Here is a 144,179-nt window from a genome sequence, read left to right on the forward strand (position 1 = left end):
AAGTTGGGCCGGTTTTTTAATTTTCTAATGGACTTTTTTTTTTTATGTCAAAAAATGCTTACAAGGGCATCAGTGCTCTTCTAAGATAATATTTTATTCAGACATCTACCATAAGCTTCTTTAGAATCCTCAAACGCGCATGACGTTTCACTCTGTTGTCTGTGGGGAAAAAAAAAATCACGCCACAGATCACAGATGGACATATATATATATATATATATATATATATATATATATATATATATATATATATATATATATATATATGGGCTCATTAAATATATATAGCCATATTTTCACTATTAAATTACTATTTAACAATTTTTTAGTAAATATTTGATAAATAACCACAATAATTTCTATTTATACATATTTGTGGTCTAGTGCTCTCTATCTGAAATCCATGGATTTTAGCAAACACCGAAACATATATCGCAGAGCAACTTAGAGTGAGCTGCAGAGTGCCCCGATAATGATACCTTGGTGATCGCCGGTCACACCATCCAGCGCCCCCCCGCTCCAGCTTGCGGAACAACCACATCGACATTAATATGTTTCAGGTAGATGATCGACGTTTGGAGGGGAGACCGTATAGAAAAAAATGAATATATAAATAGAAACTAGTGACACTAATATCACATAATATGTAAATCATTCGAACTGCCTTAAAGCGCTCTATGTATTATGAGAATAATTAATTTCCCATTTTATTTCAAGAAAACTCATTTTTCAAGTTTTTATAGTTTTGTGTAACTTATTATTTTAGTGTACAACTATATTTACTTTTTTCTTATTTCCACTTTCATTTAAAATAAAGGAAAAATCAAAGGTTAAATAAATAATTAATTGATTAATTAAGCCACAAAAATTTGGAGATTCGCTAAATAATCAAACTTTTGTAAATGTTAAGTAAATAGTCATTATGATGAAGTGACATTGTTTGGACGTTTTTAGCATTCTATTTACAATTATTAACGAATATTTACAACTTACAACTATTAATGTCTTTTTTGTTTTGTTAATAAAATCTCGTGGTTATTTACCTAAAATTTACCAAATGTTGTCTATATAACAAAACTCGAGTTTTCATATGGCTATATATCTAAAGAGTCCTTATATAAATGAGAAATTTATGAAAATATTTGAAAATTCCAAGTATTTAGATAATTACCATCTTAAGCGAGGTATCTGTCAAATTTTCCATCCGGTTTTGCTTTCTTTCCCAAAATTTAGGAACCCTAGAATTTTCACTTCGTCAAAGGTGGATTAAAAAATTAAATAAACAGTGGGTTTAAGTGTAACATTTTAAAATAATGGTTGCTTTTTATTTCTTACTGTTAAGACTAAGATCAGCATGTCGTTTTATAGTAATCTTAGTCGTTTTACTGTTTGTAGTTGTTTACGTGTATTGTACAGCAAACCTATATAAGGTTTCCGCCGCTGTAATTTGTTTCTAAGATCGAATACATTTTCAATTTAGCCAAATAAATCTTCTCTCTTACTCTCTTTCTCTCTCTTACCTAAACATTTACGAAAAATAATATTTTAGAATTATTAAAGATTATTTATCTTATAAATAATACGGTATATAAAATTAAATAAAGTACAAAACATAAAAAAAAAATTAAAAATTGTAAACATAAAAAATTATTGATTACAATTTTAAAAACACTATTATGCAATAAAAACATATAGACACTACTCTTGTGATTAATTTCAGACAAACTACTATCAAATGTAATTTGCACTAGTGTATAGGGATCACAATTTTACCCATGTACCCATGTACCCGCAAAACCCTATTCGTTATGGGTAAGGTCTTACTCGAATAAATGAGTAATGGTAAGGCACGGGAATTACCCATTAAAAATTATATGGGTATGGATAGGATATGGTTTTTAAGTACCCTATACAGGACCCTACTTATACCCTACCCGTTTGAAATTATTACTATATTTATAAAATTCTAAGCAAATTTTAGTGTATATATCTATTAATTGAATTATTTTTTAGAGTTTTTATTTTTATCAATAAATCTAAGGATTTTTTTTTTGTATGAACTAGCCATTTCAAACTTAGTGTTTAGCCAAATAGCCAAATTTCATAAGTTAGTAAATTTAAGTCACTTATAATAAGATAGTACTAATATACCCTTAATTATTTTAAAAATAATTAATCTAAGTTTCCAAAATTTTAATCTACTGCACTTTTTGTATTAATCCATCATTCGATAAACCAGAAGACAAAAAAGAAGAAGAAGATGTCAAAAAATTTAACCCTGCTTTCAAAATATTTAATCTACTCTTCGATAAACCAGAAGAAGAAGAAGAAGAAGTCAAAATATTTAATCCTGCTTTCAAAAATTTTAATCCACTGTTCGATAATAAAAACACTCAAAACCAAAAACGGAAGAAGAAGAAGAAGAAAAAGAAGAAGATGAAGAAGAAGAAGAAAATGTGTGTCAAAATATTTAATCATGCTTTCAAAAAATTTAATCCACTGTTCGATAATAAAAATCCTAAACACCGAAAACAGAAGAAGAAGAAGAAGAAGAAGAAGAAGAAGAAGAAGAAGAAGAAGAAGAAGAAGACAGTGATGGCGGTGGCGGTGGTGATGCTGATCGATGACGACATTGAGCGCGACTACGGCCTCGAGAGGAACAAAGCCTCCTGAAACTCGTCATCGGGAAGCTTTGCGACAGAGCCTTCCCGAGGTGCCGAGAAGATGGTGAAGAGTCTTGCCTCATCTTCCCCAACGAGCATATATGCTTCGTCTTCATCCGGAGCAGGTACGCTACCAGGCCAAGAGGCTCGCCAGAGAGATGCGAACGCTTGAAATTGAGGGCGATTTACGGTACAGATTTGACAGAGATGACGATGGCGATCGACGAAGATGAGGATTGCGATGAGCGTAGATGAGGACGACAATGGCAAAGACGAGAACGCCGATCGATCACTCGGGTGAATCGAACTAGGTTTTGGCGATCGAGATTTCTTTTAGGGTTTTTTTGTCGATGCATAGTTTGTGTATTTTGGTTTGATGTCATATTGTTTGGGTCTAAGACTATTTTTTGGGTTTTTTTTTTAGATTTGGGCTATTTTGCCTCAACTTTGAAAAGTTTGGCTATTTTGCCAAATATAAACCTAAGAAGAGTTAGATAACCGCATCGCCCTAAATCTAATATCATATGGGTAAAAGAATACTAATGGGTTACTCACTATCCTCACTACTACAAATTTGGTTTTATGATGCGCATGACTATCAGGTGCGACTAGTCGCACCTAATTGTCGCATCTAAATGACTTTCGGGTGCGACTAGTCGCACCCGATTAGCACCCAGAAGTCCAAAAAATTTCGCTGATATTTTGAGTATCAGGTGCGATTAGTCGCACCTGATAGTGAAAGAAACTTTTAGGTGCGACAGAGTCGCACCTGATTGTTTTAAATTTTAAGCGGGCCAATTCTCCCCCTTCTTTTTTCATTCAGTTATGACGTGGCTTCCGAAATTAATTAATTTTTTTAATATTAATCAGATGCGACTAGTCGCACCCGATAACTTATCAGGTGCGACTAGTCGCACCGGAAAGAACCATCAGATGCGACAAAGTCGCACCTGTAATTTAGGTTTTTGTATAAACCCGACTCTTCTGCACTTCGTCTTCCCCACTTCGCCGACAATTTTTTTTTAAAAAAAAGCTCTCTTTCTATGCCTCACTGAGCCACGAGCCCCTCCGACCACAGCTCCGGCTCAGCACCGGTATTTCTCTCTCTCTCTTGGCCTCGAGCCCCTCCGACCACTCTCACTCTCACTCTCCAGCTCTCTCTCTGCCTCACTCTTGGCCTCGAGCCCCTCAGCACCTGTATTTCTCCGGCTCACTCTCACTCTCCGGCTCGTTCTCTGCCTCACTCTCACTCTCTCTGTCAGGTCCGGTATTTCTCCGGCTCACTCTCACTCTCCGGCTCTCTCTCTGCCTCACTCTCACTCTCTCCGTCAGGCTCTCTCTATGCCTCACTCTCACCGAGCTTCCGACCGCCGCGCGCTCAGCCTCGACACCTCGGCGTCTCTGCCCCAACAGCCCTGCTGCCTCGACGCGTGCTCAGCCTCGGCGTCGCTGCAATCCCGGTAAGCTCTCTCTCTCTCTCTCTCTCTCTCTCTCTCTCTCTCTCTCTCTCTCTCTCTCTCTCTCTCTGACTGAACCGAGAACCGAGAGCAGGGCTGCTGTTGTCCCGAGCTGTCCTCGACGAGTCTGCTGTCATCCCCGGCCCTGCTGTCGTCCCCTGTCCTCGACGAGTCCCTACCTCGTCCCCTGTCCTTGAAGAGTCTCTCTCCCTGCTGCACCGAACCGTCGCTGCCTCGATCCCTCCTCCGCCGTTTCACCGAGCCGTTTCACCGCCGCGCGCTCAGCCCTGTTGTCCCGAGCTATCCAAGTAAGTCTAGCTTTTTTTAAAAAAAATATATATTTTTTTGTTATATAAGATGGCTAGTTTAGTTAATTAGGTTAGTTGATATAAAATGTTAGTTAGTTAATTAGTATGTAAATGTTAGTTAATTAAATAGATATGTTAGTAACTAATTATTTAGAATGTTAAGTGTTAGTATGTAAATGTAAATGTTAGTTAATATAATTGTAGTTAATCATTGTAAATTGTAATTACATAGTTAGTAATATGTTTAGGTTCTTTAATTTAATTTTGATTAGTATGTTAATTGTAATTGTAAAGAAATTGTAATTAATTACAATGTTTAGTAATGTGTTTAGGTTAGTGTTTAGTTTAAATTTTTTTGTTTTAATTAGTTTTGATTTATTGTAATTTATCAATTAGGAATTTTAATTAGTCGAATAATTACATGAATAGGTTGTTTAGTTTAAAATTATTTAATGAAATTAAAATTGTAATTGAAACATGCTACTTTGAAATTGATTAGTAATTGTAATTGATAATGTCATCACATGTTTAATAATTTGATTAGTTTAGGTTAAACTAAGTTTTATTTGTGTTTTGTGACATGTTTTGATGTTTTGTGACATGTTTAGTATAAAATGAAGTTTAGGTTAAAATTAAGTTAATGAATTTGAGATTAGTTTTAGTTGATTTAACATGAAATGAAATTGTTAGTTTAAATAAGAAAAGTAGTTTGTGAAATGTTTTGATAGTTTGTGATATTTTGTTTATTTGGCTTTTTCATTTATAAAATGTTGTGACCGAACCACGGAGGTTCGGTTTAGGGCCGAGCTAATTTGTAGGATAGTTATGGATGGTTTGTATATGTTTTTAAATAATTTTGCAGGTTTTTGGTTTGTCTGTATAATAGGGGAAACTCTGCCGAAATTTCGGTAGAGTTTCGAATCAATTAGTCTAAAAACTCTCAACTTATTCAATCCGACTTCAAAATAACATACAATTCATAATCTCTCTTTCATTTTGTTCTCCGTCATCCTTTATCAATAATTCTTCACAACTTTCATTTTTCGCTCTCATTCAGCGAAATGTCCAATCCAAGTAGAGATTGGATCACGGAGAATAATCGGGTGACATTGCAGTACAAAACCGGTGTTAACGAGTTTATTCCCGCTGCAAGAAGATTCCTTAACGAAAATGGAAAATATCGGTGTCCTTGCAAACCTTGCAACAATGTGAGATGACACGACGTCGGGGTTGTCAGGAATCATTTGCTGAACAAGGGGTTTACCCCAGGCTTCACAAAATGGTATCATCACGGCGAGCTCGAGCGTGTCGTCCTTCCTCATGAAGAAGATTCCATCGGAGGAACAGATCAGAGAGGAATAGGAGGATTGCACGGTGCTGTGGAGGATATCAGGGATCACGAGGATTTCGACGATGCTACGGAGCCGACCCAGAGCGAGGTGCGTGCAGAGGAGCAAGTGGAAGACCTCTTCGCCGAGTTGGAAGCAGAATTGTACCCTGGATGCAAAGAGTTTTCTTCTTTGTCCTTCTTGGTTTCGTTGATGCACCTCAAAGTCACGAACCATTAGACGAACAAGTCGTTCACAGAACTCTTGCAGCTCTTGAAAAAGTCTCATCCACCTGGTAATCGAATTCCGGAGAAGCATTACGAGGCAAAGGCGAAGCTGAAGCATTTTGGCATGGTATACGAGATGATCGATGCGTGTATTAACGACTGTGTCCTATTTCGAAAAGATCTCGCGGAAGTCGACGTGTGCCCAGTATGCAACGAGAGCAGATGGAAGCCAACTGGGAAAATGATACCGCAAAAGATTTTGCGATATTTTCCCCTGAAAGATCGATTGAAGCGGTTATACGCGTCTCGACACACGTTGCTTCTGATGCAGTGGCACGAAAGAGATCGCGTCAGGGAAGTTGGTGTTCTACGACATCCTGCGGATGGTACGACGTGGAAAAACCTGGACGAGAGATACCCAGGCTTTGCTGCAGAGCCTCGAAACGTGCGGCTTGGACTAGCTGCGGATGGATTCAATCCGTTCGGAGAAATGATTTTATCGTACAGCATGTGGCCTGTGGTACTAACTGCGTACAACTTGCCGCCTTGGTTGTGCATGAAGAAAGAGTACTTGATGCTGACGTTTTTGATCCCGGGGCCTCACTCACCAGGAAAGGACATGGAAGTGTTCTTGCAGCCAATTGTCGAAGAGCTGAAAGAACTGTGGGAGACCGGATTCCGCGTTCGAGATGGCGCCAACGATGAAGTGTTTCGATTGCGTGCCGCGCTACTCTGGACGATTAACGATTTTTCAGCTCGATCCTATTTATCGGGATGGAGTGGCCAAGGGTATCTCGCTTGCCCGACGTGCAACCTTGACACGCCGTCTTTGAAAGTCAGAAACATGATCGTCTACTACGACCATCGTCGATTCTTGCGTACGCGTCACCGATTGAGAAAAAGCACCGATCACTACAAGGATCGCCACGAGAAACGCAGTAAACCCGAGAAGTTGACTCCGCAAGACATACTCGCTCAGTTGGCTAGTGTGTCTTGCACGACAACTGGAAAACATGCTGGCTCCGTGGGCAGAAAACGAAAGCGAGCCGAGTGCGAACTAAATTGGGCCAAGAAAAGCATCTTTTACGAGTTGCCGTACTGGTCAGATTTGGAGTTGAAGCATAACATGGACTTCATGCACATAGAGAAGAACGTGTGCGAGAATCTTCTCGGAACCTTGCTCAGCTTAGAAAAGAAGAACTACGACACAGATAAGGCGAGGTTTGATTTGATGGACTTGGGCATCAAGACCGCTCTCCACTTGAAAAAACAAGGGGATTCGTGGTACAAACCGCGAGCATCGTACACCTTAACCCTTGATCAGAGGCAGCGATTTACCGAGTTCCTCCAATCTGTCAAATTCCCAGATGGGGTCGCTGGGAATTTGAAGAAAAATGTGACTGCTGATGGAAAGCTCACAGGTTTGAAGTCGCACGAGGAAGATCTGGCGGAAGAGGAGGCCGTGCATTCCAGAATTGGAAGACTTCGAGTGAAAAAGGGAAACAAAAAGAATAGATTGTAATTTTTTTAATTTATTGAACGTAAATTATCAAATTTTATGAATTTAATATTAGAATTTCTATTAAATTATTTATATAATTATTCTAATTAATATTATTCAAATTATTTATTTAATTTAACAAAAAAATTATTTAATTAATTTTTAAATAATTTTTTAAATTATAATTTTTAAATAATTAATAGGCTGATTCTATTAGAATCAGCATTTTAAAAAAAAAAAACTACAGGCAATCAGATGCGACTTGTCGCATCTGATACCTTCGCGGGAAAAGTATCAGATGCGACTAGTCGCATCTGATTGTACTGTAACCCGCCAAAATATTAAGCGGGGAATTACTATCAGACGCGACTAGTCGCATCTGATCCTTTTCCCGCGAAGGTATCAGATGCGACTAGTCTAGTCGCATCTGATACTATAATTCTCGCTTTAATATCTTATTTTGGAGGATATTTAGGTGCGACGTTTGGTGCGAGAAGTCGCACCTAAAATGTCGCACCTGATAGTGACGACTTTCAGGTGCGACAAGTCGCACCTAAAATCATCAGGTGCGGACTTTCAGATGCGACTTTGTCGCATCTAAAGTCGCACCTGATGATACTTTCAGGTGCGACATTGGTGCTTTCAGGTGCGACTTTTGTCGCACCTGATGCTATCAATTTTACTAGTGCCTCTAGGGGTTTATCCAGATCCAGACCTATTAAAAATAAATGAGTACCAATAATGTAGAGAAATTTGCATCAAAGTCACAAACTCGGCTCCAAATTGCAAATGAGTCACGACGAAAAAAGGTGTTGCATAGATGTCACTTTGATTAAAAAAATAGGAAAAAATACCCTTACGCAGATTTCAAAGTAGACTCACAGTCAAATATTTCGAAAAAAGGTAGACTCACAGAAGAAATTACAAAGAGTAGACTCGCAGTCAAATATTTCGAAAAAAAATAGACTCATAGAACAAATTACAAAAAAGTAGACTCGCAGTCAAATATTTCAAAAAAAAAAGTAGACTCCTTCACAAATACAAATACATCAACACAGATTCCTTCACGATCTGGCTCCCGAGCCTCGCCATCGACCACAGCCCGACGGCCTCGCGTTATCGTCGCCGTCGCCGATGGTCTCCGCTGAAACCAGGCTCTTCCTCGCCGACGACGCCGATCGGAGAATCCTCTTCTCTAAACTCTCGATTCATTCTCGATCTGCCTCCCGAGCCTCGCCGTCGACCACAGTCCCGACGGCCTCGCGTTCTCGTCGCCGTCACTGGTGGTCTCCGTCGGAACTAGCCTCTTCCTCGTCGACGACGACGATCGGAGAATCCTCTTCTCCAAACTCCCGATTCCTTCTCGATCTGCCTCCCGAGCCTCGCCGTCGACCACAGCCCCGACGGCCTCGCGTTCTCGTCGCCGTCGCCGGTGGTCTCCGCCGGAACCAGCCTCTTCCTCGCCGACGACGACGATCGGAGAATCCTCTTCTCCAAACTCCTGATTCCTTCTCGGTCTGCCTCCCGAACCTCGCCGTCGACCACAGCCCCGACGCCCTCGCGTTCTCGTCGCTGTCGCCGGTGGGCGGCCGCGTTCTCGTCGCTGTCGCCGGTGGTCTCCGCCGGAACCAGCCTTTTCTTTGCGGCGGCGGAGGAAGATGAGGAAGGGGAGAGAGAGTTGGCGAGCTTCTTCTTGTCGGATCTGATCGGGGAGTTTGAGAGATATTGATTTTATCATAAGAGGGTAATTTAGACTTTCTATAAGTGACACAAATGCAAATAAGTGATACGGATGCAATTTTAGCAAATAAGTGACACAAATGCAAGGAATGGCTGAAATTGTGACTTCAACCGCAAATGCCACAATAATGTATGATTTTAAAATAATTTTGTGGATATGTTATGGTTTTGACCCAATTTCATGGGTATGTTGAGAGCTTGTTATGTTCTGAGCCCATTTTGGCAGAAAATGAAAAATATCCAATTTTATCCAAGAAACCAAACGTTACTTCGGTTTTTAATACCCACCACCATCCTGTAGTGTTAGTTCCTATGTAAACCATAACATCATAGCATATCGTATCCTTCGAAAGAATAGTTATGATAAGACCTTTATTTAAAACTGAGCAATATGCCAATCAAGGAAGGAGAAAATGAAAATTCATTGCATTGTATCTTATTTGTGCTGTGGGAAAGAATATTTTAAGGAATATGGAAACATATAACTCAATAGAGATTTCATTACAAATACAGTAAGAGTATTTAAAAAAAAAATAAAAAATTCTTTCAAATTTTCACTCTTAATATATAAATGTTTTTTTTTTAAATGGCCATAAATTTTGACAAGATTCTCTTCTTTTCCTAAAAAAAAAAAAAAACACTCATATCTTATCATTTAGTGGTAAAGTTATTGCAACATTATCATAAAGTAATCATAACTTTGTCTTTTTATTTTTATATAAAAAAATGTTCAATTTTCTAATAGATGTCCATCCCCCTTTTGGGTCTACCAACATATATGTTAAATAAATAAATAAAATTCTTACGTTTATATGTTTATTGAAAACTTGCATTAACTAAAGCGTTAGGAAGGTGATCTCTCGGTAGCAAACAAAAGGTTAGAGCCAGACTCGCTGTCACTACCATTTAATCTTATGCAGTGGGCTATTAAACGACAAAGTGGAGATTCTATATGATCACTATGTACACTATATTTCCAGGGAAATAAGGGGTTAGAAAGTCAAAACCTCAATAAGCTAGGAACATAAAAATTGAAAGAGTTGGACCCAATGGTGACAAGTTTAGTAGCATTATTTAAAAGTTATAATATAAAAAAGGACTAAGAATCAATCAAGAGAGGCAGAGACTCTTTAACAGGGAATCAAACTGCTTGAGCTAACAACATAAAATAAAGATGACAAAGCATATATCTTTGATAAACAGAACAAAATTCGTATTATTGTTACACCACTGAGATAGAGAACCGCTAATATATCGTTGTCTCGTGTTCAGAAACATTCAGCAAACGAATCCAAGTAATATCGTTGTTGACCACAAAGAGATTATACAATCAAACCACCGAGGTTTAATAGAAAAATGGCAAGCTTCAAGCTGTATCCTTTGAGCAAATGGAAACAAATAAACTATTGTTATTGATTATTTATGATTGCCAATACACATTTTTGGAGGCGTATTTGTGTTAATACTCAGAAAAAGAAAAACAAAACAAAAAAAACTTTCTATACAGTTTCATCTCTACAATATGACATATATATATAGCAGAAATGCCATACAGAATTGAAAACCAAGATTCCCAAACCAGACACAGACCAAAACATCTATTCTTTCTATATATGACTTATATCACAAGGTAGAGTGGGTGATGTATATATATATCCTTTTCAATCTCACAAACTTCCTATTGCAATCCTGTCAAGTAAACCTGAGACTGAATTACCGTCTTTCCGATCTTAAACCCGGGAAACACCGTGAAGCCCACTTTGGGCCTCGATTTGCTCGGCGGCAAAGCCCATCGCTTGGTCACGTCTTTCATGAACACCATCGAGAAATCCGCGCCTCTCTCCACCTGAAATATCTCGACGATCGGGTCGAAAAGCGAGGCCAGCTTGTGAAGCGTCCATATTGAGCTCGCCATGTTCACGTAAGCCTCATAGAACACGCTCAGAGACCTCCACGAGCTCAAGACCGCTTCTTTCTGGTCCACATCACTGAAGATCGAAGACTCCATTGTCGGGTGAATGATCTCCTGGTACTTCCTCTCGCAAAACCTTGAGAAATCACAGTTCCGGTCGCGGCTCAGAAGCTCCATCGGACTGCACGCCACATGCTCGAGCAATTTCCCCGGCGAAGAACACCTCATCTCCGACGAATCTCCATCCCTCTCAGTCGTTTCGAAGCCAGTGGTGTCAAAATTCTTGAACATGCCGAGGCAAACGTAGGACAAAAAAGCGTATTGGTTGTGCGATCTCTTGGCGTAATCGACATTGGGGTGAACCAGATTTGCGGCCAAGTCCAAGTCCCAGCCAACGCCTCTCATGAGCTCGATCAAGATCTTTGTGAACCTATGTGTTAACCTACAAGCTTCGTTCAACGCGGAATCGAACACCCTGACAGACGCCAAAACCTCACAACAAGAAGACTGGTTCGAATTGTTACCGTTGAGCCTCTTCGAGAGCTTCGCATTTGAGCTCTGAATCTCCTCCAATCTCACCCTGAGCGCCGAGACCTCTTCGTCTCTCCGGTCGATCTCTTCCTGCAGCTTGTCCGCGACCGTGCCGAGAGTCCGAAGCTTGCTCTGATTCTCCTCGACCTGAGCTTCCAAACACGACCCCATCGAGGACCCAAGACCTGACTCGTAGAGCCTCTTGAACTCTGAGAGCCTCTGGAGATGGGAGACCAAAGCTCGATCGGCGGACTTTACGCTCTCCTCGTTCAGAGGCACGTGGGAGGTCTGAAGCTGGAGGTACGAGGCTTCGAATTTCGAGACCGTCGCGAAGATCGACGAAGCTAGGGTTTGTACCAATTCAGGATTCAGGAGCCGAAACTCTACGGCTTTCTTCCTTGTCTTTTTCTTCGCCGCCGGCGGAGTCCGAGTCGGAGTCGCCGGAGAGGCCGGGAAATTGTCAGGCTTGATGACGACGACCTTCTGGTCGGTGATTATCTCTTCCGCCGAGTCGAGGAGAGAGAGTCCGTCGGAATCTTCTGGCCCATCCTCGTCTTCCTCGGCGAAGAACTCGACGGTCTTGGTTCTGAAAGCGAGAGCGAATTTCTGAAACATCTCGGAGATTTGCTGAGGGGGTTTCGACGAGCCATCGATTTCGGCCATGGTTACAGCTCCGAAAAGTTGGTTCTGCGTTTCTTTCTTGTAAAATTTCAGTCTAATTTTCTCATCGGCCAAACAAAAGTTTGGCGAGAGAGAGAGAAAGAGAGTTTCTTTTTTTGGGGAGAGAAAAGAGAATTCTTGGGTTTTACTTCTCTGTGTGTTAGTGAACCGAAATGTGAAAGTGCTTTGGTAGTCTTGGAAGGAAGGTATGAGTGGATTCGAATGAACTGTACCTTTTTCTTGTTATATTTTAATTTCATTTCATTATTATTTTTAGCCTAAGCTCTTCATTTTATATGCTGACTTTTCTATTATTTATAAAGTGGTTTAGTTTGGTAACGGTAATAAGGAAAGGACTAGGATGACAACGGTGGGGAGTTGATTTTCCGTGACTGACTTTTTCTTTAGCTTTAATATTTGTCCACGGATTTCATGATATGAAGAAGTAGGTTTTTTTATTAAAATTTTTACTTTGCTTTATTTTTAACCATGTCAACACCGGGATTTTCAACCATGTCAACACAGTCGGGCTGAAGGTCAAAACCGTATTTAGTGTAAAAATCACATTAAAATAGTTTACCAATAATATCATCAAAACTACAAGGTAAAGATGTATACATATTTCACAAATATAGTTTCAAATATATAGTTACGTTGCACACAGGGACGAAGCCGGGATTTCTATTTAGGGGAGGCTAATTTGTAAAAAAAAATTCAGGAGGGACTAATTTGTAAATTTTAAGGGTAAAAAATTGAAAAAAAAAATGAAAAGTGAGTAAAATATGCAAAAAAAAAAGAAAAAAAAAATTGAGGGGGGCTAAAACTCTCTTCAATTACAGCTGGCTTCGTGCCTGGTTGCACATAAATTTGGACTATTGGATCAAATCAATATTTTTTTTAGATCGTCGCTTACAATAACCACGGTCAAATTATAAACCTAGTTTTTGTCTATCTTCATGCTATTGGAGACCCAGCAACTGAGAAAATAGATTGTGCCTTTTCTAATCACGCCCGAAAACACACCACCAACAAAGACTCAATAACCACCCGTCCAAAAAATCAACCACTTTCAAAAAAATTATTCGTGTTCCAAAGATTTTACTCAATACGGATCAAGACATGACCTTTTTGCAAAGCCAACATTCTTACTGACATCGTTCTATAGTCTAGGGCCTCTAGGCATCTACACATTTCGCCACTCATATAAATTATAAGAATTTTTCTGCGACTAATGTACTATCCACAAATTCGAATTTGAGTAATAAAATACCACCTTTGATATATTATACTCAAATAAGTAATTTTAATACTTCACCAATGTAAAAAAAAAAAAAACTGAGAAGCTATAAGGTTTTGAATGGAAAACAATCATGAACACATGAAATCAGATACATAAATGAAAAATAACTTGTATTCAATTAAATTGATTAAATAAATTGAATTCGTAGCAATGAATTGTGATCCTGTTTGGTTAGACATGAAGGTGAGAGTGTTTTGGCTCAATTTGTCATTTCTTGCGCAGATACACAATCACAACGTACATAAACTTCCTTTCTGTTTGTTCTTTCTTTTTCATCACTTGAAAATGACACAACAGCTTTTGGCTTTTAGCTGTTAATTATTTAACTTCAAGCGTGTGTATGTATACAATACATTATACATGTTTTCTTTTTAATGATAGAAGATATGATCTAAGCTCTTACAGCACATAAGAGTGCATGTTTTCTCTACTCGTTCGGGCATATTATTATTTCACCACCCGAATTTATTTATTTTTACGTAAGGTAAAATCAAGGAAAAAAATGCCGTTTTCGTTTCCGTTTCGAGGCTCTTGATTTACGGAAAATCGTCATGTCGATGAAAATTAGAACGGAAAAAATGTGGAAAAGGGCAAATGAAATGCCGTTTTCAAACGCCGTTTTCCATGGAAAACCGACGTGCCGATAGAAAACCGAACGGAAAAAATGTGGTAAAATATATTTAATATATATATATATATATAATATTTTTTAATAGAAAATTGTATATATATATAATATTTTATAAATGTGTGCTATTAATAATATTTAATATATATAATTTATAAATGTGTGATATTATCTATTAGAATTGTCTCATAGTATGTGTGATATTATATATAATAGAATTGGATATTATATATAATTTTTAAATGTGTGATATTATATATTAGACTATGTGTGATATTATAATTTATAAATAGAGGTTAGACTATTTAGACAAATATCTAGTAAAAACCATAAGAAAAAAAAACGACAGCAGCAGGAAGAAAAAAAAAACGACAGCAGCAGAAAGAAGTAAAAAAAACGACAACATACAAAAAACGACACAAAAAAGAAAAAACGACAGAAAATAAAAACGACAAAAAACGAAAATCGACGAAAAACGACGACGAAACGAAAAAAATAGCTTTCGTCGGCCGTTGACTCACCGGAAACGAATTTCCAGACGAAAATTGTGGAAATTCTCCGGCATTTGATTCACTGGGTAAAATCATATCATTCAAGTGAACGGTTAAATCTATAAAAATATGTTAAAGTTAAACTGGCTGATCAATTAAGAGTTAAGACCATGTCGCCACAAGATTGCTAAGATCTCGCGTCGTATTCAACTTATACAGAAAATACCGGCACATATTTTTTTTAGAAATATGAAAATTAACCACTTTTGACAAATACTTTAGCTATAGTTGGTACTCTTTACAATACTAGCTACTCGATAACCATTTATCCTTCCATATTTACCATTGTCAAGCCTTTTTTTATTTTTAATTGACCGTGTTTTCTAAACGAGATCATAGTATTTTTCAATTTGTATCTTCTTTTTCCATTATTGTTTTTATTTTTAGCATTTCATATGTCTATATTTTTAGCATACCACATTTTTGTTCGGATTTCAAATAGCACAGAAGATTATTTTCTATTATTCAAAAATCCAGGTACCACATTGTGGTGGGTCTCATAAAAATACATTTGATAAAAGTAAAAAAAAAACCTAGATTATAAAAATTTAGGCTCAACGGAAAAATTCAAATTTCTTAAAAAAGATGACGAGTGTGTTGAAGTGGAGATAATCTCACATTGATTGTGTATGTAAATGGACATGTGCTTATATATCGATTGGATTTCTCTGCTTAATATCAATTAAGATAAAATTTGACAGAGTGGATCACAAACACAATCACAATTATATAACAAGAATAGTGAGTTACCAATCCTTTCAGGTAACACGAACCAACCCCTGTTTGTTAGGGAATCTTGCCCAATTTAGATCAACGCATTAAAGAAAACCAATCATATCCAAGGGAAAAAAATGCAGTTTTCGTTGCCGTTTCAAGCCTCTTGATTTACGGAAAATCGTCATGCCGATGGAAAACCAAACGGAAAAATTGTGAAAAAGGGCAAGTGAAATGCCGTTTTCAATGGAAAACTGACGTGCCGACGGAAAACCGAACGGAAATAACGTGGCAAAATATATTTAAAATATATACATGTAATATATATATATATATATATATATATATTGTATGTAATATATATATATATATTTTAATTTTTAAACATATATAAAGAAAATACATTATGTATATAATCTTTTTTAATAGAAAATTATATATATATATATGTATAATATTTTATAAATGTGTGCTACTAACGTATATATTATTTTTTATAATTTGTTTTTTAAAAAAGCGATAGTAAAAAAAGAAAACGACAAAAAAAAATTAAAACGACAGCAAAAAAAAAAAACTACACAAAATTTATCAAAATACTTTGACAGATATATATTCAATAATATTAAAAAGTTAGTTAAAAACTACAAAAAAAAAAAAAAAAAAAAACACTACAGCAGCAGCAAAAAAAAAAAAAACAAAACAAAACGACGACACAAAACAAAAACGACAAACGACGAAAATCGACGAAAATCGAAAAACGACGAAAATCGGCGAAAAACGACGACGAAACGAAAAAAACACCTTTCGTCGGCCGGACACCTTCCGACAGCGACTTTTTCTCCGGAAATCGGCGAAAATCGTCGACATTTTATTCCATGATCATATCACATATTTAATGTTTAGATCTAAAAAAATGAAATTAAAAACCACTCTGATCAAAGATCTAGTGGTATAAAAGTCAGATGCATGTCTTTGTTATCAAATATAAAAACTATATAAAACAACAATAAACTCTCTATTGAAGGCGCTCGATCGATCTTGGCGTGCTCAACAAAGATGATTTTGTAATGATGAGAATGACGACGACCGCGAAGAGTCAAGAATCTTCATATGACGACAAACTCTTCGAAAATTGACGAAAACACAAAGAAGAAAAAAGAGAAACATATTTTCTCAGGACGAGAGCCTTCTAGTGGTTACGACCAGCAGAGTCTCAAGCCTCAGAAGAGACGGCGGAGCTAAAATTTAAAACTCTAGTAATATTTTTTTTTTTTAGGAAAATAAAAATGGCTAGGATTTTTTGAAATATTTGGACTTGATCCAACTCCAATATTAATTTGTCGCGTAAATTCAATAAATCATATATAACATAACATATAAAAATAAAACCCCTTTATTTACCGCTCTTTTTATTATTAGTTATATATTTTTCTGCTCCTAAATTCTAAAATAACTCCACCCGTAGTAAAAATAGCACTTTTTTTTATGTAGTAAAAATAGCATTTATTAAAGTTTAGCCGACGTGATTTCAAAGACTATACACAATTTACACGCATGAAGTTTTGGATAACTAACCGTCCAAAATATTTTATTTAACATATCTTAGCACCTATGATTTCAATGGAATCCCGTCCTAAGTCCTAACGATGATCATGCCCAAAGATGAAAATAGAGAATAATTAATTAACTGACCGTCTAAATGCAAAGAATAAATCAACAAAGGAATTGAGAGGAAAAAGGAAAGAAAAAAAAATACACACCCGTAACAATCACAACCACCACCACCATATCAGAACTAAATTAAACACAGATATTATTACACTGAAACTGCTACCACTAAGTATCAACATAGCACCACAATTAGTCAACACAATAGACGATTTTTGCTTTGAACTTCATGATGTAAGAAAACAGACTTCATGATCTTTGGAATCGACAAAAAGGTGAAATTAGGTAAAATTAGAAAGTTCATTTTTTTTTTTTCACTATTATCCTTATACAAATAAAAATAAATAACATAAATAATAATAAACGATGTCAGGTTCTCGTTTTCGATTTAGCAATTTCCTTCCTATACAGAGCTTAAATTCGGAACTCCATAAAAAGAGAAGCACAATCTTTAATCACGGCAAAAAGTTCGATAAAATGCCAAGTTGTTTAATTAGCACTACAATAATATATTATGGAGTTAATTAGCTGCTAAGACTTTTTGAAGTATTACTTACTCTCGAGAAAACGATTTGTTGTCCAAACTCTTATTAATTTAAAAATAAAGTGTTGGTTAGGCTTATGTTATCATAGATCAACTCGAAACGATATTCTTTATCTTTAGTACATTAATAAGACAGAATCTTTTGGCTGATATGCTGTTTATGTCATGCTTGACAGGTAAAGCATTCTTTTAAGATTTTTTTTATGTCGTTTTCTATTACAGCGTTTTCCAGAATAAAAAGAAAGATAAAAAGTACGTCTAGGTATTGCTAATGTATATTAATTAGTACAAAAATCAATCATTTATCTGCAATATATGATGAGCCACAATGATCAATCAACAAAACTCCAAAGTTGTTTTTATGCTTTGCTTCAAGGTTTTTTCTGGCATCGAATTTGGCATCTCTAACGCTTTGCCTCAAGTAATCCTCTCCAAATATGCCCTTGGAGATGCACTAAGTTTGTGTTTTTTTTTCATATATAGAAAATGCACCAAGGAATTCAATCATTGTATCTCTCTGTGCCCTTTGAAATGCGTGTTATACTTTAAGCAGACAAATTTCTCAGTTGGCTCATCACCTTGCAAACTTTGGTATATAAAAGCATCTACAATTAAAGCGCTCTCCAACTCTCATTTTGAGAGTTTTTAGACTTCTAATGGAAAACTTTAAATCCTCATTATAAGGTTTTTAATATTGCACCCTCATATTCAAATTCCCTATGGGCATTTGGTATGAAATTTTTCGAAATTTTCACTTCCGTTTGTTAGTTTTGACTAATGGTATTGCCGATTTTTATTTGTCCGGAAGTGACAAGAAAGCTTCCGACAGCTGGCGGAAGTGACAAAAGGACAAGTCAGAAGAAAACAAAAAAGTGTACCGTTAGAGAGAATTGTCACGTTGGAGAATTTTTAAACGTTCGAGAATTTTTAAACGTTGGAGATTGACTGAAAATAAAATGACTATTTGAGTCTAAAATTTAATAAAGTTTTACACTTTCATCCTCTTTCGTTTCCAACACTATTAGTAGATCAAATTTGATAACATTTTTCACAATCACAACACACATTTCTCTACAATTCTCTATACATTCTCTACAACATTTATTTATAATTCTATACTGATTTCTCTAAAAATATTTCTATAAAATATTTATCTACAATATAGAAGTATCATATCATTTATAAGTATAATTTATATAGTTTATAAGTGTCATATACTTTTAATTTATATAGTTATAATATATAGTTTCAATTCATAATTTATAATTTTAACTTTCTATTATAAGTATAATTTATATTATATAATTTTATTTTTATATTATAAGTATAATTTATATTATATAGGTTAAATTCATATATAGTATTTAAAACGTCATACGGGACAAGATTACATGGCACGTGATCATACTAGGGTCGTGGAAGAGTTTTACTCCTTTTTCAAATTTTACCAACGACAAATTCCAACTCATCCCGAGCCGAGTCCACCCCGACACGCCTCAACAAGCAAAGGAGGAATTTTTCGAGATATAGCTCGTTTTGCTCGAGGCTGAACTTCATCTCCAAGATTGTCACCACACGCCGCAACCTCTAAAGAGACGTCTGAACACGACGAGATCACGCTATAAAACTCTCAACAATTTGCCTCCATGAATCAAGACGACCTCAACTCGCTGGCATGGTGGACGCAACACGAAAACATGTTTTTGATATTGTCCAAGATGGCCCGAGATGTACATTCGATCCCGATTTCAACGGTGTCGTCCGAATCCGCATTTAGTAGCTCATGTCGCATTATTGACGATAAAAGGCAGAGTTTGAAACCCAAAATGGTCGAGGCACTCACCGTTTACAAAGATTGGTGTCAATACGAACAACGATCTCAAGAAAATATGTGACCATTGATCTTGTTGATAAATTTGATATAAGTTTTCAAAACATGAGTATTCATGAACTGTAGTTTTGTTGTAATGTTTTACTCATAATCTTGTTGTAATATTTTTCTTTTTATTTTAAATTATTAATAAAGATGCAATTCCTTTTACATATTAGTCCATTCTCTTAAAACTTTAACATTTTAATCCCTTTGATTTTTTAATTTTTGTTGTTACATATTGGAAATTAGCGAAAATGTTAATTTTCATTCAGCCTAACGGAAATACCACTTCCGTTAACCTCCGGAAGGCAAAATATTGCCTAACGAAAATGCACTTCCATTAAGCAATGGAAGACACACTAATGGAAGTGGTATTTCCACTTCATTTCCAATGCCCATGATGAATTCAGATCCTAAAAAAATTTACGTAACTATATTCTAGTCTTATATTTTGTATAAGTTGTTAAAATTGACCCCTATTTTCAAAAATTTGATAAAATAGTTTATTTTTTAGTACATAATGATAAATATATTATAATTTAGTTCTTTTAATTTAATAATTTGATATTTTTGCAACTGGATGAATAAATAAAAACATAACACATACTGTTAATATTAGAAATAACATAAACTAGTACAAGAATAATATAATATGAAATGCATTAACACCCAAAATAACAAAATAAATTTGAGTAATTTTTTGTCTTTAAAGTATGCTTTATTATTATTTTTTGTATGCAATTTCATTTTTTGTTTCATTAAAATGTAACTCTACATTTTGTATGTTTTATGATTATTTATGGAGGTATAATAAAATTCAATATTATTAAATATTAAGGACTAATATACAATATAGATAAATTTGTAGGGATAAATTTGAGAGTCGTCATTTGAGAAGAAGGCCTTTAAACCCTTATTTTGAAGTTTGAGGATCCAAATGAGGGTCTCTATTGGAGATGCTCTAATAGCTTTAAATAGTTGTGTTAGCACTTAGCATAACAAATCTTAAAATTATCCCTAAAAAAATAAAAACAAAACAAAACAACTCATGGTCTGATATTTTGATCCCATGTTTTATTTTCCACTAATTATTTATTGAAGATAGTTTTAGTTGAAAATTCTATTAACCATTACAAATCCAGCCATCATTATTGTTTGTACTTGGCGGAAAGATAAAGATATAAATGAAGTTATGAATTAAATATTGTTAACTAGTTTGTTATTTATAAAATATCATAATCTAAAGGTAATCTAAAAGGTCAAATTAGGACCTAATCGATGATAATGTTAATGGCCTATAGAAGTTATTGGGAGTATGGAAATGCTTTGTATCAGTAATCAATGTATAAAAATGAAAGACAACAATGAAAGAGCATGAGGTATTCCGGCAACAAACATCCAAGAAAAAGAGAGGAACAGTCCATAAACAAAGAACTATAGATCTAGACAGAGAACAAAAATCGATAGAAGCGGATCTGACCCAAATGAATGAGCTCAAGATGTCACATTTTAAGAGCGCAATCTTAGGGCAGTCATTTTCATGAGCAATCAATGATTTAACTGCAATATGTATGATGAGCCGCAATAATCAATCAACTAAGCTCCAAAGTTTCTTTTATGTTGTGCCTCAATTTTCCAGCCGACCATTCAAACATATTTTGAACCTTTTAGTCTTAGCAAGTCCATAAATTCAACAAATTTTCCGATATCTTTATTCAAAATTGAGTCGAATTGATTGAGATAAAATTAAAAGTTGATATACTGGCTGATTGTTGTATTGCATTGGAATTGGTTTAAATTGAATTGAAATTTAAACGATCAATTAATTATTGTGTTGTTAATGATTATTGATTAAATATTAGTATTGATTCAACTTTGAATTCATGTGTATAATGAGTATAAATTATGTTTTTTAGAATATTCAGCAATATTTTTTATAAGTATTTTCATTGGCATGTCCCCTTTTCACACTTTTTCTATTCGATCTTTAATTTGCACGTCATTTTTTTCATATTTGGAAAGCTTCAAAACACATGAAAACGACATTTTAATACATTGCAATTATACGAGACATATTTTGCTAAACAAAAGGGCGACTAAGAGCACGAACGATGAAAATAACGAGTTGTGGCAAGAAGCATGGCTCGTTATCCGTGCATTGGAGAAAAGTGGTGAAAGAAGCATTTAGGTACCGTTCGAGCGGGACCTCTGCCCGACGAGGTACATGACGTCCCCAAGAAGGTGCAGAACCGATGTGTTGGTCCAAGGACCTGGGAAGGTGCAGAACCAAGGTCCCACTCAGGTGGGATCTTCATGAGGATGAGGGAACAAAAGTCATGCGCCAAGGTGCATCCCAGATTGGACCTCCCCCAAGGAGGCACAAGACCAATTTCCCACGCCATGGTCCCGCCACCAATTTTCGGCGTCAAGGTCACGCCTAAGCAAGACCTAACCGACGAGGCGTGGGACAACTGAACCACCTCAGGATGTGGACCCCCACCTTGTGACCTAGACCACCTACTACACTTTTTTTTCGCTTGATGATGTGATCCCACGTGCAAAGGAACAAAGGCGCTTCATCGAGCCTATTCCTAATTCAAGAGTACAAGACTTCAACAAAGAGTTTCATGGTTTGAACAAAGCTGAATGGAAGAAATATAAAGCTAGAGCCAAAAGCTACGCAAGAAGAAAACCCATCCACGAGGCCAAGGGCGGCACAAATAAAGGAAAGCTTATTCACGTTATTTTAAGCAGTTTGAGCTATTTACTTGTTATTTTCGTAGTTTAAAATAATAGATGAAGTTAGAGTCTTTTTAAAGTGTTTTTGGGCTTTAGTTATGCTTAATGAAGCCTATATGTGTTAGGTATTAAGTTAGGCTTTTAATTTTAATGTTATCAGGCCTAAATAATGTTTTGTAGGCCCATTTAAACTAGGGCAACAATGTACTCCGAATTTGCTTTGTATTTTCCTATTTAAAGGATGTTTCAAGCTGAATGAAAGGACATCCAGATTTTTATAAAAAAATATGAGAGTCTTCTCTTGAGTTCTTATGAACTTTTATCGAACTTATCAAGACTAGTCTTGTGGCGTTCAAACCCGACTCATCAGACGGTCTTTCGCAACCGTTCGTGGCGTCAATCGATCCACCATCGTTCCTAAACTGTAGACGATCTGTCGCTGTGCTATTGGGGTATCGGGTCTCGGAGCTTAGTCGGCCGAGGTTCATATCACTCGAAGTCAATATTTCTCTACAATTAAGACCCAACCGACAAAGAGATGGTAAGCTCTTTTTTCACCCAACACTCTACCAAAATAATTCCACAAACAAACTAAAATATTACCAGCGAGACTCATAGGCTCTCTCTCTCTCTCTCTCTCTCTCTCTCTCTCTCTCTCTCTCTCTCTCTCTCTCTCCCTCCCTAATTATACTAAAATTAATACTGAGCGTTGGAGAGCGCATAAAGAATCCTTCAATACCGATGTGAGTTTATCATTTATTTTCTCATTTGTAGGATTTAATCGTAGCAAGCCTTTCCAATGAGGTTGGAGTGACTAGACGAGAACACCTTAGCCATGTGAGAGACCTCAAGATCCGACATTGGGTTGAACCTCAAATGCTCTTAAGTGTTAGCCCGAAATCGAATGTTACAAATTAATTTTCAAGTATTACAAACATATGTGAATATTTGTGTCGCAAATCAACTAAATACATATTACTTCTTTTAGATCCATATATTAGAATGATCCATAAGATTTTTGTTTCTAAATTCAAACATGGCATTCATTGTAGTATTTGACTTGTAAAATATATAGAATTCGAAGACCAACGACAATGAAATTGTAATTATAATATTTAAAATAATGAATTTATAATCCAACTAAATTATGTATTCGATTGGTAATGGAAATGGGTATGGGTATGTGTATGAACGAGTGCACCTAAATCGATATCCGACCCGTTAGAAAAACATACCCGTTAATCAGTTTTCTCAATCGGGTCGGGTTACGGATAATCATTGCCGGATAGCGGGTGTGAAATTACAAAACTCGTTAACCCAGTTAAAAAAAAAAGGGTTCAGCGGCTATATAGCCCAATAGAAGCTTTTGCAAAATAGCAATAGTTTGTCAACTATAAACAAACTAGCCCAAGTAAGATTAATCTAGGCCGGATTAAATTTAATCCCAACGAACTATAAAGACAGAATATAAGTTTTATGAAGGCTGGATTAAAATTAATCGAGGCAAGATTAAAAGTCGTAGTACTCTTAATTGACTATTTTACTATACCTAATAAAACTATTGCTATTTTGCAAAAATCATACTTTGAATTGGCTATTTCATACCATTTTTTCAAAAAAAAAAACCACTCAATAAAGCTAAATATAAATTATAAACTAAAATTTAGAGACAAAATATAATTTTAAGTGAGAACACTAAAGCAAGTTAAAATTCGTAGTTACAAAACAAACAATTTAAAAGTAAAAAAGTATCTAATTTAAAAAAAAAATTAAAAATTATAACGGGCCGGGTTAACGAGTTAGCGAGCCGGGTTAAGCTATACATGTACCCGTACTCGTTTAGATAATAATGGGTATTACCGGTTTCCCGTTTCAAACGGGTATTACCTGTTGGGTCAGGATTTTCTGAAGCCCAAAAAATCATGGGCCTGACAAAGCAAAAGCCCAAGATCCCTACCAGCTTACTTCTACCCCCATCCACCTGCCACGCGCGTGCTACACACCTTGCACATGCCTGCCACGCGCGAGCCTTTTTGTCCACTCCCTGATGACGTCATCCGCCCTCTGTCCGATGACATCATCCGCCCAAGATCAATTCTATCCGATAGTGTTTTTGCTCGCCCAAGAGCATAAAAACACCCAAAATTTGGTTGTGCCCCACTAATTCACTCAAAACCCTCCTTACATCTCCAAAACTCTATAAATACCCCGTTCATTTCACCATTTTCTCTCAAGAAATAAAAAACTAAGCAAACTCATGTCAAATATTTCTTCCACTTCTATCTCTAGATTTTTCTCACAAACAACATTTGAGATCCAAAATAGATAAAGAGAAAAATCACTCCACTCACACAATAAAAACACAAAAAGATAAATAATTTACTTTCGTTCTCTATAGATTGGAAGAGATAATATTTACTCTCTTACAAACACTTTCTATCATAAACCAAGGCCAACAAAACCAAATTATATTTCTCTCTCTAAAAGTGTCCAAGAGCTTGAGAAATCAATTCTCATGCTATTCACTTAGTAAGAAGAAAATCTCATCGACCCGGTATCCGATTCCAGGATCCTCTGAAACTCCTGGACGCGTTAGACATTGTCTTAACTTTCCTCGAGCCCTTTGGAACGTTGAAGAGTGACTTCTCTTCCAAAATCACAATTCAAAGATTCCTCTGAAGCTCTCGGATGTTTCGGGCATTGTCTTAAACTTCCTTGAGCCCTTTGAAATCTCGAATAGTGATTTTGGGCTCATTCAAGACTAGACACGTGATTATTCCAAACACAACACTGTCGACAAATGTTGAATCCAAAAAACGGCTTAACATTACCCGACCCGTTTAGACCGGATAACGAGCGGGTTAACGGGTATCGAGTAATACCTCATGTCATTCCTACTTCGAGCTCAAGCAAAACCCAACATTACCTTTCGTATTTATAATATAAAGTAAATTAATTAATGCAAAAGATCAGGGCCGGCCCTGACCTAAGGCGGGCAAGGCTTGTGCCTTGGGCCTCCAATCGGGTTGGGCCCAAAAAAAAATTTATTTAACACTTTTTGTCTATTTTTAAGAAAATTTACATTTTTTACCCTAAAAATTTACACTTTTGATCCATTTTCTAAAAAATTTACATTTTTTACCCTGAAAATTTAAATTTTTATTAGTATTATAGGACCCCAAAATATTGAATCGCCTAGAGCCCCGGCGAGTTTGGGAGCATTTTATATCCGTTATAGAGTAATAAAAACCAAGAAGCTAAAAAAGGAAACAAGTTAGTATCATTAATTACGAGTAATATTTATTTCCGTTATAGAGTAATAAAAACAAAGAAACAAAAAAGGAAACAAGTTATTAATTAAGTAGGGTAATGATATTTATCGAGTAGCATTAATTAAAAAGTTTACACAAATCATTAAGGGTTCGCAAATTTCGGAAGACACGTATAAATACACAAATCATCGAATTCCCTCGTCCATCACTCTCTCTAGGGTTTGAGAAACTGGTTTAGGTCCGGCAGAAAACTCCGCAAATCGCCGCGATCGGCTCCGCCACAATGGTCCATCTCGCTGTCATCGCCACTGCGGCGGCGATGCGGAAGAGCAGCGCGGTGGAGCCATTGTCGCAGAGCCCTCAGGCGATTTGTCTCTCTCCCTCTCCCTCTCTTGGGGTTTAAGAAAAGTTTTCACGACCGACGAAACACTTCACAGATCGCCGTGGCCGGCTCCGCAATAATGGTCCATCGTGATGTTATTGACACTGTGCGGTGGCGATGCGGAAGGGCAGCGCCGTGGTGCCATTGTCGTGGAGCCCTACGGCGACCTTGTGGTCGACTTGGAGGAGCAAGCCATCCTGAGACTAGCCTTACCAGGTAATAATTTGTTTGTTAGCCGTTTATTGTTTGGGGTTACGTATTATAATTTACGTTTTTTGTGTGAATTTACAATTTTGAAGAAGATAGGAAGACTCAGCGCATATCAGGTGGTGAAATAGAGGGCGGCGAGTTGAAGAAAGTTGCGACCTGGGTACGTGACCATTTCTATCTCTGTTTTTCTGGTTGAATCTATTAAGAGTGTTTTCATATTATTTTTTCTGCCTTGCTATCTTTATTTTAAAGTTGTGGTATAGAGCTTATTAAAACCTCTGTCTCACGGTAAAAATAAAATATGAACCCTTGCAACACAAAGAACATTTTATATTAAAAGCCCGCTCTTTTTTTTTTTTTTTTTTTTAATGAATAAAAGATTTTTCCTTTGTTAAATCTATAGAGAGAGTTTTGTCTGCATTAATTTTTCTTTCCTCTGCGTCCATTGCCGGTCTAGCGCTTTTAAAATCTTTCTCAGCCTTTATACGTTACCAAAGTTTTCAACTTCACAAAACTCATTGCCACCGTGAGTTGTTGCACACTGTTATCTTCACTGCTTAAGCTATGCTATTCGACATGTGTTGTCATCAGAGCGTACTGTAGCGGCTGTGAAGATGCGGAAGAGCAGTGTTGTGGCAGCTCACGGAGTTTTTTTAAAGTCGATCTCCCAAGTCCGAAAATTTTCTAGTTTGTATTGTGCTAAAAAAAAATTTCCTCGATCAAATCTCTGTTGGAGTTGTTGCTCATTGTTATCTTCACCGCTTAAGCTATGCTCTTCGACATGTGTTGTCATCAGAGCGTACTCAGTGCTGTGAAGATGCAGAAGAGCAGTGTTGTGGCAGCTCAAGGAGTTTTTTAAAGACGATCTCCCAAATCCAAAAATTTATATTTTTCTGTTAAAAAGTTTTTTCCTTGATCAAATCTCTACTAAGTTGTTGTACATTGTTATCTTCACCGCTTAGGCTATGCTCTTTGACATGTGTTGTCAGCAGAGCGTACGCAGCGGCTGTGAAGATGCGGAAGAGCAGTGTAGTGGCAACTCATGGATTTTGAAAAGACCCTGTCTCAAATCCAAAAATGTTCTATTTTTTTCTATTGTGCTAAAAACATTTCGCTCGATCAAATCTCTATTGGAGTTATGGAACATTGTTATCTTCACCTCTTAAGCTATGCTCTCTGACATATGTTGTCAGCATAACGTACGCAGCTGCGGTGAAGATGATTTTCTAAAAGACCCTGTCTTAATTCTTAAAATGTTTTATTTTTTTTCCTATTCTGTTCAAAAGACTTTTCCTCGATTAAATCTCTATAGAGGTTTTCATCTTCATTTGTTTTCTTCCTATCTTATTTCAAAAGTTCTGGTCGAGGGCTTTGAAAACCTATTTAAACATGAACAAAGCTGCCACCATAACAGAGCTCGTCTCCCACTGGATCCTCCCTCAAAAGCCTGTCTGGCCTTGGTCGCCTCTGCATGAGTGTCGATGCACACTGTTGTGTTCACCGTTGCTGCTATTCTCTTCTACATATGTTGTCAGTTGAGTATGTGTAGCTAGCGCTGTGGTGACACCATAGGAGCGATCAGGCCATCACATGGTGTAAATGCGACGTGGGAGATTTATTTGTTGGTCTGTCTTTGTTCTCCTTTTATGTAAAACCCTTCTTTATGAATCTGAAAATGTTCAAAAACCTTATTTTTTTACCCTTCTTCTTGAAAAACCCTCCCTTAAATCTTAAAATGTTCAAAAACACTCTTTTTTGTCCTTTTATCTTCAAAACACCTTTCGTAAATCTGAAAACCTGAAAATGTTTAAAAAAAACCTTATTCTTTCATCCTGTAATCTTTGGAAACTCTCTCTTCAATCTGGATTCTGCCACAAAACAAATATTGGTTTTGCAAACTTATTTGTGATATATATTTGTACAATGCAGCAGAGAATTTAATGTTCTTTGACCTTGGTAGGCTCTCAATATTTTGTTTATCAATTGAGTATGTATAGTTTGTTTTATATTTCTTTTCTGGTCTAACTTTTGTGTTTTCTTACTATCTCTATGATTATAAATGTGTGGGTGTGGGTGTGGGTGTGGGTGTGGGTGTGGGTTTAAGAATTTAACCATTCTTGTCGTGTTCTGCTGTCCCTTGGTTACTTTGTTTGTAGCCTTTTTTTTGCTATTGGGATGGAAGCATTTAGGACCCAATTGTACTGAAGAACTTCCAAGCGCCAATGATCTACTGTATATTCCAACATGTATGACCAAGCTTAAATGTGATTTTAAAGACTAAACATAAATCGGTTTTAATATACTTATGTATAGTTGGAAGATAAAGACTGAGTGTTTGTGCATCCTTATTGTATTCAGGCTTGACGTTGTTACTTCTGTATACTGAGTCTTTCGCAGATAAATACCGAGTCTTCTGCATCCTTATTGTATTTGTTGTGATCCCACCTATTGTATCTCAAAACATTAGATATTTTATGCCGACTTAGGTGGAACATCCGGTCATTATCTGAAATCGAAAATTGTAGAGAGGACATGTTTAATCGAGAACTTGATCCCCTGCTCCCTAAATTTTATATAACGTTGGGTTATAAATACTTGGTTTCTGTTAATTGATATTTATTTAGGCGTGACAAAACTAGAAAGGGGAAGCTCTCAGAGGAATAGGTAAAGAAGGCATGAAAAAACTATTTCTTTTGTTCTGAAAGCAGCTCTGATTGTGCTGATTGTCCTTGCTCCGGTGGTTATGACATGTGAGAGCAGCGTGGTGATGATGAGAGACAAGAGTATGTTTTTCCCTTTCTTGTCCATTTTTTTCCTTTATTGTTTGTACTTGGTTCGTAACTCGGCCTGAAATTCCCTGCCACAGTGGTTTGAGAAATAGTGGCTCTTGGGTTGTAACTTGAAACAACTGAATTCTTCGGACAGACTGAATAAGGGCTTTGTGTAATGGGTACGCAACCGCTTTCTTTTAGTTCATTAAGTAATCATAGCATACATTCTATGTAGGAACTTAAAGAATAACTATTTATTTTTATCGTATAAGGAGGGCATAGTTTATTTTTAAAGAATTAACTATTTATTTTAGCAGTCAAAGGCTCTCATCTGTCGAGGTATGATCGCCTTGACTGCAAATACGTGATAAAACTCATGCATTTTCGTATTGGAATATCATTGCAATTATGTACAGAGATTTCGTTCAGGTCCCTATTAGCTGTCCTATTATGATATTTTCGTCAAAAGTAATCCTCTGCAAGTGGTTTTCTGGTAGATTAAGTTTTCTAGGAAATTGATCTGTGAAGAAATGACCGGTCTAAATGTTGTTGGTCCGGAAATTCTTTGTTAGCTTCAAGTGTTGACGAGATAAGTTATTTCATCATGCTTCTCTTTCGTATCAAATCCGTTGTTGAATTATGAGTCCTCACTAGCTTTTGCATTTTAGGCTCAAAATGAACTCATCAGCTTGCTTTTAAATACATAATTCAACTTTTAGCTGTTTTTCGAAATGTGAAGTGAGCATCATGCCATTTTTCAGACTCAGCTCACCATTTACCAATGAATTTGTCCGAGGATCTAAACTGGTATATATTTATAGGTCAGAGAATATGGCAATATATCACTTTGTACTCGGAGCTTTAGACTGGTAAGCAAATGAATGTATAGTTCCATGTTTATAGTCTGGTAAATATCTATTGTAATAACATGTCACAGTTTCATTCAGATAAAGGTAGTTCTTTTTTTCTTTTTTCTTTTTTTATTTTAGGGAAAAGGTAGTTCTTTCATGGCTAGCAAAATATAAGAGGCCACACAGGGGCAACTTATTAGATAAAATTTATACTTCTCATTCTCAGTAGTTTAAGATATCTTTTTCCCTTGATAAATTCCCAACTACTTACTTTTTGTATTATTTTTAATATAATCCACTTTTTTCTCAATTTATCTTCATATTTCCATGTTTTTTTTTCCATCTTGCTTGTTCTTTAATTTTTTTCTTCCTTGCTTGCTTGCATTAACAAGAGTAATTTTTATTTTTTATGGACATAGTATGTTTGTGGTTGAGTGGGGAACTGTGAGTCCTAATGTCAGTTTGTTAGGACCTTTGATATTAGGGAATCAAAATAATAATGAGATAATTATGAGGTTAAATCTAGTTTATACTTAGAAGTAAGTTTAGCCTATAATATAAATAATTATGAGATAATTATGAGGTTAAATCGTGGCGGGAGATCACGGATCTCTCAAATGTCCGATGTCAACTTTTGTATTTCATTTCGTTTGTATTTGAATTAATACAACAACACTACTGTTCTTATTAAATGACCACTTGGTGGTTGGTTATTTCATTCATGCTCGTCTTTTTTTAGTCTGAAATTAGCATTTTCGATATATCTCACTTGTATGTCGTCATGTACCTGTGTATGCAAAATCCTTGTTGTGCTTCCTTTTCGGTTTGGCTTGCTAATTGTTTTGAGCGCATATTGGTTTTTTGGTTTCAGTTTACCTGCTATTTGACCATGTAATTTTTCTCTTGGTCAGATATGAATTATGATATGTATTTGTTTTTATTTTTTATATATGATGAATTGTTTGGTTTGGCGGTTTGCTTTAGCATTCTTGTTAATTTGTATTTACAATGATCACTTGTATTTCGTTGGCTTGGCTATCAGTTATTTTGCTAATTTTTGTTCTCTTTTCTGGCTACTAATTTGTTTTTTTTTTTTTAAATGTTTGTATGTGTTCTTGTTTGTGAAAACATGTCATATGATCTTATTTGGTCATTTTGATTTCTGATGATGTCCAAGATGAATGTGGATTGTTGTTGGCTTTACTGCGTGTATTAGTCTGAAAATTTATAATATATATTTGTTAATATTTGTAATATATCATAATCCGTTTTTTTCATGGTAATCTGAAAGTTAAATAAACACTGAAGATTGATTTTACCATATTGATTCTCTGTAGTCAACTGTAGAATATCATTTGGGAGGCTACTACTTCAAATTAGGAAAAAAAAAATGAATACATAATAGCAACAAAGAGCTAACAATATTTAGTGGTCTTTAAGCAAAGCTAGCATAATCCGTGTATCCTTAGTCTGCGAATTAGTTTTTGAATGCTAAACCTGGTAGTTTGACTGGTGTCAATCATTAGTGTTTGCTTTGGCTCATGTTTTATTTATGTGATGCTACTTTTGTTTTATTTATAATGAAGTGTCTGAAAGTTTGCATTATAATCTGATGTAGGACCAAACGATGTATTCGATCAGTAACTTGATCATGTGTTCAAATATGATGATGTGTTTATGTATCATTTGTGATTTTTATTTCCCTGCTACTTGACAATATGTGTACATGAAAGTGACTATTTTGAAGATCGAAAATTTATAATACCCGCTATTTTCGAAATTAATTTTTCTTCTTTTCCATTTTCCTTTTTTACATTTACTTAATAGTTTACATATTGATACATGAAATGAAACCAACAATTTGTCAAAATTTAGACAAAATTTAATAGATGCAAACATTGACAATTTTAATAAACGTAAGCAGTTTAAGAAACAATTCATTTTTTAATAAATGTACATCATTTAATGAATGTTGGAGTTTTAATCATAAGTCCATTAAAACTATGAGAAGAAAAAAAAAAGTTGGAAAGTATAATTGACTAAGGCTAACAAGAATACAACGACAAAATATATTGCAAAAATAAAATCAGAAGTTAACAAGATTTTTCAGATTGTGCGAGAGACAGAGACAACACACCACCATCAGGACAAGAATTTTTTTCGGGGGTTCACTAGATATATAGTCTTAGTGCGATGAATATAGTAAAATTATTATTGTAAATTTTTTTGTTAATTGTAAGTATATTGACGTAATACACAAAGGGATAAATATGAAATGCTCAAATTTTGTACATGATGATAGATATTTGAATGGCTATTCAACTATAATTCACGAAAGTTGGCTATTTAACACTTCACACATTTTTGATTGCTTAGAGCATCTTTAATGGTTTAGCTTAGGCTATTGCTTAGCTAAATAGTATTTTTGTCACATAGATTTTTTAGAGCTAAATAGTTAAGCAACTAGCTTAAATTAGCCAATTTGCTTAGATTTGCTTAGCTAAATCAATAGCCAATATGCAAAACAATGGTTAAGCAACTAGCTAAACATTTTTGATATTTGCAAGTAAATCCCTACAATTCTTAAGCAAGAAACCATTAAAGATGCTCTTAGTTACTTAGAAATTTGTTTATACTTCATAGAAGAATTCGAGTTGATGTGATATTTTATTCCCCGTTCTTGTTTTTCACGAGTTTGTATTGGTTATTTATATAAATAATACCGTACAACTATTGTCTTTTGACCGTTTCAAACAGATTTCTGTAAGAAAAAAAAAAATAAATAAATCACTCACTAATGCCATTTTTAATTTTCCATTAAAATTTATTAGTACTTGAGTTATTAAAAATAAATTAGAAATTCAAGTTTTTAGAATATTTACGATCCTGAGTTACTCCTCTAAGATGGTATCACCCCTTCACGCGCATAGACACACATTGGCACAGACACTGGGAGCGTGAAGTATAGGCCCGATCATGTAGCCCACAACCGAGAATGGGTCCCGCTCTGATACCATCTTAAAGGCGTGGGGTTTCATCTAAAACCAAACTTGGTAATTAAAGGAGTAACCCACAAGCCTTATAAAGAGTCCAGGATCGTAATACTCGGTCGATGTGGGACTATCCTTGATATATTTCAGCTTTAAAAATCAAAAGAAAAAACTCGCTCAGCCGATGCTGATTAATCTTTGATAATTATTTTTGCTAAATATGTGAGCAAAAAACAAACCTGTAAGAAACTTCCATTTATAATAGAAACACTTTAACTACCGTACATTTATTACATATCACAAATCACAATCGATCGGCGAATATGGGTGTATATATTGGATCTTAATTTAATAATTGTCGTTATTTGGACTTTGACGGGAAAATGTGTGTCATGTACGTCGTGTCTCTCTGTACACTACGGATCACTTTATTTACCATTAATTGTAAGCTAATAAAATAGAAAAAGAAAATTGAGTGGTGTGAGTTAAAGCTAGTTGTCATTTTTCATGATCTTTTACTGTGTAAAAGATACGAATGTGTTTTCAGTTGGCCTGGGTCGCTGTAAATGCTCTTTGATCTTCTCTTGATTCGAATATAATAATCAAGCTGGTTTACTTAAATTTGACATACAAAAATAGTAGGCTATAAAATTGTAGATGTAATTGATTAAAAGCACAATTATAGTAAACATGAATACAAGATAAAAAAAAAACAAAAACAAAAACTGACGAATAGGTAACTTTTTAAAAATCTAGTTACTAAAAAAATGACAAATACATTACTGTGTTAAGAAAATAATAAGTATATTATTTAGTTTCTCACACTGCTATAAATATATTTTCTGATAAAAAGAGATACAGTTATATTTCATCTAACTCATTTTATTTAATTTTTTTAGTGACTAAGAGCATCTTTAATTGTGAAGTCAATATCACTTTTTGCTTCACTTGCCAGTTGCCACCTATGATTCTCAAGCTATATTCACTTAATCAAGAACCTCCCTTAATAATTAAGTAAACTAATACCATTTTTTGCTTATATGAGTCTCACATATCAACATCATCAAATAACAACCCAACAAATTTTTCTAGAGCTAATTAGCTCTATAGAACCAATTTGCTCTACAAAACAATATGACTTAAATATAAAACAATAGTGAAGCTACTTGCTTCAATTTTATGCTATTTAATAGTAAGTCTCTATAGTAAACCATTAAAGATGGTCTAATAACATGAAAATATATATGATACAAAATTATGAAAATTATTTTTTCAAAGAGATTATATTTTCTGAAATATCGTGGTATTGCTAAGCAATTGACATAAATCAAATTAATAATATATGTGATAGATTCTAATTACACACTAGAAAATCGACTTTTAGTTGAGTGTGGACCGATTTTTTGAATTATACGATTTAAAAAACATTTTTTAATACAATTTCCGAGTTAGATAGTATATATCAAAAAATACATAAATAGAAAGTGATTTTTTTTTTTTTGAAGAAAAATAGAAAGTGAATTTAAACTGAATTTATATATATATATATATATATATATATATATATGTGTGTCTATATATATATATATATATTTTTTGAGTTTTGACAAGTTTCTTGAAATTCAAACTTCAAAGCGTCGAAATTATTTATGATTAATTTAAGAGCTATTGTTCTAGGTTTCAATTTTTTCCGGCAATAAAAGAATTTCCTTCTTTTAAGCGAAATGACCTTGTCGTTGTAATAATGTGTTTGAAGATATCATGAACATAATTCGAAAATATTGTAGTTAGCAAGTTATTTAAAAAATGCCTACGTACAGTTTTTATCATGAAAAATGGAATGGAAAATAATTGATCATATGATTTCTTCTTTGCGCTCGGTAAGAACCAAATATTGAAATGTTGGTGGTCGATTTCACGTCTATAATTACGCAAATAAAAAATTATGGTGATCGATAAAAATTGCAACGAAAAATATTGCAAAAATTTGAAACAAACGTATACATGAAAATTACAATAACCAACAAAAATTACGATGGTCGACAAAAATGACTTTGTAAAATCATTTATTTATTGAATATAAGGTGATGGAATATGTCTTGATAAAAATATTGTTTGTGATGCATTTGGTCAAATTGCAATAATTTATTATTATTATTATTATTATTATTATTATTGTTGTTGTTGTTGTTGTTGAATTTTTTTTTTCTTTCTCAGTAATAAAGTGGGGTGTATTACCTCTATGTCTATCCTTTCAAATTTCAGCATCACCTATACGATCAAATCATTAGTCCTTTCGCTATCACAGAATTCGGATTCTTCTATAGATTTATGAAATTCCTAACATTTTTATACTATGTTTATGAGTTATATATACTTATACATATAATAGTAACAATTTAATAGTCTTACAAATATAAAATAAAAAAAACGTAGCCTCCATGATTTACTTGATAAGTTATTTAGATTGGGAAATGAGTGTACAAGTGTAAATTGTTATAAGCATTAGTTTATACATAATGGAAATTGAATCACGTATATGTCAAAGATAAGTTGATGTACATGTGTATTTTTATGAATAATGACTTTAAAATGATATATATAAATAACAATGGTATAGGTATTTTGCGTCAATAATGATTTACAATTTAGTTTTCTAAAAGAAATATCTTGGGGAAATTTCAGCCCTCAATTATATTCACCACATTACTCTCTCTTATTCACTTGATCAACTCTGTGTTACCCATCCTTCTCTTTTGATTTACTGTAGTTCTGATCTCCACAAGAAATAGTTTGTTTTTCAATAACAATTAACAAGAATTGGTTTATCTTCTGGTCTGAATTTCAAAAGACCATATTAATACGATCATTTTACTTCTCCAACTATGGAATAAGTTCATAACACAAGTGTGTTATTCTTTAGCTCTTGTTTATTGTGTAGCACTAATTGGAAGGGTTACCACCTTATGAATCTATGATAATATGATATATATATATATATATATATATATATCACTATCAATGATATATATATATATATATATATATGAATTATACTTATTTGTAATTTGTAATTTATGTCAATCATTACTTTGTCACCTCATAGTAAATTGGTATTAATTAAAAAAATTATCTTAATTCATTGATAGTGATTAACTACGTCACTATAATGTGTATTTGTTAGATTTATTTGATTTTGTTGCTCTTGTAATTGTGTCACTTTTCAATGAAACTAACATTTACACGAGAGAATAAGTTTGTTAGATCAGAATATGTTTGAATTATTTTAGCAGAATATCTCGGTAGCTTAATAACTTCGTAGTAAGATATTTAGTTATAAATTTATAGATTTTATTCAAAAGAATAAACCATATCAACAGTGAAGATTCAAGTCGTCTATTTATACAAAGACAAAAGCTTAAAAGAGTGAAACAAATAATCAAGTTGTGTTGTGTTAGCATTAGGACAAAATGATTTTTGGCTGCGACAAGTGGTATTTAAAATACTTTTGGATGTGACACCGAGCCTCACAAAAAAGTGGTAATTTCAAATTAGATCTTTAATATTTAGATGCGACATGTCGCATTTAAAAGTGTCACCGGATATTGATACAACTTTGTTGCATCCAAAAGTCAAAAATTTTAGTGGGATAAATTTTCCTCTTTTATTCGTTCATTTAATAAAGTGGAAAATGTTTCACTCTTGTTTTTCCTTTGACTTGGACTTTCAGAAATATAAACCCTCTTTTATTCTTCTTTCGTTGAGTAATTTCCCAAAGCAAATCCTCTCTTATATTCTATGCCACACGGACTATAATGCTGATTAAAGTTATATTTTATATACATTTGACGTAGCTTTATAATACAGTGACACCTAAATCACTATTTTTACTACCAATTGGATGCCAAATGTCGCATCTAAATCTATCAATTCCTGCCATCCGTAATTGATTTAGATGTGATTGTTATTGAATGGGGATAGTCTCACATTGGTTGCGTATGTGAATGGACATGTGTTTATATATCAGTTGAGCCTCTCTACTTAGTACCAATTGGTTTTAAGATGGAATTCAACATGGTATCAGAGCCTTGTACATTCACACAACTTAAATTTGGCATGGCCCACGCGTAGCATGAGAGTGATTGTTACTCGACCTGGTCACGTTAAGCGTGAGTGGGAGTATCGAAGGGGAATAGTCCCACATTGGTTGCGTGTGTGAATGGACATGTGTTTAAATAACAGTTGAGTCTCTTTACTTAGTATCAATTGGTTTTAAGATGGAATTCAACAACTGTCACATCCAAAGATCCATGACTTTTGAATGCGACAAGTCGCATCAAGGACCTTTAGCTACAGAATATTGGATGCGACTTTTGAACTTTTAGATGCGATTTTTTGTCGCATAAAAAAGATTTTTTTGTCATGGCATAGAGAATTATTAGGGATATTCAATAGCTCGTATTTTTTGGACTTCTGAGACTATATAACAAACCAAAAGCTCTCTAGAATACACACCACCATTTTGTTACATCCATTATTCGTTCTTATTTTTGTAAGAGTTTTACAAGGCTGAAGATTACATCAACTGGAAGCGCTTATATTCAAGGCTCGAGGCTTGGAGAATAGAAGAGCAATCAAAGACGTCGTGTGAAGACAATGTGTTATTGAATTAGCCTTCTTTGGACGGATCTGAAGAAGATGGTAAAAGATAAAGATCGTGTCATTTATTCCTTGTAAATCAAAGTAATTTTATAAGTTATTGAATAAGGGGCGTGGTGGGTTTTTTTTCGTAAGGGTTTGACCACTCAAAATAACCACATTGATTGTGTAAATTGGTTATATTCTATATTTTATTTATATAAACTGCTCTTATAGTTGATTGTTTAAACAAGTCTGTTCTCAAGCTCGGGTGTTTAAAAAAAACGGAGAAATTAAATACAAAGTGTGATTTTAATATTTTACTTTAATCATTGAAACTTTCGAAGGGTGTATATGATGACATCCAAATGGACTGATTTAATGTCTATTGAATTAACCAGTCAATATATTATGTGCAAATGAAGAGAATTCCTTCATCATTTTGGCTCCGTTTGAAACTCGGAAAATAGGAGGGAAATGAAAATGGAATCTCTCCTATTTTCTTTTGGTTGTTTGGATGGAGGTAAAATAGGATGAAAATGAAAGTATGAGGAAAAGTGAGAGAGAAAATGTATAACTAAAGTAGAGATTTCATTTTCTCGAAAAAAAATTGGATGGAAAATGAGAATCCCTCTAAATTTGATATATGGGGACCACGTTTGTGTGATCTTTCTTACTTTTTCCTCAATTTTCCCTTATACTTTCCATGACTTACAAATACAATCTAGAATTTTAATTTTACCTCTTGCTTTCCCTCATATTTTCATTTTCCCTTGTATTTTTTTATTTTTTCTCTTATTTTTTGAGTCTCAAACGTAGCCTTCATCCATCGAGTATGTAATAAATTAAATTTTGATATTAATATTAATAAATGTATTGACGGGACAATTAGACCAATATCTCAATAACCCATGTTCTTTTAAAAAAAAATAAGTAAATTTTTATTTTATTAATAAAATAACTCATCAAATCGAAACAAATTAAATTAACTGTTTAGTTAATTTAATTTACTTCGGTCTGATGAATTATTTTATTAACAAAATGAAACTTTGATTAAAATATTAAAATAAATTAAGGGATTGACTAGTTGCAACAAATTTTTTATTTATTAAAGCTTGTATTTACATTGATCTATTAGGTCCCGGGCCTAATTTTGATTTGAACGAGAAATTTTTTTTTCCACAAGATTGTCGAAAAATTGTCTCAGACTTTTGCCTCAAGTAACTCTATATTAGAAAGCTAAATACGTCCAAATATTTGGTTTGATTATCATGGTACACACCCATATAATTAAAATTATGAAAAGTATTCTCATCTTATATGTGATTTTATATATCATATTGAATTATTAGATTGATCGTCATCAAAATGGTATAAAAAAATCTAGCTGCTGCACTTGAACTTTTAATTTTTGGTATGATCGCCTCCACTGAGATACGGAGACTCCGGTGATCTCGATTAATGTAGGAATCTCGACCTAGAGAAATATATTTTCATTTTTTTATTTTTATTTTCTTCTTCATGTTTTGCCTTTTCTTTTGATTATGTATGAATAATCCAGACTTATTTGATCTGGTTTTTGTACCGCCTGATCTTTAGTCGGATAGATTTTGAATATTTCTTCAGATTTGAATATCAGATCTAAGATATGATTTTCTTTGTGCGTGGATTTCAGTCAGGAAAGATCTCTAAAACTGCAATCTACAACAGCTGAATAGCGAGTTTTCACTCGTGATTCGTATAATAATCTGATAATGAATAGTTATCTGCGTAGAGTGTAATCCACATGCTATTTTATTGTATTTATGATTGTTTGTGGTCAATTTCTCATCTTCTTTATGTAGTAGTTTTGAATTTTCTCCGCGCTATTATAGTAATATAAATCTTTGACTTTTATCAATATATCCATTTTGAATTGCCTTTTAAAACAAAAAAACAAAAGTTGACCGTCATCTCCTTAAGTGGATTATTTTATTTCCTTGATTCATGGAATTTAATTTCATGTTTATGGAAATATAATAATATGTGATAGAATGAATTTAGATGCATTTTTGGTCTTCGTTAATGTAAGATTTGCACAAAATTTTTGGTAGAAATGATAAATACTCTTTTTCCTTTCATAATATACACTAAAGGATATCAATTATGTCCATCCATAAACTTTGTATTATCGTAATCTATGGTTGCACGCCAATTTTAAAAGCTCTGAATTTGCCTTTCATATAGATATATGCATGAACACAAATGGAAGAAAATGAATTCATTCAATCACTCAATTACAAAATGCGTTAAGGTCAAACTTACAAAGGGATGCGTAATTAAATTTTGCCCTTACCACACAAGTCGATGACAATTTGAGAGAACGGAAACCTGTTCCTTCTTTTGTCCAGACAAATGTATGTTTTATCGTTTGTCGAGTATTTTCTCTTTGTACGAGAGAGGTTTATCCCCGGGTTTTTGGTTTATTTCGGGCTGGTGTGTGAGGTCTTACCGAGATTTCGAGTTCGCTGGGTGTGTTATATGCAATTTTTTTAAGAGGAACACATGAGAGGGTTGTCTTAGTCTCATCATCTCAAGGTTTTAGATAAGAGCGTGTTAGGGATGGCTAAGTGAGTTATGGTTAGGCGAGGGCGTGGTATTATAATGGTCACAACATTCTTTCTAGTGTTAGAGTTCATTGCCTACGAGAATAGAATGCAATATTCTAAAACTCGTTTAAGCACGTTAAGTCTTGATTTGTGGTGCTTGGTCAGCCCTGTGTGGCTTGAAGACTGTATTAGGAAGAATATTAAGTCCTTTTTGCTGGTTTAATGATATCATATCCTTTTTCCCCTAAAAAAAAGAATGCAATATTTGTTTATGAATTTAATAAAAGTAGACTTTTTTTTATCAGAGAGAGAGAGAGAGAGAGATGATTTTAGTTAATTAAAAATTGAGAAATCTAATATTAATCCAAACTCTTAGTCTTCTACAGTAACTAATTTATATATTTATATCATGATATGAAATATTCGAGTCTAATTGTAACACTTAAATTGGTAAATGATTAATCTACGATTGAGTAGCTAGATTAAACATCACATATGCGGTTCAAGTGTAGGTTCACTTAGTGGAAGAATTATGTGCATATTGTATGTTCAAGACTTGGAAAAATATTGTTTAGATGTGTCGTTTAAGTAACCATTATGACAAAGTGTTAGGTCACAAACGGTGGTCATAGTGGGAATTAATCTAAATCTTGAGATGTTCCTAGACTTTGAGGTTGTATAATTAGGCTCTTTGATTCACTCGCAAATAGCTAGAACCATGCCTGGATACTTATGTTTTGGGAGTTTGGGTATGATCAACGAGCAAAGGGATTTATCTATATGAAATTCACCATTCCTAAAAGAGAGTAAATATTCGTTCTCCTAATAGCTCATTCCATAATCAATTAATTGTGCACAATATCGTAATAAGATTAGCAAAAGAATCTTTCGCTACAGAATCAATGATAAGAGGGATAATATGTAGCTTGAAGGATATATACAAATAATATACACCGTTCTTGCTACAAGATGAGCCTTGAGGATTATTACTAACGAACATGCTATACTAGTGGACACTCCATAAATATATCGAGTAATGGAGTATCATTAATATATATTGGAGTATAAATCAAATATGCCAGTTTTATTAAATGGATTTTATTAATACATACATGTATATATTAGTCTTTAAATGAGTTTTAGGTAGCGCATCATCAATGCATTACTCTAATCCATATTGGAATCCTTGAAATGAAATGTGACTATCTAATAGTTTAATTTTTCATCAAATTTTATTTTGGGTCTTCTTGAAAATGAGTCATAAAGCAAGGACTTTAAAATCCTACAGGTTGGGCCGGACTTGATGGAGTTTCGTCGAAGAAAACAAAGTGGTTGTGGGAAAATGTGAGAGATGGGAAGGCAGGGGATCGTAGATGCAAAGTAAGAAAATCTTATTTCGGACATGAAACTAAAACCCATCGCAAGCAAGACTCCCTATGGGTCCGACGCCCTCCACTGGTTAGACCTACAGCAGCGGCCAGAGACTCAGGGGCAATCTGAGGAAGAAGAAAATGGATTTGTAAACATTAGAGATGCACATAGAAAAAAAAAAGTAGAGGAGAAAAAAGATGGACAACTCTTCTCGGTTATATATTCGGTCTCTTAAATCAGTATAGTTATGACACGCAAATATCAATTATTTTCACTTATACATTTAAAATATTTAGGTTGACATTTCAAATTAATATATTTTCACTTATTCATTTAAAATATTTTCACTTTTATTCCATCAATGAAATTTCAGATACTTGTAAATTATTTTCTTTGGTATGAGGTATGACTATCATGCCTATGGGCAACTAATTATTCAGTAAGTGATTCAAAAAAAATAAAGCTGAATTTCAGTAAAAATGGGATACCCACATACTAATGTTGAAACTTGAGAGGCATCTTAAGAATATATATATAAATTTCTGAAGATCACTGAATCTGAATACTGATGAAAACTGGTATTGGGGGGTAAAAGGCTGTTGATGATGGCCATTGCGTACGGGTCTAAGTGATCTCTTTCCATTTGCCTATTCCCTCTTTGTCTGCTATCTTGGAATCCCCTCTCTCTCTCTCTCTCTCTCTCTCTCTCTCTCTCTCTCTCTCAAATTCCAAAAATAGCCTGCAAGCGCTTTTCTCTATAACATGGAAGTGGAACACATTATATGACTCTCTCTCTCACTATACAATATACGCATATGTATCGGACTTTTTGTCTCTCTATCGTCTATATATGTACATTTTTTTCCCTAATAATCTCTGATATGCTTTTGATGGCAGTAATAATGTTCTTCGTCCACATGAACGCAAATGGAGTTCCATAACTTTCTTTTAGTAGTGGAACTCAAACCCTTATATATGTATTGTCTGACTTTACAGCATAAATTATTTTTGGACTCGCTAGAGAATTTTTTTTATTGAAGCATGTACGTAACAAAATTTAAATATATATAAATGTAAAATATAATAAATAAGAAATTCGCGTGTTAGCAAAAACAGGGCATGTATATTATTTTGTCGTAATAATAAGTAGCAATTTTCAAGTACAAATACACATTACACAACATCATGGGCTAACTAAGATATAAAAAGCCTATAAATCAACAAAGGGTAACCTAAAACACCTATCATTTAATTATTATATTACTTTTATAGCATAAATCTTCTCCATAACAAATCATATAAATTTACTTGACTTCAATTATCGAATTACAAAAAATCTGAAAAACCCCATGTTTTATACGGTTCCAATTTTTTTTTTTATTTGTTATAATTTATACAGTTCCATTTGACCAACAAAAAAGCTGTCCTTATTAACCTCGTTACATTGCCCGCAAGATTGTACAGAGAATCCCAATTTAGATTCAAACATCCCCAAAAAATATATCACAAAATTTCTGTATCTGTCGACTAGCAACCTAATCAATAATCACATGTTTGGCTAAATGTAATGGAAATTGTAAATTTGTAATCTTCCAGTCCGGGAAACGAAAAGATTGAAAAGTGATGGTGGGGGTAAAACAGTAATTGTGATCTGAAATTCATAATTTTATATGCGGGTAATCCCACTTGCTCATAGTTTTTTTTTACCGTTTTCCACCGAGAACTGAGAAAAGTCACTGTTCGTTGTCTTGTCATTTAGCACTTAGCACAGTTTTAGAGAGGGAGAGACTGAGCCACCAAGTCGACCATTCATAGAGAACCATTTGGTTAGGGTTTTATGGGTTTTGGGGAAATGGGCGCTTAATAATATATGAGCACAATCCTTTCTTCGATAATAGTCATTTGATTTTATGCAAAAAATTGAAAAAAAAACACTACTAAATGCAAGCAACATAATTGGAATTGGAAAATGCAGAAGAAAAAAAAAGTAATATCATGATTTCCTGTATCATATCTTATTATTATCATATACCAATTATTTGTTTTTCTCTATTTCCCAAAATTTGGTGTTTTTGTTCTATCTGCATACTTTGGCCAATATCAGAGTGATCCATGCATATTACTGTTTGTATCACGCATATATGGATATGTCACATTCTTCATGTACGAAAAAAAAAACTAATAATGATAAATTAATAACAACTTATTGAAACTTTAAAATCATATTACATTCACGTACATCAAGTCATCAACAATAAATTAAAGAAAAAAATTCCGAAATTCAAGGGACGAAATTACGCTAGCACGCCACATGGCAAAAAAAAATTAACAAAAATTATTCGTTCGCAAGAATACATTCACTTATAATAACTATACTTAAACACGGTTTTTTTTTTCTTCTAGAGAAATCAAAGCAACGCACAAAAACACTTGTTCATTTTTCCTATGAATTATAAATATACACACGAATTGTTTTAGTGTGGAAAAAAGACAAAAAAAAAAAACATTGTATTTCTATTTTGTAGTAGTAGTAGACCACGCCACCTCTCTATAAATGAGAGGACAGCTTATAATTCATTCTTTCTCTCTCTCTCTCTCTCTCTCTCTCTAAATAGTTTGTAAAATTTCATTGGTGACAGTAATACACTCTCCTCTGCCAGCGCCGTTCTCTCTCTACTAAAAGTCCAATCCTTTCTCTTCCATAATTCACTCTCTCTCTTCTTCTTCTCTCTCTGTAATCAAAACTTGGCCAAACACACACACAAGCATCATCATCATCACCACCATGGTACTATTTCGAATTCTGAATTTTGCGTTTGAATTTTTAATTAGCGAGTTAATTAAAAATAATTGATGTTGTACATGGTGTGTGCGTAGTCGGATCAAGTGTTTCCTGGGTGGCTTGAGGCTCTTCTAAACGAGAAGTTCTACAACGCTTGCATAATTCACGAAGAAGCTAAGAAGAACGAGAAGAATATTTACTGTCTCGACTGTTGCTTCAGTCTCTGCCCTCACTGCTTGCCTCCTCATCGCTCTCACCGCCTCCTTCAGGTATAATATTGTAATTAATTACATTCCAATTACGTAATCAAAGTCTGAAAATCGTTGTCTGTTGGTGTGTGTAGATCAGGAGGTATGTTTATCATGACGTGATAAGGCTGGACGATGCCACCAAGTTGTTTGACTGTGCTTATGTCCAAGTAAGTTAATTTAATTTAATTAAAATTAATTACCATCCTTGATTCGCTTTGCTATGTAGCCTATGTGCTTTGTGGTGGTCCATAGAGTAAAAAAAAAAAACAAAGACCCATGTTTTTTTTGAATTGTTCTCTCATTTTTCTGAGAACAGTGAGTTTGAATTTTGCAACTTATTAATATTTGTGTAATATGGTTTGTGTAGTCGTACACAACGAACAGTGCGAAAGTGGTGTTTTTGAACCAAAGGCCTCAGACAAGGACTTTTAGAGGCTCCGGCAATATCTGCTGTACCTGTGACAGAAGCCTTCAAGACCCATACCTCTTTTGCTCTCTCTCCTGCAAGGTTCAATTTCTTTTTTAATTAAATTTTATTTCTGATTATTTGGCTAATGTTTGAATTGTGAACAGGTTGAGTATCTGATGAGGACTGAGGAGGGTGGTGTGAGGGACTACGTGTACGAGTGCAAGTTCTTGTCGCTGCCGGAGGAGGGGATCATGACGCCGGAGTCGGTGCTCGAGCCGGCTGCCTCTTCCGGTTCCGGTGGGAGCGCCGCCGCCGGAGGAAGCGTCGGCTCCACCGCGGTTTCCGAGGTGGTGCGGCGGAAGAGGAGCAACGTGTCGGCGTACCGGGCGCCGTGCCGTCCGGCTTTCTCGCCGGCGTCCGAGATTTCGGCGGCGGCGCGCCGGAAAGGGAATCCACAGAGGTCTCCGCTTTATTGAATTATCAATTCTGTTGTGTCGATAGGAAGAGAGAGAGAGAGAGAGTATGGGATGGGATGGTTTTTAGATTTTTTTTTTTTTTTTTTTTTTTTTGTAATGATGTTTATACTTTTGGGGGGTTTGGTTTTAGTTATAATTAAGATGTGGGGGGAGAAAAAAAAATGTGGAAAACGGATTAAAGAAGGAAAAAGAAAGACCTCCTTAATTTTTGTTTTTCTTTGTTTGAGTTGAGGCTCTTTTTCTTTCTTTCGCTCTCTGCTGCTGCTGAGTGTTGTGTCGAAATTCAGACGAGAGGCGTTATAATATGAGTAATATTTATTGACAAAGGTAGTTGGCTATATATATATATATTAGATATTTGTAATTTTGCCTTTTTGTTTGGAACATTTCTTGTTAAATTTTGTTTGTGTTGTGTGGTTCTCTAGTAAATGAATGGATGGCAGCTAAGTGCAGACCTGTATAATTGTCAATTCCAAGGATGAAATGATCATAGAGATAGAGAATAGAAGTTTGAAAAGTAAATTTGGGATGATTAGCCTAATATTTTTATGTCAGCCAGCCATGGTTTAAGAAGGAAATTTGAAAGAGAAAAAAAAAATGCGTCTTAAACATTGAAATTTAGCCTTAAAAAAACACTGAAATTTAAATGTATAATTAATAATATTTAATTTATTACATTAATAAAAACGATAAATGATAACAAATTCAATACAAAAATGACCGTACGTAATGCTATATACGGTATATGTGGTATATAATATACCACATATAATTGGTAAAAAAAAATAAGGGTACATGCTGACGAAAAAAAAATGTATTATTTTTCATTAGCGATGGTCAAATATTAAAAAGTATTTAAACCTTCAAACAAACAAAGATACTGAGTATGACAATATTTTGATTTTTTTTTTTATATATATATATATGAAGATCCATTAATAAGTCAATAAACCAAGCCTTTATTTCTTAACTTTATTTGGCTTATTTTTCTTTCTACTTAGTTGGGACCTATTTAGTTTGCTCCCATTTAGAGACATAGTAGTGACAAAATTTGAAAAGCCCATGCCATTCAATTGTATTATTATTAGTAGTTTTACTTCCCCAAGACAATGTCCCTCTATATATGCTTTGACGGGCAGGAGAAACGATTGACTAGATATTTTTTTTTGAACATCTAAAAAATATACTTAAATAAATATTTTTTTTGGGAACTTGATTCATTTTAAGCATATTTTATAACTTTTTCCATGACCAAGAAATTGTACGAGTACTAAAATAATTTAGACTATTTTTTTAATTGAATATTAATATGAAACTATATACCGAACGAATTATATGATTTGTAAGATAATTTGATGATTTATTACAGATAGAGTTATATATCTTAATAATAAATTATTTTCATATTATGATATTGTTTGTACTATTAAATAACTAATTAAATTTTAATAATAAAATTATTATCAACCTAGTTTTTTGGTTTACGTGATAGATTTTTTTTATCTTAATAACAATTTCTTTAATGTCATAGTTATTGTCATAATTGTATCTTATTAAATATTATAAAAAAATACTATAAATAGTCATTATATAATATTTAGTGATTATGTAAAATTATGATTGTATTAATTTTTAATAATCTCAACATTCATATTTTTATTATAATTAATGAAATGTTAGTTTAAGTTACTAACTATCATATTTTTATATTTATTACTGATTATACATCAAATATTAATATTGACCCAAACAGTCAAGTTTCGAACCGATTAATCAAATTAGACAAGAAAAAATAAAATAAATAATCATCTGTAACTAATTGATCAACAAAATTTTTTAAGCAAAATTGCGAAAAATTATGTTGTCCAAATTTTCTTTGACAGTGTTGATAAAAATATCAATTTTCCTTTTTTAAAAAGAAAAATTTTCATTCAAACGGGCACGCAGCCCCAAGCATCCCGAAGAAGGGTCGAGATATCCCTTTCTTGACAGAAACCCGAAACTCCAGAGATTAAGCCCCATTGACATATTTTATGGGCCGTAATATTGTAGATTTTGTTAATCCAAGCAAAGCTAATAAAAACTGAAAGGAAATTAAAACATTAGAAAATAAAAGAAAAAGTTTTCAACTGAGACAACTATGCTTTCTCCTCGGGCTATTCATGATGCTCGAGTTGTCTCCTACAACGCAGATAACCAATTATCACTGTAAAAAAATTTATTGACATGGTAGAAAGAAAAAAAAAAAAAAACTATTGACATTTGGTATTTGTACATTTGTGTAAAATTTAATAATTTTATTAATTGGTGAAAAATCTTATACGAAGTTATTCATTTTTAATTTACTATTTAACTAGAACACCAACTAAATGGGAAAATAACATATTTATACCCTGTGTTTTAGTGAAATGTCGAGTTTAACCATCGGTTTTCAAAAATGTCGAGTTCATACCCTCTGTTTAACTAAAATGACGAAATTATACCCTGAAATGAATAACAACGTCACAAATCTCCCTTTCATTGATATTAACTCTTATATAAGAAAAACCAAATCAAATCTAAATCAGTGCCCTAACTTACAAATTCTCAATTTTGAAATAAAAATAGCCTTAAATTGAAATTAAATAATAAAACCCATACCTCCTAAGAAATGACTTCATTCCGTGTTCGAATTGAAACTCTAAATCCTGGATTCTCTGTTCGAATATGCGATTTTGATGACTATCAACTATCGATGTTTACCCATTTGCCTCTGTCTGTGTTCTTCACGATTAAGAGACTATTGTTTATTTTTTAGTTTTTAAATAAATTACATATGTGGCGCGAATGAATAAAGATAATTGGTGTTTATATATAAATATTATAGTCAACGTCAATGAAAAGTCAATAAAAAGAATATTCGTGACACTGTTGTCTATTTCAGGGTATAATTTCGTCATTTTAATTAAACAGAGGGTATAATTTCGTCATTTTAGTTAAACAGAGGGTATGAACTCGACATTTTTGAAAACCGAAGGTTAAACTCGACATTTCACTAAAACACAGGGTATAAATGTGTTATTTTCCCCAACTAAATTAACGTCAAATTTACTGAGATACCATTTTAAACAACCCCAAAAAATAGTCTTAAGTCTTAAACGACACCTAAATAAAGTAAAAATATTATGCACATTGATTGGCGTGGACCACTCTGAATTTTGTTTCGTATTCTCGTGCAGTGTATTCGCGTATTTGCATGTAATAATGGTCTTTTGTTTTCTATTTCGGATTTTTCTCATCTCATTAATTTGTTTTTAACACTACCCAACCAAAACCAAATAGTATATCTCTCAAGTAAAAAGGAAACAACTAAATTTGGTTTATTATAATTTATAGCCTGATTTCCTTGGCCTAAAATAGAAGACACATTGACATGGAGCAATAAAATCTTAGCACTATAGTGGAATGCGTAGAATTAAATGCAAAATAGTAAAAATGCTTGTTCTAGTAAAGTAACACCACAAATCTCATTGTCTACCTAATCCGTATCGTAGGCTTGTAGTGTGTGTGTTTAAGAACAAATAAAAGTGTATAAAAAGCAATAAATTGACGGGCATTGAAGAAGCTCGTACAGAGACTATAATGCAATAGTCTTCGTGAGACATTAACATGCAATCAAAGTCCAAAACTATAAATCTATGCCGACTAATTTGAATTTTGACCTATGTAGGCCTTTATGTGATGTTACTTGACAGTTACATGAAATGATGAGTTTTGAGAAACACATTTAATGGCAATTTGGATTTGGTGGGGTTAGTGACTAAAACCCGTAACACGCACACGGAACACCTTAATTCCCAACCATTGGAACTATTTGCGTCAGAATTGTGATAATTTAGTATTAAAATTTAAAATAGAATAAACAAGTTGACTCTGCTGATATGACAATTTTTTTATTGTTTGATCTGATATGATTTGTTATTATTATTTTTATTATATTAAAAGGGATGCTACAGAATATATTGATAAAATACAAAAATGTTTAAATTATTATGAACCTGTAAAAACTAAAAATATCAAATATTCAAAACTCTTCAAAAAAATATATAAATTAAAAGTAAAATCACAAATGCAATCCTGATTAAGTTACCAATAAACGTCCGCTTTCGGGTGTAACAAGAAAATTATTCCATTTGATCCAAATTTTTTGCCTTCATTGGAAGAATGGAAAATTAGTTTGATACTACTATATATTGTGCGCATATATTTAAAATCTGACTTATCTTCTAATATCTGAAAATTTTAAAAGTTGACACTATTCATGGACGTGGAACAAACCGGAATAGAATTATGGTTTCGTCTTTTGGTCAAATCAGAACAATATTTGTTCTATTTACCACATGCAGACATTTAGTTACGAGTCTTAATATCCTTCACGTGTGTGCAAATTGTGTTCTTATGAGTATTATGTAAGAATATTTTCATTAATGAAAAAATATTATCTCCAATATAATGGTCCATATATATAAAATTGACCAACTAATTAATGATCAAAATTGTGCTCAAATTAATGGCCAAAATCAAGTAATTACTTACATTAGTAAGATTGTGATTTTCCTCATTGATGGTTATGAGGCTATAAATACAAATGTTTTAGGGTCCCTAAGCTCACTCACACATTCAGAAAACCATTAACATCTAGATGTAAGAGCGATAACTTTGAAGAACCTCGAAATAGCTCGCCGGAGTCGGAGTCCGAAACTCGCCAAAAAACACAATAATGATCGGAGGTAAACCGATCTTTTTCGCTTCGGCTTTAACATGTTCATATTGTTAAAACACATTTAGTATGTGTAATAAGTTCTTACACATTCCCCAACCAAAATTCATGCCAATAGAAAATAAATTATATAATAAGTTCTTACAGATTCCCCAACCAAAATTCATGCCAATAGAAAATAAATTATATCTCATCATATCCAAAATTCAAATTAAGAAAATGGTATTAAAGCTACGATGACCAAAGATCTCGTAATACAAGAGTCAAATCTAGATCTAGATTATTAAAACATAAAACAAAAATAAATAAATAAAATCATCCACTTGAGATGCGGTCGACCGACATCAAAAGTGACGAACTCGCGTTGGTGGGGAAGATGATAACTCTTTGCAGCGGACAACTATGAAATAGCGTCGAACTTGCAAAACTATTATGAAGACATTGAGTATAAAAAATATATGTCCCGAGTCGAGCTAATAGGAAAAAGCGGCATTGTGGATTTAAAGCCCTAGAGTTTTTTACTTTTCTAGTTGGAAGTGAGTACACGACACTTTGTACGACGATCTTACGATTTCTTTGAATCTGACAAATCTTCACAATTTTCATGGACATTTTCCTTTTAAGAATGTCAAAATCTTTCAACCACAACATATTATTCAATGTATCGAGGACAACTGAAAACTTGATCAATGAATACAACTAAAATCTATAATATTGAATTTTATTTTGTAAAGTCTCGTTGCATAAAAGGTAATAATTATGGGCGAATAGAGAGAAATAACCAGGCTATAAGTTTTATTTGAATTGATGTTAAAATTTGAGACTTAGCTCTCATCCCTTTTTTTTATCATTTACTTCGACCTTTGACTTGATTGAAATTATAAACTATTATAGATTTATGATGTGCTACGTTTCATAAATTATGATTGTGTAGTGACCGCAAAACCAATTAATAAAGCAGTCATAGTTTCGTGGCAATTTTGGATTATACGGTCAATTTCTTTTTATTATGTAAAGTTAAAACTAATAAAATATGCTAATACATTTTTAACAATAATATATGAGAGTGGTAATCGTATAGCCCATTTAAACCTGCTACGTTACAATTTTGGTCAAATTATCTAAAAGTTAATAAAATAGTCCAAACACAGCAAGATGTATGCATTATACCATAGAGATATGTATGAATTAGTTTATTTATTTAATATTTGAACAACGAACTATAAATTTAATAGAGGTAGTAAGTTGTCTACTTACAACATTTTTTTCATAATATTATATATTAAATATAAGGATAACAACCACTAATGCAGTATTTAGGTATAGGTTCCAAAACAAGATGTTTCTTGTAATTGTCGATGTATTGGTCATAAATAAAATAAGTATGCATCTTTATCATTGTTTTGAGGCTTTATTTCGTTTGTGATCAACATTTATCAAATATACATCTTGATCATTGACTTAAAGCTTTATTTTGTATGTGATTTATTAAAATTCATCAAATATCCATGTTCTGTAATGTCAACTATGTTAAATATTTATATCAATATCTAGTATGACCATATCGCTTAAATGTGAAATTTCGGTTAAATAAATAATTTTGATTTATTTTTTAACCGAAAATATTCGATTAAAATTAACCGGACGGTTAAAATTAACCGAATTTTCGGTTAATTTTAACCGTCCGGTTAATTTTAACCGGTTAAGTTATAAGTTAACCGAAGTTATAAACTCTTACTCTGCCATTTTATGCCACAATTTGACCATGTGATGTGACTTGTGAGTGTGTACAAGAGTAAAATATTTACAGCATGCCGAATTTGACCAAAATCCACAAGACCACAACTTTTACTCTGCAATGTTCAGACTTCAGACTCAATTCCATTTTCAATTTTTTTTAATGTAAAAATCTTTGTTCTTTACCAAATCAAACGGTAATATTACCGTTCAAAATATAAAACGGTCAATTTTTTTTTTTTTACAACTCCACACAAACACACGTCTATAAATAAACACATACACATATCCATTTTTCACAAACTCACAAAGCCAAATATCATCAATTATTTTCTTCCTCTTTTACACAATACTAAATATGTCTTACCATTCCGATTCCGAAACTCAACCACCCGATGGCTATGATGTTGATAATTTTGACGTCAATGCTCCTATTTTCCAAGACCCTTTACAATTTATGAACACCGTTGATGATATCAATACCACTATACGAAATTTTCCCCACCTTGCCAATACCCAAGAGCAAGAAGCACATATTTCAACGTAGTCGTTCTCGAAGGGCAAGGGCACAATTGTTTCCACCAATCTCCACTCCGGTATCACAACCAACCTTGGCACCGGAATCACAACATTCTCTTCGACAACAACCGCCTCAACAACAACCTCAAGAACAACCCACACCACCCTCTTCAACAGGATCTCATCAAATCGACACCACCGCTCCAACAAGCTCTCGCCGTAAAAAGAGTAAAATTAGCGGAAGTCAACGGTCCGATGTTTGGGAAGTCTTTGAGAAGGTCGTCACGACGTACCTCGATGGTTCTTCGTATGTCCATGAAGTGAAGTGCAAAATTTGTACGCATACTCTTGCTTACTCCGGTGGAGGCACGTTATCACTACGCTACCATATCAATTCACATGAGAAACGAGGAGAGTCAATCAATCAAGTAAGTACAATTTCATATGATGAAGCAAAGGGTAGACGAGCTATAGCTAAATTTATTGCATCTACCGATCAACCACTAGGGATAGGCTCTAACCCCCACTTTGTAGAAATGGTTAGAGACGGTTTCAATGCTAATTACAAACCCGTGTCTCGTCCTACGGCTACTTTAGATTTAATGAATTTATATGAACATGATAGGAAAATATATATGGCAACATTAGCTAGTATGCCCGAAAACAACATTGCATGCACTAGTGATATATGGAACTCATCTAACAAAAATGATTATTTGAGTGTTGTCATTCATTATGTCGATAGAGATTGGTATTTGCATAAAAAAATTATAGGATTTGAGCATATGAACATGCGCCATACCGGAAAAAATATTAGCGATCGCATCAACGAGGTATTGGAAGAGTGGGGTCTCGTGAACCGTATTGTTGCTATTACGATGGACAATGCATCGGCCAACACCACGGCAATAACAGAGTTGAATAATCATCTTGGGAACCATGCCGGAGGAGTAATTCTCCACCAAAGATGTGCGACTCATATTATCAACTTGATGGTTCAAGCCGGTCTTGCCCTTCTCAAGCCGCACATTTCACGTATCCGAGAAGCCGTGGCGGAAATGAACAACCCAAACACACGATGTGACCGATGGAAGGCATATTGCAGAGGTTGTGGTGTCGAGCCACGCATCATTGCGCAAGACATGCCCGTCCGATGGAACTCGACGTATGTGATGTTGGAAAGAGTCATTCCATACAAAGATTTTTTCACTTCGTTTTATCATGCTGAGATCGGACGTCAAGTGATCACAAACGATGATTGGGATGTGGCTAAGGCCGTTTGTGAATTTTTAAAAGGATTTTTTTATGCCACAAACTACCTCTCCGCTTACGAACATCCTATGTCTCCTCTCGCCATACACAAACTGTACGAGATGAGTGTCATTTTCAAAAAATACGAAGTAGATGAACTGTTAGGCCCCGTCATCGCAAAAATGAAGGAGGTATGGAAAAAATATTTTGTTCCCATGCCAAACTTATATTGTTATGCATTCATTTTAGATCCACGCATTAGATTTAGAGGTCTTAAATTATGGTTTCAAATGCTTAGCAATAATATAGGATTTGATTATAATTCTAGTTATGATGGTGTCTGGGAGAGTATTGTTCAATGTTACAGTTATTACGAAAACAAGTATGGAGGACTGGTACAAGAGATACCAAACTTCTCAAATTCATCGGCGGGGAAGAGTTGGACCGATTTCAACCGTTACCGAGCTGAGGCATCTTCGTCCACAACCTCTACTTCACCAACTACTCCCACCGATACTAACGAATTCAACCGTTACCGTTTTAGGCACTTAATGCACAATGGTTAATTCGGTTAATTGCAATTAATTGAGTTGATTTTTTTTAGGTTAAAGGTTAACCTATGACCGAGAATTTTGATTCACAGTTAACTTCGGTTAACCAAATTTCCAGCTTTAATATCGCTTAAAGTTGATCGGTGATTAATCATTGCTTCTATATACAGATATGAAATCATATATTAGAAATAATAGGTGTTGTGACACTAAGTGAGAGTATTAAATGAAAATATATGCTTCTTTAGAATGTGTTGTTTCACGAACCGCTATGATGCACATATTGAAGTCACTATGAGGATCATATCAAAATTGATATTAATTCTGACATGATCCTTGACTTCTAAGACCACGGCGATACGAGACTTGATATTTTCAAGGATATCTTATCGGGTGTTTTTTAGTTATTTGTTCAGTTGTTCATATAGCTTATGGGACACACTTATAATTCAGAGTTCAAGGTATGATCACCAATGAAAGAGATTTATAGATGCAAAATGCAACTCTCTTGAAATAACGTTAATATTCACTCACCACCTAATGATAAACTCCATAGCCTAGGATCACAAACGCTTAGGGGACGTTTGGTTTAGTTTTCTAAACTCGTTTTTTGTTTTTAAATTCTGTTTTCTGATTCTAATTTTTAAATTTTAAAAACAGATTTAGAATTACGTTTCAAAATATTTTAAATGTTGTTTGGTTATGTTTTCCATTCAATTGTATAGAGATAAAATAGAAAACAACTTTTCATTGTTTTCTGTTTTCTAAACAAATTTCAAAGAAAACAGATGAATGATTCTAAATCTGTTTTCTGAATTTATAACCAAACAGTTTTTTCTACAACTGTTTTCTAGAATTTAGAATCAGAAAGCAGAAAACATGAATAGAAAACATAACCAAACGGGGCTTATTCTCTATGTACATGGACCACATCAATGGTTAAAATGTTGCATTTGATATCATTGATTGAGATTTCGATATTAATCTTTTCGATGTATTTTACGGATATATGATAATTGATTTTACCGACATCTTCTAAAAGTATAATTAAAATTATTTTTATCAACATTCAATTTATATTTTTTGTTAGAAAAAAAATACAAAATAGCTTTTAAAATTATTTGATTTACAAAGTAGTCAAAATTTCAAGTTTTCATTAAAATAGTCTAATTTTCTTTTGACAATGTGATTAAATTTATTGACGAATTATATAAGTAATTTATCTTTTAAAAAATATTAATCACAGGATAAAAATATTAACAAAAACTAGGTACTTATGTATTTTTGTTATTTCACTAATTTTAAATAAACTTTGACAATTTTTCAAGTTATTAATTTTAATCAATTATCAACCATAGCACCCTATTTATTATTAGTGATTATTGACTTTGAATAAAAATCAAATATAAACTGAGAAGCTTGCCTGTAAATATATTTTGATAATAAAAAAATATTAAATATGAAAAATGCCAAGGCGGAGTAAATTGAAAATAATTAAGTATTATACTATTTGAATTTTAACTCTATACCAATCGTATTTTAAACCGGATCGCTAGTATGATTACTGCAAATTTTGGACTTCCTAACCTCTTACTTGGATAAAAGGGAATAATCGATTAATGGGTCTATAACATGTATAATAGTGTACACGGGGTATATAGTATATACATACATACATATAGATAGATTTTTTTTGCATGAAATACATATAGATAGATATATAGTAACTAAATCTGTCTTAAAGGACAATACGTGTTCACGTATAACACCACCTGAAAAAAGGACAACAAGTATTGGTCAAATCATTATATGCACAAACCAACCCATGAATAACAGGACCACCATATCCTTTGCGTGTATACATGTACGTTGCTATATATGCGGTCATTGCTTTATTTATTTATTTATTATTTTATTTTTGGTAAAAGCGGAAATTAAGAACAACACGATCACCACCGCTACAATAGCTGCTTCTTTTTTTTTTGGCTTGAAACCGCTACAATAGTGTAAGAGCAGAGAGTGTAGAGTGTAGATTAAACGTGGCTTACCGGGAGTTACCGCGCCTCCCGTCCCGCCCCCACCCGGACTCCCGTTAATTCGCCGAACGGGAGTCCCGTCCCGTTATATAACGGGACGGAGGCGGTAAATGTCTAACGGGATCCGCGGATCCCGTTAGGCATTAAAAAAAAAAATTGAAAAAAAGAATTTAAGAAATAAAATGAAAGGATTAAAGTGAAAAGATTTGGAATAAGTGGGTAGAAATGAAAAATATGAATGTTGTTAAATAATTAAAAATGGGTAGAAAAAAACAATAAAGAAGAATGTTTTTAGATTTCGGTGTTTCTAAAAACAAATAAATATTCGGTAAATTAATTTTTACTAGTAATATAAGCAGATTTAGCTTAATTTTTTTCTTCTCAAAAGCTACGAATTTAAGCTTTTAAAACTTACGTTAAGTTTGTCATAAACACTTTTATAAATTTATTTAAAAGTTGTTTTAACAAAGAGTTTAAAATGGTTAACCTTAAAAAAAAAAAAACTAAAAACAAGTTTAATAAACAATGTGGTATTATTATTGTATCTCGCGAATCTTGATTATTCTAAACTTCCTTCATCCCTTAAATTGGGGAATATTTTGTTAAATTATATGAATTCTTATTTTTAAATCAAATGCACTATTTTAATATTAAATTATATATAAATGTGAAATATTATTAAAAAAATGAAATAGACATAAAATTTTGCCTGTATAAAAAAATGGCGTTCAACGTTCGAGACTTTTTTAATGAGAAAAATACCATAAAATCCGTCGCTTTTACACTGATGAATATAAATATTGTGGCAATAATCGTTGGCAATAATCATCAACGACACTACTTTCGTTGTTTGGTTGAAAAGTCATACAATTAGAATAAAGGAGAGTTAGAAATAGTCTATTTGAACAATCTACATTAAAATTCTAGCCGAAATTATCTATATATTAAAAAAAATAGTGTAAACTAAAACAAGACGCATGCATTATAATATGTAGACGTGTTCATGAGTTGAGATATTTATAATTTGAATAATCAAGCTATAATATTAGTTGATGCAGTCATTTACTATTTCACATAGTTTCTTCTCAAAATAGTTAACAATTTATGACTTTGTTAATCCTTTTTTACATCTTTCAAATAGTTTTTTCTTTATATATAATTTAAATCCTAGCCGCCGCGCTCTATCTCAAAAAATTAAAATTTGATCTTTCAATTTTCGGTGTCATCGTTTCCTCTGGGTACGGAGACTCCAATGGTCTCGACCTGTGGAGGACGCTCGACCTACGGAGAGGTAGTTTTATTTTTATTTTCTTATTCGTGTTTTGCTTTTAACTTTTGATTATATTTCAATAATCCAGACTTATTAGATTTGACTTTTTTACCGTTCGATCTTTAATCGGAATGGGTTTGAATACTTCTTCACTTATGAATCTCATATCTAAAATATGTTTTCTTTGCAAGTGTATCTCAGTCGGGCAAGACCCCTAAAACCGCAATCTGCAACAGGCGAAAATTGACGTTTTCGCTCGTGATTCATATAGTAATTTGATAATGACTGATTACCTGAATAGACGGGTAATACACATGTTATTTTGACATAATTATAATTGTTTGTGGTCCATTTTCATCTTTTTTGTTGAATTTTTTAAATTTTCTTTGGGTTATTCTTGTAGGCTTTCATCTATATATCTCTTTGAAGAGCCTTTTATCAAATACTTTTTTTTCAGTAACATTTGAACAATAATATCCGTATGGTTCAGTTTCAAAACATGTTAACGATTATTATAGATTTACTTTTAAACTACCGATTTAGATTATATATCGGCAATTCAGTTTTTATGGGGTTTTAGGGGAATAATTTTAGAAAACTTCAAATATCGATTTCAATAAAGTATTACTTATTAATTGAAATTTTAAAAAACATGTTGATTTTTGCAAACATTCACGCGTTTAAATTTAATTATATTTTTTTTCTAATCGAAGTCAGAAATAACTTTACTTTTTTTACGCATAAACAATTGATTTTCTTACCTTAAAACCCCAAATTTGTGGACTACAAAAACTGAACTTGAAAGACCAATTTCAAAAATTTAAAATTACATAGCCAGATAAAAGAGAGTTCTTAGACAATTTCATCGACACAAGCACAACCTTTTTCCTCCTCAGTTCATAATTCATACCAATTTTTTAAAATATCGTGTTTTTTTATTTTTATTTTATTTTATGTAAGTTACAAAAATCAAGGTACACATGACAAAACTATGGCATTTGACAACTAGTCAATATTTATAAAATACTAAAAGAAAATAAAAAACAAAAAATACATAAACACACACATGACTCCTCTTTCGAGTAGAAAGACATATGTGACGCAGTCCTATTATCCACCCCACTCTCTAAATAAACATAAGACTTTGAGTCACCGTAAAAACAATTCGCTATAAAAAAAATGTTATCCATATATAGAACTAAATATCAAAATACGTAATAACGGCCAACTTTCTTATCATATATATATATATATATATATATATATATATATATATATATATATATGGGATTATTCCTATTCTATGACTTGTACCAAGATTTTGGACCAAAATCTACTAAACCCAAATAAATCCTAAACTATGACTATCTATTTTCACTAAATACAAAAATATCCTTACTTTTAATAACATTTGATTTTCTTTCTTATTTAATTATTTGACTTTCTTTTCGTTTTGGGTTCAGCTCTCTTCCACTCTCTCTTTTCGTTTTTCAATTCGTCATCTTTGTTTGGGTTCATCTTCGTTTTTTCAGTTTGTCTTTTCAATTTAGGGTAGAGATTTTCATGAAAAAAATTGATCCTATTCAAAGTGTTTAAGTCGTTGAATTTCTGTGGTTTTTTAAGTTAAAAAACAAAGAAAAAACGATTCTCGATATTCTGGAAAATTTTGAAAAGTTTCTGAAAATTTATGGATTTTCGTTGAAGATTTATTGACATTGATGTCAATAAATATGCATTTTTATTGACATTGATGTCAATAAATATGCATTTTTATTGACATTAATGTCAATAAATCTCCAACATTTCTGGGGTTTTTAAAGTTAAAAAACAAAGAAAAAACGATTCTCGGAATTCTGGATAATTTTGAAAAGTTTTTGAAAATTTCTGAGTTTTCGTTGAAGATTTATTGACGTTGATGTCAATAAAAATGAATATTTATTGACATCAATGTCAATAAATCTTCAAAGGAATTTTCCAGAATCGTTGAAGACTTATTGACATTAATGTCAATAAAAATGCATATTTATTGACATCAATGTCAATAAATCTTCAACGATTTTGGAAAATTCATTTGAAGATTTATTGACATTGATGTCAATAAATATGCATTTTTATTCACATCAATGTCAATAAATCTTCAACGAAAACCCTAAAATTTTCATAAACTTTTCAAAATTATACAGAATCCCGAGAATCGTTTTTTCTTTGTTTTTTAACTTTAAAAACCACATAAATTCTACGCGGAATCCATGGCGGGCTGTTCCGGCGGACACTTCGAGGTCGCCGCTGCCGGGATGGTCATGGGCTGCTCTCCGGCGGCCATGACCGTCATTCCCAGGAGCTTCAGCGTCGGAGATTCCCAGAGCTGCTCTCCAGGTTTTTGTAATGATGTTTGTTTTCATAATATAAACTAAATAATTGTTTTTGTTTTTATTAATTAACTAATAAAAATAAACTAAATATGAAGGATAAATATGTAATTACTCATTTCATTAAGTCATAGTTTAGGATTTATTTGGCTTTAGTAGATTTTGGTCCAAAATCATGATACAAGTCATAGAATAGGAATAATATATATATAAGAAAGAACCTAAAACTTAGGGGATTTATGTGCTTAGGCTATTTATCTTTCTATTTTACATTAGTGCCAATATATATGTATACATAAGAAAGAACCTAAAACTTAGGGAATTTATGTGCTTTGGCGATTTATCTTTCTATTTTTACATAGGTGCCAATACAAAATTTATCATGTCAATATAAGAACAATACACATCGCAACTTCGCATCCTGACACGTGTCTCGTGAATGTTATTCAAGAAATCGCATTAACATATTGCGTGAAATAGAACCGAACCAATCTATTTCGCCAATCCTAACGTATTTGAGAGAAAGGTTTGACTTACCGGGATTATCGGTCGGTTTCCGCACGGGAAATCACAAATCGGCGACACCCGGAAACAATATAAAGAAAATCGAAAGAGTTTCGCGAAAATCAGAGTAATCAGCTTGGAAAGCAATCCAGTTCACAATCAACAGAATCCGATCAAATGCAGTGTAAATGTTACGTGAAACCAGGGTATAAATTTGAAAATCGGACCCGAATTTCATAATTAGGTCGAGAAGAATAGCTCAAAATCCTGATCACGACCAGCCCGTTTCTCACTGTTTTCGTCTGCTTCCGATTCCCGTCGTTTTTCAGCCTCTTCATGTTCATTTTCTCTTGTTTACCGCAAAAATCTTAAATAAAGCTAAAATTTTGAGATATTCAATTATATCTTCAATGGTGGTTTTTAAAACATTTTGTTACACTTTATTTAAGGAAAAAGACGAAGAAAAACGAGAGAGAGGGTAAATTTGGGCCCAACTTGTCAAAAATTAATGTTATTATATTATTTTAAGAGATTTGTTACTAACTAGACCACTTAAACATGTGATTTTGGATCTAGCCTACGTTTGACAAATTTTAGGGATATCGCCAAATGGCCTTATGTGACAATAATTAAGGTCTTATTTGCCCTTATTTATTAAAAAATTCGTCACTTTCTCTCTCTCATTTCAGATCCTACAAATTCGTGGCGTCGAGATCTTCAAAAAAAGACCCATTGTGTTTGATGAAAATTATGTTTAATGCATTACATTTACGTTTCTATTTATTTTTTTGATAATTTAAAAAAATTTCAGTTATTTCCATATTTAAGGTAGTAACGTGATTTTTCTACATCTATGGTATTAAACATGATTTTTCATAAAACACAATGGATTTATTTTTGAAGATCTCGGCGTCACGAATCCGTAGGATTTTGTATCACTCAATTTCGAGTTCATATGAGATAGATATGGTTTTTTGAAGTTATTATGTAAAAAAAGTGTAGAAAAAAAAATAGGAGAGAGAAAATGACGAATTTGTTAATAAATAAGAGCAAATCAGACCTTAATTATTGCCACATAAACTTGTTGGTTATTTCTCTAAAAATTGTAAAACATAAGTTAAAAACAAGTTTCATAATTTCATTTTGGCTATTTTGCTACACTGTTCTTATTTTAAAGTTAATGTTGTGGATGACTTTTAATAGTTAAAGCTCAAAAAAATAATATGATAAAAGTATGTATAGATAGTTATAAAAGTTATAATAAGATAATAAAAGAGTTAGGAAATAGAAAGTAAAAGCCAAAAATCAAAAGCCTAAACCCAAAAGCCAAGAACAAAAGTTATGTACCAAAAATTTCAAAATGTAACTTTTAGAGTTTTAATTTAAATATTGAAAATTACTTTTCAATTTTTAATAAAAGTAATTTTATCAACATTTAAATATAATTTAACTTTTAGAAAAAGTTAAAAGCACCCTTGATAAACATGCCAAACAGAGCTTATATCTTTATCAGTGTTTCTGTGTTGTTATTGGAAATGTGGATTGTTAATTGTTGTTGGTTTAATCTGTTATTATAAAAATTCAACGAAGATGAATGTGAATGTGCTAATTTTGTGTCTCTGGGTTCATTGGTGCCAAAGTTGAACGGAAGAGCCACACCTCATGCTCTTTGCAGTTGACATACAAAACAAAATAAACACGTCGCTTTTAAGGTCACTATGCTATGACTATGCATGATTATTTCTGTTCTCTCTCAACCAACAATCAAAACAACAATTCTTAAGAAATACTGTGTTCGTACCAACACTATTTCAGGTGAATAGAATCCCAAATCACAAGCTTGATTTATTTACCTTGAATTAAGAGAATGTAGTGGAATTATATGGAATGTGTAGCAGTGACAATGCAAGATATGATCACAACCTCAAGATATGCATTACAGAGACAAATTCTTAGTTTAGAGTTCGATTTAACGACCAAAAAGGACATATGATCCCATGATTGTTGAGACAGTTAGTAATTGAGATACTGAATAATAAGATATAGTTAGGGATTAAAACATAGAATATCTAGAAGTTAACTTAGCCTATAACTAACAAGTATTAGTCGACAATTGGCATGGAAATTGCATGAGAGACAAGCAAGAGTGAGAGAATTCTAGTGGGAGAGCACAGACCTCTTGCTATTTTCTTTTGTTTCGTTTATATTTTAATTAATCCAAAAAAAAAGTTAGTACGTATAAGAGACTGGTAAATTTGTCATGATTCTTTGTTTTTGTTCGGTTCATCGTAGTTCGATAAGGTAGTCAGTAAGGTAATCGAAGAATTCAGATTGCGAGTGGTTTCTGTCCCTGCAAATATTCTCCTTTAAGTGCTTCTTTCTCCTACAATGCTACCAAGCACACCTCTCCACCGTTCGAATCTTTAAGTGCTCGATAATTTTCGATTCTAGATTCCATTAAATTTTATTTTATTTTTATATTTATTATGTTATGTCTAATTGAGCTTTTTTGTTGTCAACATCACTCTTTTTTTATAATTGTGATGCATTTGTGGATTGATGTGTTCTACACGAATCGTTCCAATATTTTTGTAATCCTATTTTCTTCTCCTTCGAAATCTTCCGTCTTAGTGTGTTTTGCCTATTTATTCGGTGTTAAATATCACGGGGTTTCATCTAACAATCAATTAACAATGAAAAGTGTAAACCACGACCCTGTAAACCTTCATCTTTTCGATGCGAGATCTTTAATACTTGGTTTCATATCAAAACAGTTTGACGTAGAGTTATTGGAGGCTCATTTTTTAACTTTTTTTTTTTCATTTATATGTCAATTATCTAATGTTTTGTGCTCTCTAGGCATCAAGATTGCTCGAGGATTCGAAACATAAATTGTACGCGGTAAATAGATCTTCCGCATTATCGCCTTTTTGTACGCATTTGTGAATTATTATGTTTACATTACATTTTTCCAATTTTTTTGTGCATCCTATTCCTTCTGTGCCCAATTATAAGACTCAAAGAATTAGAGTTTTTGAAAATCTCATTTTTTAAATTTATCTACCTTGATATGATGTGTATGTTAATTATATTCAGGGAACAAATAAAATAATCGCCAAGTTGAGCGAAGAAGAGAACAAAAAGCTGCTCAAAGGAACTGGTATCACGCTTCCAAAGCTCTGTGTCCACTTTCTTTCTTCACATGAGGAAAATTATGAGTGAATAATTATATAAAACTAAGGGTTGAAAAGTCACAAAAGGGGAAACATAGATAGAACTTGTCTTTACATAGTTCCAATCAACTTGTTTTACTTTGACACTTTTGTAATGATGAATGAAGGCAGTGACACATCAGAATCAGCCTCTTTTCTCTTATTTTCTTCTGATCCATTCTCAGTGATTTCTGGTTATTTTGTCTCTCTTAATTCATGTCACCACGTCCTTTACAAAATATATATTTGTCTCTCATTATTTGACCAGGAAAGAACTTTCTGTGTTGTTTCTGCTCATTGTTGGTCTTTTGGTGTCTTGATTGGCTGCTTCATTAGCAATACACAACACTTTTTCACTATTTTTTTTGTATAATTATTTTTCTGACCTCTCAAATATCCTTACAAGATAACTCAGACCAGACACATCTATTACAATTTACTTGTTCAAGAAATCAATTAAAATACAGGAGGACATACAGAAAGAGGATTTGATGACGCGAATTGAAATTGTGTATATAATAAAATATATAATTTAATTATTGGAATCTTCGCGGCGGTCTCTGGACTTGTCGTCAGGTTTCCGATAAGTTTCTTCGATGTGTTTGGCGATGAAAACGCCGGAAGTGGCCAATTTCTTGACGTCCGGTACTTTGTAATTCTGAGCCACGTAAGCACCGTATAGAGTCCCCACCATGAAGAACAAGCTTGATCTTATTATACCCATGATCTGATGAAATGATTGTAGAAAGAAAACAAAGCAGTTTGAGATTGGGGATTTTTTTTTTTAAATCGTTTATGGGAAATGTGCTGTGTGTATCTTTGACTATATATATAGATATAGAAATGCGTTGTAATATTTCTTGAGCCCCAAAGTTTTTTTTTTTTTTTTACTTACTTGGACGATGCTTCAGAAACCCCTTCTCCAAGGGTCAACTCTTCTCCCACCCAAGTTACGCTACCTTATTCTATTATATTATATATCCTATATTTATTCGCATAGTATAAACTCTTATATGATTTGGTACCCTCGTATTAAATGTGACAGCTATTAAAAGTTTTAAACGCCTATTGTACGAGCATGTCAATGGTCTATGGAAATAAATAACGACTTAAAGATTATATTATTTTATTTTTTTTATAAAAATCAACAGAAATTTTATTTACCGAAAAAAGAGTTTGGCCACCGACGGAAATTACATAAAGTAATTAATTAAAAGTATGTTTAAAATATATATATTCAAAGTAGTCAAACAATTACCTTCAATTAAAATTATCGCTCAATTATTTAAATATTAAAAACATAATTAAATTCATGCCTGCGTTTATATTATATGGAGCATGTGTCTTGTTTGAGTTTGAGCTATTTTCTTAATTTTTAGAAATTTTAGCTAAAATTTTAATATAGGGATTTAAATAAATTATATGCCTAACTCTCCTAAAAAAATTACATACATTTGTTGGTTAGGAAAACTTGGACATCTTCTACTTGCGCAAGGATCATAACCATAATTCTATAAGGAGACTCGTCTTGATTAATCATGGGCATAAGGGTAAGACTACCCTTCTAGCGTTTGTCGCTTTCGCTCTAGAACAATCAATAAGGACTAGAAGTCCCGTAAAAAATTTTGATTCCTAGAAAAATCTAGGATCTTGAGAGAGGGAGAGAGAGAGAGAGAGAGAGAGAGAGAGAGAGAGAGAGAAGAAGAAGAAGAAGAAGAAGAAGAAACTATGGGTCATTGGAGATAAATCTTACAGCCAGTTTTTTTATTAAAAACAAAAATCTATAAAACCATAACGGTACAATCCCTAAAGCACCAACGCAGACCCCTCGAAACTAATGTTTCAGTGGACATTGAAACTGACACTTTCAATTCGGTTAAAGAACCAAAAGCAATAGTACAAACCCCTAAGCACACGCTTGTAGGTTGTACCGTTGCTTTTGATTCTTTCGCAAAATTGAAAGTGTTGATTCCAACTCCTACCATAATAGATTTTTCGATGACTATGTTTTAGACAATCGATCATAACTAAAATGTTTAGCCTCTTACGATTTCGACGCCCGTGATTAATTTTGATCAAATAACTTGGATTCATATTTTTTTTTAAATCCACTAAGGCATGTGATATTGACATAAATTTTATCTTCATAAATCATTAGAAGAACCAAGACAATGCTTCACCATATTCATTAACTTGATTCTAGCGAGGAAATCCATTCGATTAGGTCCATGTTGAGACATCTTACCACATCATAATAGCTATAAGCATATACTTGTCCCAAGATTTGAAAGTCATGCGGCATGACAATCAACCGAGTATATCTCAGATATATCAGATACTAATTTGCACGTTTGACTAAAATGAATCATACATAATTCGATAACGATCTCTCGATTGCGAGGATCAATTCCTCTTATTTCAACGTGATCCCGATATCATTGTCGAACAAAAATTGGAGATTACCTAGCCCCCTTATTTTTTAAAGAGCAGTTACACATGTATTTGGGCTAATGCACAATATCATAGCTAAACTAGGATAAATCCTTAAAACTCCTAATGTTTTTCTACACAATTCTCTCTAACTTTAAGTAAGACAAGACAAAATATAAAGTTTTTCCACTATTACAAAATAGATTTTTAGAAGCGGACATCTTTTAGAAGAGAAAATTTTCTTATAGAAACGACTTGTTCTAAAGGCATCACCAAAAATTTTAAAAGTTAATTTCCTAACTTTTCTAATTTTTTGCAGCACTTTTAGAAGAGACAATAGCTTTTAAATCTCGTAAAATTTTAAGTGGTTAAAATTTACCCAACTTTTTTTTTTTAAATTTTAAACGAAATTAAAAGCGACTAGATCAGATTTACTTTATAAGCCCATTTTTTTTCTTGTTTTCTTTCTTCGCGGGTGCTAAAAAAACATGATCTCACGTCTGCTTCGCAACGACCAAGCTAAGCTCTAGTACATCTATCTCTCTCTCTCTCTCTCTCTCTCTCTCTCTTAGATCTCCTTGCCGTCTAGATTGCTCTAGGATAAGACATCTGTGCCGTCAAATCAAAGCTTAATTTGGCCACTAGCTAGCTTCCTCAAGCTTCATTATGAATACAAAACTCAACAATTTGAGGACATATTATACTATATAAACTATAATATATATATATATATATATATATATATATATATATGTATACAAATATATTTATATACGCGAACTCGAGTTAAAATATCTCAACCTCACTAAACATGGTTAGTATAAAGTGTTGGGGCCGGGGAAGACCTTATGTGCCATATAGCTCCTAATTTTGGTATTGGATGAAAAACTGAAAAAATCTTCCTCGACGAAGTAGAGTGAAGACTCTCTCATAATAGGGACAATCCATGTTCGTTATGTGTTTTCTTGAGCACATTTGAATGAAAAATTTAGATCAACAAGTGTCATTGAGCGATCTCGAGAAGCTTTCCTAAAAATGACATTTGAAAAGACACGTGGCAATTGAAAAGTGATGTATCAGTTTAAGTGACTCAAAGCCATACAAGCTTCCCACCACTTTTTACCATATGGCCCTAAATGGCATGACAACAGTTTCATTCTCATGGCTTTCACTAGTTCATGGCAAGAAAATCTCTTATGTATAAATCTCGCTCAATCTTGTTCATTCTCATGCCCGTGACCCCATTTCATAGAAGATTATTGATATCTTCTTTCTGTAAAGAAAATCGACTTTGATTATTCAATAATCCACATCACTTCTGCTTCTATTGAAACAAATAATTCCATTTTTATGTAGAAAAATGCATGTATAAAAAATTATGATTCCCTTCAATATCTTGTTCATTCGCAACAAAATAGTTTTTTTTACCGACATTAACAGAAAATATTTTTTTTTTATAAAGATAGTGTTTCACCAATCGAGTTACAAGTGTCTAACGTACTCGCACTTTAATTATGATAAACTTGTAAAAGAGAAAATGAATTGAGAGAGAAACGAAAAAGTGGCTGAATATTATTAGGGTTACTTTGTGAATTGCTTTTTCAATAATACATCAAAGATGAACATAAATAGCTAAAGACTGAACTACCCTTATATTATGCTAATAATTACTATGCAAATATCCCACTACTTGGAGATTTCACATTAGTTTTGAAGATTCACATTGGTTGTTTGGAGATTTTTCGTATTGATTGCTTGGAGATTTCGCATTGGTTTTGGAGATTCGCATTTGGATATTTTGCGATTTCGCTTGTTTTTCTTTGTTGTCTTACAAACTCATGTCGTGAGATCTCCAAGCAATCAATGCGGGATATCTCTAAACAACCAATGTGAATCTTCAACCATTGTGAAATCTCAAAGCAATCAATGCGGGAAATCTCTAAACAACCAATGTGAATCTCCAAAACCAACGCAAAATCTCTAAACAATCAATGCATCAACGCGAAATCTCTAAAACAACCAATGTGAATCTCCAAAACCAATCAAACAACTAATACGAGAACCCCAAATAAAATACCAAAATAACCAATACAAATATCCAAACAAGTAACACAAAGAACAACCCAATACAAAATATAAAACAACCCACTGCAAAATATTCAATACAAAAGAAACAAATACCCATTATGAAATCCTCAAATACCCAAATTTGAAATCACCAAATAGTCAAACAGCCTCAAATTGCAAAACCAAATTCTCAGCTCCATTTTTCATCCTACAAACATACTTAAAAAGCTCAAAACTCTAATCTCACCATTCAAAAATTACATTTGATTGTCACGAATATTTTTTCCAAACTTCGTGACGATCCAACGGTTGACAAAGGTGTAAACTTAATTTCGGCATTGCAGTCGGAGCTGTTACGAAAATAAATTTGTAATTCATCTCTTCACTCAGACATACTAATTTCATTTACTCAGAACATCATCTCCACCGTTCAGAATAGACGAGTATGTGTCATGAACATTATGTTAAAATTTTGTGAGGATCTAATGGCGAACGAATGCGAAATTTTGATTTGAAGGCTCTGATACCATAATAACTTTCCAAAAGAGAAAGAAGATCGAGAGAGAAACGAAAAAGAGATTGAATACTATTAGGGTTATATTATGAATTTCATGTCCAATAATACTATCATGGATGAATATAAATAGGGAAGATAATAATTAACTAAAGATTAAACTACCGCTAATAATTACTATGCTAAACCAAAAATATATTTTATTTTTCCATCATCAAGCTTTTGAATTTATGAGAAAAAGCAAGGAGGACCACTCGTTAGGCCTTTCCTCATCATGTTCTCATCCAATCGACTATGATGAAATCGAGCATATCATACAATTAGTTACGCACACATCAACGAAAAATAATCGTACATTAATTTTTTTTCCACCACAGACTTTAAAGAGATGATGAAAGAAAAGAGCAAAAAGTTAACAGATCAATCTTTGGCATTGGAGTTCTCGCGCGGGATTGGATGCGGGTCGTCGGGTTTGTGATCGGTGACACGTGGTGCGGGGTTTCTTCCTCGGCAGTGGCAGTGGCAGTGGGAGCAGTGACGTGGACAAGAACCAAATAGAGCTCCCACAACGAAGATCGCTATATATTTCACAGCACCCATCGCTTCTTAATTTAATTTGAGGTCATACAGAACTGTATTGTGGTATCGTAGAATTATGTGTTACTATGTTTATGTATTTATAACATATGATGAATTTCGAGCTTTTCAGGAAGGAAAAAAAAAGGGAATATTATATTTATTTTCTTGACCCTCAAGTTTTTTTAACCCTTCTCCAAGGCTGTGCTGTAGCTTTCTACTCGGACCCTCGAGTTTCGCAACTTAATTCTATTTTCAAATTTAGATGCGTCACACACAAAATGAACCACATCACATGCCATAATATTTACCTTCGGATAGAAACTATTAGAGTTAACGTGACGGAACCAGGAAGAAGTTAGAATGTTTTTTTATTTTATTTTAAAGTCAGGTAGATATTTGAATAGCTCTAAATGAGAAGAAGACTTGGTTGCATTTATTTTTAAGAACAAAACTTACCAAAATATAGCTAATTTACGGGTTGGATATGTGGGCTTTCGGTTGGCCCACTAATTTAGCACAATAGCTCGGCCTGACCCAAGAGATCTCTATTCATATCGCTATAGTACTTTATCATATGTAAATTACTCGGGTTAACTTCCATTTTCAATCTATTTTCTTATAATAGCTCGGCTCTCATTTTTATTCTGAAGATATCTCATTTCCTGCATATATTTTCTATACGCCGGTTGTCTAAAAATAGTTTCTCGATACAAACCACGGTTTGAAATTATGTAGTTTATCACCAATGTTTCAACTGCGTTTGATTTCAAAGAAATGTTGATTAAGCTGCCAGATAAAATGTAGAGAAATTTGACATATTGTTGTCGACGAAAGAAACTGTTTATTGATAATTAAAAAAAAATCAATATTCCAACAATATAGTACGTATGAGAAAAAAAAACATTAAATGAGTAGTTCAATCTATTAATAAAACTGATTACTATAAATCAAACAAATTATAAATTATGGATTAGTTTAACAAATTATTGAAAACTTATGAGAGTTTTTCCTACGCCAAAAATGAGACTACCAAAATGCATTTATAGTTTTGCACTGAAACTATTATTTGAAAAACTCCAAATCTCAAATCATTTATTACAAATCACACGAATCAATTGTTAAGGACATTTTCAAAGAAAAGAAAATAAACTCTTCGATTGCCGATCGAATTTCCGAATTTCTTACGAAATTTCAAACATTGCAATTTCTACTCACAGTGATATTTTTTATGTTGTAAATTAAATGAACATTTTGCTAAAAATTTGCAACAAAATCGTCCAAATAAAAATAAAATGTCATTTAAACTACGAAATTTTAAAGCACAAAACAAGTATCATGGCTTTGGAATTTTTTCCACAACTAGAAGTGGGCATATTTCACACTGGAAGTTCGTGTTATGGAGCTATTACCTATTTTGAAAGGACGAAAGCGTGTACAACTAACCATCAACTTTCTATCAAATTTTTCAACTATGGGCCAGTGTAATGCGGTGGACACTTTTAACCTTTGTAAAAAAGACAAAATATGGCCTCATAAGAAAACAATCCTTCCATAGCTGGCTCTCAAGTTTTCCCAATGTCATTGCATGATTTGCATCAACATAACAAAAATCCTCCATAAATAAATCTCAGCCACACTACTATAGTCTATAACATCACATCTTCCTTTTTATCACACACCATATATCCTCACCATAAACACTCAAGACACATATATTCCAAACTTCAATCTTTCACAAATAAAGCAACAATGAGTACTAGCAATGTCACCCTAATTCTCATCCTCATACTCAACCTAATGCTCTTCACTTGCGTGACGTCATCGAGGAAGGCCACATTGCCACCTAAGCGAGGAAGTAGCGGCGCTCATTCACTCCCGGCCGTTGTTCCGGGGCCCGCCAAGCAAGGAAGCCGTAGCGAGAGCACCAACAACAACAAGTGTCCGAAAGACACGGTCAAGCTCGGGGCTTGTGGAAGCTGGCTAGGGCTCGTGACCGAGGTCGTGGGAACTAAGCCGAGCGAGGAGTGTTGTACGGTGGTGAAGGGCTTAGCCGATTTGGAGGCAGCTTTGTGCATGTGCAGCGTGGTCAAGGCCAGCCTCGCGGGGCTCGTGACCCTCGACACGCCTATCGCTCTCAGCCTCCTCGTCAATGGGTGTGGAAAGAAAATTCCCGACAGCTTTTCTTGTGCTTGATTACGAAAAATTTCGTCTACTTCTTTAGATTTATTTTGTTTGTGTGTGTGTGTGTGCGCGCATTTTGTTTTTACTCTTGGTATTGTAATTTGTTAAGGACGTTATGGTTTGCGTAAGGTTTTAAGTGTACACATGTTTTTTTAGAGGGACGTGCTTCTATGATTCCTTCAGCTCTGTAGCAATGGGTGAGATTGGTTTTTATTTGCTCTTATCGGTTTTTTGTTTTCGTTTTTTTAATACATATAGTTCATGATCTTGGGGGGTATGGGGTGAGAAGCAACCAGATAATCTTGTCTCCTGATTTAAGGCAGATCATTATCACTATTGTGTGCTGATTATAAAACTATACTAGCTAAAAAAAATAAAACAAAATTGGTAGTCAATAGAAGAATCATCGTGGTTCTATTTTATTATATTTTATTTTCAGTCTGATTGGATAAATTTACGCATCTAGATGTAGCGTTGCGTTGCAACGATTATTACAAGTTATTTTGGTTCGGTTCATTTTTTTATTATATTATAATTATAGAATTTTAAACCGAACTGAATCTTTTACATTGTAGAATCTAATACCGAACCAGATTAATAAAGACCTTAATCAAAACCTAACGCAAATAGAATCAAATTTAAGTATAATATATCCCGGCGAATTGAAATGCTGAGCTCTGCACAAAATAGGGATTAACACGCTCAGTGAAAAACTCCCCTACAATTAAGCGATGAGTTCGAGTGTGCAAGAACTATAAAACAATAATGATTAAAAAAAAAAAAGTTTTCACCATGATGCCATCAATTTTTACTACCTGAGTACTTGAATTCAAAGTTAAAACATTAATCTTCTAATTTTTCTATACGTTATGTTGGTAAATGACAAATTTACCAAAATAAGCGAAACGTTGGCTAAATCTTTAAAATCAAGTTTAAAATTGACTTCGATAGCTACAGTGCCTCATTATAAATAATATGAATTCAGCTTGTCTTAATGTCAACTACAAACATTTACGGAATAAACTCCAACAGCTCAAGGTGGCAAAAATATAAAATATATAACGGTTGTCTGGTTTGAAGCAAAATTAAATTATTAAGATCTAAAATATTGATTCTTTGGTCTCTAATCTCGAATGATTTAGTTTGGTAGAATTAATTGATTCACTGCGATCATTACGGGGTTTTTTCTTACAGGCTTACTTGCAACTTGCAAGTAAAACGTAGTGCATTCATTTATGTTGGACTATTACACTTTATCTCCATTAGAAGGAACACAATTGTACCAAAACAAAAGAGACGAATTTTATTTCTAACCAAACAGCACAACAAGAAATGGCAATATAGAATATTAGACACATCAACAAGCAAGTCTTAATGTGATCTCAAACAAAATATGAAAATAATAATAATAATAATAAACCAACTTGCAGCAGAAACAAACTAAGACTGAACCATCAAAGACAATAGTAGTGGTGGCTAGATAGATAGACAGATCATAATCATTAAAATTAAAGAGAAATGAGCTTATGAGCAATGGAAGTCCTTTGGTAGTTTCTTTCCACACTTGTTGAAGAGCAAGTTGATGCAAACCGGGGCGTTGAGACTCACGCCCATCACATTGGCCTTAACGGCAGTACAAAGGCAAACGGCGGCTTCAGCGGCAGTAAGGTCTTTGATGAGGTCACAGCAAGGCGACCCCAACGGAGCCCCCACAACCACGTGGACTAGGCCCTTCAACACGTCTGCACATACCCCGAATTTAAGAGTGTCCTTTGGGCACTTGAAAGATGGGCTGGGCTTAGGGGTCGCCGGGGCGGGCTTAGGAGTCACTGGCGCGGGCTTAGCCGGGGTTTTCGGTGGGCAAGAGCTTGCGCTGACTAGAGTGAAGAACACTATGACGAGGCATAGCATAAGGGCAGTGGTTAAAGCGGATTTGGAGTTGGAAGCCATGGTGTTTATGTGAATGATTTAAAAAAATATGTTGGGTTGGTGTGTATATATATAGGAGATTTTTTTGTTTTGTTTTGTTTGTTTCTACTATTGTATTGGAAATGGAATTGATGCAAGAGAAGACCCATGTGAAGGATTTGTGTAAGATCAATTTCCTTCACTAATTAGGGGGGTCCAAGTTGAGTAATAATGCATGTTTGTAGGACTCAATCCTACATGTTTAAGTTGCACTTGCCAGCAAGAGTGAAAAAAAGACCAGTCATGTCCAAAATGGCATTGCTCATCTTTTGGGTCATTTTCTGGGCTTAGACACTCACAGCTAACGTGTTGGTTGTCACTTTCATATGCAATGTTTGGCTGTGCTTCTTCTGCTTCGTTGGTCTGATGGCTTGCAAGTTTGTGATTTAGCAAAGTAGTAGTTGTGCATTATTCAAATGCATTTAAAATCAATCAAGCAAACTTTGCTCTGTATCTTGATCAAGTAAGAGTCTCCTGAATAACCCTCTTTCAAGAAAGCAAGTTATACAACCTTTCTGAGTTGGCAGGTTAATAACTTTCAAGAACAAGAGGATTAGCGTGATAGATTTTACTTCTCGAAGTTGGCATAGCTATATCCTACATAAGTAAATTCTCAAATTATCATGATATCGTTCTAATCGCATTTTTAACTCTTGGCTTATGCCAAAACCTCCAAACTGTCACGCATGGGTGAGATTTTCTTTATATAAAGATCCAAGTGAACTAACATTTTTCTAAGAGCCTTCCAAAATAAATTTTATAGGCAAAGTGTCCACCTTTCTATACATTCCCAAGTCTCATTGTGGTCCACATCATAAGAAGATAAAATGCCAAGTAACAACTTGTAATCTCTTTCTAGCGAAAAGAAGCCATTGATTAAAGCATACCTCATCATCGATAAGCTTATGGTCATCACTGAGGCTTCATAAGAATAATTACGCGATTATGACCAATTCGTGATTCGCTTATGCGGCCAAGATGTCGAAGGACCTATATCACATAAAATAAAATAAATTCATAACCAGAAAAAGTATGTCGTTTAAAATCCTTCTATTTTCTTTTAGAAAGATGTGACTTAAATTGAAACCCTGTTATGCACAAGCTTACGGTCAGTATTGCTTTTCCAGTGTGGTCAAGCTTTAATGCTGGTCCTTTTACGTCACTTTCAACAAAGAAATGTTTTCCTTTCACAGCTTCTGAAGATGCAATTTCTCTCAGTTCCTGCATTATTTGAGTTTTAGAGTAATTGGATGACTTTTAAGAGAGCCATTATGTTGGCTTAACAAGTTAAGTTTTTTCCTCTCAACAATGACATAAAATGAGCGATTTAGGCTTACTTACCAGGGACTTCTCCCATAGATTTTCTGCTAACTGCATAAATATCAATAAAATTAGTCAAGGTCAAATTGTATGGTAGCTCAAAACCAGGATAAAATAAGAAAATATATAAATAAAATTATTGAGCAGAACCTTCTTCTTCGGAGAAGCTAATATCTGCGCATTTGCTTCGGCATATGCTGCCATATCATTGATAGCTGCGTTGACCTTTTCAAGCGTAAGTCTACCCCTCATGTATCTACAATCGCCAAAGACAAAGAGTTATAGAATGAACAAACCAACGAGCAATTGATATTCATCGTATTGCATACAAGGTCAGACCCTTCATTCTTTTTATCAACATATCAATGTACATGCGGATGCTAGACTTACGCTATATTCGTGCACCCGGTCATTGGTTTAATTAATTAATGATATTTGATGTTTCAGAGAAAATTTGCTATAATCGTTGCTCTCTTGCAGATAATGTAAGTCTTAAAAAGTGACGAAACTCACGAGGATAGAGAATCAAGTTCTTCAACAGTTATATACCACAATGGTGGAGGTGAACGACCCTTTCTCTCCTGAAATCGTCAATCAGAGAAAATTTGATATTCTAAGAGAACAAAACTACAAACAACATACAACAAACAATAATTCTTTAATTCCTCACATAAGCTGTCATTTTCCAAACAAAAAATGTTTTATTTTTAGTAGTCGAACCACAAATCCTCACAGAATTTACTTCAACACTAATCAAAATTTCCATTTAAGTCTCCTAGATTTTCAGGGAAATTTTATTTCAACAATCTTTAAAATCAACAGGCACACAAACTTCATACCTTGGGCAGCGGAGCAGGCTCATCGCTGAGCTTCAAGGACCCAAAATTAGGAACCTGATCAGGGGCTTCGGGCTCTGACCTGGAACCAAACAGCGGCTGTAAATTCTCAAATTTCTAGTTAACTTGGGAAATTACGATTCAGTACCACTTATTAGTCTCTATATTCGGCACGGATGGTCGCACTGGAACATGAGAGGCTACATAAGCTGCCATGTTCTGCAGTTTCTTCTGCTGTTGTAGTGAAGCATCGATAAGTCTCTGCAATGAAAGTCACACCCAAATCCTTATCACTTGAGAGTTGTTTTCACCTCATCGTTATATGCTCAGATGGAAAAGATTGAATCTTTAGTCACAATTTACTGAAATAAAACTCTTGGACATTTTGACCCAATCAAAACTTTAACTCAATATTCTTGGAACGAGGAAAATCTGAAAGGGGGGAAATGAGAATCCTTTGTATTTTCCTTCAGTTGTTTGGAGGAAATTAAGGGGAAAGAGAATTTGAGGTTTGAAAGATATATATTGGGAACTGAAAATACAAGCAAATTAGCAGATATCGAATCTAGCCAGGCACACTAATATGTAATGAAAATATGTTCTCTTTCCCCTATAATTTTCTTAATTTCCAAAACGAATTTTGATTTCCGCTCACATTTTCCGTCGAATTTCTGTGTTTTAAAAAATACCCTAAGAGACGCCAAAAATGAAATTGTAAAGAGGGAAAAAAATTACTTTAGCTTTGGGAATGGCTAGGGCATCTTCGCGAAGTCGGTCCTTAATTCCCTGAAGCTGAAGCTCCATGGCCTTCAGTGCGGCGTCGACTGCTGACAAATCGGTGACGCTTCTCGCCGAATACACTGCGATGCGACGGTTATTCAAATCATCAAAACGGAACAATCGGTTTCGAAATCACTCACTGTTTCGCGCGATTACGAGCTCTTGAAGCTCAGCGATTCGCCCGTTGAATCCCGACACCAGAGAATTCAACGTATCCCCTGCTGTCTTCGCATCCATGGCTCTCTCTCTCTCTAAGTTTTGGGCGGGAAAATTTTGTGACACTATGCTTCGAGCGAATTCGTTCAGAAAATTTTGAAATATACCCGAACGACTTTTTCAATTCCAAAGTTACCCACTAGTGTTTAAAATCACAAAACTATATATATTTCATTTTTTTTTTAGATTTGCAAGTAACCAGGCCACTTCAACATGTGATTTTGTATTTAGCCTATGTTTGACAATTTGTAGGGATATAGCCAAATGGCTTATGTGGCAATAATTAAGGTCTGATTTGCCCTTATTTATTAACAAATTCGTCACTTTCTCCTATTTTTTTTCAAATAATTTTTTTTGCATCAAAACTTCAAAAATTTGTATCTTTCTCATACGAACTCGAAATTGAGTGATTTCAGATCCTACAAATTCGTGGCGTCGAGTTCTTCAAAAATAGAACCATTGTGTTTGATGAAAAATTATGTTTAATGCATCATAGTTACGTTTCCATTTATTTTTTGATAATTTCAAAAATTTCCAGTTATTTCCATATTTAAGGTAGTAACGTGATTTTTCTACATCTATGGTATTAAACATGATTTTTCATCAAACACAATGGATCTATTTTTGAAGATCTCGGCGTCACGAATCCGTAGGATTTGGAATCACTCAATTTCGAGTTCATATGAGATACATATGGTTTTTTGAAGTTTTTATGTAAAAAAAAAGTGTAGGAAAAAAGTAAGAGAGAGAAAGTGACGAATTTGTTATTAAATAAGGGTAAATCAGACCTTAATTATTGCCACATAAGTCTATTGGATATTTCCCTAAAAGTTGTGAAACATGAGCTAAAAACAAATTTTATAGTTTCATTTTGGCTATTTCGCTACACTGTCTTTTTTTTATCATGTATATTTTCAGTTTTACGAGTGATTGTTTATTATTAATTAATTAAATGTTTAAGATACGATACTCAAATGTTTAAAATCTACTAGTTAATATGTACGATATAAATCTCAATCTATCCGTGAATATGATTAACACGATTAATAAATAGTCGACACGAAATACGATTACGATCCGTACGAATATGATCCAATTAACACGATTACGAGTAATAGCACGATTACGATCCATTTAAACACGATTAATATTATATATGTAAAATTATAAATTTATAACTATAAACATAAAATTGATATTAGAAAACATGATGTAATAAATAAAGTATATTCGTGTAAATATCAATTTACGTATGATAACATATAGTCAATAGTATACCAATTGACTTAATGGGAGCAATAAGAATCTCAATTCATTTCGAACAATCACAATTACTATAGTCTCATAATAACGTATCATATTCAATTTTGTTTTATTTCAATTCATATCGAACAATTTTCATTCACAATCACAATAACTATCATCTCATAATAACGTATCATATTCAATTTTATTGGATTTCAATTAAATTTATAATGAAAAATCACAATTTGAAATTGACAGTCATAATAACTATAGTCTCATAATACCGTATCACATTCAATTTTATTTTATTTCAATTCAATTCATATCGAACAATTACAATTTACAATCACAATAACTATCACCTCATAATAACGTATCATATTCAATTTTATGTGATTTTAATTCAATTCAATTCACAATCACAATAACTATCGTCTCATAATAACGTATCATATTCAATTTTGTTTGATTTCAATTCAATTAAATTCATATTGAAAAATCATAATTTATAATTGACAGTCACAATAACTATAATCTCATTATAACGTATCTTATTCAATTTCTTTAAATCGTATGAGTATTGGTTAGAGAGTCACTCGTAGTATTTGTTGAATATGTGAATGTGAATTTGGGTATTGATTATGTACTTGTTGAACTTTTGATTTTCGGTATTGTTGAACTTATTTTGGCTTGAGTTTAAAGTGTGTTTGTTTTTTGTGTAAGTATTTTTTTTTTTTTTTTTACAGGCTATAAATGGATTGTGATTCTAAATCAGTTGAACAAACAGTGTACAAAAAGAAAGAGGACAATTCTGATCTTATGACTGTTATGTTTTTTTATAATTATATCACAATTAATTGAGTTCGAACGTCTAAACACGGTTAAATACACATTTAATACGACTATTAAACGGTTTAATTTAAATGGTTATGGATCTGTAAAAAAGAATAAACAGTCGGATTTGGATCTAGATTTCAAACACGATTAATAAATGGTAGGATTTGGTTCTAACAATTATTTATACAAACACGATTAACACGACACGATTACGACACGAACACAAAATTGCCACCCCTAATAAAAACACACATTTCTGAGACCATTAAGTCGCTCATTCAATCAGCTACAACAACATCAGTGACATTCCTGTACTTCCATCCCGAGTCAAAGTCCTCTGAACTAGAATTCTCTCCTTGTCGACATTAATATTTAGCATATTCGTCGCTTGTGAGACCATTAAACTGTATCTTCAATCAACGGCCATGACATCAGCAACATTCTTGCATTCTCGTCCCAAGCCAAACTTCACTTCATTAGGATTTCTCTCTGCATGGTGACCACGTTGTTGACAATTAAGTTTTTATTTTCCCAAACTAGTTTATGTTGACTCCAAATCGACTAAACAAATCATTGCCGTTGATTGTAAAGTTGCTCTCTTCGTATTCTCCATAGCATAAGCTAGTCAATCTCCAAATTCGTTCTACTATCCACCGCCGAAGCCACACAAACTCTTATCTTACATTGGAGGAAAAATACACGAAATGTCACTTTATGTTTTGAGATTTTAACTAGTTTTTTATTCTAATTTTTAAATGGCTTAGTTTGTCAGATTTTTTTTATTAAGTTATTGAATAAAATGAACTGACATTGAAAACGTTGAAGAAATGAACACATATTTTAATTTATAGTGTATTTATTTAATTTAAACTTAAAAAAACATGACAAATAGGATGTTGTATATAGTATACTTCGACCAGACAACTCTCATGGGCCTTCGTTAATCCGCCACTACAAGTAGGTTTGTATGTTTTTTTTTTTTTTCCAAATAAAGATTGATAAAAGAACATTATGTTGACTATTGATATCTTCGTGATTTCTACATACATGTGATGGATGACGATGCACAAATTTGTATAGTTCTCTACAAGTTTCTGATGCAAAAATGTCAACCAAAAGTATGTGCCGAATTGTTTCCTACACAAAAGTTGCATGTTCTCCAAACCAGTCAAGTAGGGTAGGACCTAGGAGACTTCGCTAGCCAAACAATGTTTCCCTAAAGTCAATCGTCACTTTAAGGACATATGAAAATTTGAAGTTGATTGCTAAGAAGCATTAACATACCAAATCATAGATTAATTTGATTGAAGTGAGATAGTCACACATTGATTTTGTATGTGAATGGACATGTGTTTATATATCGGTTGGAGCTCTCCACTTGACATCAATTGGTTTTAAGATGGAATTTAACATAGTATCAGAGCATTGTACATTCACACAACTTGAATTTGGCCCGAGCCACGAAAAGTGTGAGAAGGATTGTTATTCGGTCTCGTCATCCGACGTTTGAGGGGGAGTATTGAAGTGGTATATGGGCGGACTAAATATCTAGCTCAAACTGCCCACCTTCCTTTAAAATTGTAGCCAATCATTTGTTTATTTAAGAAAATATCTTATTTCAGCAATCAATAAAACAATATTCTAATTATACCCTTTAATAAAACTACCCAACCCCGGTTTTATTTTTAGAAACCTATTTTCACAATTACAAAATCAAATAGCCCGTCACTCTCATGATTTCTTCAGTCTCACTCTCATAGCCAATTCCTTCAATCTCACTCTCGTCGTCGATGTTTCAATCCAAAACCCTAATTATGGCTTGTTCAAGTACGAGACAAAATTATTTCGCGATAGTTTTTTACGATGGGAAAAATATTGGCAAGAGAAGAATCTCCGACACACCTCGTACGCCGCCACGTTAACGCCAACAGAATATTGTCGACGCAACCATGGAGCAACGAATGAAGCACCGTCGGGTTGCGCTTCTCTTGCTAGAGCGGCGAGTCAGAGTAGGAGAGATTTTTTGCGGTAAATTTAGTTTCATCGTAGACGGCGGCAATTCGGACACGTCCGTAAAGGACGGTGGCGCCGCCACTATTTTGAGTTCCAAAGGGCGAGAAGAAAAGGAGAATTATGATAAAGAGGCATTGGAGACAGAGACTTGAAGCTCACAACGCTTGAGGATGGCGGCGATGGTGAAGACATTGGCGATAGAAGCAGCAATGACGATGAAGATGCATCAGAACCAACTGATTATTTACCGACAGGTGGCCTGGCATAGGAGCTCCATGGGTGGGCATAGGGAAATTTATTAATTCTTTCTCACAATGCAATTTCGGGAATGAGTTTTACGTATGGTCAAGGGTTTTGAGATAAACTGAGAATCTGAGTATTATTTTTGAGATTTTTCATTTTTGTTCGAATAAAAAATTTGTAATTATTTTTTGAATGAGTCAACGGTCATTAAAGATAATAGTTATTTAGATTAAGTGATGTTGGTTTTCGTAAATAAGATTAATTGTTGTTATTGTTTTTCTTAATAAGTTTAATTATTGTTATGGTTTTCTTAATTAACTAATTGTTATTATTGATTTTGTTTATAAAATTAACTGTTATTGTTTTCGTTAATAAGATTATCATCTGTCATCATAAGTTAGAAAAGGTGAATTGTGAATCTAGTGTTATTTGCTATTATTTTAATTAATATGATATTTCGGCTATAAATTTAGTTGTTCCTCAAAAAGTAACTAATCACTCTCAAAACTCATAATAATGTACGATAACTAATTAGCATATTTTCTTTTAATATATGTCTCTATAAATCCTCCTATGTTTCTATTTCTAAGAGAATGAACTTTTGAAGTTTTTACTTTCCGTTGAAGTTTTCGTGACCATTTAATATTGATGTCAACTCCGATTTATATTTTTTCACCTTATTATGGGAAGGAAAAAAAATGTAACGAGGAATAAAAAAAGGAAAAAGATGTCGGGCGGGGATATAATCGAAGTGCGAACTTAGCCCTACGATCACATTGGGAAAAGTTACATTTACGGATTTATCGCCATTCATGAAGATCGACCGCCTTTTAATTATAGGATGTTTGTTTTGTTTTTGTTTTTTCATAAATTTTGTTACAAAACACGAAAATATTGGTTTTTCTATGATGCTAGTTTGCTTTATTGGGATTTTGAAATCGAGATGGATATTTACATGCTTGCTTTCCTTGTTTCGGAGACACTCTCGAAATTGTTGAATTCTTGTCTCAGTTTCTAGGAGAATGATGTGTACCTAATTTACCACCCTATGAGTTGGCTTAACATTCACATATACATTGAATCAATTTTATATATGAGAAGCCTTTAAATATAATTATAAAAATAGAATACAACTCTTTTCGAATTCAAACACATGCATATAGTTAACAGTTTTTTTTTTTTTTTTTTTTTTTTTTTTTTTTTGGAGGAAACCATTTGGAATAACAGTTGATAGCAAAGTTGTTTGACTATATTATTCACTATAATTTAATCTAAGGATAAAATCTTTTCTAGGGAGTTAGGTATATTGTCTATTTAAATATCTTATATTAAAATTCAAGTTGAAGTATCTAAAAATTAAGAAAATAATTCAAATTAAAACAAATTGCATGTTTCATAAAATAGAGACGGACATGAATTTAACAATTTATTTAATAGAAAATTATATTATAATTTTTAATTAAAGTAGTCATCGACTATTTCATAAATTTTTTTATTTCATCATTCTTTACTTTAAATTGAATTTTTTTGAATTCTCAATTCAATCTTTCTCTGAATTATCTCTCAGCTCTTGAAATTTGTCCTTATTAAAGATTTAAACGCACTTTAAATTACAATACAAATTTGCACAGTTTTGTAGATCAATGTTGAGTTGTGAAGTTTTGTTATCTACGAGATATACTTAAAAACACATATCTTAGCATATCGTTTATGTGTCCATCCACGTATCTCACCATTTATTCTTCAAGTAATAACTAAACATTTATACCGTATCATGTTAGATCTCTACTCTTATGATTGATCAATCTGAAAAGAGTACATCTACGCTACCAAATTTTTAGCTGGGTGTGAGATTTTTTAAGGTATGACTTAAATCTGCATAAATGTAAAAAAATAATATAAAAAAAATTGTATAACAAAGTTTTACAGGTTATATTTATTAGGGTTAATGGCAGAAAAAATACATATTGTTTATCCAAAATGATACTTATATACCTTTTTTTTTCTCTTCATTAAATTGGATGGAAAAACACGTGACAGCCTCTAATTTGATGAAAAATTAATAATTTTTCTTAAAATTAATTCAACATTAGATATATATACTTTTATAATACAAAAAAATAAAAATAAAAAATCTCTTGCCTCATGAATGTACAAAAAAAAATCAAACTAATTAAGCATTGATTATACCAATTTATAATACAAAAACTTTAATAACTTTTTCTTAAAACCAGTATATTATTTTATAACACAAACAAATTATTATTAACTTTTCTTAAAAATGATTAAACATTTATTATATCATTTTATAATACTAAACATATCAATAATTTTTTTTTATCAATAATTAAATATTTCCTATGATTATTTTTGTATTAAAGAGGAAAGAGATTTTTTTCTTTTAAATTTTTTTGCATTATACAATGATATGATCAATGTTTGTTTTGTGTTAAGAAGAATTAATAATTTGTGTATATTAATGATATGATTTTTTTCTTAACTTTTGTATTACAAAATGATATAATTAATGTTGAACTAATTTTACGAAAATATATATATTAATTTTTCATTAAATCAGAAGCTGTCACGTGTTTTTCCATCCAACTTAACAGAGGAAGTAGGTAAGGCACAATTAAAACGTAACATTAAGTATTATTGTCTACGCCAAAAAAGAAAGGTTATATAAGAATCATTGTGGATAAACATCAGGTAGTTTTTCCGTCATAAATCCCTATTTATTATTTATAGACTGTTATATATTTGATTCTTGATGGTATATATATGCTACAGAAAATGAAATATCAAACAAAAGTATATATCTATTAGCAGGCACAAAGCCAGTTAGGTGTCCCAGATGGTTTATAGCCGAACTAAAAAAAATTATTTGCATTTTTTTTATCAGTTATTAACTTCCTTTTTACATTTTTATCCTAAAAATTTATAAATCAGCTCAGAACGTTTTTTTTTTTTTTTTTTACATATCAGTCTTCCATAGTTTAACGTTATGGCTTCGGCTCTGTCTACTAGTAATAATTGATTCAAATGCTGTTGCTTGTTAACAGGTATGTCTTATTACAATTACAAAACCCTTACAATCATGCTTTGGATTATCAATACGATACTATTGGTAGACTAAATGGCTATCTATAGCATTAAGTCCCATCAATTCAATTATATAGATCCGTCTAAGTCAAAATATAACGAAATTAAATTGGTCACTCGTCATCTCAAACTGGTATTATATGTCATATCAAATTGCTATATAATTTTCAGAAAATTAGCATTCTTATATATAGTGGAACATAAATGTATGTCTTCTCAAAGTTCTGATTTCTTAGATCCCTTCTAATAAAAATCAAAAGATACACATGTACATACATTGTATAGTGACCATAAAAGCCAAAAACAAACATACCGACTAACTAACTAACAACTGCTTCGGTCTCTTTCGGTCTCAAAAAATTGATTACCATTGCAACTAAAAGATCGAAACTCCGATAGTTTATTGTCACTTAAATAAGCATATTGCAACAGCAAAGGGTATTGTTTGTGGTCCATTATAAGTATATATACAACAATTTATATGTATATGTACACACTATATATAAGGGCCACATATATTTATTAACTAAAATCAAGTGACTCGACCCACAAATAAATGCGCATATGATCACCCATCATTGTCAAATATAATCTTTCTTCAGTACTGAATGCATTAAATTCACAATCAAAATTATTCTGATTTTAGCATATATATATATATCAAAATACTATATTTTATTTATGGATAGATATGATCACATTCTCACATTAAAGATTGAAATATAGCATATGGATATGGTCGTCGCCTCTTAATTTCGATTATGCTTTAGCCATATCTTCGCACACTACATGAACGACGTCTACAAAGAATTAACCATATATAGATAATGCACACACAACTATTTAAAAGATCAAACTACACAAATATATATATATATATATATATATATATATATATATATGTTATCGTTTCTTCACGACGTTGATGGTATAGTACTGATATACGATCAGCGACTTAATATCAAAACTTTTTAGAACAATTTCCCTAAATATAATAAAAATATATATTAGTCAAAATAGTCTACATGATGATTATCAATCGCTTCGGAATTGAAACGCAGCAAGTAGATATATATAGAGAGAGATAGCAGATCCATGTGAAAGTACGAATTTAACTGGGAAAACATTCTCTGCGACAATTATATTTTATATAATAACCAACAGTACATATAACGATCACTTGCTTATCTTTTTTCAAAGTCATATTATATATTTTCAAAATGTGAAACTGTTACAGTTTTCCTAGTAGCTAGCAAATAAAACAAAACCCTAGCCCTGTAGCAAATATATACCCGTGTCCGTGTGGGCTAAAACAGTTCTTCTTTCTTCTACTAGCTAGATTATCTTCACATCGTATATCTTCGTAAATACCACGAATAGATTATGAAGCACTATCGATAAGGGCACAACCCCCAATTGAGAAGGTGATTAGTGGCTAGCTAAGAAGAAGAAGAAGAAGAAGAAGAATAAGAACTTATATAGAAGTAACTAGCTAGCTAGGGTTTGGTTAAAGGGCTAGTTGTGAGAAGGAGGGTGAGTCTTTGGAGGAGAATAATCCAAGTTAAAACCTGGTTGTTTCTCTCCTCGTTTCTTGTGAGGAACACGCCACGTCATTGAATCCCGAGACCTTTTTGTGCCGTGATTCGTAGTCTTATTGTCGGAAATGCCTTTTTCTTTGCCATCTTCCTCTGACCCGCCGACAGTTTTGAGTTCGTCGTTCTTAGTCTTCACCGCGGTGTTGGATTGGTCTCCGGATTTTTCCATTGGTATTGAGATCTCTTCATGGCTCTGAAATTCAAGAAATCGTGAAATCAATACATTGTACTAGCTGAGGAAAAAAAAACCTAATTAGGGTAGAAAAAATGAGACCTATGAATGAATATTTGTACCTTGTCGGAAGGTTGTTGTGATTTCTTGTAACGATCAAGCGAATCAGGGTCACGCCGAGCATTACATGCATGTAAAGAGAGGCATAGAAGGAAGAGAACAAGGCGAGAACAAGTGATTGACATAGCTATATAAAAAAGTGTATCAAAAGAAACAATATATATATCTATATAAGGGAATATAGTCGGTTAGGGTTGAGATGAGGATAGCCGCTTGATGATGAGTAACGTTGTTGTTGGTGGTGATATATATGTGAAGCAATATATTCTGAGAGAAAAATATTGAGCATTAAATGAAGACATTGAAGACGATTTGAGAGGGTCTCTTGAGGAACATGGATGTGTATGGGTAATGAGAAGTTGGGAATGCAAAATGGAGATATATGTGGGCTCAGTTTTGTCTCTTGCCTCTATATTTCAATATGTTTCACTCTCTTTGTTGGGTCCCAAGAGACCCACTATGAGAGAGAGAGAAAGAGACATGTCTTTTCGAAGTAATTAATGGCCAGTCTATTTCTTAATTTGATAATATACATTAGAGTAAGAAAATAAAAACATTTGATCAAAGATATACTAGGAATTTAGTATAGTCGGAACCTTTTAATTAGTAGGGATTTTCATTAGCATCATTATATATAAATATATACATACATTGATGGAGCTAGATCAAGTGAATAATCTGAAAATTCTCCATGTAAACTAAAAAAACAATAAATAGAAATACAATATTTTGAGGGCGGATTTAAGCGCCCCCACGTCCCTACCTGTATAATATATGTATGCGTGTGTATATATATATATATATATATATATATATATATATATATATATTTTTTTTTTTAATGCTCTTGGAGAAAGTCAAAGCTTAAATACACCAAGGATTGAATTTTCAGGGAAATCGATCGGAAACTAGCTGAAAACCGCTTTACCGGAAAGTACCTGTACCGGTTTTACCGTTTTCGTTCCAACTTGCCGGTGTTTTTCGGAGGTTTTCGGTGTTTTCCGGTACTTTCCGGTGCTTTTTGAGGGTTTTCGTTCGTCGCAAACTTTTTTTGTCAACTTTCTTTGGTTTTCGGTAAGTAAGTTTTTGGGATTTATTAAATTTTGGGATATTTTCATTTTTTTTATCATGTTTTACTTTAAACCATTATTTCAAGAGTTTGAGCAATGAATATGTGTTTATTGATTGTTTTGTATGGTTTTCTATGTATTTTTAGGTTTAATCCGAATTAAAATGTTGATTATTTTTAATCCAAATCTGAGTTTTTTTTTATGTTGTAGATGATGATTTGACGATGAATATGATGATTATGATATTATTAAATTTCGGGGATTTCTTAAATTTTGGGATATTTTCATTTTTTTTTATCATTTTTTACTTTAAACCATTATTTCAAGAGTTTGAGCAATGAATATGAGTTTATTGATTGTTTTGTATGGTTTTCTATGTATTTTTAGGTTTAATCCGAATTAAAATGTTGATTATTTTTAATCCAAATCTGAGTTTTTTTGTTATGTTTTAGATGATGATTTGATGATGAATATGATGATTATGATGTTCTTGAGTGGATGTTCGTGAGATGAATATGATGTTTAATGATGATTAATGATGTTCTTGAGTTGAATATAATGATATGAACTATGAAATTTGAACTATGAAAAGTATGTTTATTTTTGCAAAATATTTGTCTGAATATCCATCGGTTTTTTACATTTTTTGTCGGTTTCCTCTATGGTAAACGGTTTCATGTCGGTATCGATCTCCTTTTTTCATCTGAGTACCCCTCGGTTTCCCCTCCGATAAGCGGTTTCCTCCAACATTGAATTCTCAGTACGTTAACGGTAACGGTGGGCGAATATTAAAATACACCATCATGAAAATTATATACATATATACGTGACATAGATATATATATATATATATATATATATATATATATTTATGCATCTTATAGTGTTCTTCCCTTTTCTGACAATGTGCAGGTTAAAATGTTGGGTCTACTTAACCAATGTGCAGGTTAAAATGTTGGGTCTACTTAACCAATTAACCATTTAATGTAATTACATTATGTTGAGTTTGAAAGATCTAAGGTCTTCCATAATTTAAACTCATGGGGGGCATATTTGTTAAAAATATATAATTTTAAAAAAATTAAAATAGTATAAAAAAAAATTACGAGGAAATTAAGTGGAATATGAAGAAAAATAAAACATATAATTTTAGGATAAAATTATAAATAAAATTAAGATAAAAATGTAATTTTTAAAGTTTAGGTGGTCATGTACCCTCCTTATCTCTATCTGCCCCCACCTTTGGTTGTACCCTCTCCCTTCGTTGATACTGTAAATAAAGAATAAAATTCGATTAATTATATATTTCTTATTTAATTGAATTTAACCGAGTAAAATTAATTGAACAATTAAATTTAACCAAATTTTCGGTTAAAATTAACCGTTCGGTTAATGTTAACTTTAACCAAATAAATTATCAATTAATTGAAGTCAACCGAAATCTTTCAATAAATTAATTAAAAAAAGTGATATAATTATTGTTGTAAATTACTGCCATATTTAACATTATGGAGATTGTTGTTGCAATGCATTAAAAAGAACAATGCATTCATTATTAAATTACATCGTATGAATAAACAATTTAATTGCCTTCATTATAAAAATAACCGTTGTATTTAATACTATATTTTTTTTTCATTCAACATTTGTTATATTTATGCATTCAATTAATATTGAGCGTGACAATTTATAATACAAAGTTTGTTTTTGAACATTTTAATTAATACTGGCGTCATAAATGTGCATTATTGTTGTAAATTACTGCCATATTTAACATTACGGAGATTGTTGTTGCAATGCATTAAAAAAACAATGCGTTCATTATAAAATTACATCGTATGAATAAGCATTTTAATTGCCTTCCTTCTAAAAATAACCGTTGTATTTAATACAATATTTTTTTCATTCAAAATTGGCTATATTTATGCATTCAATTAATACTGAGCATGACAATTTATAATACAAAGTTTGTTTTGAAACATTTTAATTAATATTAGCGTCATAAATGTGCATTACCAATTAATAGTGCATAACTAATTAATACAGGTGTGATCTATTCCTTTTAATTTTCGAATATGCATTTAATAGTGCATTACCATTTACCAATTACAATATCTATAGTTTTTTTTTTTTTACTAAACGTGGACGGGACCACGGAAAGATAAGATAACAACCCTCACTTAGATGGCGGAGGAATACCATGGTTACAACAAAGTCATTTGATCGCTTACAACCTCTTGCATGGCACAATGTGGGACAAGCTCCGTCCAACGCACATCCGAATCAACATAAAGAGCAAAACGGGCCAAATTATGAGCAACAAAATTACAAGATCGCGGAATATAAATAACATCAAAATCTGGAAGAAAAAAAAAAGACCGAGTTTCACCTTGATGTTATACAAGATTGTACCCAACTCCGTTGTCGGGATGATCCCACTCTTAATTGCGCATACTACTTCAAGACAATCGGATTGAACCACAACCCGCTTAAGCCCACAGTCCTCGGCAATAAGCAGCCCCCGAAGAATGGCATAAGCTTCCGCGAGCGATGGGGGGAAGCGAAAGTGTTTGGTCGAGATTGCAAAGGAGACAACATACCCTCGGTAATCTCGGAGAACACACCCGGTCCCAAAGTGCCCATTTCTATAATCCAAAGCCGCATCAACACTAATGGCTATAATACCATCACCCGGCGGACACCATTTCGAAGCACCGTCGACCCTGCCCTTCGGATTGGGATCGCCATTGGCTTTCCTATAAGCCTCGAGAAAATCACCGGTCCATTCCACGAGTTCCTCCGGGGCCCATTTCTTGCAGCCGGTGATAACTTTGTTTCTATAATTCCATATCTCTCAGACCAAGACAACAAAGAAATCAAGATTACGTACCTCGACCTCGTTCACGGCTTTGATGAAAATACTCGTGGCGTCCTCTCCACGGATATGTTTAACGATGTCCCCGAAGCCCACCGTTTTCCAAATTTTCCGAGTCATTCGACACCCCCAAATGACATGAACGACCGTTTCCGGCCCCTCTAAACAAAAAGGGCAGCGGTTATCATCAATGATATGCCGATGTTCGAGCTCTGATTTGACCGGGATCCATACAATATCTATAATTAACTGCTGTATTTATATTATCTATGCAATTCAAATATTCAAACCTAGTTATGTCCGGTTAAATCGGTTAAGTGAGTTATATTGAATAAATCTAAGACAATATATAGTGCTATATTTGTATTGATATCGGAGAAGATCATATATAGATATTTCAATATTTATAAATTGCTAGATGTTTATGGTAACATAAGTAGAGCGCAAGTACATAGCATATATTAATTAAACATAAATATATAATCTCAGCAGATCCGGAAGTAGTCTTTTAACCCATGATTATCCCAAAGAATATAAAGAAACTATGAAATCAAGGGAAAGCCAAGCTAGTGCGTGACAAATCGTTCCCATCGATGAACCTTCCCTGTCCTTGAGTTATTTATTAGCTATATACTAATTAATTCCACTAATTAATTGATGCATGCGCTTATGCCTCCTCCTGTTTCCTTGCCCTGGGAAACCTTATTACTTTGACTATTTTAATAATAATAATAATAAAAAAGTAACTACTTTTGGATTCGTCTCTTTCAAAAAGTGGCAACACTTTTCTTGATTCGGTGGAAAGTTTCGCAAGTAACTAGATCAGTAGAACTAGAAACAACATCGGTACAAGTGAGATACATATACACACATATATATATATATACACATATATATATATACACACACATATATATATATATATATATATATATATATGCACGAATACCAGTCCAAGGTGTGGGTTATAGCCCCATCAAAAAACGAATTTGTAATTTTTGCCAATTTTTCATTTTATTTTTATATTTTTTACCCTCAAACTTTACAAATTAGCCCTCTGAATTTCTTTGTGCAAATTAACCTCCCTAATTTAGATTTCTGATCTACTAAAAAAAACAAAAAAAAATTTAGATTTCTGATTTCGTTTACCTATTTAGTTTACTTCATAAACGTATACCTCACAAAGCACTAGCCTTTTAATTTCATTAGCTTCTCAATATTCTTGAAATACATGCTCAAATATTCATACGCCGGAAACTATTACACTTCAATTAACATAAACAAACCAGCAAAATTTCCTTTTACAATCAACATAAATTAAAATTAATTTTTAAGTTAGAAAATTATAAATTGCTAGTAAAAATTAAAAATGTACATAAACCGGAAATTATTACACTTTAATATCCATCCACAAATAATTATTTTGTTTTTTAAAAAGGGAAATTGACAACAATAATACAATTTGCTTGTCACTTACCAAAAATCAATCAAAACTCAAATATTGACACATTTAGTATCAAATCGGTCATGAACTGCAACCAGTTCGTGATCTATGTGTCACGAAATCGACTCAGTTTGTGACCGATTTGGTACTAGATAAGTCAATATTTGAGTTTTGGTTGATTTTTGATAAGTGACAAACAATTAGTATTATTGTTGTCAATTTCCCTTTTAAAAACTAAAGCACTGAGTATCACTATTGCATTATTTATTTTACAAAAGAAAATAGTTATGTCTATGCGTTACTGGTTTGGTTGTTTCTAAAAGAAAATAGTTATGTTTGGCTTAGATTATTAAACTTGTTTTTAGCTTTTTTTTTAAAGACCAACAGTTTTAAAGTGTTTGGTAATATAACTTTTTAGTAAAAGTTGGGAAGCGCATTTGCAAAGTATAAAAAAATGGAAAAGCAATATTTTTATAGCTTTTCGGAAAAGTGTTTTCTATTTTATGTTGCATTGCGATTTTGTCCTTAATCATTCAACACAATTAAATGTCAAAATTTTGTTTTTTTTTATTGTATTATGAGTTGTAAACTTTAGGGATGTACAAGTCTACAGTTTTATTGTTTTAAATTATCATCTATATATGTATTAAAATTTTATACAAAACATATAAAATATGGGTAACGCGCGCACTCATATATATATATATATATATATATATATATATATATTGTTATTTCTATCTTTCAATTAATAATTATAATTTTATTATATATAAATATTAATAATTTTTATTAACTTCAGGAGATGTCTATTTTGATCTTTTTATAATAATATTTTATCAAACGCTAAATCTTCTTTCGCGATTAACAAAAATTATTTTAAAAATAGTTTATCAAACACTTGTTTGCTTTTGAAAAATATAGTTTTTTTTTTCAAAAGCATTATCTAAAAGTCTTTTTTCTAAAAAGTAAAGTTATGTTAAACGGTGCCATTGAGTTCAAATCGCAGTAACTTGTTCGTTTGTATTACAAATAGCCATGTATGGAGCATTAGTTTTGTTAGTTTATAAACTTTAGTATTTTGTGTTTAAAACCGAAATTAATGAGTGTAATTAATTACTAGTTTTTTTTATTTACATTGAAATATTTGTTTTATAAACCGTAATCCGATTTTTTTGGTAGTAATAATTCTGAACTTTTGGTTTCCTTTTTAATTCTATTTTGTGATGTCGTGTGAATGGCTGATTTTTTTATTTTATTTTTTGCTCAAAAACTTTATTAGTAATTTTTAATTTATTTTTCAAATTAAATAAAGGATATTTTGATTATCTCTAATGGACTTAATAGGTTTATTTATTATCTATTTAAAAATTTAAAAATTAAGTTAATACATGCTTTTCGGGAAAGCTGTTTTTTTTTTTGGGCATGTTATATACATATATAAATAAATTATATGTATATAATACTAGTGGTCAAAAGCTGGTCAGCGTATAATTACCTAAATAAGTACGTCTTGCTTAATGCTTCTCTCAAAAATTATGCATCATCGTTTTTCATGCGTACTAATAACTAAACCTGGCTTACCGGGAGTTCCCGCGCCTCCCGTCCCGCCCCCGCCCGGACTCCCGTTAATTCGCCGAACGGGAGTCCCGTCCCGTTATATAACGGGACGGAGGCGGTAAATGTCTAACGGGATCCGCGGATCCCGTTAGGCAGTATAAAAAAAAAAAAAAAATTAAAAAAAAGAATTTAATAAATAAAATGAAAGGATTAAAGTGAAAAGATTTGGAATAAGTGGGTAGAAATGAAAAATATGAATGTTGTTAAATAATTAAAAATGGGTAAAAAAAACAATAAAGAAGAATGTGAAATTAAAAATGGGCCTCCTAAAAAACCTCACCGACCCCTAAAAAGGTGCGACGGCGAGGAAAAAGAGCACCCCTTTCCTCGTTAAATGTTTGAAAATGTATCCCGGACAAGGGCCGGGATATCCCTTTGTTATACACGATACTTTAACCATTTATGTTTACGTTTGCAAAATCAACTTCAAAATCGTCTAGAATATCGAAGCACATGAATGTTTCTTGTGCTCGATTTCGATGTTGAATCCAATCTTTTCCGCACGTCAATGCTTCGACCATCTCCGGTTTCAGGCTGCATCTTCTATCGTCGATGATCCGGCCCGCGCTGCTAAAAGCCGCCTCAGAGGACACAGTTGAAACTGGGATGGTGAGGATGTCTTGTGCCATAGATGACAAGATCGGAAACCTCCTCGCATTCTGCCTCCACCAAACCAAGAGGTCGATGGCTTCGTCGTCCGACCTGACCCAATCGTTCCTATCGTACTCTTGGATCTCCGGATGGGACCGTGCGTCGGTTGCGCTTGACCTCGTCTGACTTGTCCCAGCTTCTTGTTGTTGAGGAGACGGGCTGTACGCGGGCGCGTTGACGAAGACATTCGTGTATTGGTGTCTTCTCGGATATTGCGTCTGTGATTGAGAAGGTTGCGCTCGGTATTGCGGTAGAAGTTTCGCCTCGTAAACCTTGAAAAGATCAAAAAAAGCTTGCACGATCCTCGGAAGATCAAGTGCAACGTAATCTTGGTCCACAAAATGGTTTCTTATGTATTTCAAAAATTTTTTTAAACCTCCAATTTTACATCGGACGTCTAGAATGGCTCCAAAACCGTATAGTAATGGAACCTTTCCAGCCCCCCAATATTTTAAAAACTTTGCTGTCATTGCTTGAATAGAATCTTGAAAAATAGTTTCGTTTTTATTTTTATCAAGATGCACAGCTATTGCGGTCATAGTATGAAGACCGAGAAAAGAAGTGGGAGTGTAAACAGCAGAAAGATAACAAGTTTCTTTATAAAAAATGTCGAGAAAAGAAACAAATGATTCAGCCATCCTAATATCCAAATCAGATATAGCGTTTTCGCCATGTACGCTGTTAATGTAAGAAACAATAACATCGACGTAACGCTCGGATAAGAAGTTGGTCAGCATAAGAAAGGTTGAATTCCACCTAATTTTGTTATCTAGGTGAAATGTGCGTTCTTGAAGGCCGTTTAGTCTAAGCCGTCTCTTAAGCTCATCTACTCTAGAGGTTGAACTATTTATCCAACTTATGTAATTCCTAATCTTGTTTATCGAAGGGTCGTAACTAGCGGCTCCGGCTTGAACTATGAGGTTGATGATGTGGGTAGCACAACGTTGATGTATAAGGGTTTCGTCTGCGTTAAGTTTTTGGGTCAACTCCCTAATCATGGCGTTGTTGCTAGTGGCATTATCTAAGGTCACAGATATAACCCTATTGTTCAAACCCCACTCAGCTAAAACACTAACTATGATATCTAAGATGTTCTCACCAGTGTGCGAACCTTCTATCCTCCTAAACGCTATGATTCGTTTGTTCAGGTTCCAATCGTCGTCTATGTTATGGACTACAACGCTCATAAAGTCCATCTTAGATTGACCGGTCCATATATCCGATGTTAAGGCTACGCTATATCTACCAGAGGATATTGAGTCTTTCATTTGTTCCTTTTCTCCTAAAAACCATTTTAGGATATCGGATCTCAAGGCTTTCCTAGACATTAGTTGTACGTTTGGAATAAAAGAACTAATGAATCTAACAAAGCCTTGAGATTCGATATGACTAAAAGATTGATCGGTTGATACAAAATATTCAACTAAATCACGTCTAAATCTTAAAGGATCGATGTTACTTACTTGGGTTGTAGAGGCTCCAGATTGTGTCCCCCCCTGGCAGTGTCTGTGATGACTCCACAATAGCGACGTCCCAACTCTAGTGTTATGAGCGCTAAAGATTTTGCCACAAACGTGACATTTTCCGGCTTTTTCACCGTTGGCAACCACCTCTTCAAAGAACGTCCAGACAACAGACCTCGCTCGACGTCGTGATGCTTGTGCTTGTTGAGGTTGTTGTTGTTGTTGCGGTGGTTGTTGTTGTTGAGGTGGTTGTTGTTGTTGTTGTTCTTCTCGGGCACGTCGTCTTTGTCGGGTCTCCTCTTGTTGCTCACGTTGTCGAGGTCGTGGAACTTGAGTTCGAGGCTGAGGTGGTGGCGGTGGGACGTCTTCTTCTTCATCCTCCTCCTCCTCGTCATCATGTTGTTCATTTGGATCTTGGGTTTCGTCGTCGTCTTCTTCTTCATTTGGATTTTGGGATTGATGATAATGTTCCTCGAACACTTGAAACTCTTGAAAAGCGGCTTCGGATGGCGGTATTTGTGCTTGATATGCTTGCTCGGGATCCATTTGAGGATAATATGGCATTTGTGTGTTTGGAATTTCGGTGAATTCCGTATTGTGGAAAGTAGGAGCAACATAATTTGGATCGAAAGAGTATTGGGTGTTTGGGTCGGGGGCGTTTTGAGACAAATGCAACCAATTTTCTTCAAAACGGTGCATTCGTTCACCTCGGGAAGTTCTTCCCCTTCGACCTCCTCGGTTGTGGGATGATGATGCCATGAGAAAATGAAAGCTTTAGAGAGTAAAATTGAGAGAGTTTGAGAGAATTAGAGAGAGAGATTGAGAGAATTTGAGAGAATTTGAGAGAGTTTGAGAGAGTTTGAGTGAAAGGTGTGAAGAAAATGAATGAAATGGGGGGGTATTTATAGATTTTAGAAATAAGTGGGAAAAAAAAAATAAATAAAAAAACCTCATTTTCGCCTCCAACGGCTAAAATCCAACGTTCATATTCGAACGGCTCTTTTTTTTCGGCCGTTGGATCTTTGATCCAACGGCCGAGATTTAAAAAAAAAAAAAAAAAAAAAAAAAATAAAAGCAACGGTCGCTAACGGGATCCGCGGATCCCGTTAGCTACAGTAACGGGACGGGACTCCCGTCCGTTAGTCTTAACGGGACCTCCCGTCCCGTTACCTTCATTACCGGTAGCGGGGATTCCGTCCCGTCCCGCTACCGGTAAGCCACGTTTACTAATAACCATATACATCAAAATATGTTTTGTCTTGTGTTTCTTTTTAAATGAGCGATTTTGTTTTGAAGTTGGAACGACGAAGGTCATGTTGCATGAACGTTTATTTTATATTAACTAACTACTTGAAGCTTCAAGTAAAGAAACAGTATCCTTCCTGAATAGCTAGATTAATTATAGCATCAAAATTAACACATCTCCAGTGGAATAAATTAATAGTTTAACAGTTAATAAACACATCATCATCAAAAAATCTCATCGTAAAACATGCTAGTTTATAATAATATATATTTTTTAATTCATTATTAATCAGCACATACCAATCCGTTGAAAACACTATATTTTGAATTGTATATCTCAAAATTCTTTTAGACTAGATGAGCACTTGAGGTTTTGTGGAAACGAAGTTTGCATCCAAGGCACCTATATATGTTTTTGTTCAGCCCCGTTATGAGAAATATTTTTTATTTACAAGGATTGACTTTTCGGGGGAAACAAACGGGAATCGACGAACCGAAGAGGACTGGGAGATGGAGACAAGAACCATTTTCGTTCCTAGAAATTGAAGGGAACCCGGTCGAACCGAACCGGATTCTTTTGGACCGGATTCCGTTCTATAAATGACCAATTTGGTCTCATTTTCGATAAAACCTAGCTTCCAGATCCCGTTCTATAAAAGCACAAGTAGCTTTCCGAGGTACCCGCAAGGTAAGTCACTCGGATTTCTCGAATTTGGGGATTTTTTTTTTATTTTTTTCTTCTTAATTTTGTGTTTCAATCCATGAATATATTGATGAATTGATGATTATGATGATGAATATGTTGATTTGAGATGATTATGATGATGAATTGATGACTATGATGATGAATATGTTGATTTGAGATGCGGTGTGATGATGACTTGATGATTATGATGATAAATTGATATTATGATGATGAATATATTGATTTGAGTGATGAATATGGTGATGAATTGATGATTATGACGATGAATATGTTGATTTAAAATGAATATGATGATGAATTGATGATTATGATGATGAAGTATGACGTCCAACCCGGTACGGAACTATTGCGAGCCCGTCGAAAGACGCACTAGTACAAAAAAGACCTTTTGGTGCGACCTTTTTCGCACCCAAAAGTCAATTTTCGCACCTAAAGATATCTTTAGGTGCGACTTTTCCGCACCCGAAAGTCCGCACCTAAAAGTCTTAGGTGCGAAAAGTCGCACCCAAAACTCTTGACTTTCGGGTGCGACATTTAGGTGCGACTTTCCGCACCTAAAGTCGCACCTATAAAGTCACCAAAAATAATAAAAAAAAAAAATGGCGGCTTTCAGGTTTGTTCTTATCTCCGTCGTCGCTCCTCGCCGCAGATAAGATAAACCCGAAAGTCGCACATACACATATACACGCACACTCACCCCACACACACGGTCAAACCCAAAATCAAAACCAACGATCGATTGTAAACACAATTTTGAGCATAATTTCAATCTGAGAACACTCCAAATCACCAACAATCATGAAAAACCCCCCAAATCAAACCCTAGAATCCAGAATAAAAATTGGGGGCGGAGGGGCTGGTCGGAGGCTCGGGACTGGTCGGAGGGGCTGCAGCGGAGGGGTTGGTCGGAGGGGCTGGTCGGAGGCTGAGAAAGAGAGAGAGTGTGTGTGTTAGAGAGAAGGGGGAGAGACAAAGTGAGGATGAGAATCTAAGAGTGAGAGGGAGGGATTACCTAGCCGGAGAGAGATCACGACGACGGAGCTCGGAGTGGTGGCGGCGACGGAGCTCGGAGTGTAGTGGTGGTCGGAGAATTTGTAGGAGAGAAATAGGAGAGAGAGAGAGGCGAAATGTTTTGGCTCGGATAGAATGAAAACCGAGCAAAAATTTGATTTATATAAAACTTTGAATTTGGGTGCGATATAGTCGCACCCAATGACACTTTTGGGTGCGACTTTATCGCACCCAAAGACCTGTGTCAGTACTTTTGGGTGCGACTTTGTCGCACCCAATGATTTTTGTAAAAAGAGGAGGAAAATTTGACCGCGAAAAAATTTGGACATTTGGGTGCGACCAATGACACTTTTGGGTGCGAAAAGTCGCACCCAATGACACCTTTGGATGCGGATTTCCGCACCCAATGATATTTTAACCAAAAAGAGGGGAAAGTTGGCCGCTAAAATGTTTTCAGTCTATGGGTGCGACTATGTCGCACCTAATAGTTTTGATAGACTTTTGGGTGCGAAAAGTCGCACTCAAAGTTAAAAAAATCAGCGAAAATTTTCATATGCTTGTTTGAGTTTTGGGTGCAAAAAGTCGCACCTGAAAGCCTTATTTGGTGCGAATTTTGGGTGCGAAAAGTCGCACCCGAATGTCTTCCGCACCGGAAAATAGTATTTGTAGTAGTGACGATCGAATGCAAGTAAATGCAAATTTTGTGGTACATCATAGGCGGTGGTGGAATCACTCGTGTGAAAATCACTTGACGAACATGGACAAGACAAATAGTGTGAAGATGTGCGACAAGGTTCTTCATGAAGTACATGAGGAAATGTGAGAGTTACTCTACGTATGCTCTCAAAGGAAGAAGCAACGTGAGAGTTTGGGTGAGTCGATGCGAGCCGACCTCCGGAAAAGTCTAAGGAACTCTAACGTAGAAACAGACAAAGGTCTCAGTGGATCTTCGGGGCCTTCTTCACAAAACACATATTCTGTATTAAAAAAAATTGTATTAAATCTATTTAGCGACAGTTATTATCGTTGCTAAATGTCCGTGCCTAAATATATTTACCGACGAAATAGTCGTCGCTAAATATTTACCGACGAGATTAACGATGATAATGTCGTCCCTAAATGTTTAAACGAAGAGTTTTTTTTTTATTTTGTGAAATATATTCAGAGACGATTTTATCGTCGCTAATTCGCGCAGGAAAACTTCGCGCGCGAATTAGCGACGATAAAGTCGTCGCTAATAACTTCACTTTTTTAATAATTAGCGACGACTTTGTCATCGCTAATTAATAATTTTTTTTTTCGTTTTTGAAATTATTAATTTTTTTCGTCGTTAATTATTAATTTTTTATTTTTTTTGTTTATGAAAAATCAAATAAAAACCAAATTATATTATCGAAATCAACTTATATATAAAATTCGGTTACGATTTCGATTATCATGAAATATGTAAATAATAATCCACTATACACAAAATATCTAATAAAACACTAGTCGCGACCTTTGCTTCGTCGTCCCGCTGCTCGTTTTCCCCCTCCTCGACGTGAAACGCTCTTCTGCTGGAGCTGAAACTCTGCAAGCTGCGGCGGAACAATGTGCTCGTCAGCAGACTGACTTGGACCGCCGGGCGTCGTCTGCTGGCTAGCGTCGGGAGTGCTCTGCTGGCCTCCCGTCGGAGTGTGGACGACGACGCCGCCCATCGAAGTCTGCTGGCTGTGGACCGACGGAGCCTGCTGCGAACTCTGCGGAAATTGGGGCATAAACGAGCTCAAGTTGAGCCCGGGCACCTGACTCTGTATTGCCTCGGTGAACAAAGCGAGGGTCGACGTGAACACCTCCTGCGAGATATATCCTGGTTGCGACGTCTCAGCCTCCGAACCGTAGACTTCGGCGATTTCAGCCGCCATTCGTGCTCCCTGTGGCACCAAACGTTCGACGTCGGTCAAGTGATCACTCCGCGAACCCATAATATCGCGGATCGCCTGCTGCTCTAGGACGGAAATATCAACGTCCGCTCCTTGTTGTTCAGCCTCCGCTCGCAACGTGTTGAACCTATCGACCAGTCGATCCTGATATAATTAACTAGTTAGTATATATTAATCGAAAATAAGACAAAATAAATGTAAACTTACGTAACGAGCGGAGGCTTCAGCAGTCAGCCATTCGGACGCATCGGACTGATGTTGGCGCTTGTAGTTCGCAAACAAGCTCTCGAAAGCGCCTGTCTCGGCGCTCTTCTGCATGTAAACAAAATTTCAAGTGTTAGATAGTTTTAATGATTTGATGTATCATATAAACATAAAACTTACGTTTTTCATGCGGTGGGTCGAGAACCCAATCGTCCCCTGTCGAACCATGACCGCAAGGTATGCCTCCAATCGCGAAGCCGAGTCTTCGCGTCTCGAATGATTGCCGCATCGACAATAGCCTTCTTCTTCCCAGTTGTGTCACCATCGACTCGAATGTCGTACTCGTCTCGAATCGCTGATCGGATCTCGGCCTCCTTCACCGGCCCTACGTTCGCATTCGTCCACCTTGGGACCGTAGGCGAGATCTTGTCTCGGACGACCAACCCGAGCGTGTTCGCGAACGTCGCGAGATCCAGATCCATCTCTCGTTCTGGCTGCAAGAACGACTGAAACTCCTCGTTATAAATAAACTTCCTTCACCCCGGGGCGCCGTGCACGCTCAGATCGAATCCCGAGCGTCGGCCCACGCACGGCCGGTTCGATATCGTCGTCTGATACTGCATTACGTCATCTTCTTCCTCCCCGTGAAAGATCCACCTCGGGTAATTCCTCTTAAATCCTCTGATAAAGAGATGATTCTCTAAATCATGAATTTTTTGCGTCAACACGTTGTTACACCTCTTGCATGGACACTTAACTCGTCCTTCGATGTTTACGTGTTGTCGGGCCATGGCCATGAACTCTGTCATGCCATTCGCAAACTCAACGCTTAAACGTTGGTCCTCGATTATCCAATTCCTATTTTGATAACTCATTTTACCTAAAGATTAAACATTTAAAAATTTAGTAGTTTTCGGGTTTTATTTTATAATTTCACGATCCTACCGAAATTTCGGCAGAACCTCCCCTATAAACTTAACAACCCGGCATCAAGCCTTTAACTTTAAAACCTGCATAGAAACATCCTAAAACTAACAATAAATCGAACCTCAGTGGTTTGATTATTAAAATACATAATCCATGACCAACTAATTAATTTCACATTTTTATTCATTTTTAAATCCATAACCAACTAATTAATTTATTCATTTGTAACAAAAATTAAATACAATTTCAATTAATCCTAACAAAATTACATTTCTTAATTTAGTAATCTCTAATTTACTAGTCCAAACAAAATTTCATTTCATAATATAAATATTTATATCTCTAATCCTAATTTATATTTATATCTCTAATCCTAATTTATATTTATATATATATGAATAATTATACCTCTAATATTTAATATATGTAAATATTTATACATAATTTAAATATTTATGTAAATATAAATATTTATATATATACATATATACATACCGTGTGACCTGCAACAGCGGCGAAATACGGCGGAGGACGAGGCGGCAGCAGCGGCGGACTTCTGTGTCGTCGGCGGAACGGCGGAGGACGGCGGCGGGACTCGGGTGACCTGCAAATGGGGAGAGATAAACGTGAGAAGGAGAGAGAGCAGTGAAAGGGAGAGAGAGAGAGCAGTGAAAGTGTGAGAGAGAGAGAGAGAAAGGGATAGGGAGAGGAAACTTATAGAAAATGGCGGAGGAGCGGAGGAGGACGGCGAAGCTTCAGACGGAGAGAGAAAGCCGTGAGGAGAGAGAGAGACGTTAGGAAAGAGAGAGAGAGACGTGAGGAGAAAGCGAATCGGAGGACGGCGGAGGACGACGGAGCTTCGGGACGGTGGAGGACAACGGCGATGAGGGGAGAAAATCGGTTTTTTTAGATTTTAGGTCGAAATGAAATGGGGGAAACTGAACGCGCGATCTGGTATTTAAAGACATTTACCGACGATTTTATCGTCGCTAAATGTTTAACTTTCGTAGCTAAATGAACTTAGCTTTTCAGTTCATAACCAAGCATTTAGCGACGATATTATCGTCGCTAATAGTTTTCCTACATATTTAGCGACGATAATATCGTCGCTAAATCATTTCGTTTTAATTAAATTTGAGGGATTTTTCCCTCTTCAAAATTCGTCAAAATTTAAAATGATTTAGCGACGATCGTCGCTAAATCATTTCGTTTTAATTAAATTGGAAGGATTTTTCCCTCTTTAAAATTCGTTAAAATTCGAAATTAATTCTAAATTATTAGCGACGATAATATTGTCGCTAAATGAATTCAAAACAATTTAGCGACGATAATATCGTCGCTAAATATTTTCTCGCGAACTTAGCGACGACAAGAAATAATTAGCGACGAAATTATCATCGCTAATTATTTTTGTCACCAAACTTTAAAAGTTTCGGCACCAAATAATTAGCGACGACAATATCGTCGCTAAAAGTATAATTAACAACGATATATTAGCGACGATTAAGTCGTCGCTAATAGTTTCGTAGCTAAATGTCATATTTCTTGTAGTGACATCTTAATATTGAGTTGCCTTGAAAGACTTGAAGGACGAAAATTATAACTTATTATTGAGTAATAGTAAAAGAAACATAAAGCATATGCAAGTTACTATACTTTATGAAGGTAATAATTTTTGTTTGATCGAGTATAAGATAATACTTTTCAAATATATAATTTGTACTAAATCTGAAAGTATGGAGAGTTGGAACATGGGAATAGATGGTCTATGGCACAAATAGGAATAGGATGATGATATATACAAGAATAGGATAACATGCTGAAAACATAATGCAGTGGAAAAAGGATGTGGGACCCACGCACGTGGGGTCTACACGAAGGCCGACAAGGGGTGCGTGACGTGTTCCTCCGCGCTGAGACACTGGGGAGTGCCTTTAACCGGCCTCACCTGACACGTGGCACATCGTGGGACCCACCGCCCCTCCTCTCGTGGGTCCCATGTCAGCAGCCGCCACTCTCCTCCTCTCTTCTCTTGATCGGTTATGCATATGTATATATTATATATGTGTGTGTACACATTGCATGCATGTTAGATTTTTTTTATCTGATCAGGGTGTGTGTAAGAAGAGTTAATTATATTAACAGTTCAGTTCTACGATTTAGTTCTATGGATTTTATGTATATGGAAGCATAATTCATGCTAATTAAGACATTTAAATAGTTATAGTTTACGTACTGTATTGTTTTTTCAATTTATATTATACAGAATATTAATATTAAAATTATAGATAACATAGAAAGATTAAGTTGTATTTTAAATAGTAAATAATAAATAAATAAATAAAAGAGAATCTGAAGAAGAAAAAAATCACCTAAAAATGAAATTTTTTTAATAAAAACCCAAAAATCGTTAATAGTTAGTACTCGACTACGCTCGAAGTCAAAATCGAGGCCGCCCACCCATGTGGTCAAAGTCAACTCCTACATATAAAAAAAAAAAAAAAAAAAAGTATCACGCAACCCTTACGAGACCGTCAGTCACCAAATCCGGCATCTGCACATCCTTAACTTTGTACTCCTTAGCGGTTGAGAGATCAGTCGCAGAAGAGTAGTGACAAGTTATTTCACGACCTTCGCACAATCTATATATACCTTCCCTTATTGAAATGTATTACTAATACGCCACACACAACTTAAAATATATAGTTGGAACTGTAAAGAGCACACCCACGTTAGATATTTTCTATCATATTCACTGATGTGGCCTATATTTGCATAGGATATTATATTGAATTGGGCCATTAGTTGGTTTTTAATATTGAATCCTTTAAAATCATTTGTTAATTTCGTTGTTCGTGTCCTATACTTCTATTGAATCCTGGATTTGTACTTTATTTTCTTCATCATTATTTTTATTTTCGCCTCTTCTTCTGTATGGGATGAGATCAGCCTTGTTTTTCCATACGGTTCGTGTCCTATACTTCTATTGCATATGGTATGGGATGTGATAAACAGAAAATAGGGTGGACTGGAGGGAACAGGGGATAATTTTAAAATTATGATCATTTAAATATTTTTGACCAAAATCTATTAATTGCTTCTAATTTTAAAATTATGATTATTTATTATAAAAAAAAAATTGTCTATTAATAACTATGTTTATTGACAAACATGTCAATAGATAACTGTGTTTACTCACAAACTTGGTCGTAGTTTTGGAATTAGAAACAATTAATGGATTTTGATAAATATAAAATGTAAATGGTCATAATTTTGGAATTATTCTTGATAACTTTGCATAAAAAGAAATGGGATTGAGAGATGATGCAAAAGAGAGGGCGGATAATTTAAGGTTGCATTGTGAAGATTTTTTTTTTTGGAAAAATGATATTTTTGGCCAATCAACTTTATCACCAGTAATATATTAAAAAAATCTGCAGTTTTACCCCTACGTCATTGTAATTGTATCATATTGGATCCTTATGTTACTTATATCATCAAAATAAACGAAATTCGATCGTGTGTCTATCATTTGTTGGAAAAAAAAATAAAAAATATATTGGTAATAACGTGAATTCGCAACGTTCGAATACATTTCGGCAGTGTTTCTGAGGCGGTTTCGCTTTCATGAAGCCGTTGTCGCCACCATCGGTAAGTAATTAATCTCTCTCCAAATGAGTCTGTCTCGAATTAATCTCTCCTGTTATAACCAATATAGCATTGTTTTTCAACACCTGATAAACACACGATCGAATCTCGTTTACTTTGGCGATATAAGTAATATAATGACCAATTATAATACAATTACAATGACGAAGGGGTAAAAATGCAGATTTTTTTGTTTAGGGACCAACTTGTTACTGGTGACAAAATTGAAGGGCCAAAAAATATCATTTTTCCTTTTTTTTTTGCTGAAAGAGTTGTGATCTCATATTAAACAGAAACTAGGTCTCCTCGGCATCTATGATGGGGAAATCTCGAGCTGATATGGTACAAAATCTCTAGACTTAACTGCCCACTTACAAAGATTGTGAGCTAACTTGTTACAATTTCTAGGAAACCAAGACAGATGAAAAACTGAAAAATAACTACTTAAAATAATGCATTCTTTGAACCACCAGCCTTCTAATCTCCGGCCAGAGCATTTGTCCACCAGTAGCCAGGCATCTACAATCTGTTTTGCATCACATTGTATCCAGGCACGAAGCCATATGTATATGAGGGAGGCTCTCAATTTTATTTTTTTTTACACTTTTTACCCACTTTTTATTTAATTTTTCAATTTTTTACCCTTAAAATTTACTAATTAACCCCCCTGATTTTTTTTTTTTTACAAATTAGCCCCCCCTAAAGTGAAATCCTGGCTTCGTCCCTGATTGTATCCACACTTTGCTCCAATTTTTCTCTTTAGCGCTCATGCATGCTTGTCTGATTGCCTCCCGCTCCGCCACCTCCGGGGATTCTGCATCCATCCAGGTGCCCTTTGATGGCTTCGATAATGATTCCGATAAAATTGCGGACCACCACCGCCAAAACTCCCTTCCTTTGGATCCAGCTTGCATCAATGCAAATCCACGTCAAGTACCCGCCGAGAGTTTTGTCTGCAACCGGATTTACGACTCCTTCATCCACCTGACTTTGATCCAAATTGTGAAGTCCTTATGAATAATACATCATAGAGGAATACATATAGGCACGATAATAAAAGGCTAAAGACTAAACTACTGTTTCAATATAATAATAATAATATATATTAACAATCCCAAAGAACAATGAAATGGATAAAGATGAAATATTTGTCCTTTTTTGTTTATTGTTTATTTTTCTTCAAACCAACCAAAAACTCTAGTTTCAATCAATCGATAAAAATGGTTAAATTTTGATTACCTAGGTTTTAAAAAAATTAAAAATAGTTGCTGAGCTGTCTTCAAAAAAAGGGTAATTTGGCTATCTAGCCAATTAAAACTTTGGGCTTAGCAAAATAGCCAAATTTTGCAAAGTTGAGGCAAACTAGCCCAAAATTGGAAAAATCACAAAAAAAAAAAAAAATCCATATTTTAAACCAAAAAGACCGAGCCAAACCTTAAACGATTTTCAACATCTTCGATCCAAATTTTTCGAGCCAGAGACTCCCAACTCCTCGTCCCCGTTGCCATCCACGAGTTCGGCGACGGAGGATCCTCGTCATCTCCGGCGATCTCGAGATGCCAGAGATCCGTTCACCGTGAAGTCCAAAGTGTTCACTTGACCGTCGCACGAAGCAATCGTGTCTTGCGTGAGCATCAGAAGGAACATTCCTAGATCGGGGTTGTCCAACGGCGCCTCCTTGAGGATCTGGCTCGAGTTAGGGTTTCCGTTCAGGCTAGAGTTCCCTGGACTGTCCGGTTGGAATTTCTTCGATCGGCAATCCGGTGAGAGTTTGGATCGGAAATTCGACGGAGACGGAAGCTTTTTAATTTTTCCACTGACGATGGAGGTCGAGGTACGGCCAGGTTGGTTCTCGGGGTCCGAGTCTAGATCTGAGCCTCGGTGATCGAGATCTGAAACGGTGGCGCGTCTGGCGGGGTTTTGACGGTCATCACCACCACCATCTTCTTCTTCTTCTTCTTCTTATTCTTCTTCTTCTTCTTCTTCTTCTTCTTCTTCTTCTTCTTCTTCTTCTTCTTCTTCTTCTTCTTCTTCCGTTTTAGGTTTTGAGTGTTTTTGTTATCAAACAGTGGATTAAAATTTTTGAAAGTAGGATTAAATATTTTGACACGCATCTTCTTCTTCTTCTTCCGTTTTCGGTTTTTAGTGTTTTTGTTATCGAATAGTGGATTACATTTTTTGAAAGCATGATTAAATATTTTGAGACGCCGTTGCCTTCTCGTTGCGGATGAGAAGGATTCAAATATTTGAAACCGAAATTATTTATTTTAAAATTTTGATAAAACGGGTTTACCCGAACATTAAGGGTATATTAGTATGTTTACACTAGAATTAACTAAAATGTACTAACTTGTGAAATTTTGGTTATTTTGGTAAACACTTAGTTTAAAATTGGCTACTTTGTACCCAAAAAAAAATCCATTCAAAAAACAAAATAAAACTGCAGTTAATTTGGCAACCAAAATATTAGGATTAGCCGTTAGCCTCCAAAAGCTGAATTTTCTACCAAACAAGTGGATTTGTGTTTTTTGTTAAGGTAATTTTTTGGATCAACCTTTAAGAGACTACGTGGTTAATGATAATCTAAGGTAGTCCCAGATCGCATGTGTGCTTATAAGTAATTGACTCCTTAAACCCTGTCTTTTCTTCCCGCCGAATAGCAAGTCTCTGCTCCTCCATCGCCTATGAAAAACTAGGAAAATACGCTGATAATGGTAAAAAGTACGCCGTTCTAAGTTTTGTGTCACCTTTTGGGGCCATATCCGTTTAACATTTTATATGATCACAAGAAAAATGTGTCTAGATTTAACCTAAAACGAAGTCTTTATCGATCCCGTGGCATTAGCTATTTGTCAAAACTCAAAAAGAATATCGTCAATAACCAATTTGTAAATTGTGTATAAACTTACAAACCCAGTAATTTATTGATATTAAGTTGTGACTACATGAATACAAAATAATCCAATACTTTGGTGGAAGGATTTATAAGCCAAATGGTCTACCCTCTGGACCGTTGTTTGTCAATACACGATTTTTTTTTTCTTTTCAATCTGCCAGCCAAGAAATGCATTCATTTTACAGTGATTTTGCACAATAAATAAATAAACAGTTTGGAATAGCATATAAAATGAGATTATTCACGGAACTGGTATCTTACGAGGCAGTTTAAGTTCAGTATTTACACAACATCATATGTACATTTTTATAACAGTAAAACACAAGACCGGAGAATTTATGTTATGCATTATCGCCGCAGTAATGGTTCAAGATATTATTGTCGGAAATAGCCTTTGGGCACTATCCAAAAGTATTTTCTCCACTGTATGTGACGTAGAGAAATCCATCATCGTCTTTTTTCTCTTCGTAGATGGTCGACATCAGCGATCCTGCGACATTTGGAAAATCAGTGAAAACGAATTTGGAAACAAAAAAATATATAGGAAAGAAAATTATTTGCATGTAGTTTACCTGTTGGTGGGAGTACATTGTCGACGAAGATGAAGATGGCCTTTTCGGCGCTCAATTTAATCCTCTTCCGAATCACATATACAAATTGACCGACGGTCAAATCAGCAGGAACGAGGTACCTGTATAAATATAATCACATGCTTGTTTGTTAACAATTTCTGTCTCAATTGGCCGCGGAACTGAACCAAAATGCATTTATACAGTCACAAAATTTTCACAAGATATTTAAATTATGGATCCGAGATTGGAATGCATTGCTTACTTTTTCTTGTCAATGTTGGGAATGTCACTTCGTTCGGCTTTCTCCACGATGACCTTTGAACAATAAGAGACGATTATGAATTAGTATGATTAGCTATCATAACCTTAATATGTAATTATCAATCACAAATCACCCACTAATAGTCTACAATATCGAGTGGCACGTATGTATATTCCTCGTAATGGGGTTTGTTTCTCACTTATGTTGTCAGTGTCTAACACTATCAAGTCTTACTATAAGCAACTTGCATATAGATACAGAGCCTGATTACCTTTCAATATCAATAAAATGGTATGTCAGCATTAAGATGGTCCTACCACAAATCATATTAAAGCCAACAGAGCATTGAAAGATCGTGAAAATTGATTGCTGAACCAATGCTTCGAGTACCACAAAATGTGATATTGGGTTCAGAAAAATTAACTAAGCCCTCTTATTGGACTTCAAAAACAATCATCCGTATATTTTATTTTTGAAAATTCCTTTAGCCACAAACCTAGCCTTTGTATCTCCTTTGATTGAGGTAAAAGTCAAGGCTTCAAAGTCAGCTTCCAAAACAAGTCATTAGGATCACCATCGATCGAGGAAGAGGAATTTCGCAGTATCACTCATGAGAGAATGTTACTGAGAAATGAAATTTGACTGGTGGAAAAAAGACAAGGCATTGGTGGTGGTTGTGTTTTGAGACCATCGAAGTCAAAGAAAAAAAATATATAGAGTCCTTAAAGCCGGAATTGGATAATATAAAGGCATGTATCGATCGCTTGGAGACTCAAAGAATACACGGATTATGTTCGAGCTAGGATAATCTATATGAAAATGAACGAGTAACTTATAGAAGACCATACACTTTTAGCAATACAAACTCGCCCTAGTATGAATGTATATGCGTGTCTATGTATCAATACAGAGAGAGAGACAGGCTGATTCTCACCGGAATTCTGTCTGGGTATTTCTCCCTGATCCTCGAAGCCTCAGCGCGTCTCTTCTCTGTATAACACAGAACCAATTAACTCGTTTAAAAAAAATATACAGCAAATTCGATGGAAACACATGAATAACAGGGCACGGGACTAACCAAAGTCATGTTCTTGCTTGAAGAGGCTGTTGATCATCTTTGTTGAATACGCTGTACAATAAACATGAAGGAAGATTAAAAATAAAATAAAAACAACCGAAAACCCTTATCAAGAACTAGTCGGTTAAGAAATTAATAGTCTATAAAAATTACAAGTTTAATATGATCACTGAAACCGATGATCGCATATGCAATAAGAAAGGTTAAATTGTAACAAAAAAGAATCGCCATAATTTTTTTTTAAGAAAAAGGAAACTAAACAATTGAAGAACATACCGATTAAAATAGAGGGATCTTTCGAGTATGGCAGACAAAAAAAAAAGCCTGTATCAGAAATACCACAACACAACAAACTCTACTCAGAAGAATTAGAAAAAAAAAAGGTAAATCAAAAAAATATAAGAGACCAATCCATGGCTTGATGATTAAAAAAACGGGGCTAAAGAACGTGTTTGAAATGAATCAATTTCTTCTCTTCCCAGGAAAGCAAATGAACCAGAATAAGCGGGAATAAGGAAACACAATAGTTGAAGGAGACTTACGTAGAAGAGAAGGAGAAGATAAAAGATAATTTGAAGCGAATCGGAAACACCGAAAAGAATGCGGTGAGAGAGTTTGTTGTGCTTTTGAAGACGATGAGGTGTGATTTCTTATATTAATAATGGATAATTAATTTCAACGCTTTTATTTTCTTTCCATTATTATTAATTTTTTTTTATCGAATTTTATCTCCATTATTTATTATGCAATCCCTTGCCAGCTTATTTTATGATTTTGCGTTTGCTTCTCTCCGGTTCAAAGTCCAATGAAATTCTGCCACGTATATAATACTATACTTCCACATTTTTTCCCAAGTTTTAGAACATTTTTTTTTTAAGAAAGAACTCTTTCTTTCTCCGCACATCTTCTTTATAAACTTATTTAAATAGTTATTAGTTATCAATATAATTTAAATGCAATTTATTACTAGACTAGTACAACAAAATCACTTGCTTGCGTGATCATTTTAACAAACTACAAAATTTAAATTTAATTTTGTACATTAAAAAGTCCCTAATTTTTTACTTTTAAGCTCTGCTAATAATTGACTGATAGCAGCCACATCAATGAAGCCAGCGGCCAATAACGCTAGCAAAGTAACGAGACACGCTCGCATAACCAGTTAGTTAGTTAGATCGTTTGGATAGGGTATTAGCGACGTTAGAGTTGAGTCAATGTATTTAGACTATATTATATATCACATTCAGACTAATGAGAATCAATAGAATAATAGCATTTCTCTCTCGATCTCAAAATCTCTCTCATTCACATTCTTGAGATTTATCATAGTACCACAGCACAACAATGGCAAATGAAAGTGTCTCTTCTCCGTCATCCTCTCATATCAACAACGATCTGAGGCCGACGATTACGATCAACTGTCTCTTCGCCACAACTCTGAACTTTGCATGGTACCACTGTTGCACTACCATTAGTCACTGAATCATTTCCCATTCCTACTACACTGCCCCTGCAACCTCGACCCAAAATGACCAACCATAGGTCAATAATGATCAGTCAAGCCAGGTCTCTCTCTCACTCCGCACACTTATATGCATACAAGGTCTAAGTTTGGAATTTATAAACCAAAATTTTTCACTGTGTCACGCCATCCACTAGCTACCACTGTTGGACCACGTGAACCAGACACAAGAAAACAAGCTTTGGCCAATACTGACTGGACTTTGGCTATGAAAGCTGAGCTACATGCTTTGGCTAAAATCACACATGGTCACTTGTACCTGCTCCAACAGCTCAGAAGGTCATCGGAAATAAGCGGGTATACAAGATCAAGTACATCCTCACTGGTGCAGTTCAACAGTTCAAAGCACGCCTTGTGGCCAAAGGGTTTGCTCAAACACGAGATGTTGATTTTTCAGGGATATACAACCTTGTTGTCAAACTATGCACTGTGATATTAGTTATGTCTTTGGCTGTGTTTAAAGGCTGGGATGTGAAACGGTTAGATGTTAATAATGCATTCTTGAATGAGGTTATCACTGGTGATGTCTGCATGGCTCAACCGGATGGATTTCGTGATGAAACAAAGCCACACCATGTGTGCAAACTACACAAAGCCTTGTATCTTAAAACATGCACCGATGGTATGGTTTTAGCATCTTCGTCAAGCCTTGCTTCATTGGGATTTTGTAGAATCTCGAGCAGACATTTTGTTGTTCATTTTTATCAATGATGAAGTATATATTCCGCTTCTAGTCTACGTAGATGATATAATTGTAACTGGTAACAAATATGGCATAATTGCTAAGCTAATCTATGATCTACACGCTCAGTTTGTGCTGAAACAGCTTGGTTCATCACATTACTTCCTTGGAATTGAAGCAACGCATGATGCTACAGGCTCGTACCTCTGCCAATCAAAATAAATCGTTGACCTTCTTCAACATCTCAATATGATTAGTGCCAATCTCTGCTGCTCTTGGTGCAGTGCTCTCAAAGCTCGACGATGAAGCCATAGAAGATCTGTTTATCTACAGAAGCACGGTTGGGGCTCTGCAGTACGTGACTATGACGCGCCCATATATTGTTCATGTAGTCAACAAATTGAGCCAATTTCTCCGGGCTCCAATGGCTGGTCTGCAAAAGAGTTCTTCGTTATCTTAAGGGCACGATCACACGTGGCCGATCCCTCAAACCAACTCACTTACTGTGCCTCACTAGCTTTGCCGATGCAGATTGGGCGAGTAGTCCCAATGACCAGAGGTCCACAAGTGCTTATTGTTTTTTTTTCGAATTGTTTAATTTCTTGGAGCTCACGCACACTAAGTGTTGTTGCACGCTCGAGTACGGAAGCAGAGTATAGGGCTTTGGCTCATGTGTCTGCTGAACTTGCCCAGCTTCGCTCGCTTCTCTGTGAACTTCAACTTATGTTCCCCTCGCATCCATTCATTTTGTGTGACAACCTCGGAGCTGCAACAATGACAGCCAGCTCTGTCTTTCACGCACGCACGAAGCATGTGGAGATCGATCTGCACTTCGTCCGTGATATGGTGCGTCACCGGGATGTTGAGATACGCTATGTGCCAACGGCAGATCAGACTGTAGATGTCCTCACCAAAATTCTCTCTGCCACTCTATTCTTAAAGCTTAAGGCCAAATTACACATTAAGCCTTCACCGTACAATTTGAGGGAGGGTAATAGACTGATATCAGCCACATCAGCAGCCACGTCAACGAAGCCAGCGGCCAATAGCGTCAGCGGAGTAACGTGACACGTTGGCACAGTCAGTTTGATCATTAGCATTGGTTGTTAGCGACGTTAGAGTTTAGTCGATGTATTGATACTATATTGTAAATTACATTAAGACTAATGAGAATCAACACGATAATAGCATTTCTCTCTTGATCTCAAAATCTACTGTTGAGATTTATCCGTGAAAGTTAGTAATTAAACTCTCAATTTACTGAACTCATTCCTAATTATACAAATATAATTATCTATTGTAAAAAAAATCTTATTTATACATATTTAATGTCATACTTAAGATCAAATTCTAAAATTCAAAAAACATATTTTTGGTTAATAAAACATAAAACTCCACAATTAATGCAAGCCAGCTTTTCTACGTTGCACTTGCATTTATCTCCTTGCGGTCACCTTTTGCTTACGTGTATCTAATTGTAAAACCCATTTCTTTCCCTTCTTTAGTATTTTACCATTTTACTCCGCTTAGCCAAAGGTCTTTCTGACTCAGCGGTTGAGGACGGTTATGTAAAATCAAGTTGGGGAAGTGGACCCACCCACCTACGTATTCAGATGAATCTCCGAAGATGATCATTCCTTTGCTTGATCATCACTCCAAAGTTGGCAGACTACGAAAAGTTCTTGTTAATCTATTTTTTATTTATTCAAATTTTTTTTTTTTGCTCGAATTTTATTTATTCATTTAACAAGTCTTGTTCATAAGTCTAAAACAAATATATATCTTGTTGACTTTTCATTTCCGATGTTAACTTGCGTTTGTTAATAAGCTATAGCTTTAGGAAACGATATTATCTATTGATCTCTCTGTTCTAAACTCCTATTATAAATTATTAAAGTTTTTTCAGTTTTTAATTTGAATAAACTTCAATCCTTTTTATTTTAAAGGAATAAGTTTGGCATAGTTTCAAGTTTTGTCGTGCTTATCTGACTCTACGCAAGTCATCTATTTTCATCTACTTTTTTTAGACCTTGCAACATTTTTGTGTGACAATTATAAGTTCCAAACTTAGTTGTGACATATTTTATTTGTTCCGTATTTTAATTTCCCATTTTAAGTTATATATAGAGCGTCTTAATCTTATTAATGTTGAAAAAATTGAAGGAAACTTATTATAGCTAGCAGAAGAATTCAAAATCTGCAGGCGAGTTCCATAGATAGAACTTCTAAATTGACAAGTGAATTTTTTTTCTTTAAAAAATTGACAAGTGATTGCAAAAGTGAGAAAAAGCGCATATGGTTGCTACCTATTTTATGATACCCCACACGTATATTTTCTTCTGATAAATTAGCCCAAGTTTGTCATTACTAAAATTTGTTGTAACTAACCAAGTTTGTCATTCTTATTGGGGGAATAGCCCAAGTTTCATTTTATTAAGCAAATAACTCATATATTCTGCTCAGACCATAATGTCCTCACTTCATTCGCGAATAGGTTAATTTAATTAACGTACTGGAGTGAGTTAGGTTAATTAATGAACTTATTGGTTAAATATTAGCTTAGGTTCTGATTTTTTTGTGAATAAAGTTAATTTACTAAATGATTGAATTATGAATTAGGTTAATTAATTGAATGTTTGGAATATCAATTTACTTAAGTTCTTATTTTTGTAATTTTTTTGTGAATTTCAAATACTTCACGAATCAGTTAATTAATTAACCTAACTCACTCTAGTACGTTAATTAAATTAACCTATTCGCGAATTTACAGTGAATCAACTCGAGGATTCGTCTTTTTCTGCGGCGAGGATTCGTCGAGGCCTCCGTCGAACCGGTTCGACTCGAGGCGGAGAGTCAGTGGTCTCGGGAGACGAGCGAGCTCGGTCGCCGAAATCTCGCCGGTGAAACGGTTATGCGAGAAATCCAGTCTTTGGACTCGCCGGAGCTTCGAGATCCCGGAGCAGAAGGGTGTGGTGGCGGCGGATGTGGTGGAGAAGTCATCGTCGGAGAGGTTTGAGGCGGCAGTGAGAGGGAAGGAGTTAGGGTTAAGGGAGGTTGTGGATGATAAGGGTAGTTTAGGTAGTCTATTAAAATCGGACTATTTACTTAATAAAATAAAACATGGGCTAGTCCCTTAATATTGTTGAGCCAATTTGGCTATTATTCAAAATAGCCCTATATCATTATCCCACACATCTATTTTCTAATAGACCATTTACTTTTGAAATCAATAAATAAAAACCTTCAATCATGGAAAGAATATTCAATCATGGATATGCTATTTCGAACATCAAAACAAACGCTGCACGAGCTTAATATCAAAATACCCCTTTTTTTTTTTGTTAAAGGCGAAAATACTTGAATACCAAAATATTAAGATTTTAAGTCCTAGAGAAATAAAAAATAAAAAAAATAGTTCTCACTTATTAAAATAAGGAAAATATTACTTAAAAAACAATAAAAATAGATTATATCAAAACTAAGGTCATTTAAAGTTTGTTTGACCAAAATCATTAATTGCTTCTTATTCCAAAACAATCATATTTATTGCCAAATTTGTCAATAAATAATTGTGTTTATTGACAAATTTTGTCATAATTTTGAAATTAAGAGCAATTAATAGATTCTGGTCATTTAATTGGTCATAGTGTACAACGGGACTTACTCAAAACTACTGATTGTTGGGCCAATTTCATCTCAATCACTTTGAAATAGTTGTGTTTTGTATGATAACCTCTAATATAGCTTCTCTTGAGTTGAGACGAGATATCTGGCTTATAATTTTAAAGTTGAACCTAAGTATATTGTACATAAATAATAAATTAAATTCTAAAGATGGTAAGTTTGAAAAATTGGGTAAGTAATGTAATATGTTGAAGGAAAACGAATGAATATTATGTATATATGCGGAGATTTCAACAAAAATAAAGCTCACCCATTTTTCATTTCCTCCTGCCTGCTGGATCTAGGGATTCACTATAAAAGAATGTAGCATATTAACCGAGTGATATTTATAACCTCAAAGGATAGATCTAGGAATGGTCTTGGTCGGATCTAATTATTCCGTTATTCGGATCCGGTTAAAAAATGGACCCATTATTTAAATCCGTTTACCCAATTTTTGAAGCAGACTAGATAACGGATATACTCGTTGGACAAACGGGAAAAATGTTGGACACATAACTCGTTAAGTCTATTGAAAGGTCTATTTAATACCGACTATTTTATTTTTCCAATTATATATAAAAAAAGAAGTTAATCAAGTGGTAAATAATGCTTGAACCAACTTAAAAGAACTAAATTCAATCTCTAATGAAAGCATTTTTCTAGAATGTTAGCGGACCGTGTATAAGATAGAAGGCTACAAGTCCATCTATTCCGTTACTTGGACTCGTACCCGCTAAAATAACGAATCTTATCTGTTAGTCCGTGTGAAGAGGTATTTGGACGAATTTTCTGATATTTTATTCATTAGATTAGCATGGTATTTATATACAAGATGAATGCTAATAATAGTAAGTATAAACCCTAGTAATTAATACTAATTCTAGAATACTCTGTAACACTCCCCCTCAAGCTGGAGCATATATATTAATCATGCCCAGCTTGTTACAAAGAAACTCAACCCGAACCCCATTAAGAGCCTTAGTGAAAATATCTCCTACTTGATCGTCTGTCTTCACATAGGATGTGGAAATCAGGCATTGTTGGATATTCTCACGAACGAAGTGACAATCAATCTCAATGTGTTTTATTCTCTCGTGGAAAACTGGATTGGATGCGATATGTATGGCAGCTTGATTGTCGCACCATAACTTCGCCGGCAAAGTGATGTCGAAATTCAACTCTGTCAACAGCTGATGTATCCACATTATCTCGCACGTTGCTTGTGCCATAGCTCTGTACTCTGACTCAGCACTGGATCTCGATACAACATGTTGCTTCTTGCTCTTCCATGAGACCAAGTTTCCTCCCACAAAGACGCAATATCCAGTCGTCGATCTTCTATCAATCTTGGATCCTGCCCAGTCTGCATCTGTAAAGCATTCAATGTGAGTATGACCATGATTCGAGTATAAAATTCCACGTCCTGGTGCTCATTTCAAATAGCACAAGATTTTTTCTAATGTTGCCCAATGGTCAACTGTCCGAGACGCCAAGAACTGGCTTACTATGTTAACAGAGTATGCAATGTCTGGCCGAGTTACAGTGAGGTAGTTTAGTTTGCCGACCAATCTTCTGTATCGTTCAGGATCCTCCATTGGTTTTCCCTCCTTCGTAAGATGCATGTTGGGAGCCATTGGGGCACTACACGGCTTGACCTCTAATTTTCCTGTCTCGGAAAGCAAATCAAGTACATACTTCCTTTGTGATGAGTATATACCTTTTCTTCTTCTCGCTACTTCGACGCCTAAGAAGTATTTCAGCGTACCCAAGTCCTTCGTGTGGAATTGATTATGGAGAAAGGTTTTAAGAGATGAAATGTCGGTAGTATCACTTCCTGTAATTACTATGTCGTCAACATAAACAACTAGGAGAATGACACCGTCTTTCGATTTCCTGAAAAACACAGAGTGGTCAGATTTGCTCTTTAAAAGCCCAAATTGTTCAAGGGCCTGGCTAAACTTTCCGAACCAGGCCCTGCTCGACACAGCCCTGCTCTCCGAGCTCTCCGCCGCCGACGAGCTCTTCCACTGAAGCCTCCCCCGGGAAGCCCACTCGCCGGGAAGCCTCCCCCGAGGTCGAAGATGCTCTCCCACGCGCTCTCGATTTCCTCTCCCAAGAAAAAGGAGGATTTCGAGGTCGATCCCTTCTCCGCCGCAATCGAGGAGAATCGCCGGAGAGATCAGTCGGCGGTGAACAGGACAAGAAGCCGAGCAAGGTCTCTCTCTCCGATGAGAGTCTCCGACGTCGTCTTCGCGCCGGAGGATTCGTCTGAGGCCTCGGTCGTCGCGAAGCAGTCTCCATCGGCGTACTCGGCGATCATGTCGGCGTTCTCCGGCGAGCGAAAATGGCGGCTCAAGGACCTGCTCCTGTTTCGGAGCGCCTCGGAAGGTCGGGCCCAAGGTCTCCTTGGCTGTCTAGGGTTCGCTCCCGGCGTTCATGAGGTCTCCAGAAGATTCGGGTCCTGGTCTCGGGCATCAGCTTCCCGTTAATATTTATGAATATATTACATATTTATTTGGGTTTTTGTGGTTAATTTCTCTATTGTTGTGTTGTGCATATGCAAAGATATTTATTGTCATAACACCCTATGATTCTCATCCGTTGATATTTCGAATCAACCTGCAAAGATATTTTTTTTTTTTTTGGATGGTGAGCTTTGAACGTGCTATTTGAGAAGCCATCATCAGAACCAATCTTTTTCATGGAATTACCCATAACACCCTTTTTCTCAAATAGCACGTGAGACCCATGTTTATTTTAACAACCAAACTCACAGAATATTTTACGGAATGACATAAAATAACATTGAATCACACATTAAGGGGAAAAAATCGAGTTTTAAAAGTTTGAGGGGAGAAAATTTCAGGGCCACCATAATTCAGGGGGGCAAAAGTAACATTTATTCTTTTTAAAAAGAGAGTAGACTATTGGATTATTGACCTAATTACCCTTTCAAAAAAAAAAAAAACATTACACGCACATTAGGGGACCTGCTAAACAAATATAACATGAAGCATATAGCAAGAAATTAATAATTATTGAATTCTTAGGGACTTGTCATCACATTTTCATATAGCTGTGCTTTACATATATATATTTTTTTAATTCACCCAGCTTATTTTCAATGTGTACTTTTAGCAATGTTACAAACATTATTTTTAGACGCAACTTTTTGTTGATTTTTATCTATATAAAATTAAATCATGGAAATGTTATTATTCTCACAAGTCGTCTACTCATAAATTGAATTTGACCAAAATTTTAGTCGAATTGAATTGCTCTTATTATTTTTAAATGCTACAAGACGCATTTTAAACGCTTTAAATGATTGTTTTGGACGAAATTTGTTACGCCCAAATATTAGGTTAAATCAAAATCTCTCTCTCTCTCTCTCATATTTACACTTCTCAAGACATCCGTTGTAACCAGGGCCAAAGCCACCGCAGCCCGACCTCACATCCACTCTACTCTTCCAGCCCAAAATCCGACCACCCCATCTTGTTACCGCCGATGACCCACCACTTCCATATCTGACCCAAAATTAACTAATTCTTCGCCGCTTTTATAGGCCCATACTTATTGGGCTCAAAGACCCCAACAAAGACCACACGGACAAACTAGGGTCATCATTACGATTTGAGCTTAAACGTAAGACAAGTCTATATGCTATATATATACATAGACATATATTAATATATACACACATATAAGGACAATTAGAGAGAGACAGTAATGTGTAGTGATAATATCAAGGTGGATATCATGATTAATTTAATGGCAGCTAAAATAGTTAATTTTCCGCCAATGTAGTTAGTCACTAGTTAGGTGATGTTATGTTCCTATTAGATTAATGGTCCATTAAAAAAATAACAAACTTAAACGTTTGACATTACTAAATAGTCAACGTTTCGTAAATTTTAGGTAAATAGCTACAAAGATGACGTGACCTTATCAGAAAATTTTATGCTTTCCAAGTTTGCCCCTCCTTTTTATCTCCGAATTTTTATTTAAATTTTGATTATTAATTCAACAATTTATTTAAGGAAATTTTTAAAAAATTTTAATTTTTAAATTCTCCTTATATTTTCAAAAATATAGAAAGCAGTTATTTCTACAATATTTCGTGGATTCCTTATAGCATATCAATGTCCAATATATACGCAACAGTTATTTTTTTGATTTTGTGTTCTTTAAAATCGTAGTTCACATTTATTAGGGCGGCGCAAAAAAACCGAAAAAACCGTAAACCGGACCGGACCGGTGATTTTTAGATAGCCGGTCCGGTTTAAAACGGTTTTTTGTTTTCCCGGTCCGGTTTACTCAATGCAACCGGTCCGGTCCGGTTTTTTTAAAAAAACCGTTAAACCGGACCGGACCGGTTTATTTATAAAAAAAATAAAAAAAATAAATTAATGTCCAATTAGCCAAATTAGACATTTGTGCATATATTTAACTCCCATATATGACTATATGTTTGTGTTTTGGTGGAAAATTAATGGTTTTTATTTTTTTTTTAATTATGTAAAACGGTTCAAAACGGTCCAACGGTCCAAAACGGTCAGGTCCGGTCTAAACGGTTCAAAACGGTCCGGTCCGGTCTAGATGATTTAAACCGGTCCGGTCCGGTCCGGTTTTTACAGTTTTTTTGTCCGGTCCGGTTTGGATTTTTTTGAACCGTTTTGAACGGTCCGGTCCGATTTTTTGGCCGGTTTTGGACCGGACCGGACCGCGCACAGGCCTAACATTTATATGTATTTACAGATATTTAGTGAATATTTACAATTATTGACACATATTAACATATATTAATACATTTATTCTACGTTTTTATTTGAATATTTTTGTTAGTCATTCATTTAAATTTTAATTGTGTTATGTGTTTAAATTTAAAAATTAATTATTTAGTTAACTCAATCGTGTTAAGAGGGACGATTTATCAAATTCATTTAAATAGCCAACGTTTGGACGAGAATGATATATATGAGTATTATTGTAAAATTGTGCTTGTAAATAAAATGCATCAAATATTAGTTATTTAGCAATGTCAAATGTTTAAATTGGTTATTTTTCTAATTAATTGTTAGATTAATCATGTACATGAACGCAATTAGATAATATTTCCTCGAAAATTCGCAAAGTTAAATTAAAGATGATTCACATTTTGAATTCAGCCCTAATTTATGTTGCTTTCACATTGGTGTACGTCCGGTAGGAAATGAAATGTCAAGTAATTGACTTTCGAACTCATCACATAATTTTCTTCTTCAATTATAATATATAGCAAAAATCATGATACATTTGACAAATATAAATTAAACAAATGGAATAGTTCCGATTGATTGGCCTCCACTTTTGCTGATACATGCATTTTCGCCTTTATGTTTTCATTATTTTTTTTTGTTTCTCTCAAGTTATGACAATGCGTGTAACCAAAAACTAATATGTCTATTAGTGCCGTCCTACAAATACTTCCAAAACACAATACGTTTTTGTGATATTGCTAAGATAGTGACAAACTCATGTCAATACTACTAATATATGATAAATCAATCAAATGTATATAAAATAACCCTATTGCAAACTACAGAATTTCAACCATATGTACCTATATATAAAAAATAATTGGTACAAATGGGGAAGAAAACAATGTCAAGGACATTTCAGATCAAGCGCATATATGTTTGTATACATATAGAAACATAGACTCGTGTGTTAAGATGTTAAATGAGCTCATCTTTAGGTGCTTTTAAACTGAATAACCTGAAAATGGTGACCACGATTGTGCATGGCAATATTATTTCCGAATTGATCTCACTATTTTCCTCATTGTTTTTTTTATAACTTCCCATGTGGTTCAAAACCTCAAATTCAGTAAAGCAAAATCAATTGCAATCTTAAAATATACAAAATGGATAGTTGGGGTAATGTGTTTTATATTTCTTCGTGTATTTGTTCATCATGACATGTTTCCGACAACACAAAAAAAATGAACCTTTTTCACACTATTAATTGTGTAATAGAATTCTGATCATTTTGTTGCTAAAAAGGCTCTTTAACGACGTGGGTTTTTGTGTTTTGGACCGGATTTCATTGCAACATGATTTTCCCTCTAATCATTCGGAAAAAAAAAAGTTGTCATCCTCTGATTAATTAATACCGAGTATGGTTTTTATTTGTATGTGGGTAATGTCACGCTAGCTCTTTCTTGACTAGCTAGTCTTTGCTTGCGTTGCCTTGAGGAGAGAGAAACGGACATGTCGTCACTTCATTGTGAATTCAAATAAAATAAAATTGTGAAAGAGTTCAAATTTGGAGCCATTGAGTAAAGAAAACAAAAATAAATTGGGTAGAGAGAGAAAGAAGCACATTTTGTCAAGTTGAGTCGCTTTACACTTCACATAAGGGAAGGTGATGAGAATGAGTTGTTGCTATAACCATCACATGGGTCAAGAAATAAACTAATAAGCCCTTGTTTCTGACATGTCCAAATCAAGGTTTTCCCCTAAAAAAAATTCATTGCAAACCTAAGCATGTCCCCTCTTTCCCTCTCTCATTACTCACCCAAAATTATTTTATGAGACTTTTGTCCACACGAGTGAGATGGCAATGACCCAAAAATCCCTATTGAACTTCCAAAATTGTCTCACTCTCTCTCTCTCTCTCAAACTCTTAAGAATGTTGGTCATTGCCAAATGTAAACATTTTGTTAAAACACTTGATGGCCTATTTCCAAGATTTGGAGAGATAATGGGTGAACATTTCCAAGGACAAGAGTTTAATTTTTATTTATTTTTGGTGGCAAAATATGCATGTAATGTGTTTTGAAACTTGAAATATTGGGTGTGGTTTTACTGCTGAAAGAGATATAGGAAAATGATCGAACACTTGGAATGCGTTACATCATGTCCCCTCCTATTATAGGCTTGTTTCCAAATGATATGATATGACTGAGAGTAACACATTGCCTACCTCTAAAAAAGAATTCATATAAGAAATCAATAAATATAAAAAAGAACCAACCATATTTAGTGCTTTGTTTTCCTTTTTTCCTTTTTTTTCCTTTTGTGGGGTTTCTCTTGCTTCCTCCTTTTGACATTGTAATTAGACAACCTTAGAGTTTTCATTGCTCACACAAAGACCATGAGTAGTAGTAATAAAGAAAATTGGATGACTTTGAAAAAGATTTATGTTGTTTATTATTAAATTTCTTTGCACCTAGGTAAACAAAGCAATCTATAGCCAATCCTCAAAGTTGAGGCAATTATTATTATTTTAAAATTATTAGCCTTGGGACATCACGTTTATTATATTATTATGCATTATAATCTAAATGTACGATGAAAAAAATAATAAGAAAGGGCTTATAGCTTACCTTTTTTTATATATATATATATATATTTTTTTTATAAACAAAATCTACATCTTCAAGCAAACACAATCTGAGGATGATTAAGTTTTAATGTGGTTTTCCTTTATTAAAGTTTTGATGTGGTTTTCTTGTCACATCAACAGTTTAACCATTTGAAGCTAGTCCAAACTCCAAATTGTACAAACCTAAACTTTACGGGAGATTAAGGTGATTATAAACAAATTATTTAACCTTTGGGAGCTCTAGCCAAATAGCATGAAAACAATAAAATAGCAAAATAACAAACAATTTGATTATTAATAGAAAAAAATACAGTTAATAGCAATTGGATCCTGTTTATTTATACAAATACACCCTTGATTGTAGAAACGAAAGTATGAAGATTTATAATAATGATTAAAGTGAATTTCGAAGAAACATGTGAAAAATGTATTGTGATATATAACATATCACATGCTATATAATTATATCATAGTTTATGAACGTTGTATATGCTATAGCTGAACAATTCAAGGATATACGCACCTATTGTTTGTTTTTATTTTTATTTTTTATAAATCTTAAGTGTTTGAAATTAATGTTGGTTGTAATTAATTGTTATCATATATCGGTTTTATATTATAATACATACAAATAATTAGGTACCTAGCCATATTAATACTTTCACATTGCTATATAGCATTTTTTCCGTAAATATTAGGTAAATGGTCATAAACATGACGTGACATTCTTTGTTTGTTCTTTCATTGAAATAAAAAGTGAAGTATTTACGTCAATTTATGCATTTACTTAGTATTTACAAAAGATAAATCATATAGTAATGTAAAAGTGTAAATATGACTACATACTTAATGGATCGTACATATAGTTTTTGGGTTGTTTGTTTTATATTAACTTAATAGTAAGGTGGTTATATGATTGTTTATGTTCTTCGTCGTCAATTAATCATTGTTTATAATATACATGTGCTTTTATGGGAATGCTATATTGTTTACGTCATGGTTTTTCACTGATCTGTTTGCGTGAGTGAACATTGCTCTTAAATTGATTCAGAAGATGATACCAAAATTACAAGAAGATTGTAAACAAATAAATTTAGTAGCTTTAATACGATTATTGTGATATAAATGTCAAAATGAAATTTAAGTATGACCTAAAACATAGCGACAAATAATTGTCAAATTAAATAGGATTTGGAAAATTAATTTGGCTAACTAATTCAAGGTAAATGATTAAAATAAAAAAGCAATGAAAATATAAATTAAAACAAGCTAGATAGAAACTTAAATATTCATGATTGTTAATTCCAGGAATAAAAGCAACTACATAGTCTACATTAAATAGAAATTTCAACAAAGTGTACGCCCACCAACTTTCAATTCATATCGTGAGTTTGAAATATCCCCTTGACAGTTTGAGAAATTAGCAAGACATATTCATAAAATATATAACAATAAAATAAATCCATGTTTAAAGGTGAATGGGTGAGAAAGAACAAAGAATGTTGAAGATTTTGGCTTAAAATTAAGTTACCTCACTATTTGAGAGTAAAAGTAGATAACACGGGTATGGATTGGAAGCCTTGCCAAAATTATTTAACTTGCTCGTGCATAGACGTCATTGAGTTACGGCCCATCGTGGAGGTAAAGTCCGTCGAGACGTTGAAGAATAGGCGTCCAAGATATGTGTCGTTGATTTTGATAGCCGAAGTAGGATCGTATTAATAAAAAGAATCAATTAATATTTTTCTCATCAATACTTTATCTTTCTGTGGGCTGTTTATAGATTAATCGTGTCATTGAATAGGGATGTGTATTTATATCGACAATATTGTAATTGTTCGTGTCTCTGAAATTTGTCTTAGTCCGTTTGTATTCTCATTGGCTTATGTATGCGCATTGCATTGTTTTACATTTTGTTTAAACCATTTGAACGAGTTTGGACTTCCATCGATTTTGTGCATCCTTGTGATGGATTCATATTCCTTCAATCTTTGCAAATTGTCCGTGCTTTGTGACGTTCATAAGAATTCGAACCCTTTTTTAATTACATTTTTTAGATAGGCATGTGTAGAGCTACATTAATAAAGGGGAATTCAATAAAAGTACACTAATATAATTTTTAAAGTGCAACATTTTCGATCTTTGTTACCACGGTTTTCCTCCGCCATACGTGAGAGCTTTTATGATATTCCGTGGCTCCGACCACGTTTCCTAAAAAAAAAAAAAAAGTGCAACATTTTCGAATAGTAATCATTTTAAATTATTTTAAAAAGTAGTATTTTTTTTGTAAAGTATAAGCAGTTATTTGAGATTATTTTATTTATAGACAAAACTGCAAAAAATAGTAAAATTGCATACAGCCTAAGTAAGATAGTTATTGAATTTTTAAACAAATTATAAATATTAAGAAAAATAATTATATATAATTCGAAGAAAAGACTGTAGGAAAAAAAAAATACAGATATGCAATATCCAGTCTTCCACTAGAAACAACAGGCCTAGAAAACCCAAAAACAATAGGCTTTCTATATTCAAAACCCAATACTTCGGGCCCATCTAATTAATAAAAATATGGGATTAAATAAAAATTTAAGTTTCAATCTCAGCCACACGTTTTCAAGGCCAAAAAAAATATCTTGTCCATCCAATCCGTCTCGATATTTTAAAACCTCCAAAAAAGCTACTCATAATAATGCCGTCAGATTCAGTTTCGAAAACAAGACCAAGCAGAGCTTGTTTGGTCATAGTTACCATAGTAACCCTCAATTCACTTCCATTCCATAAAAGGCTAATCTAGCCATAGTGAGTAAGTTTTAGGGGTACTATGGGAATCGAAAATATACAGAACCCATATGAGCCAGTTCACCTTTTTCTCTGTCTCGTTGGTCTCTGTAAAAGAAAATGAATAAAATATTTGCCTTTTAATAGCCATGACACGCGCCACCACTAGCAAGTGTATAACAAAAAAGTGAATATAAAATCATAAAAAAATAATATCCACTGTTTCATCTTACAAAGATGTTTTTTTTATTATTCTAAATTATAATCGACACATTGAATAGTATTATTTTACACGTTTTCAAAGGTCTTTTACCGCATATATTCATTAACTATTGAAAGGGATACATTTTGTACGTATGGATGCATTTAATTTTATTAAATTTTGTTTCATATGATGTCACAAAGAAATATAAATAAAAACCAAGGATGAGAAAGATTCACGCGCCATAGATGAGAATGGAGCTTGAAGTGAAGCTGAATGAAGAGCTGCAGAGCAGAGAGATAACTACGTCTACAGACAAAAGCCACATAAAAAAGAATTATAAAACTAAAAAAAACAGAGAAAAAGAAAACGAGAGAGAGAGAGAGAGAGAGAGAGAGGCACTTTACCACTTTTATATGTTGCACGCATCCAAATAGCAGAAAACAGAGGGAAGGCAAAATACTCCAAAACACAAACCCCAGAAAGCCCAAAGCTAAGCCAAACCAAAACAAACCTCTCTCTCTCTCTCCTCTTAATTTAATTTTCCTCTCTCTACCCAACCCCAACCCACAAAGTTCATACCCATAGAAAAAGAAAGAAAATTAATAATCTTGTTAATGAGTTGAAGTGAGAGAAGGAAGAAAGCAAGGAAGAATGAGTGTGGTTGTTTTGTTCAATCTCAAGTCTTGAGAGGTTTTGTTGTTGTAAATTGTAATCAGCAGCGCAATTTGTGACATCCATCCATACAGGGTAAAGAGAGAGAGAGAGGAGGAGGTCGTGGTCTTCATCGCAAGGTGAGAGAGTGATGGGGCGAGAGGAGGGGATATTGGCGGGGGTTTGGAAGTGAGAGAGAGAGAGAAGAGAGAAAAGAGTAGATGAAGGCGATGCCCTTGCCCTTAGAGGAGTTAGAAGGGAAGGGGTATTTTCAGCAGTTCACGTCGTCGTCGTCGTCAGATTCGCCGCTCTCCGCCGTGGTGCTGGGCAAGCCGTGGGGGGGAAATTGCTATGTGGGCTGTGAGCCCACGTCAGTGTTGGACGCCAGAAGAAGCCCCAGCCCACCCACCTCCTCCTCCACGCTGTCTTCCTCCCTAAACAACGTGGCTTCCTCCCTGGAATGCGGCGGAGCCATGGACGAGTGGGACGCCGTCCACGCCGACCACTCCATCCTCCGCCTCATCATGGACGACCCCTCCTCCGACTTCGGCCTCGTCGACCACCACTACCTCCCCCCCCTCCCCCAGATCCACGTGGCGCCCCCTCCCCCCCCGCCCCCCTCCGCCAAGAGGCTCAACACCGGCTCCTTCCCCCCCTTCTCCCCCCACCACCACCACCTCCAGCAGCACAGCCACGGCGAGGACCTCATCGCCGAGCAGCTTTCCAAGGCGGCGGAGCTGATCGAAACCGGCACCAATCCGGTCCTGGCCCAAGGGATATTGGCGCGGCTCAATCACCAGCTCACCCCTCTTGCCTCCTCTCCTCTCCACCGGGCCTCCTTCTACTTCAAGGACGCTCTTCACTCCCTCCTGGGAGGCCAAACGATCTCCCCATCGCTCTCCTCCCCCTTGGCCCTCATCCTCAGGATCGGCGCCCACAAGGCCTTCTCCGACGTGTCCCCGCTCCTCCAATTCTCCAACTTCACCTCCAACCAGGCCATCCTGGACGCCACGGAGGGGTTCTCGGCCATCCACGTCGTCGACTTCGAAATGTCCTACGGCGCGCAGTGGGCCTCCCTCATGCAGGAGCTGGCCCTCCGCAGCCCCCCCGTGTCCCTCAAGATCACCGCCCTCGCCGCCGCCGACGACTTCGACCTCGCCTTCACCCACCAGAACCTCAAGCACTTCGCCGACGACCTCAACCTCCCGTTCCACCTCGACGTGGTCCCGCTGCACCACGCCCTGGCGTCCTCCTCCTCCTGGGCCCCGCTCCCGGGGGAGGCCGTGGCCGTCAACCTCCCGCTCTCCGCCTTCTCCTCCGCCGCCGCCGCCCCGCTCCTCCCCCTCGCGCTCCGCTTCGCCGGCCACCTGTCCCCGAAGATCATGGTGGCCGCCGAGCGCGGCGGGGACCGCCCCGACGCGCCCTTCCCGCTCCAGGTGGCGCACGGGCTGGCCTCCTACTCCGCGCTGCTGGAGTCGCTGGACGCCGTCAACGCCGGCCCCGACGCCGCCCAGAAGATCGAGCGCTGCCTCGTCCAGCCCGCCATCGAGCGCCTCGTCCTCGGCGCCGCCTCCCGCCGCCCCCTCGCGCCCTGGCGCAGCCTCGTCTCCGCGGCCGGCTTCGCTCCGGCCAGCTTCAGCAACTTCGCCGAGTCGCAGGCAGAGTGTTTGGTGCAGCGCAGCCCGGCCAGAGGCTTCCACGTCGAAAAGAGGCACTCCTCGCTCGTCCTCTCTTGGCACCGCAAAGACCTCCTCTCACTCTCCGCTTGGCGCTGCTGATCCACAATCCTTGATTCCACAGCAACAACAACAACAAAAAAAATGTAGTGTTCTTTTTTTTTTTTTTTTTTTCTTAATTTTAATTATTATTATCTGATGATCATGATGGATGATTTTTCCTTCCCCCGGTGTGCTTATGCTAATTTGTCTATGTGTTTCTTTTTTTTTTTTTTTTTTTGAAATCCTTATGCAATCAAGAAGAAACCAAACGCTCTTTAGTGACTTTGATTATATTTTGCCTCTTCTCTTTTTCTTTCTTTCGTTCGTTTGTGCATGGCTTTTTTTTTGTATATGTGTACAGCTTCGTGTTGTGGTTTGGTTCATCTACTTCTTCCCGATCAAGGGCTGCGACTGTGACTTTTTTCACTTCATGTTTGGTGGTTGAACATCAGAGGAAGAGGAAATACGTTTCTAGTATTTGTTGGAATTAGCGTACAATGCTTGAAATCGCTATTTCTGCTGTAATTTTTTTTTTTCTATTTGCTTTCTTTTGATGTCGTGCGCGTTGAGTTGAGTCACAACTCACAACGGACCCAAAATCTCATAGTAATAACAACTTTTGAAAATTGATTGGTGGTTGTGGAATTGATTTCATTTCTCATTTCATCTCTCACTCACTCTTACTCACTCACTATTGTATTTTCCCTTTTTTCCCTTTACTTGCAATTCAATTAAATCACATTCACACACCACCACCACGCTTGTGTTGTGCATTAATATACGGCCATACATTTCCCTTTTTTGTATTTTGTTTCAAGATCTGGCCCTGAAACTGACCTCTTGTGCTGTGGCGTTACTATTTCGAATCAAAATAATATTTCAAATGTGAATAAATTTTCTCTTTTTGGATTCATATTTTGGTAGAGTTTAGTACTTGACTTGAAAAACCCTTTTGTTTGCTTGCTTGCTTGCCCAATAGTCTTTCACTTTTGGCATTCTTCTCTCCCACACCCAAGGACAAAGGGAAAACCAACTGTTTTAGATTGATTCGAGTACAAGTCATGCCAGGTTCTTGTTTTTGCTTGTAACTTTCTCAATCTCCCCCAATCATATTAGTTATTAGATAGACGTTGTTCTAAATTTCTAATAAGATGTTCCAATTTTAATCAGGTATTAAAAATATTAGATTAGTGATTACATTCAACTCATGCCAGGTTCTTATTTAGTACCTGTTTGTTTGTCAGTCAGTCTTCGGTTTATTACTAGTTATTAAAACCAGTTCTTAGATGTAGATAGTGGTTACTTGTAACTATGGAGGCTCAATTATTTTATTTATAGTTATAATAATTGGAGAAGCGCTTAAATTTCCTTTGATGTTTCACTTCTGGTCTCTCCTAGAGAGGATGTTGGCCTAAATTCCCTCTTGATACATGCACTTCCTAAACTCGAAAAAATCATTCTTTTTTTAAAAATAAATTAAATATCCATCCGGTGAATGTCAATTATGAAGGGGTCAATAGTATTATATAACATGCTTAACTTATCTTAGATTGGACATGATTTATCATGCTATATTATGCATGCCAAAGCCTACAAACACCATACATTTAAAACTGATTTTTGTTGGGATTATATTATTTTAATCCATCTCCTTAGCGAAATCACATGGGTGTTGTACAATTGGACCCCCACATGATTAGGTTAAGAGACTTTTCTTTTTTAGCACCTTGGATGCCCCTCATTTAACTAATATACTTTATGTTTCTCACTCTTTATATAAATTGTTGTTGTTGTTGAACATCATGACAATATTAAATGATTAAGGCCATGTTGCATGTATAAAAATTTCTTTCATTTGTATCTAGTATTTCTTTCATTATTATTTTTTTTTATATATAAATTGTTTTTTTTTACAGTAAGCTAGCCAAACAGGACGGCTTCATGGGCAATGAATGTTGACATAATTAATTAAATAACGAGAAACATTATATTATGAACTATAGTCTAAATGATTAATAATTGAATGAAAGTGCATTTGTCAAAGGTCATTATTCAATTATGTGATTAGGTCATATGTACCCTTCCTAACAGAACAAGAACACTGGTCCAACAAGGCAACATGTATATCTGTAGGCGTGTGTATATTTATATATGTATGTGATTGTGAACTATAATTACCATTAAACACTTAAGGGACAAAGTACACATAGCTAGATGGGCAAAGCCCCTTTATTTTAGGGGGTTCAGTTCTCTTGTGTGACATAAAACATAGATGGACTTAGTTGGCCTCGTGACCAATTCGGTGATATATATATATATATATATATATATATATATATATATATATATATATATATATATTGTGTGTGTGTGTGTGGCATATATATACCCTAAAAGAACATAAAGAATATTTGTTACCATCACGTTACAAGCAATTTGTAGCATGTATATTTGGAGCCTGTTTTGTGTATACTAATTATTTCTGACGTGTCTTTAATTTGTGTGTTAGGCTTATGTGGTATTATTTCACACAAGAAAAGTGATAACGCCTAGGCTCCAATAATACTTCTTGCCATTAACCAATCCCTACTAGACTATGGAATGCATTTGATAATATTAAATCAATAAATAAAAATACTAGGTAAGTTCACTTTTTTTAGGACGGCATAGAGATCTACCAAAAAAGAGAGAAAAATCAACAGTAAAACACCATGAAATGTCTCTTTCTATATACTCCCTCCCATCTCTAGTCTCCACCTCTTAAAAAATGAGGATGACAATTGATAAAAATATCTGATATGAGAAGAAAAAAGGTTTGGCTTACAAAGTCCTTGTTTTGTTTTAGATTACGTTTTTAATTGGTTTCCCTTGTGTTATCAAGGCGACTATATTGACGTTTAATGTTGTTCTAGAACATACAAGTTTACCATCATTACAACTCAAGTAAACGATTATGTCATTTCATAAACATCGCAATCAATTGAAGCTTAAGCCAAACAAACATAATATATGCGTTGATGGAATACTACTACTGTTCAAGTATCATTGGATATATTTTATTGTTGAAGCAATATAATACGAAGCGATTTTGATTTGAAATGCAAGTAAAAATTTGTTTTAAAGAAGAAACACGAGGGTAAGCAAAGTCGTCGATCAATTATTTTAAAAGCCTTGATGGTTTCTTATCGTTGCTCTTAATATCAATTCAATCCATGATTATAGGCTTAGAATTAGGCAATTAAGGTAAATTTACCCTCAAAAGATATGCTTTACGTTCTTGGGTGGTAAAATCCAGGTCCAAGTTACCAAGAAACATGTCCCAGCACCACCAAAACGTTTAAATGAAAAAAAGAATTGTGAAATTCTTCAAGCAAAAGTGATGTAACTTGTGATAATATAACAAATTAATATTGCTAAAGCGTCTCTCTCTCTCTCTCTCTCTCTGGGCCACAAGACCAAATTGGTCGACCATGTTGAAAATCTCGATCCGTGAGATGACAAGGGCAGTGACACGTACTTGCACCGGTGTCGTTTTAGAAAAAGAAATTTCAATCACTATTATATATCACCCAAAAACCATTGATTAATTTTTATCCATACAATTTGCATAAATTGGAAAAATACGTGTATATGTCACGGTCAGGCTAAAACATCCCTAACTTCAATAAATCATCGTTCAAGCTATCACACTCCATTTTCTTCTATCACCAACAAATTATCCTCGAGAACCACATTAAATTAATTTTTCCCTACATAAAGTGAAGTTTAATTCCAATCTAATAAAATGTGAATGGGCTGAGCCGCTGAAGTCGTTCATAACATGTTTACAGTTATGCCACGTGGATAAGGTATGCATGAACTTGTTTCTTTTATAAACGAAAGTTGTGCTGCACAGATGTGATATTCTTGAAGTCGTGTGTGAGGTTATATAAAATTGTGTCACACATATGAGATATGACTTAAACCTTTCAGTTGTGGTGCACAAATGTGATATAACTGAAGTAGGGCGTAGCGTATTTACAAATGGTATCAAACTAGTAATTTATGATTGTTAGGCTATACGTTTTGGTAGATTACATATTGTGCATTTGTCGCAAAAAAAAAATTCGTTCATGGAGTCTCTTTGTGCATTAATTTTGATTGATAGAAATAGATAGTTCAGATTTTCCATGAATTTATTTTCTTATTTATATTGGGTTCTCTCTTTGAGACTCGTTGCAGAAGGATACAATGACAAATATATATTATTTAGGTCATTTTTTTTACAAATGTGCTAGTAAAAAAGAAATGGTATAAATCAATTATTACAATTGTGCCACTCAAATAAGATATGGGTAGAAGTGGATAATAGAACAAGAAATAAGACTAAATGCAAAATTTGATATTATACATCCTTTAAGTTGAAATAGTGCGTTCCAACAAAGAAATTAGTTGAAAAAGGACTACTCGCCGATACCCATTTTTTTTTTAGAGTTTTGAAAGTTTTTTTAGGATTAATTACACTAAGACCTCCCAAACTATAGGTCGATTAATAACCCACCCCCGAATTTTAATTTGCCATAAAATCAGTACTTAAATTTATGATTTGTTTTAATAATGCACCTTCCGTCAATTTTTTAACCATTCTGTCTACATGGTCATCACGTGAATGACACATGCAATTTAAAACATGTAAAATTATCTAAATACCCCCACATGCATTTACCATTGCTTTCAATTTTTTCATTTGAGATATCCATATTAATTTTAATGACTATTAGGTCTGCTTCTAGTGGCAAAAATAGTTATATTAAAACCAGTTTGATGAACCATCGTTCATAGGGATGGCAACGGGTACGGGTAAGGCCGAGTACACCTATTCCGTTACCCGTACCCGTTATAATTTTTTACCCGTTACCCGGACCCGTTTACCCGGATTTTGAGACGGGCCGGGTAACGGGGATACCCGCCGGGTAAACGGGTTAAAAATATTGGACCCGTTACCCGTTTACCCGGTTAAAAAAATGGTAGCGGGTCGGGAAGACCCGCTTACCCGTTTATAAATAAAAATCCATCAACAATATAAAATTTAAAAATAATATATCATCTTTAGGTAAACATATGATTTATTATATTTTTAAAAACAATGTTTAAAATATATCATCTAATTAGGTAAACATATGATTTATTATATTTTTAAATATTTAAAAGTTAACGGGTCGGGTCCCGGGTAACCGGGTACGGGATGGCTATTCCGTTACCCGTACCCGGACCCGTTAAAACCTTAACGGGTATCACCCGTTTACCCAAAAAGAACGGGTATTACCCGACCCGAATAAATCGGGTAACGGGCCGGAACGCGGGTAACGGGTCAAATTGCCATCCCTAATCGTTCATAGCTTAATTAACTATGGATGACTACATTAAACTTGCTTTAAATATGGTTGGATGACTATCTTAATTTTAAATTTAAATATAATGATTAAGCCGTATGAAAATACTTGCTCTAATTTATTTTGTGCATTGATGTATGAAGATACTTGCCAAAAGGAAAAAGAGGAAACAAATTTATGGCACTTGCCATATGGGTTGGACGGCCAAGTGGAGAAAAAGAGAAATTAAGATTGTGCTCATGAATATGTGATATTCAATAGAAAAGAGGAAACTCCCTCTTCAAGGCAATCCCTCCTCGTATAAATGCCACACCTCATTCACAATGCTGAGGACACACGTTTTTTAGATTGAGAGTTTCTCTCTCTAGCTTGGCCGCCCACCCTCTCTATCTCTCTCTCTTCTTGCTCTTTTGTTTTGGCACATAGGTCCTCATTAGACCTAGCGTTTTGTATTAGCTCTTTGGCTCTAAGACTAGTTCTTGAGTCATTGTGTTTAATAGTGCCCGCACACTAAATCCTTTCTAAACTCGAAGACTCTAGTGGTAGAAACTATCGTGGTTACTCGGATTCAAGAAGACGAAGAAGACAAGCTAAGTGGGGAGACGAGCGATTCAACCTTTCCAAAGGCTTCTCAACGCTCAAGCTTCTAACGAGGTTGGTACCGAGTGAAAACTCTTTATAGTTCTAAATTTTAAATTATATGTTCATGCACTTTGTCTAAGTAGTAAAATCGTTTTACATGTTTTAAAGAATTTTTTTATATTCCGCCGCTTGCTAGAAGCGATAAATCATTCTTAATCCTAGATCTCTTCCAACATGCATCCAAACCAGGAGGTTCATCTTTTATATGGAATAAGAAGCACGTTAAGAAAAAGACAACATATGTAGTAGGAGAATATCCTAACCATGATGGAAAAGCTTCAACCAAGATTGAAATTACTTAACGTGATATTAGATGGTTGTTCAACTATATTGTTGGAACTACTTGTTGAACAATTCATTGATTTTAGCAGGATTAACTAGAACAACAATCAATCAAACAATAAACTGAAAGCAATAACAGACAAACGGAATCGGTAACCATGTTCCTGATAAAGCACCTACTCAGGGGGACTGATATGTCCGGATGAAAACAATCCACTATCTCAATCGTCAAAGGAACATAAATATTAAGTTTGATGACTCCCTCACAAACACCTTCGTCTTTGACTTCTCCAATGTAGATCTGAGCTCCCCTCAGATTTGATGTAGATCTGAGCTCCCCTCAGATTCGAGACTCCCTCTCTGTTTCAACTCCATCCTTTCTTGAAGATTGTCGAACACATCAATGCAAAAACACGTTCTCACACACTTAGTATGATCTCCGGAATAGAGAGACGAGCACAAGAATATGATTACATGGATTAACCAAATAGAAAAGTGAATTTATCGAAACAATCCTAGGTGGGTTTTAAATGATACAATTTCTAATCTCTCGGAAAGCTAATAAGTCAGATTCACTAAGAAATTCGATCTTATCTGTCCATGAAAATCAGAACTAAAATTCGTGTCTAGTTTCTTTTTCGCGCTGGAGGAAAAATACATAAGTACCCCGGGTCTTGAACTCGCTCGAACAAATTCTTGAAGTTTTGATTTGAACAACTGTTACACTTTGTTTTGCCAAACTTAAAACTATGCCACATAAGATCCAACAAAGATAATTGAAATCTACGAGAATGTTTTTCCTTAGATTTTGGAGAATTAAGAAGTATAGGTTGATACATACCGACTTTAATATAAGCTCTTCGAACTTCGTCGCGCCTTTCTATAAGGTTTTCCCAAATATGTGGCCGTATTCCCATATCACGCTCTAACGAGTTAATGTCGAATCCTTATTTGATTTCAATTCTTGAAGGCTTTCGAAGACGATATTTAGAATTCAACTCATCAATTCCCACAACTGCCATGTATTTTTTTATTTGGAAAGTTAGGAAGACGTTGGCCCCACTTGGGCTGTAAGTACTCTTTTCATGCGTAAACTGACATACTCTTTTCATCGAGTAAGCAATATCAAGTAGATGCGTTATTGCGACATATTGCAGACCACTGATATATCACTATATACACGAGTCTCATGCACCTTGTTACTCATATAACTAGTGAGACAAAGACCAATGGTCATCGTTGTCAAACTAATCATCTAGCAAATTCCTTTTTATTTTCAAAGAGTAAGTCCAAAATTTACTTTGTTTTATCCGTTTAATTATGAAATGGATAAGCAATCTCAAAATAAAGTAGGTTAAAAATAAGAAATTAGTTCATTGTTGAAAAGATCAAATATAATGATCCATAGTCTAAAAAAATATGTTATTTTCACATTTTAATATATATACATATTATAAAAAAAAATCTATATATATATATATATATATATATATAATATATATATATAACACATTGGTATACTTAAAATTCGCCAAAAAAGGCATTCTTAACTAAATTATTAGGAAAATAGAAAAAATTATAAGTTTCTAAGCAAAATAGTTGAGATTTTAAGTTTTCAATAAATAAGCGATAGTTTGACACTTTATGTACATCATATACATGTGTCACTATTCAATTACAATAGGTTTTTGAAGTTCATACTATTTTGCTAAATTAGATAACTCTTTGCTATTTCTCAATTCTTTCGATTTTAAGTGGTTATCTGACTAGAACACCCTAAACAAAATAATTATTTTAAATGGATGTACATAAAATCATATCATATAAATGCCCATAACTTTTAATGGGTGATGCCCTGCACATGATTGTTTAGAATACCATGGCTTCGTTAAGACCTCATCGCCCCTTAAAACTTATAATGGTGCAATGAGGAGGAAAAACTACCCCTAACGACTTGGATTAATGGCAGCTTGAGAGCCAATACTATTTCGAACTAAGGCTGAGATATCCATGAGTATGATGGATAGAGTCTGAGTCTTGTCTGATTCCTAGATTATATAAACAGATGAGCTAAAGAGAGAGGAACTAACAAACTAATGCGTGATATTACAAAACTACTCTTACGATATCTGAAAATATTGGAGCTCATTTTTGTGGATACAGAAAATTTCATTATATGGACCTCAAAGTTAACAAAATATCAAAATTAGACCTCTTATTTCAAAAATATATAAAAATGAATTTATATTCCTATTTCGGACAAAAATAACTTTCTGATCATCGTGATATACAATGGCGTACGACATACGATATCGTACGATGACATACGATGCGTAGGATAGCGTACGATATCATATGATGCCATATGAAGCTATATGATCAGAAGGGTATTTTTGTCCAAAATATGGACAAAAATCCATTTTTATATATTTTCGAAGTAGGAAGTCTAGTTTTGATATTTTATTAATTTTGAGGTTCATATTATGAAATTTCTCTTTGGTTATGTTTTGACACTCTTTAAATTTGAAAAACAAATGATAAGAAAGTTATAAGTTATGTTCATGACGTTAGTTTTCATCATTGTTTTCAAGCACCTACGTACAATAAAGACCAATTTTTTGTACTACTTTTGGATGACCTTATATATTTGTTGCGCATTGGTTCGGCATGATTTTCTCAGCCTTTTCCAACATGACTTTCATTAGTGATTATGGGAGTCATCTAAGAAGAAATATATACACATACATGCTTGATTGAGATCTTTATTGTTCAGAACTTGCGAGGGTTTTGTACTTCTGATCAAGATATCATGCCTCTTAGTACCGACCATCATATTCTTTTTCTATCGTGTTTTTCTTCTCTCTCTCTCTCATGCATCATGATCACAGCACTCACTTAATATTTTGTCATTTCTTTTAACCAAAAAATAAAAAGTTACAATATATTGTTCGTATATCAGAGTCCCCCATACTTAATTGTTGCTACGCTTTTCCAACTGCGGTGGTGTTTTTCTGCGCCGTTGTGTGTTTATAATTATATAAATATCTAAATTAAGAAATTGTGTTATATTATATGACATTTATATTTATCTTGAGGCTGTTGCGAATGATGTCACTTTTCACCTTGAGTGATGCTAAATGATTTTTACGAGTATACATTTGTTGGAATTATTAGACCAATTCTTATGATTGTTTTTAATTTAATTTTTAGAAAAAATTATGACTGTTGCCCATCAGTTACTTCATTTGGTCAAAGAGAAGACATGTAAGGATATATATCATGGTGGATACCCATTTGTATATATACTTCTTGTCTTTTTGTCATCATCAAATTGGCTTCAGAGTTACACTACTCGCGAGCTACATTATTTCTCTTGTCAACTACTACATAGCTAAAATATCCCCAAAAGGGACAATCATAGTGGCAAAATGGAAGAGAAAAAAGGATATGATCTTTTGATTACGTGAAAGCTATGTTTCAAAAAATGGCTAGGAGCAAAGTGAACTTATTTCGTTAATTTCTACCACTTTTTTTTCCTCTTCCTTCTATAAAGTAAATTGTGAATTAATGAACAGTCAATTTCAAGAGAGAAATTATTAAAATAAGAGTTGGAAGAAGGAACTATTTCCCTCCACACACAAATAAAAGGTTAACTTTGGGGTAGTGATCAACATGGGCATAAAGAACTGACCTATATGGTCCAGTCTCATGTCCAATAAAAGTGTCTTTATTATTTTTAAACTACAATGAAGCTGATCCAGAATCTTGCCATCTTTTTAATACATTAATTAGGGTGTATAAGCTGGGCTAGTCAGACGCAGACCTAATAGGATACCAAGAGGTATATAATTTAACTTGCTATGATTGAACCATAATCATGTGTTGCAATGCAATGATAGTGTTTATTGCCAAAGTCCCTCTACATAAACGTACGTGGCCTATTTGGGAGAAGAAAAGGAAATAATATATATGTATAGGCAAATTAGCGGGAAAGAGGATTTACTTTAGAATTCTCACAGCAATCCATTCTGAAATTACTCTTTCATGGACCTAAAATATTTAGTGCTAGCTTTTAGTCACCTCATCGTCTGAAAGCAGATTCCATGGAGAGAGAGAGAGAGAGAGAGAGAGAGAGAGAGAGAGAGAGAGAGATCTAAGCATCTTCTAGATATGGAAGCCCATAAAAGCAACACACTTTATTGTAAGCTCTGGAAGAAAAAAAAAAGAAAGAAAAAAATCAATCTGCATTGGAAAGTATAATGATAAATAACTTTTCATTAAGGAATAGAGGTAAGCACTTTTGTCTTGAAGAAGCCTTCCTAGGAGCGAGGAATTTCAGTTATTTTGAAAGAACAAATATATGTGCTCTAAAGACTCAATAACATTCGGCAGCTTTTGTCCTCTATCTAATATTAAAAAAAATAAAAAATAAAGCATGACACTAAGCTTAATATTATGAGATTTTCTCTAATATTATTCAACACCCATATAATATACATATTTTTAATCAAAACCTAAAGGCCAAAAATCAATTCTCCTATAGGTGTAGCAAAAAAGCACATATAAAAGAAAATGGGACCCCCATAATATTGCATGGTTAAAGAATAAACTTTGAAAAGTACTGCTTTGTTGTAAACTAATCCAATGATTACTCGCTACACGAAGAACTAATGTAACTTGATCGATCAAGATCAACCTAGTGCGGAAAGATTTCAATAATTCACGAAGACATGTCTATTATTATGAGAATCCTATTCCATGCACAACTTTCATTCTTAATGCCATGCACCGCATTATTAAATTCAAATATATATTTTTCTCTCTCTTTGATATATACTTGCATATCCCTATCATGTAATAAAAATGTTTTCTTTCATATGTGTTACAATTCCTACATTCACTCCATCGAAACACGTATGCCAATCAAGAATATTGTAAGATTTGATATATGTTTCCTTAGTAGCGAAGAAATGTCTTATATACATATGTATATATATATATATATATATATATATATATGATTTTAAAAGATGCTTTCAAGAGAATTTCAATCCGTAAGTAAATGATATAATATATCAACTTTATGAATTGTCTTTTCTTTTTGTTATAGCATGCATGTCAAGTCGTATTATTCCGAACCATATCAAACTTAAAATTAATTAGTTGTCTCCTAATGTGTGTGTGTGTGTGTGAAAATATATACTAGTGGCTCGTGTACTTAATGACGAAGGAGCGTATAAAGATCATTCTCTAATCCCTTGGTACTACTCAGTACTCATAGCATCCTTTTCAAGATAACAGTTATTTACTTATATGAAAGAAAAAGCAAAGTAATAAGAAAATAAATGAAAGAATTGCTGCAACAATTTTTTAGGATGCAATTAGATGAGGGAAAACTTACAAATGAACATGCTAAAGCCAAACCATGTGGGCCTCCAATGCAAATTGTAATTTACAATAAAAAGCTTCGATAAAGTTAAATGAAAGTAGTGCTATAAATTGGAATTTGGAAGACGTGTTGTGGGGTTGAGATTTACATGGCATAGGTATGCGTGTGCAATAAAAATCAGATTTTATCATGAAAATATGTAAAATACATATATTTAGTATATACTAATTAGTGATATAGAAAAATAAATTAATCATATTAATTCACTTATTCTTTTCTCTGTTCTATGACTTCTATCTATGTATGTTGTCACCGAAATTCTGACAACAATAAATAGTTTAAATTGATAACTTTTATGATAATTCAGGCCTTAATATAAATTATGTGTAAATTAAAAGAAAAAAAAGTATTCTTATTAATTCGATTTCTCTGTTCTCAGATTGTTATCACTGAAATTATGACTAATAAATAGTCGAAATTCATAATTTTTATGATAATTTAGGCTTTAATATAAATTATGTGTATACTAATGAAATGATAAATATTGTATTAAGAATTTAGCACGAATCTTTGAACAAACATACTCCTCCTGACAGTTCAATTTGAAAAATAAACTAAATGCTCGAACAAGCGCATGAGCAGCATACGTCGTAGGTAAAGTAAATTCACCCAATTCAACTCTGAACAAAATTTTACAATCAATAGAACAATTTTACCGAAATGAGATATGTTATTTTGGAGTGTATAATAGTTTAAAGTTTTTTGAGACAGTTTTTTGCATCGCATGATTCTCTACCGATACCGACGCGGTAAACCCCGATTTTCTTGGTATTTTATGATTTTGTACGCGTTTTACTATCGGAATCTGGTGGTGAGCGATATAGCACGCGAAAACCAACCGGTTACCCCGGTAACTCAAACTTTGGCATATATAAACAACTTGAAGACAATCAGCTTCCACCATCATTTGAGATAAGTTCATACTCTTACTTACACTAGGGTACTACGAAGATGTAAACGAAAAGTTTGAGGAGTCCTTTATAACCGCCACAATGCATAACTTTTATGTCCTTAACGCCCTTACATTTGAGGAGTCCAAAATCCATTTACTATAATGTCATAATTAAGATTTATTTACACATGATTCATGAGGCACCACATACATAAATAGATAGTTTGAGAGGGATCTCTCGAGTTGCTCATTGGCCCTATGATCGTTGGGCTTGGTTAGCGCCTCGAGGTGGAGATTGCATTTCAAAGAGGTTTCGGTCCCTCAAATCTCCGGCCACAACCCCTCTCTCTCATCTTTGTCTTATTATTAAAATGTTATAATCTTCAATCTATGAAGTAAAAACAAATATCATATTCAAAATATGAACTTAATATCTTTTCTAATTTAATTTAAACTTTTTAATTCAATTTTAATTCTAAATATTTTTCAATGATTTCATAAAATTTTATTTAAGAGATTGATTGCAAAAATATTATTATATATATACATATATATATATATATATATATATATATATATATATATATCAACATTCGAGACGCATATTAGAAACTAATTATACATGTGTACTAATTTAACTTTCTTTAGATGATTGCCCACCATATCTTCTTGCGACCCTCTCTCTTTCCATCACTATTATTGTTTTGTGATTTTTCTCTTTTCTTTCTCTCTACTTTTCTCATCTTTATTTAATTTCTTTTCATATGTAATTTCATGATTGTGGTTAGTCAGCTTAGAAACAACGCATTCTTTGTATCCCACACATTTCCATTTCTTTTATGCCAAAAACCCAAAAGTAAGCACTTATATGATTGTCTAAAGCCACTTATTGTAGGCCCTCCATTAACAAAACAAGACACACTCATTGCTCTCTCTCTCTCTCTCTCTCTCTCTCTCTCTCTCTCTCTCATTTTCATATATTTGGGTTGTTTAATGGCTCCACCATGCTTGCATGGATGAGTTGGCTAGTCTTAAGCCCTCGTTTCTGTCCTTTTATCCTTCTCCCATTATCGTCATCTACATAAACCCCTTTATTATTCTTGTTATTTTATGTTCGTTAGCATTCAAATTTTTTTGAAGGGTCAACCCAACAATTATTTATCTCGTCGTTTTCTTGTGTCCGTTTGTTTTTAGTTTATATGTATTTTGATAAGATTTTTCCTTCTCCATAAAATACCAAGCTGTTATATATGTTTCGTATTTTTTTTCGAAATGCATTATAACATTACTCTCGTGGTCAAAAGATATCCCTATTAAAACACAAGTACGTAAACAAAACAAATAGATTTTTTTTTTTTTGTTCTTCCTTTCGCTACAATGATAGATGATGAAATCATATACATATTATAGAGCACGCAAGAATCTCTTCATAGACTTTTACTTGGCGTGTGTATATAATCTACTAGAAACTTTCCAGCACATTTTCAATAAATATAGTCTTTGTATAAGTGATCAATATGAGCAACAAATTAACACATTATAATCGGTGGTCAATATAATCAACTAAACACTTATGTTACACATATTACTAGACTTTCTATTCCTTCCATTCGCTTGTTGCAGATTGCGATTTTATGGGTATTATCTAATAGAGAATCACGTACGCCCAAAAAAGAAAACCATATCTTAGATACGAGATTCACACCTGAAAAAAAAATTTCAAAACTACTCTGATTAAAAATCGAGCAATACAAAAACCTAGATCTAATAAGTCTGGATTATTGAAACATAATTAATAATAAAATAAAACATGAAGAAGAAAATAAAAATAAAAGATACATTTCTCTAGGTTCAAAGTTTTTCATTAGTGAGACCATCGGAGTTTCTCTATCTCAAAATCGCCGAAGATTGAAAGCCCTAAGAGATTTTTTGGGAGACCAAGGAGGAGTATTAATATGATTTAATTGTTAGACCCTATTTTCCCCCTATTGACAAAAAAGGTAAATAAAGACAAATTATTAGAAGTCTAGTACTACGTGTTTTGACGCTTTTGATGATATATCTAGTTAAATTTTGGATGAAACGAAGGTAAAGAATATTTTTTTTTTTGTTATGTAACGGACTATATGAGTTAATGCAATTGGTCATATTTAAAATAGCCACGTTAGGCCAAGAAGATAAGTTAAAAAAGGTCACAACTTACATGAAATTACAAAAGGGTTGGAAATCTCTAGTTTGGACCATCCATGTCTTTGAGTGGTTGTTGCCAATAGGAGTTATAATTGGTGACAACTTTTCTTGAATTATTTTAGGCCTTTCGGTTATATGCTAAGAGATTGACTTTTGCTTTGCAATCATAATCATGCATTTCATAGTTCACACTCGCACGGTACTGAAAACAAGTTGACAATAACTCATAATTTAATTCAATATAAAGAAGGAATGTATAAATTAATATCTTTTTAACGAAACAATAGGCCAAAGGGTGAGGAATTTTATGCGAGCTTTGTGTCCCAATAAGACCCTCCCTTTGTCTCCCTCGACTAAGGTTGACATATTGAGCCCATGAACAACGATATATCACTATCAAAATAATGAAGTGATTAAAGACTAAATGGGTCAACAACTTTGGAAAAAAGGAATTTTTTAATAATTGTTTTTTCTATTATTATTGTGTGTGTGTGTGTGTGTGTGTGTGTGTGTGTGTGTGTCAAAAAGGGTAGGTGCTTGGACATTTCATCATGTTTTTTCGTTTCTGTATGACATATCATGAAATGTGTCCACATTATCATAACCACCAGCAATTAGTTCTTTTTGGATGGATATAATTTAGATGAAGTAATTTAGCTAAAGTGTTTATAGTCAATGCTCTTTCATAATTTTAATTGGAGAAGAAAAATAACTTGCCCTTCATTTGTCACATGGCTGCACATTTTTAAAAGTTCTCTACAACATTTTGATCAATTGCCATTTTAGGAATAATAATTTAATTAATATTTAAAATGAATAGGAGATTTAAAAGCAAGAGCTTTGAAGATTAGGGTTGGTGGCATTATATAGGTTTTATCATAACGACCATACAGATAGTGCTAAGATTGTATACTTGCAAATGATGATTATCAAATTTAGTCTCATACTTTATGACGCAACAAGAGGCTTCTAGATTAGAATGAAGCATTATAGTTTTCTGCTGATATAAAATTTGTATTAACCTGAAATGTAATGTATGCTTGTTAACTTGAGTCGAAATTAGAAAATTAAGAGCTTCTTCAACTTGAGTAGAAACTCGAAATTCGAAAATTATGAGCTTATTTTATAAATTTTGCACCAAGTTAGTTTGAAAAAACCTTTATATTTATATAAATAAGCTACCGAAAATTTAAGAATTACTAGATAGTCAATGTTTTGTAAATAACCACTTCAATTTATTTACGGCACTCAAAAAGACAAAATACCCAAAAACATTTCTATCTATTTTGGGTTTTTTTTTTTGTCTTTTTGAGTGTCGTAAATAAGTTGAGGTGCTATAATGACTTCATATACGTTTGATGCAAAACCAAAAAAAAAAAAAGGCGATGCGGCTATCTAGCC

General features: G+C 34.2%; 7 protein-coding genes, 3 long non-coding RNA genes and 2 pseudogenes across 10 annotated transcripts; 6 read left to right on the plus strand and 6 right to left on the minus strand.

Moving 5' to 3' along the window:
- Positions 1-10,615: 10,615 nt before the first annotated feature.
- Positions 10,616-12,604, minus strand: LOC149400510 (DUF641 family protein (DUF641)). The gene has a single exon (XM_089613646.1). It carries the CDS (start codon positions 12,328-12,330, stop codon positions 10,903-10,905), a length of 1,428 nt encoding a protein of 475 aa, XP_089469772.1. The 5' UTR covers positions 12,331-12,604; the 3' UTR covers positions 10,616-10,902.
- A 13,225-nt stretch (positions 12,605-25,829) lies between these two features.
- Positions 25,830-26,887, plus strand: LOC149400511 (uncharacterized). Its single transcript, XR_016296749.1, has 3 exons — positions 25,830-26,214; positions 26,298-26,368; positions 26,800-26,887. It is a non-coding gene; the product is annotated as an uncharacterized LOC149400511 (long non-coding RNA).
- Positions 26,888-28,806: 1,919 nt separating this feature from the next.
- On the plus strand, positions 28,807-29,898 carry LOC149400512 (uncharacterized). The gene is made up of 3 exons (XR_016296748.1): positions 28,807-28,991; positions 29,075-29,158; positions 29,801-29,898. It is a non-coding gene; the product is annotated as an uncharacterized LOC149400512 (long non-coding RNA).
- A 14,113-nt stretch (positions 29,899-44,011) lies between these two features.
- Positions 44,012-45,829, plus strand: LOC149400513 (PLATZ transcription factor family protein). Its single transcript, XM_089612709.1, has 5 exons — positions 44,012-44,205; positions 44,295-44,468; positions 44,543-44,617; positions 44,818-44,958; positions 45,024-45,829. The coding sequence occupies exons 1-5, from the start codon at positions 44,203-44,205 to the stop codon at positions 45,333-45,335; spliced, it is 705 nt and encodes a 234-aa protein (XP_089468835.1). The 5' UTR covers positions 44,012-44,202; the 3' UTR covers positions 45,336-45,829.
- Positions 45,830-63,836: 18,007 nt separating this feature from the next.
- On the minus strand, positions 63,837-64,516 carry LOC149400514 (uncharacterized). Its single transcript, XM_089613304.1, has 2 exons — positions 64,439-64,516; positions 63,837-64,270 (listed from the first exon to the last, which is right to left on the minus strand). The coding sequence occupies exon 2, from the start codon at positions 64,265-64,267 to the stop codon at positions 64,076-64,078; it is 192 nt and encodes a 63-aa protein (XP_089469430.1). The 5' UTR covers positions 64,268-64,270; positions 64,439-64,516; the 3' UTR covers positions 63,837-64,075.
- Positions 64,517-70,728: 6,212 nt separating this feature from the next.
- Positions 70,729-71,579, plus strand: LOC149400515 (putative lipid-binding protein At4g00165). The gene has a single exon (XM_089611050.1). The coding sequence runs from the start codon at positions 70,883-70,885 to the stop codon at positions 71,324-71,326; it is 444 nt and encodes a 147-aa protein (XP_089467176.1). The 5' UTR covers positions 70,729-70,882; the 3' UTR covers positions 71,327-71,579.
- Positions 71,580-72,591: 1,012 nt separating this feature from the next.
- LOC149400516 (14 kDa proline-rich protein DC2.15 pseudogene) lies at positions 72,592-73,297 on the minus strand (annotated as a pseudogene).
- A 602-nt stretch (positions 73,298-73,899) lies between these two features.
- LOC149400517 (spindle/kinetochore-associated-like protein) lies at positions 73,900-76,552 on the minus strand. The gene is made up of 9 exons (XM_089612931.1): positions 76,359-76,552; positions 76,174-76,298; positions 75,587-75,699; positions 75,442-75,520; positions 75,116-75,183; positions 74,753-74,858; positions 74,624-74,653; positions 74,390-74,503; positions 73,900-74,272 (listed from the first exon to the last, which is right to left on the minus strand). Exons 1-9 carry the CDS (start codon positions 76,453-76,455, stop codon positions 74,195-74,197), a joined length of 810 nt encoding a protein of 269 aa, XP_089469057.1. The 5' UTR covers positions 76,456-76,552; the 3' UTR covers positions 73,900-74,194.
- On the plus strand, positions 74,828-78,456 carry LOC149400518 (uncharacterized). The gene is made up of 3 exons (XR_016296622.1): positions 74,828-74,934; positions 75,083-75,164; positions 78,426-78,456. It is a non-coding gene; the product is annotated as an uncharacterized LOC149400518 (long non-coding RNA).
- Positions 78,457-85,174: 6,718 nt separating this feature from the next.
- LOC149400519 (uncharacterized) lies at positions 85,175-85,895 on the minus strand. Its single transcript, XM_089610259.1, has 2 exons — positions 85,764-85,895; positions 85,175-85,662 (listed from the first exon to the last, which is right to left on the minus strand). The coding sequence occupies exons 1-2, from the start codon at positions 85,884-85,886 to the stop codon at positions 85,390-85,392; spliced, it is 396 nt and encodes a 131-aa protein (XP_089466385.1). The 5' UTR covers positions 85,887-85,895; the 3' UTR covers positions 85,175-85,389.
- Positions 85,896-107,645: 21,750 nt separating this feature from the next.
- Positions 107,646-110,118, minus strand: LOC149400520 (autophagy-related protein 8f). Its single transcript, XM_089611887.1, has 7 exons — positions 109,898-110,118; positions 109,632-109,679; positions 109,356-109,406; positions 109,212-109,267; positions 108,278-108,330; positions 108,016-108,134; positions 107,646-107,933 (listed from the first exon to the last, which is right to left on the minus strand). Exons 3-7 carry the CDS (start codon positions 109,390-109,392, stop codon positions 107,845-107,847), a joined length of 354 nt encoding a protein of 117 aa, XP_089468013.1. The 5' UTR covers positions 109,393-109,406; positions 109,632-109,679; positions 109,898-110,118; the 3' UTR covers positions 107,646-107,844.
- Positions 110,119-125,912: 15,794 nt separating this feature from the next.
- Positions 125,913-128,242, plus strand: LOC149400521 (scarecrow-like protein 6 pseudogene; annotated as a pseudogene).
- Positions 128,243-144,179: the final 15,937 nt, after the last annotated feature.

Source organism: Urtica dioica, chromosome 4 (genome assembly GCF_054948205.1).
Source record: "Urtica dioica subsp. dioica isolate 48M chromosome 4, U.dioica_male_clone48M_v1_H2, whole genome shotgun sequence".
Lineage (NCBI taxonomy): Eukaryota > Viridiplantae > Streptophyta > Magnoliopsida > Rosales > Urticaceae > Urtica > Urtica dioica.

Excerpts from the sequence above, each read along its gene's own strand:
- LOC149400510 (XM_089613646.1), bottom strand. The coding sequence starts at position 12,330 with ATGGCCGAAATCGATGGCTCGTCGAAACCCCCTCAGCAAATCTCCGAG.
- LOC149400513 (XM_089612709.1), top strand. Across the intron at positions 44,469-44,542 it reads GCTCTCACCGCCTCCTTCAG|ATCAGGAGGTATGTTTATCA; the intron begins GTATAATATTGT and ends TGGTGTGTGTAG. Across the intron at positions 44,618-44,817 it reads TTGACTGTGCTTATGTCCAA|TCGTACACAACGAACAGTGC; the intron begins GTAAGTTAATTT and ends TGGTTTGTGTAG.
- LOC149400514 (XM_089613304.1), bottom strand. The coding sequence starts at position 64,267 with ATGGGTATAATAAGATCAAGCTTGTTCTTCATGGTGGGGACTCTATAC.
- LOC149400515 (XM_089611050.1), top strand. The coding sequence starts at position 70,883 with ATGAGTACTAGCAATGTCACCCTAATTCTCATCCTCATACTCAACCTA.
- LOC149400517 (XM_089612931.1), bottom strand. The coding sequence starts at position 76,455 with ATGGATGCGAAGACAGCAGGGGATACGTTGAATTCTCTGGTGTCGGGA. Across the intron at positions 76,299-76,358 it reads GCTCGTAATCGCGCGAAACA|TGTATTCGGCGAGAAGCGTC; the intron begins GTGAGTGATTTC and ends GTCGCATCGCAG. Across the intron at positions 75,184-75,441 it reads AGCCTGCTCCGCTGCCCAAG|GAGAGAAAGGGTCGTTCACC; the intron begins GTATGAAGTTTG and ends TGACGATTTCAG.
- LOC149400519 (XM_089610259.1), bottom strand. The coding sequence starts at position 85,886 with ATGTCAATCACTTGTTCTCGCCTTGTTCTCTTCCTTCTATGCCTCTCT. Across the intron at positions 85,663-85,763 it reads CACAACAACCTTCCGACAAG|AGCCATGAAGAGATCTCAAT; the intron begins GTACAAATATTC and ends CTTGAATTTCAG.
- LOC149400520 (XM_089611887.1), bottom strand. The coding sequence starts at position 109,392 with ATGATCAACAGCCTCTTCAAGCAAGAACATGACTTTG. Across the intron at positions 109,268-109,355 it reads CAAGCAAGAACATGACTTTG|AGAAGAGACGCGCTGAGGCT; the intron begins GTTAGTCCCGTG and ends TGTGTTATACAG. Across the intron at positions 108,331-109,211 it reads AATACCCAGACAGAATTCCG|GTCATCGTGGAGAAAGCCGA; the intron begins GTGAGAATCAGC and ends TATTGTTCAAAG.